The sequence below is a fragment of the Dermacentor albipictus genome, chromosome 3 (genome assembly GCF_038994185.2).
Source record: "Dermacentor albipictus isolate Rhodes 1998 colony chromosome 3, USDA_Dalb.pri_finalv2, whole genome shotgun sequence".
NCBI lineage: Eukaryota > Metazoa > Arthropoda > Arachnida > Ixodida > Ixodidae > Dermacentor > Dermacentor albipictus.
The window spans coordinates 42771012-42912521 of NC_091823.1; the positions used below are offsets into that span (position 1 = coordinate 42771012).

At 45.6% G+C, this 141510-nt stretch overlaps 9 protein-coding genes and 1 long non-coding RNA gene across 12 annotated transcripts in view; 4 read left to right on the forward strand and 6 right to left on the reverse strand.

Annotated features, from left to right (window-relative positions):
• The first annotated feature begins 7633 nt into the window (after nucleotides 1-7633).
• Nucleotides 7634-12565, forward strand: Uqcc1 (Ubiquinol-cytochrome c reductase complex assembly factor 1). The gene is made up of 8 exons (XM_065432675.2): nucleotides 7634-7894; nucleotides 7962-8051; nucleotides 8187-8259; nucleotides 8333-8390; nucleotides 8486-8600; nucleotides 8694-8774; nucleotides 9984-10097; nucleotides 10858-12565. Exons 1-8 carry the CDS (start codon nucleotides 7781-7783, stop codon nucleotides 10954-10956), a joined length of 744 nt encoding a protein of 247 aa, XP_065288747.1. The 5' UTR covers nucleotides 7634-7780; the 3' UTR covers nucleotides 10957-12565.
• Nucleotides 12566-19418: 6853 nt separating this feature from the next.
• Nucleotides 19419-28742, reverse strand: Polr3A (RNA polymerase III subunit A). The gene is made up of 5 exons (XM_065432673.2): nucleotides 27222-28742; nucleotides 26594-26893; nucleotides 24770-25052; nucleotides 22182-23686; nucleotides 19419-20599 (listed from the first exon to the last, which is right to left on the reverse strand). Exons 1-5 carry the CDS (start codon nucleotides 28356-28358, stop codon nucleotides 19658-19660), a joined length of 4167 nt encoding a protein of 1388 aa, XP_065288745.1. The 5' UTR covers nucleotides 28359-28742; the 3' UTR covers nucleotides 19419-19657.
• A 270-nt stretch (nucleotides 28743-29012) lies between these two features.
• LOC135902542 (uncharacterized) lies at nucleotides 29013-45886 on the forward strand. Its single transcript, XM_065432674.2, has 6 exons — nucleotides 29013-29230; nucleotides 29513-29607; nucleotides 41534-41641; nucleotides 41759-41903; nucleotides 44740-44777; nucleotides 45738-45886. Exons 3-5 carry the CDS (start codon nucleotides 41536-41538, stop codon nucleotides 44774-44776), a joined length of 288 nt encoding a protein of 95 aa, XP_065288746.1. The 5' UTR covers nucleotides 29013-29230; nucleotides 29513-29607; nucleotides 41534-41535; the 3' UTR covers nucleotide 44777; nucleotides 45738-45886.
• A 7396-nt stretch (nucleotides 45887-53282) lies between these two features.
• LOC135902539 (COX assembly mitochondrial protein homolog) lies at nucleotides 53283-58675 on the reverse strand. The gene is made up of 4 exons (XM_065432672.2): nucleotides 58216-58675; nucleotides 58044-58148; nucleotides 57308-57398; nucleotides 53283-53573 (listed from the first exon to the last, which is right to left on the reverse strand). Exons 1-4 carry the CDS (start codon nucleotides 58289-58291, stop codon nucleotides 53432-53434), a joined length of 414 nt encoding a protein of 137 aa, XP_065288744.1. The 5' UTR covers nucleotides 58292-58675; the 3' UTR covers nucleotides 53283-53431.
• Nucleotides 58676-58845: 170 nt separating this feature from the next.
• Nucleotides 58846-75517, forward strand: Rpn11 (regulatory particle non-ATPase 11). Of its 3 annotated transcripts, none has more exons than XM_065432669.1 (11): nucleotides 58846-58932; nucleotides 59140-59201; nucleotides 59327-59401; nucleotides 59660-59779; nucleotides 60769-60839; nucleotides 61460-61610; nucleotides 64007-64114; nucleotides 70761-70835; nucleotides 72882-73007; nucleotides 74755-74817; nucleotides 75241-75517. In XM_065432669.1, the coding sequence occupies exons 2-11, from the start codon at nucleotides 59154-59156 to the stop codon at nucleotides 75337-75339; spliced, it is 936 nt and encodes a 311-aa protein (XP_065288741.1). In that variant the 5' UTR covers nucleotides 58846-58932; nucleotides 59140-59153; the 3' UTR covers nucleotides 75340-75517. The 3 variants fall into 3 exon arrangements, with proteins under 3 accessions (XP_065288741.1, XP_065288742.1, XP_065288743.1); XM_065432670.2 differs by having other exon boundaries at nucleotides 58869-58961; XM_065432671.1 differs by lacking the exon at nucleotides 58846-58932 and having other exon boundaries at nucleotides 58968-59201.
• Nucleotides 75518-79390: 3873 nt separating this feature from the next.
• Nucleotides 79391-87300, reverse strand: MED18 (mediator complex subunit 18). Its single transcript, XM_065432668.2, has 7 exons — nucleotides 86973-87300; nucleotides 86460-86526; nucleotides 86099-86221; nucleotides 84804-84882; nucleotides 83166-83252; nucleotides 81940-81986; nucleotides 79391-79525 (listed from the first exon to the last, which is right to left on the reverse strand). Exons 1-7 carry the CDS (start codon nucleotides 87148-87150, stop codon nucleotides 79477-79479), a joined length of 630 nt encoding a protein of 209 aa, XP_065288740.1. The 5' UTR covers nucleotides 87151-87300; the 3' UTR covers nucleotides 79391-79476.
• A 1109-nt stretch (nucleotides 87301-88409) lies between these two features.
• On the reverse strand, nucleotides 88410-94535 carry LOC135902536 (uncharacterized). The gene is made up of 2 exons (XR_010564535.1): nucleotides 92824-94535; nucleotides 88410-91347 (listed from the first exon to the last, which is right to left on the reverse strand). It is a non-coding gene; the product is annotated as an uncharacterized lncRNA (long non-coding RNA).
• Nucleotides 94536-105581: 11046 nt separating this feature from the next.
• LOC135902605 (uncharacterized) lies at nucleotides 105582-109453 on the forward strand. Its single transcript, XM_065432799.2, has 4 exons — nucleotides 105582-105790; nucleotides 105919-106125; nucleotides 106723-106936; nucleotides 109089-109453. The coding sequence occupies exons 2-4, from the start codon at nucleotides 106044-106046 to the stop codon at nucleotides 109243-109245; spliced, it is 453 nt and encodes a 150-aa protein (XP_065288871.1). The 5' UTR covers nucleotides 105582-105790; nucleotides 105919-106043; the 3' UTR covers nucleotides 109246-109453.
• A 1277-nt stretch (nucleotides 109454-110730) lies between these two features.
• Nucleotides 110731-115172, reverse strand: LOC135902604 (uncharacterized). The gene is made up of 3 exons (XM_065432798.1): nucleotides 114704-115172; nucleotides 113600-113829; nucleotides 110731-111198 (listed from the first exon to the last, which is right to left on the reverse strand). The coding sequence occupies exons 1-3, from the start codon at nucleotides 114756-114758 to the stop codon at nucleotides 111094-111096; spliced, it is 390 nt and encodes a 129-aa protein (XP_065288870.1). The 5' UTR covers nucleotides 114759-115172; the 3' UTR covers nucleotides 110731-111093.
• Nucleotides 115173-132273: 17101 nt separating this feature from the next.
• LOC135902533 (clotting factor G beta subunit-like) overlaps nucleotides 132274-141510 on the reverse strand; it is a 15441-nt gene continuing 6204 nt past the window's right edge. Inside the window, exons 3-7 of the mRNA XM_065432666.2 lie at nucleotides 140511-140569; nucleotides 139054-139154; nucleotides 137559-137815; nucleotides 135365-135531; nucleotides 132274-132491 (exon numbers count right to left, since the gene is read on the reverse strand). Of these exons, the coding sequence (XP_065288738.1) occupies nucleotides 132336-132491; nucleotides 135365-135531; nucleotides 137559-137815; nucleotides 139054-139154; nucleotides 140511-140513 (684 nt within the window). The 5' untranslated portion in view covers nucleotides 140514-140569 and the 3' untranslated portion in view covers nucleotides 132274-132335. The remainder of the gene's footprint in view (nucleotides 132492-135364; nucleotides 135532-137558; nucleotides 137816-139053; nucleotides 139155-140510; nucleotides 140570-141510) is intronic.

A 141510-nucleotide genomic window follows, 5' to 3' on the forward strand; every position in this document is an offset into this window, starting at 1 on the left:
CCGCGGCTGTGTTTGAACCCTCCACCTGGAGCTGAGCAGCGGCACCCTACAGCCACTCGACTTGCGCCACTTGAGCTTCTTCCGGATATTGGTGCCCCAAAACGCTAGCATCCTGTCTTTGTTGGTTTGTTGGCAACGTAATAGAGAGGCGGAGAACGAAGAGCTCAGTTAATAGAAAGCCGCTCTTCCTCTACTCTGAATGACTCAGCGAAAAGACGTCGCGAAAGATTTGGGACGAGAGAATCACACGCATGAAGATTTCGTAACCGCAAGAAATATCATGACAAAATTATTCTACAAAGCGCCTAATGACAAATAACACTTTTAAATATATTTCGATACCTTGTTGAAAACTTCATTTACCAAAGATTAGTGCATCTGATCCTACCACCTGCTTCCTTCGCGTTCGTTGGTATGGTCGATGGTATGTAGAGTTAATTTTATTTACTTCCAATTTTTTTTTTCATAGCTTTATTTAAATATTGTTTTGTTTTTGCTTTGCGCGACGACCTCTCAACAGTGGCCTCATTGTGCTATGACCTTCTCGTGCTAAGCAGGAGTTGTCATCGGTTCGATGTCTGTGGCCAAGGAAGGCAGCTGCTTAGCATGGGTGCCAGTTTAGCGCAGGGTAAAACAACCTTTCATTTTGGGTTCAGAATTGTACGCAAATAATGTAGGTAATGAACTATAGCTGCGTGTCTAATCAACGAAACGTTTATAGCCAAGACAATTTCAGTGAATACTGCACGATTCACCGCAAAAATAATAATAATAATAATAATAATTGTCAACACGGGTATGTTTTTTGTTCTTCTTCATAGAGCTCCGAAATACCATGAGACACTTTACATACCAACAAAATAATTATAGGTATGTTCAATTAGCATGAATATGGCAGAATTGCCAAGAAAGAAATGCTCAATCGTTTTTTAATTTTATTTCTTTTTTTATACAACACTGAGACGCCATGAAACATGTTTACAAGGGCATCCACATCTCAGAGGTGCGCGAGGACCGTTAGTTTGAATTCTCGCTTTCCCAAGAAAACACGCCGTGGGAACCGCGCAATATCTGCTTAATCGCGTGTCGCCTCGGATAAGTGTAGCGATAATCTGGACCGCAGACGAAAGGATGTGGAAGAGATCGTCTGCTCCGTATATAGCGTCTTCTTCAGCGGTTCATGTTCAGAAGACCAACGCCATAGTCTCCCGTGTGCTTTTTGCAGGCGGGACAACCAGCTGTTTACCGAAGCTAAGCTCCTGGGAGCCTAGCCTCAACGTTCTTAAACCCAGCAAGGCACACAAGCGCTTCTTCAATATCTGAAGGCAAAGTACTTAGGTGATTTACAGCAGACATACTGTGCCTCTGGCGCAAGCGATGTGTTTGAGATCCCATCCTCTCCCCCCCGCCTCTCGCTTTCTCACTCCAATACAACCGCCTCCCCCGACATCCCCTCTCATGTTTAGGGTAGCTAACTACACAAATGACTGTTAAACAAGCCTTTACTATCTTGCACTCCTCTCTCTCAATGCACAGCTCGAGTGAATGTGGAACTTATTCTCTCCATTCTGCAGCGATCTTGTCCGAGTATATTTGCAACTGCAACCAGGACTTGGCATGCTTTCCGGATTAACGTTAGTTACTGGTAATGATAATTATATTGGTTAGACTAATTTCTGGCTCTTTAAAAAATGTATTTGGCACATCGGTATGGCTTGAGTACTACGAAGCACCGAATTTACTATATGCGAGAACAAAAAATTAGTCATAGAAAGAAAGAAAAAAGCAGAGGGGGTGTGGAGGGAACGATCAGGGCTCTGTTGTAGTTCCCACGTCTTCCGAGTGGCGCCTACTTCTTTTCTTTTTTTTTTCACCTTCCTTTGCTGTACCTTTATCACGAATATCGGAGGTATGTATATGTCGATACCGCGTACGAAGAAAATGTTTCAAATCTGCTTGTTACGACTTCAGTTACTACTCTCTTCTTTGGTGTGAGATTGAGCTGCTACGGGAATTTTCGCGGGCTCGCGGTAAAGCCTCCAGGGAGATAAAGTTCCTCGCCACACCCTGCTACTTTGTCTCTTTCCCAAGCTGCTTGCTTAGACTGGCTGTACAACGAGCATTCTTTTGGGCAAGGGTCGCGCATGATAAGCGCAGCGTCATTAATTAAAGCAGGGGCATCGCCTTGCGATTAACGATTAACGAATCCCAGAGTATGTTGTCTTTACCTTTACGCTCTTAAGATGCGTGATGTAGACTGCATGCAGGCAAGAGAACATCGTGAAGAGAGAGAGAGAGAAAAAGGGAATTCCAGGCATACACGCTATAGAAAACGCGGCGGTAGGCTCTGGTGTATATACACATATTGGTGCCGGCTGAAGCCTTGTGCTGTGTCTAGTGCCATTTAATGCGAGTAGACCAAAATACAAACTGCCCTAGCGAAGTGGGGCGGATACCGGGAGGATATGGCGATGATAAGTTTCTCGCACAAGCGCCACGACTTGAACACACCGGCGCGACGACTTCGTCGAGTGGAGAAAGCTCTTTGCCACCCTTCTTTCATTTGGTTTTTTGCCCGCGGGGGCTCTATCTGGGCTGTCAAGCTGCTCTATAATGATTAGCCTGGCTTGACCCCACCTCGAATGTATAGTGCGTGTAACATACCGATGATCTTATATAAGGCAAGAGCAAGAGTGTATTAAATGCGGGAGCCCGAAGAAGGCACCTTGGGTCAGTCGCCGCCTCTACCTCCCCTATACGCAAATGGGGAGGTGACAAATAAAGTGAAACCCAAGCATGCAGCAGCCTCCGTATAGGGATGATGCTACGCGCGTATTACGGAGCGGTCATCTGCGTGAGGATTGTACCCGCTTGTTCACCTCTCTTCTCAACTAATTTGCTTCGCAGCACGCGATGAAGGTGGACGTGCACCTACTGCTTGTTTGTTTTTTGCAAGAGTGCAGCAAGGCGACATGGTGCATCGTTTCTCAACAGGACCAATCAGAGAGCCGCCGCCGTAGCAGGAGCAACGTTGAGCGTGCGTGTGTGCGCGTTCAATGCATTAGTCTCGCGCGACTACAGACGCCCATAAGAGATACAACGCGGGAACGTCACGCTCGCTTACTTTCTGAAAGGCAGTGCATCAAATTTGTTTCTGTTGCTCAGACGGTCTCTTCTATCACTTTTTTTTTCGGTTCTTTTCTTTCCGATGTCGGTCTTTGTGTTTTCCTTTTCAGGTGACGTTGCGGATCGAAATGCGCGAAGCCCTTAGCCTACAATTAGCCACCATCGTCGTATCAGCGACTGGCTCGGTCCTTCCTCCACCTCGAACTCTTATTTTCTTTTTCAGCTCCTTAAACTCATTTGTGATTCAGCACCCAAAGCGCAAATGCTTCGCTGTTTCTGCTACCTCTCCATAGCCTTCAGTCAATGGCTCCTTAGTCGATATTAACTTAATGCGATGCCCTCTTGCTTCACATTGCAAAACACATGCGGTATAGATGGATGGTTATGTCAGTCTAAATAAAAGCCTGTGATTTCGATCAATTAGCCGATAACGCTATAATTCCAGAGTGATTTGTTTTGTAGTGGCCCACTGAGTGGTGATGACCCCTGCACGGCAGCTACGAGACCTAGTGGCCGCGGGTCGACTGATGTGTTTAATTTCTAGTCACACGCCTGAGGATTGTTGTCCAGCCGAATAGTCCCAGCATGGTACGTACGCAGGGACAAATTTGGGCAGAACTCATCTATGATGAATATCCAAGTATGATAATAGCCGAAACGCGTCATCTACAAGGCGTGAGCTGCAGCCGGGCTCCTTTTACGCACTTCCATCTGGACACGCTGCGCCACCAAGCGACGCTGCCACGAAGTCCGCGATAAGTTCTTTGCGTGGCCTCTGAGTTAGCGTGGCCTCCCAGATTGCGCAAGTGGCACGCAGGTACGTATGAGCCGTGTATATTAAAGGGCCCCTGAAACGGTTCGAACAAATTTTGTAGGCGCGTAGGGTACAGCTTAAGTAGAACATTCGCAACACAATTTAAGTGAAGCGTTACGTATTAATGGAGCAGCAAGCGATTAGAAGTTACCCTCCTCCATATAGCTATGCTTTTCCTCCTCAACTCGCTCGCCGAGCGAGCGGCGCTAAGCTCCGCCTTCACTGGTTCAGTGTCACGATGCGACGTCACATCGCTCACTTCCGGTTGTTTAGGAGCACGCCCCCTCCCGCGCGAGACCTCCCCGCTAGCCGCTTGGCCGTCGACCGAGAGCTATCGAAGCAGCGTGCGTTGCGAGCATTCTGTCGTAGCGCCGAACGTGTCCGGTACTCCGCTAAAAACAGGCAAGCTGGTCATTTCGGCAAATGACTGGAGGCATAAACTCAAGCTGATGAAGGAACTTTAGCGTAGACGTACGTGAGCAGCCTGATCGGTCTGCACGGTCCAGACACTTGCTGGCGTAGCGCTTAACCAGTTAAACAAAGCGCTAATATTGCTCTAACCAAGTGTAAAGCATTTTAAACATTTATAAATCAACGTGTTGATGATTACACTCCTGCGAAAAATACACACCAGCAGAAAAGAATACACTTCGTTGCTGCTACTGTGTATGGCATGAGCTCTGTGCCACCAGGTGGCTGCACCGTGCAGACCGTTCACATTTGCCCTTCTGCTCATCTCGTGGCTCATCAGTTCTCTAGAGGGTGTTGGCTCATCCCGGCACAGTCAAGCGGCCAGACCCTGTCCCCTTGCGCTTGCGTTTGCCCTAATACTGGACTCGCGGTTTGCAGGTCGCTAGGTTTGCAGTCCACAAGGCAACAAAGTCGAATCATAGTGCTCGCGAAAAGACTGAGACCGACTCTGACCGCGGAGCTCTCGTCAAAATGGAGTACGTTGTAACACAAGCAGACGACACTTGCTGTGTGCCGGAAGTGCTGAAGTGTACTAAAAAACTATTCTTGTGTATTCTCTTTAAGTTATTTTCTTTTTTACAAAAACAAAGTAACTAACATTCCAACTATTACGAGCATCATTTGTTCACCATAAAGTTGGAAAAATTATCGACCACGCGCCCTGGTCAGCCAATCAGATAGCTCGCCCATGTGACGTAATATGGGTTATTTGCATCATATGGGTAGGGGCGGCTTAAAATTCCGCCGAGCAGTGCGCTGCGATCGGCAGCGATGGGTATTTTTAAAACCTTATAATAAATTACACGCTTTACGCAGAGCACTTAGATGCATCAATTAATGATCAGAAGAACCTACTCTAACGACTCAGTACGTTTGTAGAAAATCGCCAAAATGAAATGAATGAAAACTTTATTGTTCCACCGAGCTGGGGTGCCCGCCTCTTAACCTACACGTAGGTAGGGGAGGAGGACGAAGCAGTCCCCGCGCTTTGAGGACGGTGAGTCTTCACGGCCTCAACGGCCAGGCGGATTGCTCGACGCTGGTCGTCTTCAGCCTCGCTCTGGAGCAAGGCCTCCCAGGCTTCTCTACTGACAATGTTTTCCTTGGCCCCTGGGGAGCCAGCACACTCCCATATTATATGGTCTAGCGTACCTTTTTGCTTACAAATTTTGCAGAGGGCGTCGTTATAGTCCCTCGTCTGTGTTAAGTAGATCCAATGTGGTGATGTGTAATTGTATATGCACACTTTGCGTCATCTAGCACTGCGCCCGCGAATTCCGACGGTGTCTCGGAGATGCCTGGTGCTCCAGTACGTGTGAAAAAGGGTGAACTAATCCCTCCTTACCCACAGGCATTTGACATTACCCAGGACTGGTACGCCATTTTGGTGAGGCGTTTATCCTTGCCAGCCTTCTAGTGAAATGTATCCCTTTGAAGGACTCCCCGCGAATGTAAACAGCCTGTTTTGTGGTGATTAGCTCATATAAGTGGCACTGGCTTCATTGTGCCATCGCGTCTCTAAGTATGCGTATCAATAGTTTGTTTAACGGGTGATGCTTCTTTGTGACACCCATGAAAGAAATACCATGAATGAAAAAAAGGGCATTCGTAGTGTATTCTATAAGCTTCACACTAACGCCTTGCCAATGAAAACATGGCTTCATGAGAAAGGAGTGTATGTATCCTGGAATGCAAATTGTGGACTTTGCAACCATGCCCGAGACAATAAAACACTGTGTTATTCTTTGCAGTAACGCATCTTATTTTTGAGACACTTCAAAAGGAACTGTCAAAAAAGAACTTCCTTTCACAGCTTACACTATCCGGTTCCTTCTTTTCAAAAAATACAATCAGTAACACACCATGTGATTTGTTTATGTTATTAGGACTCTGTTCATTATGGAGAAACCGCGTAATTGACAGGCATGCCGATTCATCTCACTTCACAATGTCTGTCTTCCGCGAAGAGGTTGCTCAAGTGCGTAGTGTAGTTCGAACAGTTGATCCCCTTCCCGAGTGAATTTCGCATCTGCGGATGCCTGTCTTTCTTTTTTTTATTGAAATTAATATTGGGAGAGGTTGGCGCCTTTATGGTGGCACCGGCAACTGCTTGTCACTTGGCAAAGGAAACAAATTTGCGTAAAAAAGGGAGAATAGCGACACAAAAATATGGCACTCAGTAGAGCACGACAGCACGACACGACAGCACTTCGCAGGCTTCTCTTCTTGTGCGGGCATTTGATACGATTATCTCTAACGTAGCCGACGGCATAGCGCCTGTACAAACGACGGCTCGGTTCTTTAGGCGAGATTCTGAAGATGGAGCTTGATATAACAATGCTGCTGCAGCAGTGAAGATCGCTGTGACGTGCCGCTATCATGGAGGTTTAAAAGAAATATATTTTAGAGTAGAAATGATGTTCAGTAAGTGAAGCCAGACCGCCGCCATTTTAGCAGGGGCAAGATAAAACATCAGCTTACCTGACACTCCCCACGAGTTTAAGATGGCTCATTTTGCCGTAGAGATACTGGCCTACGTGTATACTTTAGTTACTGGTATGTTTTATGATCAAACTTGAACGTCCTGGCAAATTTTATTGGAGAACACGTCATCAGTACTCAGCCAAAAAATAATTACTTTCGTCGGGAACAACCAGAGGGAAGCGAAGCCCCGCTGTCGCCTGCATGTAAACGCAGCTTATGGTTACGGCATCAAAACATTTTTCTGCGTCAATCCGCGAACCACGGAGCACAAACCGACAGGATATGACAATCAGAAGCTGAGCAGACGACGCGGAGCGGATGAGCACATCTCCTGGGACATTCGGTCTCTCTATCGGCTAAGAATTCGTGTAGCTTCCCCAGTGCTGCAGGGAACTACTGAGATAGAGTATAATTACCTACCCCCCCCCCCCCCCCCACCTGGCGAAGTAATGTTGTTTCTGTCTCCAGTCCACCCGGTTCCTTTTTCTCTTTTGAGGACGAGGCTGCACGAGCGTTAACGACCAAGATGACGCGTCGAAAAAATCACTTGCCCAAAGCCTCCAAAGAAATTTTAAGAAAGGAAGTGCTCCGGCAATTCTGCGTTGACTAGTACGCTCTGGTGTCGACGAAGAAATCACCCCATAGAATAAAGAACATCACCCGTTCAAAGAAAGTCCTTGCTCCATTTTTTCATGCTATGCCAATCGCCATACGCATTGTCTATCATCATCATCACTAGCTTAGAGTTTGTTGCGTGGTTTGTTAATTCGTCGTTTCGTCTGCATGTCCGCACACGTGAGAGTAGTGGAGAAGGGGTGATCGAAAATAGCTTGGCGTTCTATTATACCCGAAATTATCTGCGTGTCAATAGGGCATCCCCGTACTATGTCGTTACGTGTTTTCCCTTCGTTATTCAATCGTGCTGCACGCTACACAGGGTGTCGTCCTGCGTTGCTTGTGTGTGCGCGCAAAAGTATGCATGTCCACGCAGCTTCTGAGGTATGGTTTCGTGTCCTCTCCATACTGGTCCTTAGCTCTAAATTTGCATGGATTTCGCTATTTTCAGAGTCCAATACGACCAGCGGCTTCTGTAGCAGTGGGTTCAAGGTGGGAAAGGATAAAGGCAAGCGTGAAATGGCAATTTGTAACTCAAGATGTGAGTATACACGGACATCATAATAATGTTGCGGCTAGTGTGTTATTTTGACCGCAAATGCCCGACGGAAGTATATCTAGTTATCCGCACTCGCAGTTGCGTGCTTTCAATCTTTACTTTGCTTATTCCTGACAGGAAACCAGAGCAGGGTCTGTTTTCATTTACGAAAGCTGTGTGGACAGGGTGGACTACAGAACATTCTTCTCTTGTAAGTGTCCTGTGTTCGACGAGTTACCGAGTGTATCGGGTTTACGGTGTCGTTTTTTGTCCTCTTCCGGCAGACTTCAAGCTTCAGGACACCTTCTTATCGTGGTTTCTTGTCGCGGAGCTTCACGTGTGGCAAGTGTTGGCTCCCTCCGTTCACGTTATCGTATTGTTATTCAACAGTGACTTACACCTTGTGAAGTGACTCACAAACCACTTATGTTTTCTAGGATGTGCATGACGCGCGCTATGGCAGAACTTGACGATCGCAGAGCACTTTGCTTGCAGCGCGAGCTTCCTCGTAACCTCTGGAATGATACGGAGAAACGTATCGGAAAAATTGGGGTAACGTCCTTCCTTTTACTTCATTGCATTCTGCGTGCGCTGGAAAAATAGTACCTTCTACAATTCTCTGCTGTGTTGTTTCCTTGTTTTCAGTATATACCAACAAAACTAAAGAGAGAATCCTTAGCGTACCTCAGCGACCACTTCAATGCCATGCTGTTACTGTATGACGAGGTAAGTACCCTTATATTAAGCTTGTGTAGAGTATCTTATAGCGCGTAACTGTCATTTAATGTTTTGATCAAGCGGCCCTCGATCACCAGGAATACATGCTGTTCTTTCAAGCGAGCTTTGTAAAATTATCAGGAACAGGCTTGTAATGATGGCAGCTGACATTCTCTTACGTCTGTTGGTCACATGGATGCAGTTTGTTCCATTGCATTTGATATTTGTTGAACTTTCCCCATGCAGTCTCTTCTGCTACCCACACATGCTACCTGAAGGCATCAATGTTGCCGGATTCGAGACCCTCGTTATGTAATAAACGAGAAGAAAGAGAGTTAACCAGCAACATTGATGCCTTCAGGCAGCACGTGCGGGTTTATGGACTGGTTGCCTACACCCAAAAAGATCACGTTCTAGTGACGCCTGCGGCAAAAAGGACGTTCCACGTCCGCCGCCAAGGTCTGTGAGTGGTGGCGCTGGCTAACACTCCCAGGGTTCTACTAGGAAACATAAATACCCAAGAAAGTGGATGGGGAAACGGCGTCGTAGTAGCTCAATTGGTAGAGCATCACACGCGAAATGCGAAGGTTGTTTGTTCGGTTCGGTTCCTACCGGCGCAAAGTTGTTTTTTCATCCACTTTCATTTCCATTAATTTATTGTTTTTTTTATTTTATTTATTAAGCACAAGTAATTTACCCCTATGTTGTCCTCGTTGTCAATGTTTGTTGGCTTCTTATAATATTTGATATATCCAATAATTTGTTAATATCTGTGATTTTTATTTTGAGGTACAGCTGCATTCAATGAGGCTGTCCTCAAGTAAATTTTACCAGAACTAAGATGGTTTTGCCTTCAGATAACGTCACGCTCAAATGAACAGAAGGATCAGCTAAGTTGGTATTGCATTAGGTGAAGTGTAGCGGGACGGGCTACAAAAGATGACAAATTGCTTCGTCTTCATTTTTTCTGTTGTCTTTCGTGCCCAATTTGCATTACACATCACTTAATACCATCTTATTGGGCAAAAATAATAGTGTTAAGAATACCGTAGGCACAATGTTTCATTGTTTTAACTGTTTTCGTGCTAACATATCTCCAGAACAATAAAAGCCCATTTAATCTTCACACATAAAAGCTGCTCAACAGGAAATCAAAGCGTTTCCTGCACGTGCTGAGCAGTACAGTTGAAACATGTGTCATGTGGGTGCTACCTGCAGGGTCTCCAGGGAGATGACAAGGCACTTGCAAGCGCCCTTTGGCGTGTTTTTCTCATGTGTGAAGGTAGAGAACCTGTGGCACTGGAAACACTCGTGCACTACGTCCGAAAACAGGTTTGTATCGTTCATAATCAAAGTCATTCCTAACCTACTTCCTTAATCCAGTGTAGTTACAGTTTGTGTCAGCTATGTTTTATTCATTTCTCAGACAATTATTGCTTTAGGAATGCAAACAAGCATCCACTAGGTAATTCATTGTCTTGTTTTTGATGATAGCCAATGAGAAGTTTCCAGGCAAAGGAAGCGGAATGTTGAATACATATTACTTTTTGTAAATCCTCTTAAGCACTGTAAATTTTGTGTTATTTGGCAGTCTTACCATTACGACAGTCTTTCTAGCATAAATGGCAAATGTTTAGAGTAAAGCATTTGCGTTTTGTGCTGTAGCAGCGTCTTATTTCTTTTTTCTTTATTTTTCTTTGTACGGCACTTTTATCATGTCTATGTGACAAAAGCAACATGCAAGCAAGACAAGCGTATAAGTACAGCTCAGCATTTTCAGTTCTTATATTCCGAAAATTAATCATACTCTCGTTTCCTCTACACATTTCTTTTTTCTCCACTGAATGTATATGTATTTTACTAGTTGACCTTCGCCAACATTTCTTTAGTGGAAGATGTCTCACATCAAAGTCATTGCTTTGCTTGCACTTGTGGCCAGGTTGCCTAGGCTCCTTTTGAAAGTGCTAAAAACACTGCAGTCATGTTTCATGCGTAGAGTGCAACTCGTTAGTTCTCTGAAGTAGCCCTGCGAATTGATGGCGTCATTCCCACATGTTACCACCAATGCAAGAGTGTATTTTCTTTTTTCCAGATTCATATGCTCGACAAGATGACATTGGATCAATTCATAGCAGAACACAGCATAAGCTGGACTCCTCTGTTGGACTGTGAGAGCAAGAAACAGTACTAGTACCCGAAGATCCACAATGCGTTAGGAGTGTGCATGCCAGAATGTGTGCGCATGTATATAATAATATAGGTAATGTGTGCCCAAATTCTTGCAATTTCTGCTGGGTTCAGCACATCCTAGCGTCATCTGTTGTTTTATTCTGGCATTAGATAAGAAACATTTCAAGGCACTTGGTGCTGCTATATTGTGTGTAGCATCACAAGTACTTTTTTTTTGGGGGGGGGGGGGGGGAGGGGGGTAGTGATCGGGTTGAATTTACACAAGCATAATAAAGAAAACGGAAATGTGTAGCTCTGCATTGTGCAGTAACTGCGACATTGTCTCCAAGAACTTATCTGTCAACCAGTGGCTGTAGTTCACGAGTATATAGGCTTTAGTGCGACCTTTCATAATATCTTGAGACTGATGGCACGTGTCCCATTGCAGAGCCAAAGCAGGTGTTGTGTCAAGCATATCTGCGATACACTATGTGCTTTGTAAACAATGTTACATATATATGTGAACTACCAAAGAGCCACAACATAAAAATATGTAAGTTGCATTGCATTGTTCTGTGCTTGTTGTAAGTAACGCCATTACTTCAGGTTGTAATCTGGAATATAAGCCTTTCACATGCATAATGTTCAGAAATTCACACTTAGGCTGATTGGGCTTACTTGATCAGCGATAACAATTGAGAATGGCTCATAGGAAGCCTTACAGAAACATCACCTGCAACATGATGACACTCCAGCTACCGCTATTGGCCACTTTACACCAAATACAGTTTATTACTGGATTTATGCATTTGCAAGGCTCAGGCTACTTACTGTGTCATAACTGAGCCTCAAGTATACAGATGTTGAAAGTTAGTTGTTGATGTGGCTGGCCTCAACACATGTTTCATACCGACGAGGAGGATTGGAAACACTGGAGGTAATGAAAACTACTCGCAACAAATAACAAAATGGGAAAAAGAATCAAAAAGGAGACATTGTGCAACTTAAGCTTAACAAAATTTTGATAAAACTTCCTTCACAAGAGAGAAAGTACACCACTGTTGCAACCTAGAAACCTTCAAATTTGTGCGGAGCAGCTATAATAGACTTATGGCTAGCACCTGACGTGCCAAAAGACAATAGATAGGTTTGTTGTTGATAGAGTTATACTGAGCCTATATTATTGATCAGAAGTACGAGAAATATTCTACAGAGAAGCCAGGACAGGAATGAAAGTAATGCTCGATTCTTCCCAAAAGTAATGGGAGCATTTTCCGCCAACGACTTCCTCTTCTTTTTCGAAGTAATGGACAGTGTTATGTAACACATGCCAGCAGCCATGAGCATATCAAAAAACACTCCTTTTGGCCAATTTATGGATAACGAATTTGCGAACACAGAACATATATGACGGCAGCGCTTTGTAAAAGTATTAGGTGATTGTGATGAATGAAATGCGGTTCTAAAAATACAAAAATACGGCACTACACTTTTCTTCTCACGCTTTCGCCACATCCTCCGCTTTCCACCTCATGTTCCCCTGCACCCTCCTCCTCTGCTTTCCTCCTCACACCCTTTTCACTATCGCCACCTTTCATACGGTGCTGCGCTCCATGTTCGTTCTTTCGTCCTTCATTGTGCTCATTCACTCAGTTTTGCTGATGCCGCAGGAACAGCCGCCTAAGAACTGCATTCTAAAATTGTTTATTCACTTTCAGCCTGTCTTGATGCTGAGAGCATCTCGAGCACAGAAGGCTTACAAGTTTTTAACAGGCCCACCAACTTATATTACCCAAATGCCTATGCAGTGTGGAAATTTTCATGCAACCTTGCGTCTCTGCAAATGCTAGAATTCTGAAGAAAGGTCTTCAGTTAATTATGTTATCTTCTTGCTTCGCTAAGGTTGTCTTCCTGCCAAAGGCTTTAAAATGCTATTGTAGAAGGCATAGAAGCAAGATTTACCAGGAATCATACATATAGCTAGAAAATGTATGCACTGTAGTGAAGAATATTATTGATACTTGGAGAAACAGAGTGCGCCGCTCATGCAAGAAGACGGTTGAGAAGCTTGAGGCTTTTGCACTGTTCCCTGCCTTTGTCAGTTTGCTGACTACGTCAGTGCCTGTTTCATAAAAGGAGTATATTCCAAATACCCTCATTTTATCTGGTGGAGTTTGCTGGTTCCCTATAACCCTGGATCTCCGCAGCCATACCTTGCCTCCTGTTTCTGTGATGGCCACGGACAAAGAGCAGCCAGTTGCCTCCCAGCCTGTGACTGTGGTCTGTTCTGGCACAGTTTGGCAGCGCAACCCTGCTTTCTTCAGTGGAGTTGATGATCAGGACGTGGAGGATTGGCTTGAATCATACGACCGGGTAGGCAAGCACAACAAATAGGACGACACGCATAAGCTCAACAGTGTCATCACCAATCACTGATTCTGCAACCACAAGAATGACCTTATCACCTGGTTGACCTTCTGAATGGAACTCGTGGAGCTATTCGGTCGTCCAGCCATTCACAAATTGCGTGCCGAACAGCGCTCACGTGGCCAAGCTCAACAACGTGGTGAGACCTACACAAGCCATATCGAAGATGTGGTCGGCCTTTGCAAGCATGTCAACACATCAATGACAGAGGCCAACAAGGTCAAACACATATTGAAACGTGTCAATGACAATGCATTTCAAATGCTTGTTGCCAAAAACCCGCAAATGATAGCTGACATCGTACAACTGTGTCAGAGCTATGACGAGCTCCGGAAGCAACGCAACTCCACTCGCAGTTCTTGCTCACCCGAAGAAACCATTTCGGCTTTAACACCTGCTGGCCTTGCGGGAGACCGTTATGTGTTGCTTAACAAAATTGAGCAGTTCGTGCGTGAGGAGGTTGCATGCCAGCTGTCCCTTGTGCCTTGTACCCTTAGTACTACCCCATCTACGCTGCCGCCCTCAATATAGTGCATCGTTCACAAGCAAGTTTCTAAGGTGCTACCTGCGACCCTGTGCTACCGGTGACTGCTCCGTTCAAGTACGCGGGATCTGTCGTCACGCCTCTGCCTTTGCGCACCTTCACTGAAGCCGTAGTCGCACCTAGACCTTTACCAGCTGCCAACTCCTACATGCCAACATGCACCTTTCTTGCGTTGCCTCAACCTGCACACCAGGCTGTCCGTCCTAGCTCACCACCAGCGCCTCGTTTTCAGAACCCTTGGGGCACCCTTGACAACCACCCCATATGCTACTCATGTGGCATCCCAGGCCACATAGTGCAGTTTTGCCACCGGCATGGATTTTTCTCTCGTGAATACTTACAGCCAAATAACTATGGTTTTGCATCGACACCTCAGAATCCTCGACATGGTCCTCCTGCTGACTCCTTTGACTCGCCGAACCTTCAATGCACGCCAGTCACCTTCACCACATCACCGTTCCCTTTCACGAGTGCTGCAACACCTTCAGCCTGTCACTAAGGAAAACTAGAAGCCGCAGTTCAAGGGCAAGAAATACGCAGCTTTTGAACTCTTCAGGACCTCGTTTGTGCCCTTCAAATGTTGTTGCCGTCTGCGTCAAAGGTGTGCCTATTCTAGGCCTTTTTGACACTGGAGCCGCAGTGTCTGTAATGGCTGAAAAACTTTGTCATGAACTCCGAAAAATAACGACGACGCTTTCTGACTTTACATTGAGCACTGCGAGCTCGTAACGAATCCGCCCTCTCGTGGCGTGCACAGCACACATCATGATTGAAGACGTTTTGTGCACCGCTGAGTTTTTTGTGCATTCACAATGCTCCCACGATGTAATACCGGGCTGGGACTTCCTTTCCGCTCACCATGCCATCGTCGACTGTGCTTGCACCGAAGTCGAGTTTTCGCCGTTGTGTGACCTCTTCCTTTCATTGACTCGCCGCCTCTGCCTGCAAAAGTGTTTGTTGCTGCCGACAGTACGGTACCCCCTTTCTCATCCACTCTAGTATCTCTTCCTTGTGACGTGCCTACTTGCTCAACCATACTTTTTACTCCTGAAACCGCTGTCCATTGCAAGTGCTTTCTGATTCCCTTTGCCGTACTGACAGTTGACAATACTTCCGCTGCCATCTATGTTTCCAATCCATTTCCCTGCACCTCCACTTTACTGCAGTGTGAGGGGCTTGGCAGTGTTGAAGAACTCAATCCTTATTCTCCATGTGTCATTCCTGACCCACCATCTTCTATTCAGACTGGCACCATTGATGCTTCTGTTTTACCCTTTACTGACGCCCTTTCTCGATGCGTCAATGCCCATTTTACATAGTAGCAACGTGCACAGCTCGTCTCTTTACTTGAATGCTTTCACGCCAGCTTCATTTACTTACAACCTTCTTTGGGCCGTATTACAATCGTAGCTCACCACATCGACATTGATCTCCAAGCTCCTTTACGTCAGCACCCATATCGTGTGTCAGCCTCTGAGTGCCGCATCATTGCAGGACAAGTTGACAAGCTTCAACGTGGCGTCATACAGCCCTCAAATAGCTCATGGGCCTTACCGGTTGTTCTCGTAAAGAAAAATGACTGTTCAATAAGGTTCTGTGTTGGCTACCGCCGGCTGAACATCACCCACAAGGACGTCTATCCACTGCCTTGCATATATGATGCCGTGGACTGCTTACAAGGAGCCGAATTCTTTTCTTCGTTAGACCTGTGCTCCGGCTACTGGCAAGTCATGATGGCTGAGGCTGACCGCCCTAAAGCAGCCATTGTTACTCCCGATGGCTTCTATGAATTCATTGCGATGCCATTAAGGCTCTGCAACGTGCCTGCCACTTTTGAACGTGTGATCCATAAAATCCTCCACGGCCTCAAGTGGCAGACATGCCTATGTTACCTGGACGATATTGTGATCTTTTCACATGCTTTCAAGACGCACTTTGATTGCCTACAAGCTGTCCTCACTTGCCTCAGTTCCGGTGGCCTACAACTCAATTTAAAGAAGTGTTGCCTTGATGCTCGGAAGCTGCTTATTCTTGGCCATGTCGCCTCCCGACATGGCGTCCTTCCGGATTCAACAAAACTGCATGCCATTTCCGAGTTCCCTAAACTGGCCACAGTGAAAGAACTTCACAGCGTCCTTGCCCTTTGTTCATATTTTTGTCGTTTCATTCGTAACCTTGCCTCCATCATAGCACCTTTAACTGAGCTTCTCCGCAGCAGCCGCGACATATTGGAATAGTCACAAGCATGCGACAATACATTCACCATACTGCGCCACGTACTTACGTCACTGCCAATCCTGTCACATTTTTTACCCATTCGCCCCGACCGAATTCCACACAGATGCTAGCGGGGCTGCCCTCGGCGCTGTGCTTGCCCAGTGTAAACCTGGATTTGACAAGTACGTCATTGCTTACGCCAGTCATGCGCTCACTAAAGCCGAAGCCAACTATTTGGTTATGGAAAAAAAGAGTGCCTAGCCATCATATGCGCCATAGGAAAGTTTCACCCTTACCTTTACAGCCGCCCATTCGACGTGGTTACAGATCATGGATTATGTTGGCTTTCCTCCTTGAAAGATCCATCTGGTCGACTCGCCCGTTGGGCATTACGGCTCCAGGAGTACGACATTCACGTCATTTACCAATAGGGACACAAACATTCTGATGTGGATTCTCTGTCCCACTCACCTCTCCCAACTGGTGTGTGACCCCGTCTGTGTCTCCCGACAATGTGTCCTCCTTAGCCATCACCGACATGCTTCAGGAGCAAAGGAAGGACCCCTGGCTTGCTTCCCTTATCAACTTGTTTGTTCAACCCACGCTGCGTCCTGTCTGGTGGGAAATACGCCGTCAAGTGCCCCGCTTAATTCTTTACGACGGTTTGCTATACCATCAGAACTATCTTTCCAAAGGACACAAGTGACCCTTGGTAATTCCCAGTCATCTGCGCTCTTACATATGCGCTGCCTTCCACGCTGACCCACAGTGCGCACATGCCAGAGTATTGAAAACTTACACCCACCTTTGCCTCCGCTACTACTGGCATGGAACGTACTGCTTCGTTCGCCACTACATCCATTGTTATCATGCCTGCCAGCGCCGTAAGAAGCCCCCCTGCTGTTCAACCGCTCCTCTACAACCGTTACCTTGTCCTGCGCGCCCTTTTGACTGCGTTGGCATCGACTAGTACGGACCTCTTCCCATCACTCCTGCTGGCGACCGCTGAATAATCGTTACCATCGACCATCTCATGCGATACGCAGAGACTTCGCCGTTGCCACCTGTATCGGCAAGTGACGTTGCCTCCATCATTTTAGAACACATCATTCTACGGCATGGTGCGCCATGTGAGCTGCTTAGCGACTGAGGACGTCTTTCTGTTGGACATTGTCGAAGCAGTTCTGAAGCAGTGCCACCTTCACTGAACTACCACTGCCTACCATGCTCAAACGAACGGTTTGACAGAAAGATTTAATCACACATTGGGCAATATGCTGGCAATCTATGTCACTTCTGACCACTCAAATTGGGACCGTGTTTTTCCCTTTGTGACGTACACCGATAATACCACTACACAGACCACTACTGGATTCTCTCCATACTTCTTACCTTGTGCACACGAGCCCTCGTGCTTGATAGACACCATCCTTCCGTACCACCCTGACGTGAGTGAGTTGACGACAGTCTCTCAAGCCGCTAAATACGCTAAAGAGTGTCGCAAGATTGCTCGCTTGCTCACCACTGCTGATCAGCAATGCCAGAAATACCATTGCGCTGTCTCAGAGGCTCCAATGTCTTATACCCCCGACTCACTTGTATGGCTCTGGATCCCGTCAACCAGCCCCGGCTAGTCCAGGAAACTTGTTTCGGAGTATCACGGCATTACCGTGTTGTCAAGCAAACTTCACCGGTGAATTACATCATCGAGCCGCTTGAGCCACCTTCAGATCAACGACGCTGAGGGCACGAGATCGTGCATATAGACGAGCTAAAGCCATACTATGACCCTGCTGTTGTGTCCTGTCCCTAAGTAGCCAGGATGGCTCTTTTCCAAAAGGGAAGTGAATGTAGTGAAGAATATTATCGATACTTGAAGAAGCAGAGGAGTGTGCCGCTCATGCAAGAAGATGACAGTTGAGAACCTCGAGGCCTTTGCGCTGTTCCTTGCCTTTGTCAGTATGCTGACTACAACAGTGTCCGTTTTATAAAAGGAGTAGATTCCAAACATCCTCACCATAGCACAAACACATCTGCTGAACAATAATTTAGTTCTAATGTTAAACACATTATCATTGTGTTAAATGGAAAGACTATGGTCAGAGTCCTTCTTCTCTGCTACGGCCTAGCTCAGAGATCTATGTGCCTCTGCCCTGCTGAACCCATCTATGGCTGACGAACATTCTATTTTTATCTCATTTGCTTTCACACACAAGTGTACTTCCCTTCCTTAAACACCCGTTATACTAGGCTCTAATAGACACTCTAAGTCCACGCAACTTTGTTAACTTTGCTTCTTCTTAGGACTTTCATCTAAGGTGCCCAACCCAACTTTGCATCTTATCAACAGTACTACAGAGCAACATTGCATTACCCAAAATGCCACTTTTCTCTTCATATTATACCCATGGTTCTCTGCTCAGTGTTCAATCTTAAGCTTGCTTTGTTATCCTACAAGTTGTATACAGCAGTTGTATACTTTTCGAGGTTACCCATTTGACTTGGGAATGCCTGACAAATATGCTACAGCCCATTTTTATCCTTTTTCTAACTCAAGATTTGAGTCCCCTGCAATTACTAAGCCTTAATAAACATGCCACCTTTGTTGAACAACCACAAGTCCCGTCTTTTGTGAGGGGGTACATGCTTGCAGGCATTCAAACCATCTTTAATCTAGAAGGCAACTTCGTGCACACTACCAAACTTCTCAATGAATTTCACATGGCAACATTTGCATATGGGCTTTAGTGAAACAATCGTCTAGATCCATAACTATGGTCAAAGGCCAAAGAGCAACTCAAATGCCACTGCTACCATTTCTCAGTGCGACATGGCATTGTTACCAACAATCATGATTCGTTTTTCAACGTTCTTCTTTAATGTTTGAAGAAAATTCAATCATTCCAAATGTGCACAAAAATGGTCATCATACAGAATGTGAAAATACCACAACAAATATGATTATACAATCCACTTTCTTTGATTCCTTGAATAAAATATTTCAGTTGGGTGCTATTAATGTACAAGCTACGCTGCTGCTTTAGCTTGTTTCAGGAGAACTATCTGTTGATCCAAGTTTACCTAGTAATTCAGCTACTGACACGATGCATGACCTTTTCCAACTGTAATATTGTATGGAGGCTATGGCTCTGCGACATCGATACCATGTGAACACGAACTCAATTGAAGCGCTGTGAAAACATTGGCTGCCTCTGTATATAGCATTATGAAAGTATATATTAAGATCGGCTTGCATTAGGGATAGTGTGTAACAGGCACAAACAACTCAAGAAGGCTCTGTCAGTACTCTACATTTATTGTAAACGACCACAGTAAGGCCAAGAGCTTGCACTTTACCCTTCACTTTCCCAATCATAGTCGCATGCATAACTAGAGCAGCCCCCAACTGAACCAATCTTCAACACATATCTGATTCGACTTCTTATTTTTGAATCAACATAATCACTATTGCTGATAAAAAGATTCCTACAACAAAACAATAAGTTATAACCACTTTACGTCAGGTAAAAATTTATCACTCTTCACCGAGTTTAATGTGAAATTCACTGCGATCAAAGACAAGCTTGCGTGGTGCGGCCAAAGGCTGCCAGTCCACTTTGTGCACCAAGTCGAAGAAGCCTGTGCCAATGGCCATAGGGACACCTAGGATGATGCTCTCACTGACTCCTGAGATCTCGTCTGTCTGCCCATAGTAGGCAGCATCAAATAAATGGTCCGCTGTCTTCTCAAATGAGGCCAACATGAGCGCACTTTCTTTCATCCGCGCCAAGCCATGCCGTGTAATGCCGAGCACCTCTCCTCTGAAAGTCATCAGATCTGCAAGAAGCATAAGATGCCTGCGATCCACGCTGATTCCATGGCTTGCCATTGTGACGCCAATCTCCCGGATAATTGTGGCTCGAGCAGCTTCAATGCCGAGCGTCTTCTCTACCTCTGAGGTGTTGTTGGAGGATGTCTGCGTGCCCTTGACACCAAAGGTGGCAATCACCTCCCGCAGGCCATCCCCTTCCACGAGAAGCCGGTACCTGGTGCCCCCAAGCGAGTCGTCGGCATGAATGACTGCCCGCGAGCTGCTCGGGATGCCCTTGATGACGACCTTTGGCAGCTGTTCCATTAAATTCTGCAATGCGTAGTACAAGGATGCCTTGGAACTGGCAGTAGGTCGAACAGTCAGCAAGGAGGCACCAAGGGCCTTAATGTTTTGGCTCTTGATGCGAAGCTTGGATGTTGATATTGAGTAACTGATTGTGTCTGCAGTAACCTCCAGCTGCAGTAGCCGAATTCGGTCTATGTCAAGCTTTACAAGCACGAAGCAGTCATCAGGCAGAAAGACTTCCTCCAGGTACTCCGACACCTCGCCCAGCAAGGTTTTCTCAATGCGACCCTTGACACACCGGGCAAACTCGGCATCTTTGTCGTTCATCAGGGCAGCCGTGATGATTGGCGTGCTGATTGACTGCATAAAACGTACACACAATTTCTGTTATAACTCACACAAATGACTTGATATTAAGCAGCTAATCTCTTCATTTAAACTGGTTTTCTACAACATATAGCCAAGCAAGAAAGCTTGTCATGCCATACAAGCATTGCGTCTGGTTGGTGCAGCATACGGGTGTTGAAGTTATTTTTTCGGCTTCGCATAAGCTGTTTGAATTGACAAAGGGCAGCTGTCCTGTTGGAACAGGAAAGCTCGATGCAAAGTTAAGCATCATATGCAGTATTTTAACTGTGAGCACAAAGCTGTTCACAGAATACTCTTTTTGCTGCAGTGTCTTCTACGTAGGACTGAGCAGGTGTTTGAAAGGCCGACTGCAAAGCACCATATCAATGTGCAAAATGGGAAGGAGGGCTTCTTAGCAGTTCATTGCCAGGATTGTGGATGTAGTCCAGTGCTTGAGAATACTTCTGCAGCCAGCAGGCAAAAAGATTCCGGCTACCCGTAAGCCAGGAAAATAAGTGTGCACACACCCACCAATATTTTCACAGACTATGTACTAGCACACGTGTAAGCACACTCATCTGTACTCACTCACGTTTTTACTTGTGCCCGATCATACTCACCAACACTCATTAGCATTCATAGTCACTTCTATACTCACTCACTGGCACCCAATTGTGTGTATACTCATGTCTGCTCAAAATCACTGTTATCAATTAACCAATGCTCACTCCTCTTCCTACTTACGTCCACTCGCACTGTTCCTCACTATCTCACGCCGGTAAAATGAGTCTGGAGCGATTATGAGGTGCCATTTGTGTGAGTGAGTATGCCGACCTATGCTGCCACCGCATCATTGAAGCTGCATTCATAGCACAGGAGGAGGATTGTGGATTTTTGGAATGTGCAAGCAAGCATGCACAGTCATAGATTATTTTTTCATTGTCCAGCTTTCTTGTTTTCTTTGTTATGTTTTCGTGTTCATAACATTTTTCTGTTCTTTTTTTTCTGGGTTGTCTACTTATGTCACTTCAAAATAAACCCAACCAGTTGGAAGATTGTGCTTGTCCTCATGTCTTCCCATTCCTGTGTCTCCGTTAAATGTTCACCCTTCACACAAAACCGATGTAACATGAACTAGCCCAATCAGTTACGCTACCAAATGGTGAGAATTTAAGAGCAATTTCTGCCTGTCCATACCCATCTTCAGCTTGTGTTAGATGCCCCTTTGTCTGTTCAAGAGCCCATACATAAATACATAAAGCCCATATGCTAAATTTGTCATAAACATATTAACCTGCACAACAGCAGCAATATGCTTTTGTCAGTTACTTTCAACATGCATAACTAGCTGGCTGTATCGTAGCGTACATTTACAAAGGACATCAGTATTTAGATGATAGCCCCAAGTAGTACGTGTGCATATTTGCTTCAGTCTCTGTGTATAAAACTTCTATGCAAAACAACCTATATTTCTTCTGTGAAGAGGATATTACACCTTCACAAACATTTTCCTTCACCGTACCTAAGGTGAACCTGTTTATCTCGGTTCATTTTGTTCATGCCATCTACATGCAACAAAAAAAACAAAGCCTACCTTGCTGGCATTGATGATTTCCTTTATCCGAGGCACGCCCTGAGTAATGTTCATGGAAGCAACTCCAGCAAAGTGGAATGTCTTCAGCGTCATTTGCGTGGCCGGCTCTCCAATGCTCTGTGCACACACAGCTCCGACAGCAGTGGCAGGTTCCATGACAGAACGCAGATATTTTTCTCGACAGGTATCAAAGAAGCTGCGCAGCTGCGATGATGTCAACCGGTTCAGCTGCTTCAGCACTGGAATGTTCTTTTCCTTGACTTTGTACAGTGCGTGTGTCTTTGCAACACCTTTAGCGTAAGTGTTCAGAAAATCTTCGAGATCGTTTCGAAAGCTCTCTCCACATGCACTCATATCCTGGCTGCCCAGAATCTCCTCAGAAAGCTGCAAAATCCCATCCATGTCAAGCGGTGGCTCCTCCCTGTGAGGGTTCCGAGCTCGTGTCACTTCCATGACTCTCCCAAAGTCAACAGGATTGTCCTCCTTGCCTTCCATAGATGCAGGGTCCAACCCATCAGCTCCATAGCAAAACTGGACGATTTCACCGCATGAGTTGCGCACCGATCTGTCATAATGGCAGCAGAGGTCCTCCAGGGATTTGACCAAGCGGCGTTGCATGTAGCCTGTCTCGGCAGTCTTCACAGCTGTGTCGACCAACCCCTCTCGACCTCCCATTGTGTGGAAGAAGAATTCAGTTGGAGTGAGACCCGAGTAAAAGCTGTCCTCCACAAAGCCTCGTGCCTGAGGGGAGCGGTCGTGCTTCTCGAAGTGAGGCAGTGACCTGTCCTCAAAGCCGTTGGGCACACGATGACCACTGATGGCTTGCTGCCCGACACAAGCAATCATCTGGCTGATGTTGATGAAGGACCCTTTGGATCCGCACACCGCCATAATGAGCGGGCTGTTGGTTTTGTGCAACTCACGCAGGCAGGCCTTGCCTGCGTGGTCTCTCACAACAGAGAGCTCCTTGAGACACACTGCCTCCAGAGTCTCCTCCTCATTGCAACCAGGCTGAGCTTGAAGCTTGCCACACTTCAACTGCTGGATGTATTCTTCGCAGCGGGCATAGCCGGCACTCACCAGGTCCTGCTTTGCTTTTATAAGACCAGCACCCGGAGTCACGTCACCTATGCCAATGGAGAATCCTCGATTTTGAATATAGTAGGAAGTGAGGCGCACCAGCCTCCACATCGCATCTGCAGCGTACTGGTCGCCATAGTCCCGAAGAAGAATGTAGAAAATGTTGTTCTTTGACCCAGACCCCATGGTGCCCTTGTCCATTGTTCCACTGAGCAGTTCACTGTTGCGGATTAGGACGTATGCATCGTTGATGCACATCTCTTCTCCCGATGTATATGACTTGCCCTTGGCTCGTAGGCAGGCCATCACTGGAGATGAGCGACTGGGACGCATGATCAAGCTGAAGATTTGCTTGCCTGTCCATAAGCACACTGGCTTTAGAATAGCTGGTGGCGGGAGCTCGACACTCATGTTGGTGTCCTTGCCTGCAAACCACAAAGCCGTGTCCAACATTGAGACACACCACTGCAAGCCCAATGATGAAATAAGGCAGCTTTCACTCACTGCATATGCTTAATGCCAGTGAATATACAATGAACAGAGGAAATTGTCATTGCCCATTCTAATGCTCATGTACTCAAAGTAATATATGCTGAAATGGCACTGTATGGCTGCAAAAATACTGCACTGACATTAGCCATCAGCCACTAACATAGATTCCAAATAGATAGCATGGTTAACTGGGTAATTCCATGCCAAAGGTCCAGAGGTTTATCCGAGATCACTGTGTTGTATCACTGTGTAATTACTATTCATGTCTGTTAAAATACATTTCACTATAGGCACAGGAAGAATTTTTCCTGTAATTTTATTGGTTTAAAGTCTGATTTTACAACAGCAAATAACATTCTGTTTGCCAGGCACATGTGACAGCTCATATAATGGACTTATTTGTGATTTTTATTATCTTCTGCAGTTAAGATTAGACTGAGAGAGTTATCTGCATTTATAAGCTGGCATTTACCAAGTGAAAACTTTGCTTTTTGTTGTTCATGTCCTTTATTACTATTTATTTGTACATACATTCCAGTGCATGAGCACAACAGATTTATTTTGAGTACCAGAGCACAGGTGAGATCTGGTGCCTGACTTGTGCTATTTTTTGTCCTTATTCACGTTGTGCTGCCATTTCCAAATGAAGAGAGCAAGTCCTGTCGCTCCTGTATGGTTCTCTTTATCTCACCTATGTAATTTTTCATTACCTGCTTTGCAATCCTTCCTGCTGTCGCAAACAAATGCATGAAAAAGAAGAGGTGCTGTCTGATCCATCAGTCAATGAACGAAAGCACACGCAACTGTAATTGACAGTCAGTCAGCTAAGGACTACCACTACAGGCAGTCTTTCCAGTATTGTTAATAGTCAAACTTCCGGCGAGGCAGTGACATAGTCAGTGGTTCCCTTCCCCTCCCTGTGCCCCTCCCCCCAACCTCCAACAAACATTTCTGGCTATGCCACTGGGTGCAGGTGAAATCTATCTGTTCACATAACAAAAAGAAATGGATCATACCAGCAAGCATACAGGAGGCCAGCTGACAAGCTTTGGCTCTATCCAGGAAGACGTCCTTCTGAGTGATAAGGTAGCCACCAGTGATGAAGTCCTGAATGGCAGCTATGAGAGGCTCGCCGTTTCGTGGTGTCACTAGGTTCGCACGTGTTCCCATTAGCACCAGGGCTTCGGCACGTGCCTCCTCTGTCTGGGGTAGGTGGAGGTTCATCTCATCCCCGTCAAAATCAGCATTGTATGGCGTGCAGACGCACTCATTGAACCGGAAGGTTCGATGAGGCAACACCTAGAAGAAGAAGAAATTTAAAAAAGACATCTGTGACCCACAGCTGTTTAAATGTGTGGACAGGAGAGGCAGTACAAATTGCCACTTTGGATGTTGTGCCACGCAAAAGTGAAAGCATGAGAGTGATTGCCCCATGACACACCACCAGGGCTTGTTAAAAGCTGACCTTTATTTGTCTAGTGTTCCAAAATATTAAAGCACTTGCACTTACTAATTGCAAAAAAATAAAATAAAAGGATACTTTGAAGAGGCCCATCGGAAAAAGCAGCTGTATTGTTCAGCACAGATAAGGGGTTAACAATGATTGTTTTGCACAAATAATGTCATAAGGCATGGTGTAATAACTTCGAGATTATTATACCCCCAGTAATTAAAGTGAAGATGAAAATGTCATATCCACACCTACAATTAAATAAGCAATAGAGCTTCATAACAACCATCACTGGGTTATCTATAAACCTTTGCAAATCAAGTTCACTGGCAGTCCCTGGACTGCTGTAAGCTCGAGTGAGCGTGTGCTCAAATGCACTAGGGACAGCAGCAACATGTGCACTTTGTACATGCATGCACCAATCCAGAGAATAAGCTGTGGCAACCCAATGAAGATGTAAACGTCTATTAATTGTTTCATTCTGAAAGATAGCTACAGTGACAGAAGATTACTGTGGCCGAGGCTGTGCTTTTTTTTTTCACTTTTTCATTGTACTTTGATTCTACTTTCTCCCTCTATCTTTTTTCTTTCATCATAATATCCGTGCTGAAAATTATAGGAATAATGGTGCCTGAAATGTCAGCTTTTTCTGCTCAATTCTTTTTTTCTACAGTGCTTGGGTTCTGGGATATTGACGATCGACTCTGACACATGGTACACTAATTTCACATTCACAGGCGGCAGTCCTGACATAAAAAGAAGCCTCCTATGTGATGTAACTCATTCCATGTAGCAAGCCAGTCTAGGAGCTGGGTGGAGCTGATAACAGCTGTGCCCCTGCTCTCGGTTGGCAAAAACAAGACTTCATGTCAAGATTTCCACCTCTGAATGCTAAATTAGCGTACTGAGCATTAAATTTGATGATAAATGTCTTAGAGCACAATTGCTTTAGCAGTTATCAAATAAAATGAAGTTCGCTTCGAATATGATTGTCAAGTTTCTAATACAAACATATGTTGTAATCACAAAATTTTTAAGTTATTTAACACATGTCTGTTAATTATTTCCTCACTCTTCTATTTTGTGGAACTTGTGTCCATGTAAGCACATAAGTCGCCTATGCAAGCAATGTTTGCATAGCCAGCATAGTGATATTATTTAAATTATTAATACTTTAACTTTGAAAGCAGTGTAAATTGAATGTAGTTCGCAATTTTTTTCTTTTGTGTACGTACATGTGTATCATGCTGCTAATATCTTGCTCAATATTGCAGTACTCATAAATAAATATAAATAAATAATGTAATGCAGGTGCTACTCGAGCTGACTTTTTGTTTCTCTGCAGAACAGTTGATTCAGCTATCACAAGAGCAATGGGCAATCAATGAACCTTTGCAACATGAGCCATGATGCTGAGCTTGTGCAGTGAAGGCTGCCGGTTGAACAGCACAACATCACCATCCCTGAGGTGCCGTTCAACAGTGTCGCCTGGCCGAAGTTGCTGGGCCAGCTGTTCTCGGTTGCCATAGCGCAGGAAACGCTTGAAGCCAGAACCTCGGCATTCCAGAAAATTTGCACCAGGATGAACATCACAGCCATTGCGGATGAGCTGCCTCATCAGCTCAAGGTTGTACTGGGTGACTCTTTCCGGGTAGGTGAGGATCTTGGCCACGTGGACTGGTACACCAACCTAAAATTTGAAATTCAAGGATCATTAATCTCTTCACACACATTCACATTTTAAAAATATGTTCTTGCTTTCTCAACAATATTTTAACATTTATACCCAGCTGCTGAATGAGGCAGAATTCTACATGAAAGAAAAAATAACGCTAAGTGTGAGATTTAATGACCAAGCAGTGATACGATAGTAGGCTCTAAGGTGTCTGACGAACGTGTGCATTCATGTTTTAATCTGTACTGAACGAAGAAAAGCAAGCATATTGATACTGTGGTTGTGGGCCATATGGCACTAGCCAAACAGGCAGGCTGCTTACGGACACCGAACGTCTGCCTACCTCGTCAATGCGCAGATTTGGATCGGGCGAGATGACCGTGCGGCCCGAGAAGTCCACCCTCTTGCCCGAGAGGTTTCCCCTGAAGCGACCATGCTTTCCTTTCAGCCTCTGAACAAAGCCGCGGGTGGGTTTCTTGGGTTGCATGTTGAGCGGGATGCCGCTCGTCTCGCTGTTCACGTAGAGCGCGCACTGGAGCTGGAGGAAGTCCCAGTCCTCCATGATCATCTGCATCCGGGCGCCGGTGGTGCGATGCTTCTGGATCACGTCGTTCAGGAATATGATCTCGGTCAGCTTCACAGTCACGTCGTCCTCATTCGTGCCCGCCTTCAGCGCAGACACGACCGACGGCCGAATACAGAGCGGCGGCACTGGAATGTGCGTGAGCACTAGGTCTTCAGGACGTCCACAGCGCGCGTCCATCAGCAGCAGCGGTACGTCCTCATCCGGTATCCTGCGGAGCAGGTCGCGAACGACGAGCGGGTTGAGAATATCGCTGGTCACTTTGTTGATCACCGTGTCGATCTCGGGATTGTAGCCGCGGGCTTCCTGGTAATCATCCTGGAGGTCTTTGATGACGTTTTCGTTTTTCTTGTGAGCCTTTAGGCGCTCGTGCACGAACTTGAGCAGGCTGCACTTCTTCACTTGGCCGTTGACGACGCCGCAGTACGGGCAGCTCGCCTGCTTGCGGCACATCTCGACGATCCTCTTGTGCAACGACTTCTTCGTCAGGAAGGAGGTTGACGGGCGCTGCACCATGTCGAGGAAACGGGCCCGGTCAGCTGGAGGCAACATGACACGCGCGCACGTCTTGCACACGGTGTGTAGGATGCTGTAGACCGCTTTGAAATAGCCGACGTGAAACACGGGCATCTCCAGGCTCACCTGGCCAAAGTGGCCGACGCAGTCGGTGAGGCCCTTGCCGCATGTCTCGCAATTCTTGTCCTTTTGGCTCGTACCGAGCTTGTTGTCCAAAACGCCATATGGCACAGACTTGTGCAGAGATTCTCGCTGATAGAGATTCTTGCTGACACAGTGCACATGGCTGAGCTGCTGGATGTCGTTCGCGTTGAGAACGCCGAAACTGATGTTGGCTATTTTCATGGAGGTGTCCGCCTCGCGGAACTGCTCTTTGACCATCTTGACAGTCTTTGCCCGCAGTAGCAGAATGGTTAGTTTAATTATATTAAAACATCGCAGTACCTGTCGTCGAGAATTTTGAGCAGTTCTTCAAATGTGATCACTGCGTTATCTTGCCTGTGCTCGGAACCACTTGGAACAGTACATGCTTTACAGCCGCGCCGAGACAAGACTTCTAGCGACTTCAACTTCTTAACAGTCACAAGGCTGCCATCAGTAGCTCACTGCACGACTGTACAGACTCTACCATAGAATAAAGAACCAGCTATGACTGCACTACAGTGAACTAGAAAGCCCTTCTAGTTCACTAATATAACTGTGCCATCAGTGCGTGCGGTTCTGCTCATGTAGGCTGCCATGAGCTTTCATAGTTTCCAACATGCCTTGGAAGTTGGGTTAGTTTTAGAGCGTACCGGGAAATTTTGTAGAAAAACAATTCGCGCGACGTTCCACAAATTTTACGTGTGAAAGCTCTTACACGCTAAATCTAAATAGCGACATACTTTTTGTTTTCTCCAGCACATTCGGTTGCCAAGGTAATTATCGTCCTCATTATCGTGAACCTTGTATACCCCGCCTATCGCACCTCCTAGCCTGGATACGCTTATCACTTCTCACAAGTCCTGCGACTCGTTAGGCTGCTTTGCGAACTGACGAACCTGTTCTCTAGTCCCCAGTCTATTTAAGCTAGTCATTTTTATTCAGCAGTTCTCCACGGCAGCGTCAACCATAACGCACAAGGAGTACGAGTCTCTAGCGGCGAAGCGGTGCACCATTCCGTCGTCAAAGCGAAACAGCGCGGCGGGGCCGTCTGCTTCAGCGCGCCGCGTCCGCATCGGAGCCAAGTTGTACTCCACAGTGCCTGCTAAAAGGTGAACTGTACGCGTATTGTTGTCGCCTTCATTACGTGAACAAGTTAAACTTGCTTTTATCTTGATACGCAATGCATCACGAATCACCCAGACGCGCTTTACCAGCATATTCACCGTCTTGTGCGTTCAAGCATTGGGTTCCTAATCATGGCTTTCCGTTAGCGTCTACTTCACGTGCAAAAGAATGGCCCAGTAATCTACCCCACACGATAGCTAACATACCGAAGTCACATTTCATAGGCTGCAAGTGACCTTTCTTCTCTTTATTTGTATTTTTCCTAGAACGAAACTGAGGGCTCACGGCTGCAACGTCGCTCGCTTGAGCTTCGTCTCATCACGCGACAGTTTGCTGCGTGACAGCAGACAATCGTGCAACGGTGAGTTAAGACAATCTCAATGTTCCTAGTGTCCGCGACTTCCATGCCAAGCCTGAACGAGAGAGCCTGGATGTATATATAGCTTTTTACGCGTCATTCACGTCCGCCCTGAAACGAAATGTGTAAAAGCCCGAGGCACGTCGGCCCGCATTGCATTCGAAAGCGCAGTCTTCCACGCTTCCGAGCTCTGAACGTTATCTCTTGGTTTACTTCTAGGCTTTATTGCGAGGCTGCGGTCTCTTTCGCGCTCCGGCACAATCTCTGAGCGCTGGTGCTGTTCACAGGGGGCCGTTCTGTCGCTCTATCACCGGCTGGTCACTAAAGCGTGGCTTCCGTTGAAGATACGCACACGTGCGGCACTCACTTTGCAGCCGCGAGCGGGTTGCAGCAGTCGCGTGATTGGGAGTGCTTTGCTAATCTTCCCTCCTTAATTGTTGCTTCGACTGCATACTTTTATTTTATTTATCAGCGCTTCCTATCTCTCTCTCTTCGCACTGTGAAGAGCCCGGTAGAACTACGGGGTATTGTCCAAAGACACGCAGTGCTTATCGCAGGTACTGAACGACATATCACGGCGCCTGCAAAGGCATAATGATGCTCCTTGATATAGCCGAGGAGAATATCTCTTGAGGCGGCTTATTTAACAATATCAATTCTTATAAGCACTTTGCAAGACGTGTCCTTCTGTTAAATGCATTTCCGCCTATGAACGTGCTCCTGTCTACTCTAACTACACACGATCCATGAAATAGAGTGTGAGAAAAGAAAGACTAATGCAGACTTCACAGGCTGTCGGATTGGCGTGTACCCATTTGTGAAAGATGTTCTCAGTCGATACTGTGTCTAACCGTTGTATTGAGCCCTGGTTGCTGATTAGCAGATATCAAACTTTTCAGCAGTAATAATGGGCTTTGTCTTGAAACAATCTTTCGCTCTTGTCCTGCCTTCAGCAAGAAATAAACATGCTTGCATGTTACATCTAGCCTTTGATTCGGAAATGTTGAATTGCGTTGTATTATTATTATTATTATTATTATTATTATTATTATTATTATTATTATTATTATTATTATTATTATTAAACAGAGAGGGAGAGAGCTTGGAGGAGGGAGCAGTGAAATAATTTTATTTCCTTTTTTTTTTCAAGCTAATATTTTGGTGGAGATGTGTTTTCTTTTCAAACACTGTTTCGGCTAGCTTTCTTTTCGGTTTTGCTATTAGCCCCGAGAACGAACACGGGCGGCGCTGCGAGCGCCGCTCGCGTGACGTCAGGGCACGGACTCGCGCCTGTCGTCTGCTACAGTTCGGGCGTTATCCGGGCACTTTCTGCGGTGTTTTCGTTTGTTCGCCCTCGTTCTCTCTGCTTGTATACTTATGGTGGTCGTCTCAAATATATTTTTACGACGTCTTCCTTTGCGAACATTTATCAAAGAGGTAATTTCTTAGACAACAATGCAGCTCTCGAAGGCAACGCTACAGTGCCAGCCGAAGCGACGGAGACCAGCCCATTGCGGGTTTTTCATACGCGGATCGACAATAGCAAAAGCATAACCTATAGGAATCCAGTTATGATACCATACCTGCCGCGGTGCAACAAGTATGTCACAAAGCTGGCTATATATGACTTCTACAGCAGTTACGTTGATTTTATTCCGCTAAAACGGGTTTGCTCACGACGAGTAGTCCATGGTATAATATCGAATTTTTGCATTTCCTCACAGAAACGCTCGGCAGTAGCACGGTGACTTAACTAATACTGGAGCTTAGATTCTACACGCCTCACTTGCTTCTTTAACTGCTTGTCAACATTAGGCGGTTCTTGACGTGTTTATTTTTTTTAAGCGGCGGAAATTTGAAGTAAAGTGAATGAAGGCTTACAGGTATTTACAGAGTACAAATAGGAATGTACCAATATATATTCCCTTTTCCGTGCTACACGTTCAACTCACCTCTTTAGAGCGCGTTTGTTAATGATTAATAATGCATGTTATGTTCCTCTTTTTTTGTCTATGTTACCAAGTGTATATCATTTATTTATTTCAATGCCGCAGTGTGTTTTGCATTGTTATCGTGGAAATATTTCACTGTGCTTTCATATATTGTATAACTGCAATGTTTTATGGCCACTATATAAATGTAATTTATATGGCGCTTGATGTGTTACCCCATGCAGCCATATTGTACCTAAGAGGGTGAGATTACCTCAAGCCGCGTCTGTGCGGCTTTTTCCCCTCATCCACCTCCATTTACAACTCCTCTGTACATGTGTGTGTGTAAATGAAAATTAATAAATCAAATCAAACTCACTTGAGAAATTTACTGGTGCTTGTTGCTTGAGGAATATACATGACGAATCTGTTTGGCAAACTGACACAGGCTGCTCGGTCCAATTTTTTTAGTGAAGTATGCCTGCTGGACCGCATAGCTGCAGCCAGAAAGCAGTCGAAGCGTCAATAACTAGTAGTATGGGACATATTGAAGATATAGAAATTCGCCCTGTGGAGGGTCAGAAATCAAGTGAAAGTATATGCAAGGCTTGTGGTGCTTTCTTTATGAATGTTTGCGATTGGATTGGAGCAAACTTAAATTAGCCTGCAAGGTTCTCTTTTATGTACCGACGAAGCGAATAGTTATCCGTTTGTATAATTAAATAACGCTGGATCGAGACATGGTGAGACAAAAGGTGCTTGAATTTTCTTTTGTAGGCAATCTAAGCTGCGTAGTAGTAGCTCGAGAATACTTTAGCCATTCCAGTTGGCGCTGTAAAAAAATGCTTTATGGTTTTAATTCGAAGTTGAAGTGAACTGATGGGTTTCGCGAACATAGCGTGCCTCGCCATACGGACAGTCGATTGCTACCGTTACGTGATCAGGGGTGTGCCATATTGTCGATAAAGGCTACTGAGGGCCACTATGATACATTTCATCACTTTCAATTGAGTGGCTCTCGATCTAAACAACGAAACTTTTCTCTCAGGTGATTGCTACTATGATGTTTGTGAATTAACTATGTAAATACTCTACATGACGCGCCGTCATGTTATCAGCCATGAGCAATTCGTTTTTTGGAGGCCTGTTTCAGAGGGGGATGAAAGTAGCAGCAAACATTTTCATAAGAAATGCGCGCCTAACTATTTTTTTACGCATTCATGAATGGCCATATTTGAATAGAACAACACACCAGAGTAATAGGAATCATGATGACAGCTTCGCTGGGCAGTGTCTTTCTAACATCGGATAACATGTTGACGCCAATTACCAAATTTTTCTTCCACGTAAAATGCAATACCTCTCATAGCTAAATACTAAAGGAATGTTAAGTATTTAGCGAAGCATCATACACAACTTCGCGCGTTGAATTTGCAGATATTCTTTTTTTAGTCAAAATTTACCGATAGACACTGCGCATATATGCATTGCAAAAACTAGTAGACCCCTTTAACGCTACTTAGCTTGCGATATCCCAGCCGCAAAGTTTCTCGACTCACACGCTTTTGAAGAAGAAACTGTGGTTAAGGTATGGCAGCTGAAAGAAGCCGACTTATTCTTCAATACGTACGGCTCGAGCCGCCTACACCCCAAGCGTACACGAAGGGAACGAGCGTGCGCGGCAGCCGAGCGAGCCGGAGCGAGCGGCGTCCTGGCCGTGACGTCACTCGCGAGAGGGCGCCATTCCTCTTTCTCGGGGCTAATTCCTCTCTGCCGCCCGTGAAAAGGCAGGGTCAGTAGCAGCGTAATTAAGTAGATACAGGTTCATCGGTATTGCAGGACATTAAGCAATATAGTAAGCATAAATTTAAAAAAAGAAGTTGCAATGCCGCTATGGGACCATGGTGCCCGATTTAGAGATTAAATGAGGGAGGGGGACAGATCGAATCCAGATGATGACAGGATACAGCAAACCAAATGGTATTGTACGTACTCGTGCGACGTGCGATATACACGCAAGTCTAGCCCACTCTATTATTTCACCGCACACAGGCGCCTGGCAAGCGATGCTTTGAGGGGGGGGGGGGGGGGGTAATGCTTATCTTAATTGTCCTCAATCAATAATCGTCCTCTATCTTGCGTGCAAAAAGCGCCCGGTACTTCCCAGGTCACGAACGGCACGCGCGTTATCAGCGCGACATATAGCATTCTCGAGTGCGAGCGCAGAGCTTTCAAGAAAGGAAACGCAAGCGGGATAGATGACGATTATTGTCTCGAGACAAGGTGTATACCCCACAGGGTGCAAACTTTTTACACTCTAAAAAAAGTTGGGGTGTATATCTGCCACACAACGATAATCGCCATCTGCCTTGCTTGCGTTTCCTTTCTTGAATACGCCGCGCTCGCCACTTTCCTGTCGGCAATGCTATGTCATGCTGATAACGCGCATGCCGTTCGTTACTGGAAGTACCGGGCTTGCAGCGTTAAAGGAAATGCGGACAAGACAGGTGACGATTATCGTTGTGTGGCAAGATACGACTCAAAGGGTGTGAACTTTTCTTAGAGTGTACAGTGTACGGATTAATTTTCACTTCACATGGGGGTTCTAAGCCGTTCTTTACCGTGTACCCAAAGCACGGTACGCGAGCATTCTTGCATTGCTTCCTCATGGAGATGCGGGCACCGCGGCCGGTTATCGAACCCACGACCTCGTGCTTCAGCAGCGCAACGCCATACACTCTTTAAAATGCTTGCACCCTTTGGGGCTTATCTCGTCCCACAATGATTATCGTCATCTGCCTTGCCCGCTTTTTCTTTCTTTAGCGCTGCGAGCCCGGTACTTCCAAGTCACAAAAGGCTTGCGCGTTATAAGCGTGACATAGCATTCTTGACTGCGAGCGCAGATATTTCAAGAAAGGAAACGCACGCGAAGCAGATAACGATTATCGTTGTGGGACAAATATACACCCCATAGAATGCAACTGTTTTAAGAGCGTACTTTCGGTGTACACCCTTTGGGGAATACACTTCAAATTTTAGGTTTACATCCTTTAATTGGGGTGCATTCTTGTCCCGAAACAATCATCGTCATTTATCTCGCTCGTCACATAACGGTGACGCGAGATAAACGACGATAGTTATTGTGGGACAAAAATACGCCCTAAACGGTATGAAGCTTTTTTTTTTTTTAGAGTGCACAATATATGAGTTCGTTACGCGCTAGCTGGCGTTGCTGCGAGGAAAGTACAGGATTTGCGCAGCGTTAAAAAGAAAGGGGGGGGGGCTCATAATCGATGACAATTATTGTTGCGTGACAAAATTACGCCAGTGGGGGCGGGAAATTTTGAAGTTTGTATTTCGTCGGAACGGGGTGCATACATGGTCTGCTCGTATATGTATGTATGTATGTATGTATGTATGTATGTATGTATGTATGTATGTATGTATGTATGTATGTATGTATGTATGTATGTATGTATGTATGTATGTATGTATGTATGTGTGTGTGTGTATGTATGTATGTGTGTGTGTATGTATGTATGTATGTATGTATGTATGTATGTATGTATGTATGTATGTATGTATGTATGATCGCCAGGCGAGGTGGGGGCGCCCCCCGCCCTTCCTCCGCCCCCTCCCTGACTTTGCGCAGCTGGTGACAATTACGTGGAAGCTCCGCCCACAAAACCGCACTACACCGGCCTTCTGTGCCTCCGTGCTCCAAAACATAATTCCGAGAGAAGCCAGTATTGAAAGAAGTTTGCCCAGACGTGACTTCATGGAAATGAGCGAACGCTGTGACATTTGTAGACATTCTCTTCGAGTGCGACAGCGGCGTATTTGCCACTGCCTTTCTTAGGTTATTACCAACCGTAATGTTCCTGCAAAATCCGTTGCCTGCAACTTACCTTGCTGGCGTTTGACTCTATGTAGCATCGACTAGGCGTTGATAAAGACGGTATTGGGAGCGTAATACAAGTCGGTGCAGTAATTTCTTCTCATAGCTGCTGTTGGGAACTGCTCTGGCAGGACCGCGTACGTGTCTGCAGTTAGATGCTACTGTCTCGCGGCCTCACGATTTCGCTTGCGTTCCTCCAATTTCGCTTGCGTTCCTCCGTGTGTTTCGCTCACATAGCTGCCACCGTCTGTGCTATAAGTACTGACATAATCAAAGGTAAAGCCGGTTTTATTTATTTTTTATTTTTCGGCGCCAGTGGTCAATGCCTATTCGGCATTCATGCATACAGTGCGTTTCACAACTACTTCCCGCTAATGTAGCTTCCTTACCGAAGTTATTAAAACTTAGTTCTTTAAAAAAAATATTGACGATAATCGACCAACTTTCAAGCTACCAGTTTTGGCAAGCAAGAATTACCATCCTGTCTTGCAATTCCCTAATTCTGATAATGGTAAAGATTTGCCGCTGGAACTCTCGATGCACTGATGATGCGTTTATAGGTGTAGTGGTGCGGATTTCCTGCCCTGTAGGGACGAGGTCACGTGGCTAGGCCTGTCTCGCGAGGGTGTAATCCTGTTGATTCGTGTTTTGTTCCTCAACAACCGTCAAGTAGGCATTGTGTTCTGTGCGCCCTTCGAGTACACACGACTTCTGTAAAGAGGCGACAAAAGAGCTTGATAAGAACCTGGAAGTGCCTGTCCACGTCTGTGCCGTTTGCCCGATATGGGGATGGCGAATACAGCACTACACTACGTGCTGCGGCAGCTGTAGTTCCGAGACAACGTTTACTGCGTCTATAGGGCAACTTCTGTCCCGAGACGCGTACATGCATTGTACGTAGTACATATCGTGGGAGTGGTCGAGCACATCCATGACTGCTGGAACGAGACATTCATTTGGGTTGGAAGTCCAACTTCAATGACTTTCTTTTATCTCAAACACTTTAATTACACGGCGATGGCGCGATCGCAATACATGCCACAAAAGCACGGTCGTTTCTGTCGAGTACATTATATGTGCGCGTGTGTTACCAGCTAGGGCTTCAGCAAGTGTCAGAGAGTTAGCGAACATGTTATGGTGTCAGAGCTTACCCCCTGCAATGTCAGCGACTTCAGATTTGGTGTACCTTAATGACACCCTGCCACAACGTCGTCCGTGCGCATGTGCCTGCCGGTTCACACCCTCAAGGCAAACCACTGCAATTGCTATCAGTGGCGTAGTTAGGGAGTGACCAGGCGCGTAGTGAGGATTCTTAGGCGCGTAGACAGTTCCCCTTGATTGGTGCGTAATGATATAACTGTTACTTTGTACAGGCCCTTGGTCTGCGTGAAGGCGTACACCATCCTCTATATCTGTGTGGGGCGGGCGTTCGAAGGATATGCGCCTTTGTTCATAGGCGACGTGTCAGGCATAAAAGGGAGCAGGGCACCGACGGGAAAAATTTCGGGGGTGGGGCTGAAGCCCGGTCAGCCTGCTCCCCCTTCTGGCTGTGCCACTGAGCGTGGTATACTGGCCACGTGGCCCCTTCCGCCGAAACGTCTGTGTTTATATAGGCAGCACTCGTATACCCCTTCCTGGTCAAGTGGATGGCCCCTCATCCATTCCCCCCCCAAAAATTTCTGGCTACGCCACTGACTAAGATCCATTCCATGGTGCTCATACCTGAGCTCGATTTCGAAACAATGCAATCGCACATTTAATGTAAAGCTGCACAAATGCGACGATTATATTCCGGTTCGCGTTTCGATCATCAACATGTGCCCTACGGCGCCTTATTGCCAGGAGCGACCAGTTGGCGCCAACGATTCTTGCACTGGAGGTTATATAACGGTTCGGAAAACTAACCGTTCGCTAGGCCTACCGTGTTTCGTTCGTCAGAATGGGGCTTTTGATGGCAAAATCGCGATTCTGACCAATGCACGCGAGGGCAGCGAACGGTTCGTTTTTTGAAATATTCTGAGATCGAATCCCAGGTAGGATATAGCCACACTACCAGACGACCCAGGCAGTGCATAAAATGCACCCGAATGCCGTTTGGGACACTGTCAAAGTCGCCGTTTTGGCAACTGTGGTTGGCTGAAAGCGTGAACATATCGCGAGGGTTTCGTGCCCATGGAAGTAAATAACTATATGAAGGAGCATTGCGCAACACGACTGAAGCCTAACCGGCCTAACACCTGATCGTCACGTCACAGCACGCGGTAGGTTTTAGTGCTCCGTGTCCGTCCATCTGCGTCCCGGAATGAGGCCAGACTGTGCAGTTTGCGAGCGCGATTGTATGGTGCACAGAGACCTTTTGTCGAAGAAAGAAATCTTTAATTATTCCATTATGCTCGATTCTATTACTTTTCTAATCATTCACCGTTCGGTCAAGTGGGGCGCCGTTCGTACCACTGGCGACGGGCGAAAATTAGTAAAGTTCGAAGATCGCTGACCTATCAGTGATATTGGGGGCGAGCTCCACCACTGGAAAAGCTGGCGCTGCTGTCGGCGTGACGTGGCATGAGGGATCATGTAGACACAGCGGTCGCGTCGGCTGCTTCGGAAGCGCCAAAGCAAGCTGAAAACGAAAGTTTTAACGTCCCACCAGCGCTGCAGTTCTGTGTAAGAGGGGAAGTTTTCCCGCTTCGGGTGCATTTGACAACACTAGCACGCACTATAATATGTAGTGGCTGCCTTTGAAGGCGTTCAACATGGTGGGCTACTACTCGGTGCGGCAAGCCGGACGTATACGCAACGGGGCCCGGTGCCGCCTTCACACGTATCCGCGGGACAAGTTGCTTGAAGCTTGGATCGCGAAACTTAGAACCAGCAAGCAGCCATCAGCTACAATTTGGGTGTGCGGCAAGCACTTCCGAGAGGAAGATTTCTGCTACGGCGTTGCAGTTGCGATGTTCATTGAGTGGCAGAAAGCGCGGTTTGAGAAGCTCGCCCGCGCGCGGTGCCCGGTTAATGTCATGAAGTTTTGATCTATGAACTTGTTGATGCTGGATACTGGCAAGTTCAATAGAACTGAAAGGGAACGGCAAGAAGCACAAAAGGAGGCATGTGCTCGTGTTTGTGTTAGCAGAAATACACGAGCACATGGATTGGATTATAGAAAAATAAGTATGAGGTAATTGCTCGCTGAGAAGGCCTGTAAACATACGGTACGGTGCAACGTACTTCACAAATAGTGATATTGAAACGTCCAAGAATTTAAAAAAAAGGAAAAAAAAGATTGAATCATCGCGACGGCGCATCACGTCGCCGTAGGCGTCGAAGCCCATAGTTATAACGACATTATTTTTAGCAGCTCTGATAAGCGTCTACGCAACAATGGTTGCTTGTGTACAGTCAAACGTTCATATGTTGAAAAGCTCACGGCTAGATGCGAAAACGCGCTCGCAGCGAAAGCGAAACATTGCGAGGACATGCATGCAGACGCGAAATCGGTCGCTGCGAACTCGTACGATCTCTGCATTGAGGCGTCATTCTGTTACGTTCCATTTGGTTATACAGCCATATTTTGCTCTCAGCGATTGCCGACGTTTCACGCAAGAAACTTTCTGGGGGCTCCATCGCGGCGACCGCGGGCAGTGGGGGTTCATTGTACTGTACGTATTCGGTAAAGAGATAGCTTCTGTAAACCATTCTGTGCTTTCTGTTTGCAGAAGAATATTATTTTTACAGTAAATAACTTCTCTTGTTTAGAGAGTGCTTACAGAAATGTCCAGGAGGGCTCCCGCGTGGTGTTCTTATTGAGCGTCACCAGCCATAGCTATGAGGAGCGCGTCGCGTTATCCCTCATACTATACACAAGCGAGGCGCTTCCGATTGATGGCGACTCTGTAAGTCGATCCTCGCCGCCAATATATCGCGCTAAAACATCTACACGACGTTTTTCAGTATACAATACGGTGTATATTCCCGACACATGTATCGCATATTTCGTCGCGATAATATTTGCAGAAATCGAGTCGTGCGAGTATAGATTTCCTTTGAAATCTCATATCCAAGCCTGAAAGGAGAGCACCTGAGATTGTAATAGAGCAGGCGGTGCAGAATCTCTCCGGGGCAATGACGGTGCGCACAATAATGACGCGGCTTTTTTGGCGTGCAATGGTTCTGACGTACGACACCCAGGACTTCCTTCTTATCGGGCTCACAAAGGGCCATGCGCGAACACGGACTGACAATGAAAAAGCCGTTTACGACAGCATGGTGATCATGATCAGCGCACGTGTGTGACGGATGCCTACGCGCGGGCGCGCAGTCGCGCAGATAAGACAAACTGGGACGTTCCCAGGTCGTCCTTGGTCCTTTTGTCCGTAGTATGAAAGCGCGTGCATGCGCGTGGCTACTGCACGTCGAGGTCGCGGCGCAGTCGTCAAAACAGGCACACGCGCGACACGACGCGGTCTGTCTGGGGCGTCACGTCCAAAGCAGACTCCGTTCGCCCATAAAAATGGCATAGCCAGGTCCGGCAACGTTCTGACTGGCGTTGCGAAAGTCGCGGGGCGCAGTAGCGCTGAACTTAGCGTCACAAGTTGACGGCTGGATGCGATCATATTTATTTAATAGGCTTTCCTTTTTTCTCTTTTTTACTAGTTGTAACAACGTGTCATTATTTCGTATTATTGAACACCAAAGCTGGAACACAGACTGGTCCGTGGGTTCTCACCGAGGTCCCAATACACAGACTGCCCTGCTTCCGGCTTTGACCATTTTGATCTCCCCGCTGCCTTTTGATCACCCCGAAGAGATTCTGCTCAGCCTGCTCCATTAAAATCTCAAATACTCTCCTGACGCTTCCACTTGCCACAGTTACATGTGCACACCTGAGCAGTAGTTGTAAAAAAATCCAATCTATCCTCACAACAAAAAATGGCTGTGGCTTAGGTAAGGTTAAGCCCAGGATGCGAAGCATACTAGCCTTTATTTTAGTTGTTGAACCACTGTTTAGCCTGGTGAACTGCTGTTGCTTGGCTATATTTGGTTCGGCTAGACGAAGAAACAACTCATGCATTACTTCTTCGCCTTCAAGAGTGGAACGCGACAGCGTTCCCGTCGACCCGCCAAGGGGTGTAAGACAATGGGCTACAGGGCAGCGACTACGCGCCCCGCATTGGACGCGGTGAGCGTCGAGCAAAGCAGCGTTCGGCGCGGCAACGAAATGTGCGCCTGAGCAAGAGACGCACGCCTTAGAAACAGCGCGTTTCTAAGGCAACACCGCATTCACTAGAGGCGCTTTTGTACCGCTTTGAAGCGTTGTACTCGTGGCTCAGTGGTAGCGTCTCCGTCCCACACTCCGGAGACCCTGGTTCGATTCCCACCCAGCCCGTCTTGCAAGAGTTGAGCCAAAGCCACTTCTCCTCTGTCGTGACGTCACGGTGTCACGTGATTTCATGGTCACCGCCGCGCCTGAGGAGCTGGGTTGAGCCCTCGTAATATGCTTCGCATAAAAAAATGCCCCACATCATCTGCAACATGAGTCAGAACCTTGCCGTTAACTTTCTCTTCTTTTCTGTCTCATCAAAAAGCTTTCCCGGAGAATGCCTAGGTCTTTACTATCGCGACAGTACAGCACCATCTTGAATGTACACGCGGAACTGCTTGTAGAGCCACTGTACCTCTTTATGGCACATCCGCCAACAGCTGCTGGTGTCCTACAGGTGACACAGAGAGGGTAAAAAAAAATATGTTTCTGTGTGGGTGAGTGAGAGAGACCAAGCAGCCATCACTTCCTGACAGTGGCTGGCTAATGAAAACAGCCAGCAATTAGGCGGCAGCGGTGTTCAACAAATGGTATTACATGATTTTGAGGAATTTTGCCTTCAATGGGGCACCTGTGTCATCAATTAATTTGTAGCGACACTGCAAACATAGGGAAGATCGAACATGTTTCGAACTATATGTGCTCAATGTTCTACAATATAAAATGTTTAGGGAAAGTTGCATAAGTAGTCATGCCATTTCAAGGTAGCCAGAGATATTCAGCGGTTGTCTGTTGAGACTCCGAAAAATAAAAGCCAGTGATTATACATTTATTTTTTTTCAGCCATGGCTTCCATACCCTATGCAATGCACTCTGCTGTGAATTTACACAAGAAGCTCGCAGAAGAGCAAACAAAGAATCTTGGCGTCATCTTTGAACCACCGACCAGCAGTAAGTTCCAGAACTGAATCCACAAGTCCTAGCAGACTGTAGCGCACAGTGCTTACGATAGTGCAAAAAGACATTTCTATTTCACGGTCACATACTTCTCACTTTTGTATTGTGCAGCAATTGAGACAACACTGCCAAAGTACAACCCGAAGCTGATGAACAGCATCTGGGGTCTCTACAACCGCTATGCTCCGCACTCTTTCCAAAAGAACTGCGAAATCCCCAGCTGCTCCGTGCCCGGGATTGTTGGCGCCCAGGACAAGTATGAAGCACTTGATCATTACTTTATATGTAAAGATATTTCTCATTAATGTGCACAGTCCTCATGCTCACTTCTTAAAGGGACACTAAAGAGAAAAACAAGTTTAGCTATATTAGTAAATTACTCTAAAATAACAGAAATGCCACTAATTATTGTGTGAGGAGGCTTGAAGGCTTGAAAAAGAAATACTGGTGGCGACACTGCCTTGAAGTTTCCACACTAGCCCACCATGATGTCGGGCATGTTGACAACTGTGCTGGTCAAATTAATTTAGTTTTTTTTTTACTGGAAATATGGACTACATTTTGTTCTAAAAGAACCAATCACTGAAGTTTTAAGAAGCTTTATTGAGCCACTGAACAGTTCAAATACGAAAAGGTACTTTTAAGTCTATGATGTCAAAATTATGCACTAGTGCTGGAATTTCAGTGCAAAAAAAAAAAGAAATTTCATACTCTCTTCTAATAATCAACACATTACTGTGAAATAAAAAAAGAACAGTGTAAAATGGAAGAATACTTCATCCACCTAAACTGATCGTGTTTCTCTTTAGAGACCCATCAAGAGGCTTAGCAACACACCTATCTGCTCTTTTTCTATGTATTAGTGTCTGTGTGTAGCATTATCGTGTCTAGTGTCCGTGTTAGCATCAGTTGACAATTGTTTTACCAGTGCATTTCTGCCCATATACAACAAGCTCATCAAATTACCAATCTGACGCCGAACCTGCATTCTGTGAAAGGTGTAGACATATCTGTGAGCGCTTGCAATACATTTTGTGTTGCTACTCTACAGCCCTTTGGAAAGATTGGCTGTGAAAGCACGCTTCATGTTGTAGCTCCATTAGTGGTGTGAATAGTGTTTGCCTGGAGACTTTTCATGTTGATGAGAGTGCATGAAGAATTTGTGGTTTGGGTTATACAGAGTGCAGTTTGGCAGAAAATATTATATGTAGCAACATTACACTGGGTGCACACCGAAAATGAATTGTTACATTCCTTACACAACCAGACTGGTGTCAACAAAGTCAACCAAGTCCATGAACAATACTCAGTAGTGACACTTTCATGTGGGACAAAAGTGCATGGAAGGTCGGTAGAGAGATGCATGTTGGAACAGTGGTCAATTTACAGTTATTCACAGTAACTTATCTTCACTGTCGCAAGCAAATATGATGGTAAAGGTGAAGACCACTAACACCACTAACAGTGGCAGTCTTCCTAGAATAGGAGAGTATGGCACATGAATGAAATTGAAGGTGAAAAGGGGAGCATGGTTGTGCATGACTAACTGTACATTGCAAGCATTGCACAAGGCCTTATCCTGTCCATTGCACATATCTAACAACAAGAGAGCTAGGAAAGCTGCGGAGGCAAAAAAATGGCTGCTTCAACAAAAGGTTGTTGCAGGGCATCTTGAAGAAAATACCCTCAATGAAGAGCAACCACAAGTGTGCTTAGTCTGTGAAAGTTTGCCACAGGAGCAATGGTGAAACAGCTGCCTACCCTAGGGACATTTGCTTAGATCTAGGGATCCTAGGCCTCGCCTAGGAATATTTTTACAAATCTGGGAAAAATTTGTGCGATGACATGGAGGAAAAAAAAGCTCGGAGACTTGAGAAACCGCTGTTGTGACGCCTCAAGGACTTATATGTGGGACTACTGACGTGACAGCGCATTTTGATTCCAGTCAGCCCAAATTACTTTCGCATTGGCATGCAAAGCAAGACTTGTGGCCGTACTGCAGTGCAGTGAAGGCCTCTCTTCAAGTAAACGACAAGGTGTGAATGTTCCCCTTTAAATAAAATATTTATCTGTAACTGGCAAAACAAATGTATGCTGCTCTGCCAAACAAAGCAGCACTTATTGGCACGACTAGGAACATATACCAAGAACTGAGCAATACCAGGCAGTCGGGGTGCTGTGTAGCCAACTATGCACTCAAATTTACCGTCGGTAGGCAGAGCAACAGACTCGCATTGTAGAATCCCAATGGTCATGTGTGTGGGTTCGTTTTGACATAGAGGAAAGAAAAAAGTGTACATTCTTTGCTGCAAATGACTTGTAAGCATGCAAATGTGGTGCTGCTATGTTAGTACATCACAAAAGCATGTAAACAAAATTTATTTCACATACTTTATATTGGTGTCATGAAGGGACACACTGACACATTCTGTAATCCGGTGTAATCCGGTGCCAGCTTCCCTACATTTCAAATAAGGCTCTGTGTCAGTCTGGGCATTTTTGCTGTTGTTTAAATTTGTCTTGCATGTGGAATGAGTATAAATGTGCTGACGTCTTGTTTTGTGAACGTAGTTTCAAGCAGGAGGCTGCATTGTTAGCACAAAGAACTCTGGTTAGCGCTGCTTGCACTGCAACATTACTTCAGCTTGAGTGCAGCAACTTCATTATCTAAATTTATAGAACGAGCTTGGAAATAAATTGAAACTATAAATTTTCAGTCTATTTGCATAACAAAAAGCTATATCTTTACGAAAAACCATATTGAGAAATTGAACATATGCATCTTTGAAAAAATCTAGAGAAATTTAGGGAATTTCTTTAGCCAATTTATAGGAAAACTGGCTTTGGAGGTTGGCAGCACTAATTGGCAGTTATGGCCAGCCGTTTTTTAAGACAATAATATTTTCACTTGCAAACACAAAAGAAGAAAGTTGCACTCTTTCTGCCTGATTGAACGGAGTGGTGTCCAAGATAAGTGTCCAACAAATCACAATAGGATCGAGTTTGTTTTGCTAAATGTACATCAATTCCAGACAGTTATAACAATGAACAAGCCACTGCACTCACTAATATTTTACTCCCACATATTGCAGGCCATTCGGATTGTCCCTGTGGAACCGCCTGCACTGAGGTAATTCAAGACAAGTTAAACTATACCATGAAACACAATGCTTCAGACAAGTCGGACTTGTCCAGAAGCATTCTTACAAAAGCAGGTGCTGATATGTCTGGCTCATATGCACATTGCTTTGTTTTTAATAAGTCCAAGTAATTTTCCTGGCTTCTGTTGCATAATAATATTTCATGCAGTTCCTTTTTTCAACCAGCAAGCAATACAAGTATCCCGAAAAACCTCTCATATACACAAGCCCTTTTGTAGCATTTGTCTGGTGGCACAGTCCATGAATGCTTTGGTCATCTCAAAAGTTCCAATCATGTTATAGCAAAGCCTAATGCTCGACGATGCAGATGACTTAAAATGGAAGTTTCTAATGAATTTTCATAATTTACTGCCAACTGCTCACTTGAGATATGCAATTGATAATGCCTGTGTAACAAGCTAATATGAATGAAATGTTTCATTCAGACATGGACTAATAACATCTATGTGTGTTTTTGTTTCACCGTCATTTAAAGGGCAAATTTTTTACTTAATTCACCACTCTGTGCATATAACCTCGTCACACGGCAAATCTAATGTAATTTCCAACAAATGACATTTGTTGAGGTTAATGTGATTATCACTCCGCACTGTCACATGGTGAAACTAAAGTCATTTTAAAGCAATGAAAATGACGATAGTAAACAACAAAAGCCAAAAATAGCATGAAGCCCACTTTTGTCTAATAATTATTTTCCAATATGCTAAATGCCATTGGAATGAGTTTGGCAAACTCATTCACTGGGAAATTCTTTTCAACGAATGCCACTACATTTTACCATATGACAGCAAACAAATGGCATTATGAGCAAATATCATATGTTGTAAATGACATTAGATTTGCCCTTTCATTTTAACTAAAGCACTACAAAAGAAAGAAAAAAAGTGCCTGTTATCGTCCTCACATATTTTTATTCATTTTTTTTTCAGCAAATGGCTCTGAATACCCCGGTAGCATGAAGGAGCATCAAAGCACTCACAGATTTAGAGCGCAACTGTGGTTTTTTATAAGGTTGTGTAGTAAAAATTAGCTGATGTAGAAATAAAGTGTGTGTAAATTACACCTTTTTCACAAGGCACCTCAGGGTCTTATAGCCAACAGCAAGCCCCTAACTCGAAAACAATCAGAGGTATGTTTTCGATTTTATTTCTTTACAGTGATAGCAGTGCAAGGGATGTGTTGTATGGTTCACAATGATGTAATGCTGGCTGGGCGTAATGTAGATTCTTAATTGATACACTAACAAAAACGTGAAAACAAACTGTCATGGCAACTATGAGATTTGGACTCAAGTAGTGCGGATCAGAATATAGCAATGTTTTAACTACTTCACAGAGATGATTCACATTACAAGTGCGAGGTCTTCGCACATTGTACAATGAATCTCGCTGCAGTGTCGTGTCAAATATTTCAGTTGTTGCAAACAAGCGCTTATGGCAAAAAAAAGTTATGTCCATTTACATCCAGCCATGCAGAAAGATTATTTATAAACAATGAAGGATAAAGAGAAGGCTACAGAAGTGGGAAACCTAAAGAGAAAATGAAAAAAAAAAAATTCTTTAGCCACACCACTCTGCGAAGGTGGATGGCCAGCGAAGCTGTTTAGCGTGAAGGTGCGTTGCTACTCATGAGTCCGGACTATATGCGGCCTCCCCATTACAATGACAGAAGAGAAGTGAAATCCAAAGTGGAGAACGGGAACTTGTCTTTCTGGCTTTTATATACATTTGCGTGGACGATGGGACTGCCACACCGAGGAGCCGGAAGAAACTAGACATGCGTGATGTGTCGACGGCACTGCCACCATGGGACAGCGGAAGGAAAGAAAACTAGATCTATGGTGGTGCAGCCAGTTTAGGACTTCGAGCAATTTTGGGAGCAGGAAAAATTTCATTCTGGAGCAGTTTAAGAGCAGAAAAATTTGTCTTCTTGGAACACTTGGTGTAGTACAGCAGTGGTTTGTAGCCATTTGGCGAAGCTTGTTATTACTGTGCAATCAGTAAGTCCTGCTCAACAGTGAAGTGAGACACAAAGCCAACAGCAACCAATTAAGCTTGCCTTCCCACGGATGGTATACCATGCACGGTATATGTTGCAAGCATTTTTATTTGGGTAGGCAAGGAACTTAATTGTGTAAAAAATAAAATAAAATTTTGTAGGCTAATGAGAACAAAGATATGTGTCTAGGTGCAAGAGAGGCATAAAATTACAACTGAGCTAGAACAATTTGCACTGTCATGCACAAGACAAAAAGTGATGGCAAATGTCATATGCATTCAAAATGACAGATGTGCTTTTATATGCTTTACTGCACCAGAGAAATGTGTACTATGCCCAAAAACAATGCTAGAAGCTCGACAAGAGACTAAGTGTCTATACACGGCACCAAGATTAGATGCCTCTGCACGGTGTGTCGCAGAGATGGTGATGGCAGTGGAGAACGTTTGTACCATCTCGTACACTCACACTCACTTTGTCGGCTTCTCCTGTGTCATGTGGCCTCTGCAAATAGATATGAGTCGATTCGGTGCAAAACTGTGGCTTCTGTCGCTGATACCTGACTGACCTTTCGGAGCACTACCTTTTATACTCCCAAGGGCTCAAATCGCCACAGGCACATTCGAAATAGCTCTGAAGGCCTGCCAATACAATTATTAGGCAAATTGGTGCTCGTAATGTGACAGGAGACGGCTGGTACACGCGTGTATAATTAAGGAATACATACTGTGCACCGCGACAATGGCCTCTTTCCACTCTTCGTATGCTTCACCGCGTACCACTGCTGTATCGAGGCGAAGCTGACTTCAGTAAACCTGCATTATGCAACACGTCGTGCTTTCACAGCTTTGAAGGCATTGGCGAGGAATACAAAGGCAGAGTAGGCGCCATTGCTAACAGCGGCGAATTATATAAAGAAAAGCACCAAACCGCACGGAGCTTGGTAGCGAACGTCGAGGTAGCTAGGCTTAGCGTTGCCGCGGTGGTGGCTACGGCTTCCAGCGAATCTGCGTGTGAAAGCGCCTGTTCGAGGCGACGAGATAATCAAAACGGCGGCGGCGGTGGCTTCGATTAATGCTGCGTCGGACCAGCAGCGCAAGGGCAGTGAAAGTAAACAGCAAAAGATATGTTGTCTCATAATGTGCATCTACCTGTGCATTTACTAGCGACAAAGCATAGACTGCTCTGACCGTGGGACCTACCATGTTGAGCATGGTGGAGACAAGTATCTCATGAGAATATGACCAACTCACTAAAGAATCAACGAAAAAATAATGCAATGAAAAAACAAATCGCAAGTAAACTTATTGTACATTTTGTGAACAAGAGATGTGTGCCAGAACACTAGCTTATGCAGAGGCCATTCTCCACAAAAGCCAGCCATTTGATCTAAATACACGGTCAGAGGATATTGGTTACAGCAATTTTGTTTTGGAGTGAAACACCCTTTCATTACTTTTTCATGTAGTGGGTCATGCTCAACGAGTTGAGCTGCTACTACTACTACACTAATGTGTAGCAGCAGTTCAACTAATGTGTAGTCAGCCAAAAATCTTGAAGGGTCCCTCACTAGGTATGGCCATCTTAAATAGAAAAGCTCATTACAGACTTCACACACTGACGATCGTGTCTTGCTAAATATTACAGCACTGTGTGCCACAGGAACAGCTAAAATTTCAAACCTAACGTCATGCATTCTCCCTTTAAAGCAAGTGTTACTTTCAGCCATGGAGCCGAGGTGACCTGCACAAACACGTGACATAAACGCAGTCCTCGCAACATCACTCACCATGACACATTACTTCAGTAAATCGTCCAATGCATAACATGCAATGCCGGTACTGAAAATGTGGTGTGCAGCAAAAAAGAAAGAAAGAAAAAAGGTGGGGCTGGTCATGAAACTTGGTGAGGTCCCTCAGTTTCGGTATGGGAGAAGGAGGGGAAGGAATATCGCTTGCGGACGCTGCTCGAGGCTGAAGGAGAGAGGGTCTCTGTTGGCAGTTGTGCTCACCTCTTGGCAGTGGGCTAAAAGGTTATTAAATTTTTTCTATCTCCTCCAACATTAAACAGATTTCAAAAATCATTTCAGTAAAACTATTCTTAGACAGCATTTTAAGGCTTTCAGTGTACAGCCAAAATTTGTAATGAGGCCTGGTGAGGGCCCTTTAAGTGTAGTATCTCAACAAAATGTTCAGAGGGTTGGCTCTCTATACTCCGTTTCATAGATAGCATACAACACCGCGGATACTAGCAAGACTTTTTTGCAGTGACTGCATTTGCACTAAAAAATAGTTTAGCGTTTTTCTGCCAGAAATTATGTGAAACTGTTCGTTATACAGGCTCAGCATTAAATAAAAAAAACTATTTCGCCCTTAAAAGTGATGAAACTGTACTAATACAATAGACTTCTGTTAATTCGACTGCAGTTATTCAGATTTTTCAGCTAATTCAATCTCTACTGAAGGTCTCGGCCAGTGCCCATATGTTTCTACGGGCCCAAACTTTCATTATTTCGACCTTGAAATTACCTTTCGTCAGACAATTCAAACTTTGCTGGTCATCACGCACGCGACCAACTCCAGTGGTGATTGCAGTGTTGACTACAAAAGTGGCAGTGTGTCTTGGTGGAGCTTAGGGCATAGTGAGTGCGGCGAACACGTCACCTTCTGTTGAAAATGCCTATTTTTGGCCTGCCCCAGCAATATCTTATACCGAAAATGGCAGCTCACAATGAATTACTAAAGTATTTACCCGATTCTATTGCATGCCTTTTTTTCCCAAGAAAATTTGCCTGAAAATTGCTTGGGCAGTGCAATACGATACGAAACGAAAACTGCGCCAGCAACTACCATCAGAGCCAGCCAGGTTAGTGTCATTACCATTGCCTTGATAAGACGACCACCATAGATGGTGGTCGTCTTCAAATTCTCGCATAGCATGACATTCCACTTTCAGTCTATGAAAGCACACTCAAACGAAAGTTATTTTACACGTTAAAGGGGCCCTGAACACTTTTTGAACATATCAAGAAAAACTTGCCAATCTGTCGTAGAGGCTGCTGTGACCATGCGAGCCAAATGTTACTGCATTGCATGTAACAGGGAATTTACAACAGTCAAACACAGCGAAAAATTGCTTGCTCTCCCTTCTGCAATATTGTCATGCAGTGTGTCATTGAATGCAGCTGACCAACCAACGCTCTTGGCTGATCTTGTGGTTGCGAGATAGCATTCTCAGTAATACAAGTTTGCTAATCTTGAGTCAAATAAATGAAAATACAGTTAAACCTCGATATAACAAAATTCAATAAAACAAAATTCCCGATGTAATGAAGTATTTACCTTTTCATGACCTCTTGTCCATAGAACATGTAATTAAAACCTCAGTATAACAAAGTGTGTTTGCATGCAATTTCAATATAACGAAATTTCGCTTCCACAGCAAAAGAATGCCGAGACATTAAATGGAAACGTCCACCAACGCAGATGGCCAAATAATTTAATTATAAGCGGCTGCTTGCAAACGCACCTCAAGGCATGCATGCCAGCACGACAAGAGTGACCGTCCAAGTGAACCCGCATTATGTTCTGTATGAAGTCCAAGTGAAATAAGATCCTATCGTATGAAGTCTAAGTGCAATAAGATCCTATCGCGCCCCGTGCACTTTGTGCTTTAGGTACGAGTGAAAGCATGCATGGGTGAGAAAGAAAGGTGGTGGCTTCACACACGAGTGCCGCTTCTCGGCACAGGCAGAGAGAGGGAAAGAGGAGGAGGGGAGCGCGCTCACGGTAACGCGACCACACGAGGGGCAGGTGGGGGGGGGGGGGGGGGGTTCAAGTTGATGCGCATGGCGATTTCTGGCTGCGCATGGCTGTAGGCGCGGCTGAGCTCATGCAAAGCTGCGTATCCTGCATTAGAAGTAATCTGCTGGATGAGCAAAGAGTGGGCGTGCCGAGATGGCGTCGCATCATGTAAGCTGTCTTCTGGCGCGTTTAGTATTGGAGGTTGCGTAATCTAGAGCTTTGGTGGTCCACTGGAGCGAGAGACAGACGAAGCATTCGCTCCCAGCTGCGGGTGCTTTTCACGATACCATAATGATATCATTGTCCCAGTGGGGGCGACGCCATCAGCCATGAAGGCGGAGTGCACGCGAAAGTGTAGCTGGCTTTGCTTAACTCGTAACACCTATGCGAGGATATCGTCGACGTGGCATGAAACTATCATTTGTCGGCGACTCTCAAATTCATCAAAATGAATTGCTTTCTCATTCAAATTTGCTTTTCCGATTGCCCAATAATTCGAAAAATTCTGTGGCCCTTTACCGTGTAAAAGAAATCGACCGGCGACTGTACTTATTTACATGAAAGGTCGAATTTCAATGCAACGAAAAATTTCTATATATCGAAGCAAACTGCCGATTTACCGACTTCGTTATATAGAGGTGTTACTGTATAAGTCTGCGATCTCAAAAAGACAGGAAAATAATTTCATCTTTGCGCTCTGTGTAGTTGCGTTTGCTGCGTGTGGCATCAGAGATGGCAGCAGCATGCTGTATAGTTTAGTTTATCTGCAGCTGCCATGGGGTGCTGCGATGAGACTTTAGCTGCTGCGACAGTCAACTTTTGGCCGGGGCTTTGCCCTTTTGGCTACTTCGCTATGTAGCTTCCAGCGCGCTACTGGAGACAAAACAAGAGAAAGTCGGGTATCGGTGCGATAGCTCCACTCGTAGTTGAAGGATCAAAAAAAATTTTGTAGCATGAGATTTGTGAGACGACGTCCTCTAATAGTGACGCTATGATTCTGTGATTAATTGGAAAAGTTTTCAGGACCCCTTTTGTCTAGCGGCAACCAGTTGCATCATGGCTTTTTCGTGTTCTATAGAATTGCATGTGTCACAGGAGAAACTAGTGAGGTGGTTAGGCTAGATGTGGAGCATCATCCTATTTGCAGTTGTTGCAGGGTCATTTGACAAATACAGAATATCAAATGCACTATGGACCATACAGTGGAAACAGTGTGGTTTTTTATAGACAGTGATAAAGTGCTAAGTTATGATGATCAACATTAGTAAACAAATTTCCTTTCTGTGAAGGTACATTACACTGGTTTGGCCTTTCTGTAATGTAAGAATAGAGGGCATGCTACATTTTTCTTGCTAAAAAAATCGGGGGTTCATTCAATTTCATTTCAGCTTTCTGCTTTTGAGCCCATAAAAAGTGTATGCACATTCGATTCGGGGACATGTTTGAGACAGGGCAATACTGCCAAATGAATCAGCGGTAGGTTTTGGGGTTCTTTTTGCCTCTTGTTTAATGCAAGCAGCAAGATAATTCGACAAGTTTCGCCAGTCCTATCCGGGTTGATTTAATGGAAGTATACTGTAGGTTGTTTCAGACCATTTTGCTTTTCGTTGTTCTCCTTTTCCTTTTTTTTTTCCACCCTGCTGTGGCAGTCACATGCTGCTGGCTCGCAGTGAAGCACAGACTGGCAATAGCTGCATCTCCTTTGCGGAGTTGCGTGTAACTTCACAAACATGCTATGATGCTCAAAAGACACCAATAAAGCTTCGCGCGAGGAAAATTATTAAGTGTCCTCCCTCAATAAAAATGAAGAAAAGATTGTCCAGGCAAGGTGCTGAGCCCACAGCCTTTTGATTCAGAGCTGGATGTCTAGATTACTTGACCACGAAATGCTTTCTTTTTTTATTACATAGTACTGATTGTACCAAGTAACATTGTAACACATTGGTAAGGCATTTTATGTCAGAACTGCACAAGCACTATCCAACACATCGCACATCGATAGTCTAAAGGGGACTATGAGTACCCACGTAAAGCACTATGTGTGCCTCCTGTGACAAAGCACATTACAAACATTTTGGTGCCTAAAGGAGTGGCAACAACAGCCAATTAATCAAGACGTGGTGCCAGTCCGGTTGAAACTCTGTTCAATGATACATGTCTTTCAAGTGAACAACCATTTTACTAAAGTGGAATTTTAACAGAAACAATGGGCTCAGAACTGCGGTCTAACATGTGCTCTTCCATAAACAGTGTAGTCCAATTAGGAAAAATATATCCAATGCCACATCATCTTCATGAGGTGCAAGCAAATATCAATCAGTATGCAGTTTCAAAAGACTGTCTTCAAAGTACTCTGTAGCATGTCCCAAAACAATATTGAATCTTTAGAACTCATAAAGGATCGCTTTGAAGTTTTAGGCACATCACAAGGACAATTCACAGAATGACTTGACCACAGCCTTGACCATGAAATGCACAGAGTGATACATCTTGATGACTGGACTTTTTGTGTAGCTTCCACAGCATTGCAGGCTAAGTACAAAACAAACTACAGTGTGGACATGTTCCAGATTTCTTAAAGCTACTCTAAAGGAAGGCCATATTGCCACTTGAAATATAGCATAACGTGAACAATTAAATCTTGTACCGAAAACGTATGAAGAACCATGAACGACAGAGTCATAAAAAGCTTTATTTACCAGTGGTTAAACACTTTCCCTGTAGGAACAACATGCATTTACTCCTGGGCTGCACCTAAAAAACGTACCTTCTCTTTTAGGCTACAGGAGGAACGAAAATACACTACTTGTACTCAATCTCACTCATGCATCACTGGATTCTTCAGCCTTACTCCTGATTTCAGCGCGCTTGTCCTTCTTTCGCCACACACCAGTCTCCCGAAAGTTGCTCCTTTCACTCAGGTACTCTTCTCTGCAGATGTGTTGGAAATCGGGATCCTCATACCTGGACAAATTATGAGCACAAGCCATATATAAACAGGGTACTCACATCCAAAGCTCTGGATATGAGGCACAAAACCATTGCAGAAAACTAAGCACCTACAGAAACCATATTATAACGTGCAGGAGTGCACATATTGCAGGAGTTAACTTCGGAAAAATGCAACTAATCAACAAAATCGATTTGGTACACCTTGAAGTAAATGGGGTCTTGCACCGTTGCTACAAAATTAGCAGCTACATGCAACTTGTTTCTGGGATGATTGTCTCTGATCATTAAATTGGCTATGACATTGTTGTTATGGCCACTCGGTGAAAATGGCGAAAACTATGGCGCCACGGTTTTTGCAATGTCAGGTTCCACACCCGAAAACTTCATGCAGGGATTTTGCTTCTCACCTACCCGGACTATCAGGGCTGATGGCATCACCGAGTTCTCTTCTATGGCTCTTTGCACGTTTTCTACCAATTGCTTATTGCTAGAAAAGACCGTGACGCCATTTGTCATGCATGGCAGAGAGATTTGCTAGATATCCTTCGCAGCTGGATCGATGTTAGTTTTTAGGAGGCACACCACGTCCTTCGCTGGCGTGTCCATATTAGTTAGTAGTACCCGGAATACTATTAAACTGAGTATTCTCAGTTGTAACAGAGAGCGGAGGGGCCAATAATGTTAGACACACACACACACACACACACACACAAACACACACACACACACACACACACACACACACACACACACACACACACACACACACACACACACACACACACACACACACACACACACACACACACACACACACACACACACACACACACAAAAAAGAATCTGGACTCTCAATGCAAACTTCAACCTATAATTTCAATTTGAAATTGCTGCCTCTAAGCTCCTCCCACAAAGAGCAACTGCCGTTTTTGCATGCATTTTGTGACATCAACAAGTGCAATGCCACCGCTGTACTGTCTACAAAATATTTCCAAACCATGTGTGCACCTGTGCCGAGAAGGTGCATGCCTACCGACGTGCGAGTGCGTCTAAGGCTGACTGCTGAGACACGCATGTGATAACAAAACCATGCACATATTACTCAGGGTGCATTTCATTTCATCACCCATAAGTGCTGCCAGACTGCTGTGCGGTTCAACTGTGACATTAAAAAATTCCACATACAAGTTTTCTACCATACCGAACGCGCTGAAATTCTGCCAGATTGTTGTGGGACGCAGAGTTTAACATGCAATGCATAATGCAAACTCGAAAATTTGGCATCAAGGCCCCTTTAAGAATATGGAACTGAACAAGTTTCACAGCTGCAGCAAACATCGAAATCTGCATGACGACATATTTTGCCACTGCGTAAACATTCTAACTGGAAGAGCAATGCATTTCATAGTATTGAGTTTGCATTTCTCGGAACTGGTGCTAGGCACAAAGTTTCTGGCAAATGATGCTTATGCCTTGAGGCTGACTTTAATTCTGCTATCTCAGCAGGCCGTCTAAAACCATAATTTAAAAAGTTATCTAGTGTGCTTTGTTATGTAACAATTGCATTGGTAACCACAGCACAAGTTTTGTGTCCGCTGCCACTATGAAGCTGTCAGAAAAAAAAATTAATTTATTTCAAATCCCCTATTTTTAATTACGAGAGGCAGTCATTCCTGAAACATGTGGTTATTATGTGCCAAAGTTAAAGGCAATCATTAGCCAAAGCAAACACATGCTGTAACATGACTTTATTTTTCAAATTTTGAATTTCAATAAGTAGCCAACATTTTAGTAAAATATTGACTAGCTACAAATGTTTGCCTTAAATATGAAGATTAGATTGCATAGAGACAATAATTTGTCAGCAAAATTGCTGCATATAGACTTCATAAAGCTTGTTGAAATCAATAGGCATAAACTAAACAAAGGTGAGACAAATCTCATATGTGAATTCTAGGTTGGAGACTACCCTTATATAAAGTAAAACCAAACGCATTTGTTTTTCCCATGACCTTCTTCTGAAAAAAGAAAACGAAAGAAAAGAAAAAGGAAAGGATCATTAAAAAGATTGAACAGTTGTTACATAACAAGTGAGCAAAGTTTAGGATTGTGATTTTTTCATCAAAAATGGTGGTCAGAAGCCGTGCACTATTTGTATTTATTTATGTTTATGAATATTTTTTGTGCTGTGAGCTAAGTTTCACTTTCAGAAATCTCTGCTTATATTACTGTTTATAAGTTTAGAAATTTGCACAATATACTTTGTCATCAAAAATAAACATGGGAGCCAGCTATACTCTGGCAGCCACAAGTGAAAGGGTTCTCCAATTTACTTTCTTTTCATTACAGTCTGCACAGTTTCTTCCATAATTCCTCAGCAGACGTCCCCAGCAATGCTTACTCAAATGTTGCTCATTACAGATAGTTCCTACACAAGAATCTTTCTTTTTACAGCAGAGCTGTAACGGGGAGTTTTGCAAATCGTTTTCGTGCTGTGGTGAAGGCTGGCTTGAGGCAGTGTGGTCAATATCAAATGCAAATGCAAGGCAAAGGCACCATGTGTCAGAAACCCAACTTTGCTTAGAATCATAAACATCAATGATAGTAAAACAAAAGTTACCCTGCATATATCTTATTCGAATAGTCAACTTATATGTGTGCTGCTTTTTAAACCAGTAATCCGTAATTTATTTTTCTGAAGTTGCGTTATACCGTCCCCATGTTTGAGGTCAACTAGGTGTTTCTACAGCTCTGGTGATGAAAGGCGATGCTCTGGCGCTGTGATGCAGACTGCGTGGGAGTGGTCACTAATAATAGCCTGCCACGAGCATGCTCAAATGCAGCAGCAACTGCTAGTGTGTTTGAGCGAGGTCTTGAGCCAGCAAACCGACTCCTAGTACTTTTAAAGAGTGAGATCACTTTCTTATACAGCTTCGCTGTCTTAAATGTATCAATTGTAAGATTGCCATACATCTATGAAGGACTTCTTTTTTCTTTTGACAGCCTGAGCAAGAACTGGATTAGAGCAGTTTAAAACAAAAAGCCTTGCTCCATACTCCCAAAACAAACTGACAAATAAAAGCTTTCTTATATGCACCTTCTCAGATTGACTGTTGCATGATGACATTGCGGAAGCAAGAGCAAGTGATTTTTCACTGCTCTTGACACGAGATTGTAAATTGTAAAGCTGAACACAGTGCAATAATATTTGGCTCATGTGTTCACAGGAGCCTCTTTAACAGATCAGCAACATTTTTTTTTTACTACTTTAGAAAAGGTGTTTTGTGGCCCCTTTAAGCTAATTCCTATTGAATGATTTTACATTCATTGCATTATGCAGTGTGCAAACATGTACTGCTTACATGAAAAAGTGACCAATAGACCATTTTCAACTTGCCCCCTTCACCATTTGTACACACAATTTTTAGTAATATACTAACAAGTAAATACAGAAATTGGGCTAACGTTTTAACAGAAAGGGTCAATCAACCCTAATGCAGAATGTGAAGCCTATCACATGAATAGTTCATAATCGCTTCCAGACTAGCAAAAAGTTGACAGTGCTATAATGTCTGTGTAGTGATAAACTCTAGCTAAATTCGCCCAAGAAACCAAAAACAAAGTTCTGAAAAGACTGTCTATCATGCTCACATGATGGGGAGGAAGCAGTTGTTGCTAGCTAATTAGAGACACTACTAGTAAAGGACATGACTGACATTTCTTGACAGTGAAATTAGAAAACTCACCACTTCTTCAAGCATGCCTTGAGAGCATCGTTTTCCTTCCGGCACATGAACGGTAACATCAAACCTTCTCTTTTGCTGCACTCGCCAAACTCTAAAAGAACAAAAACCAAGATGACCAACGGTGGTTGGACAAGAAATGTCGGCAACATTTGGTCAATACCAAGGTGACATAACGCGACAATAAGTGCTAGCACCAGCACCAGCGCCTGGATTTAAAATTTTCACAGCAGTGGAGGTACACGCCACATACCGTACTCTAATTAAAAGTACAGAGTGAAAGGCTTGCCTTATATGACAGTGCTTTTACGCCAATTGCAATGATATAAATATAATAAGCCTCTACTATCAAGCGTCGTAGAAAAGGATTCACTTTCTAATCTGACGGAATAATGCATAACTGCCGTAAGGTACAACTTATCGTACTAAACAAACGTGTCAGTCAGTCTCTTAAAGTCGGAAGCCGACACCATGAGGAAAGCACGTGTAAAAGCTGCGGATACTTTTCTGCATCTTTCATCAGCTAGTAAAGGGCGAGAGCATTGCATATGCCGAGTTCGGAAGAGCACTTTGCGACACGCGGCTAGCAACTAAGCACGTATTAAGTTTTGTACATGAACATCAATCCCCAGTATTTTTAACATGTGTGCATGCACTGCAAGTCTGTACAGTACTGGGCTGCAGAACTGACAATGAGTTTTCTTTCGAGACGCACTCCCCGATTCCGCATCGCACGTACTTTGAACGAGGTCCGCGCACTTTTCATCGCGTGCCTTGTTCCTCATCTTCTGAGGGATGAGGACTTCAACCTCAACTTTCCTCAGCCGTCTGTCACTTGGGTCACCTGGAACATATGCAAGAACGGTGTGTCAGGTACGCGATCAACACGGCACCTGACAAGCAATACACACCCAAACCATGAGGTCCTCCGGAAAAATTATTCGGCAGTACCGAAGATTCAGCATGTTCCGCGACCTCCGGTGACATTTGAAATTTGTGTACTTGGTGAAGCACTGAACAGCCAGCAACCAGTTGCTCCCAGCGAGCGACTGCACGCAGTACTTTCTTCTCCAGTTAAAGATCACACCAGCACGAGAACTTCGGAAACGAAACTCCGCCAACTTCGCAATCAACACTGAATCAACACCAGCGAAACGCATAGATTAGCATGGACGAATGACACACCCCCGCAGACGGCTTTTATATGGTTGTCACATAAGGCACTTTTGATCGTGATAGAACCCGATCGGGATAATGTTTCTCCATCGCGACTGATTCTTCTGCACAGGCAGAGAAACAGACCGAATCAATCGAGAAATTCATCCAGATCGTGCTCGATCGCAATCGAAGGGGCCCTGTGTGACATCAGTATTAGAAATGTTAAGCAGCGCCAAGAAATGTACAACAAAAAGTTTAATTGTTTATTTATAGAATCCAAGCAATTACTACTTTCTTATTAATTACTTACAACATAGTGTGCTGAAATTATGTCGCGATAACTACGTCTTAGAGGCTATAAATTTTATAAATGATATTGAGTAGCTGAAGAGCTATAAGTGGTGGCGCCACCTGAAATTCAGAGGGCCACCGCGGAGTGCCGAGTCATTTCGCAGCGCCCGGACGATTTTGTACGTATTTCTCGAACAGTTTTCGCATGGTACGTGATACTGAACATTAGCAACATTAGTTTAGAGTCTGGGAAATGGGAAGAGTCGGTGATTTTATTCAGTGATCTTCAGCAGTAGCAAGTGATGCGATCCTCGTGTTGGTTGCGCTTCTGACGGCCGTCAAACCAACGCTGCGCGCTGGCTGCAACCTCTCGTTTCTCCTTGCAGATTTTTTTATAAACATGGACCGTTTGTTGAGATTAGGAGGGAACTTGTCCGGTCTCGGGCAGGTAAGTAGCCCAGTTCGGGCTCCAACTCTTCTGAAGTGCTTTCCGTTGAAATGCCGCTACTGGCCCGTGCTAGCCGTAGTCGGTTCATTATGAATGGTTTTGTATATTGTTATGCTTCATCGCAGGCTCCTCCAGCCAGTGATGGACCAGTGGTCGACACGGCCGAGCAAGTTTACATCTCGTCTCTAGCATTGCTCAAGGTATGTTTTCAGGTCTGAATGATAAACATCGCGAACTAGCGCGCCGATGACTTCGCGCGAGTTCCATGTTTCGTGCTGCGTCATTTCTTCCCTTAGAAACTCGGCCTTTTCATCCATGGTGGATATTGTCGTGGGCGTGAAGCGCGTTCAGGGCTTGATTACTTTCGGGAAGTTTAATGACTTAGATTTCAAAATGTCTGATTGGAACACCGTTTCGGAGTGCTCATATTGCCTCGTTATTTCCTTTTTTCTTACTAGATGTTGAAACACGGCCGAGCTGGTGTTCCGATGGAGGTGATGGGTCTCATGCTGGGAGAATTCGTGGATGACTATACCGTCAGGGTGATAGACGTCTTTGCCATGCCTCAGTCTGGAACGGTAAGACTTTTTCTGCATCGTTCCTTGCGTTCAAACATTGAGTTATTTGTTGTAAAAGTATTGTTTGTTTGCGATGTGGGCCTGGCTCGACCTCGTATTTTGGACACAAGCTGTTGTAGAAGCACCAACGTCTTCACAAACGCTCATTTGATATCATGGAAGCTTATTTCATGTAAAGTGTTGGTAGGTGAATTGCTTCTCATGTCACATGCTGCACAGTCTAATGTTTCAGACGACGGTCGGAATTGTAAATATGATTCCCTGGGGGCCAAAATTATTCTGGAGCACGTGGGGGACTCCGGAATCGCGCTTTTGGCACATAAAATCTAAGGATTCATTCAGAATGATAAATATTGATATATTCTGACAAGTTCGTTTTTCATGATTGTTCTTGTTAGCCTGCAAGGTTGTTGGAAGCACTTTGAGAAGCAGGGAAATGCTCTACTGTGACATCACATCTCACTAATGCAGTGCTGATTGTTTCATTATTGGTGTGTGCCATTTTTGCTTTTGTGTCCGCCCATCCTGTTTCCGCAGTAGTTCTGTGCAGCAGTAGAATGCAACGTGTCTATGGACCCAGACTGGTGTCACAAATCTGTAATCTGCAGTCTAACCCCCGTATTCAGGAATGCATCTTAATTTGAAGCCCATGCTTGACTTGATTTAAACGACGCCTGTCGCCAATGCACCAAAAGAAACGCAATGAGCGTCTTTGGCTCGTTTGCACCAGGCGTCATTTATATCAAGTCAAGCATGAGCTTCAAGTTAAGTTGCATTTCTGAATACGGAGGTAAGATTCATGGATGTGCAGAAACTAGTACGTTGCGTATATTTTTTTCCAGCATGTACCTTTCCATCATGCTTGAGTGTGTACTAATGTGAAGATGCAAATTTAGTGGGCACACATAATTAAAGAACGAGTGTGTGCTCAGTTTACCAGAACAATTCCTTTTCTTCGCGAAAGCTCTTACTTTCGATGCTTCCTGCAGGGTGTTAGTGTGGAAGCAGTAGACCCTGTGTTCCAAGCCAAAATGTTGGACATGCTGAAGCAAACAGGAAGGTATGTCGCACTACTATATTTTGAGTAGCCTTGTGTGTGTGGCAATCAGTGCCTGAAACTCCTGTTGTTTATTGTAGGCAACTTTCCATTGTAGTTTCTTTGCTGGGCAGCATGTTTGTGATGGAGTCCATTCATTAAAATTAGTTCGATAACTAGTGTTTTTCAAACTGTCTCCTGCCGACTGCAATGATCTCTTGAGGGAGTGACATCACCCTTCATATTGATAGGAGATTACAAAGGTGCCCAAGGGCACGATCGGAGATTGTTGTTTGAAACATGCTTTCATTCTGCCTTCAGTTTCGCCTCATGCGACTGACCTAGGCTGCGCTGAAGTCGTCAGCCGTGCCTGTCGGTGCAGCCTAGACCAATTGCATGAAGCAAAACTGAATGCAACTTTAACGCGCATTTCAAACAATGATCTCCGATTGTACCCTAGAGCTCTGTTACCTTAGCAGCTATAAATCAAGCATAATCTAATTACCATTGCCCGAGCTCAGTGTTTGTCTTTGTGCCTCTTGAGGCAACCAAGGTGGCTTATGAATGGCCCATGAGCAAGTTGAGGTTTTGGCAATAGCCTAAAATTCGAGCATTGCTTCATTAGCCGAACTTGTTTCCTTCAGGCCTGAAATGGTGGTGGGCTGGTACCACTCACACCCTGGCTTTGGCTGCTGGCTTTCCGGCGTTGACATCAACACGCAACAGAGCTTTGAAGCCCTTTCGGAGCGCGCTGTGGCGGTGGTCGTTGACCCCATCCAAAGTGTCAAGGGAAAGGTGTGTTTGTTTAGTTTTTGTTTTGTTAACCAACATTCAGTAACTATATATTTGGATTTGTGACCAGTCACGTTGCCTTTGTATGTGGAGTACTTCTACAGAAACAGCACTGTAGAATACTGCAGTAAATACTAAATCCACCAGATATTTCCAAGGGATCTTGTGTTCGGAAAAATTGGTTAGAATTGTTAGCATGTGGGTGAATGATAATAATGTCAAGGCGTATCATCATCCGTTAACATGCGTTTAACATGTATCATCATGCGTTAACATCCAAAATGAAATTATAAGTGCATGCCACGGTGACAACTGGAAAGTGGAGCGTTGTGGGTACGCCCCACTGCGCTGTAGCCTTCGCAGTGCAAGGCATTGAAGAAAGAATGGGAGTGCAGCAGAGGCCTTGTTTGATTGCCAATAACTGCACTTCTGCTGAATGCATTGAAGTATTTTTACCTCAAATGCCTTTCTCCACTTCAATAAGAAGTGGTTCAATGCCCTTTTAATAAACAGCATGAATAGCAAAAATAGTGCTTGCTAACTTGAAGGTAAGTTAAATCAAGACATGGTGAGCCAAGTCATATGATTCGTTAGGTGCTATTAAAAAGAAAAATATGCCAAGGATAGGCATTTACAATGTTCCACAAGTTCTTCTTAAGTTCGGAACCCCTCACCAGGCCCCATAGCAAATTTTTATTATACACTGGAAGTTGTTACGTGTCTGCTAGGGAGCGTTCTGCCGCAAAATTTTTTTCAGATCGGCTCATTAATAGCCGAGATAGAAATATTTCAGTGCCGCGAACCCATGGTTTCAGAAGGCGAGCTCCACTGTTAAGCGAGACACTCTCTCCACTTGCCCCGCTGAGCCTCCGGAAGCGAAATTAATTTCCTTCCCTGTGTTCTCCCGTACCCGAACCCCGAGGATCATGTGGCGCATACGTCAGGGGCCCTGCCTTCATTGTTCTTTTTTTTTTTTTCTCCTCACATTTTTGTGGCGCGGCACACTTGCGCTGATGTCTCTCATACGAGCTATCGCGTTTGTCTTGTTTCGCACAGCACATAATTTTGTGCGCTGTGCATAAGGATGCCCGACTAGCAGTATAAGTCAGTGCTACACGAATACACGATCATAGAGCATGATCCTGTGCTGGAATAAGGTAAAAATACTGTAGTTTCGGTCTCTGTGCGCGTGACTGCACGACGTTGGAATAAGCAGACATAACGGAAATGCATCTCTCTTGTTGTGGTGCGAAGTAAAACAAAAACATGCAGACGTTCGGTTCGTGTGTTTTATTATTTCTCTAAGCTTTAATTCTTCTATTCAAGCAACATATTACACAAATAACAGATGTTGCCTAGAATAATTCTTGAAGTCACGTGTCACCATGAGCGACGTTACAGCAAACGTGTACGTAGGTGCACTAGCACGTGTACATCATCCTCTGGCTTGGAGTGCGGTGACTGTGAGGAGAAGGGAAAACAGTGTTCGGCTTGAAATTTCCGATCTTACCGCAGTGCGTAGTGATGTAATACTTTGCAGGCATGACCATTATCGCGCATTGTGCTCTGTGCTTGTCAGCTCAAAATGGCTAGACCTGGTGAGGGGCCCTTTAAAGAGAGGAATTTTCTGTTCTTGTTATAGGTCTTAGTTATACCTGTGGCTGAAGGTGCATTCACAGTTGCCTGTGTTTGTTGCCTGCATACGACTTCACATTTACTGGGAGAGTCATGGTTTTACCGCTATTGAAAGATGTGAGGTCTTAGTTCTCACATTTTTTTCTTGATAATGAACTGGGGTGTCTAGCTGGTGTACTTGGAACAACATTACATGAGAAGCCATATTTATTCCTATTCTACTCAGTTGAACTCAGCTAGGGTTTGGACTTTTTTTTATCTGGTCAGTTCGAAGCCAGCCAGAGCAATCGCAAAACCGCACATAGCAGCAACAGCTCAGTGCTTCTCTAGCAACTTGTTTCAATTTGCTGACCTTCCTTGCTCTTTTTCTGCTTCAAATGAATTTCAAGCTTTACATTGTCTTTTTTTATTCCTTCATGACGGTGACTTAATTGACAAGCTCTAACCTATTTACACCAATACTATTACCATTATCTCACGTGTACCTACCGTGAGTATAAATTTGCTTTCCTTTCTTTCCCTTTTTCTGCCTCCTGTCCCTGGCCTTCTTGTCCCTGATCTTCTCTTCCCTACGCAGAGTAGCACGTAGGCACTTACATATGCGCCGGTAGAATTCTCTCTATTGAAAAGAGCTGTAGTGTATGCTGTCACGCCTGCCATGGAAAATCTGGATCTCTGCAGACTTGCTGTGTAAATGTATTTTAGTACAGTGAGTCGTGCAAAGCAGAATATGGAAGCAAGTACATATGTTCTCTTATTTGCAGGTGGTGATAGATGCTTTCCGCCTTATCAACCCCAACATGATGGTGCTAGGGCAAGAGCCTCGGCAAACTACGTCAAATCTTGGACACCTGACAAAACCTTCTATTCAGGTATGGCCTGTGCAGAGAGAGTTGTATTTGACAACTGCAATGCTAGGTGGAATGGCACTTTAAATAGCACAGTGGTGCTAGAAAGCAGTGATATACAGTTTCCAGAGATCTAAGCAGTGTTATTGCCCTAAGTGTTGTGAGAAGTTTTGGGTGGGATAATTGTGAACTGATTCATTTTCGAAACAGGAATGAGGATGTAGAAGCACTGCAGGTGAAGAATGAGGTGGGCCAAGGGCCAGCTGTAAGTAGCACGGGGAGTTGTATTGGCAAGTATTGCTTCTTGTTTAGGTTTAGGATAGAGAAAAGAAATGAAATGTGGCAGCATACCGCAGGTGAGACACGAACTGGTGATTTCCACAGGTCGATTCTGTCATGCGTTCAGCACCAATTAGTGATGTATATTTTTGTTTTTTAAAGCAAAGCTTTCTTCGCCTCTTCCCTTACTTTGTGGGTGCTGGCTATTGCTGTCTTGCTGATTATAAACTTGGGCTACTGGGTGTGTGCCATTGGATATGTGCTCGGATATAGAACTTTAGTACATTGGACATGCACTGGGTACGTGAACATTCTTGGCCATTCATTCAGAATAGGTACGTGTCACTGGGTAGGTACCCAAATAGACAATCAGAACAAGAGGCAAGATGTTAAGAAGTTGGCTGCAAAGAAGTGAAGTTTGCATCAAAAGCAGCCAAGTGGGGAGAAAGTAGTAAAGAGAACAAAATGGGACCAGAGCTGCATTGAACTAAAGCACCTCCGCCCATGTGCCAGCAATGCTTTTGCTAAGTATCACCAACCTTTGGTGTGCATCACTTGTTGCTCACACCAATTCAGCTTTTGCAATTTGTGGTTCTGAGGTTTCCGTTTTCGGTTGTTCCGCTTTCCGTATTTCAGGTTCCTGAATTTTCATGTGTCACACGCTTGCACCTCTATGCGGTAGTGACGTCGCTTCTGCCTAAAACTAAAAGCTGCAGCTACACAAGTTCCGCTTGATGTAGAAAGCTGCAGGGGTGAGCGAGGGAGTAGCGTGGTGAAGGAGGAGGGGCAGTACTTAACCTGGTAGGCAAAAACGTGTATGGAGGGGCTTTACATTGAGCAAGGAGTATTGATCTACAGAGTAGCGAAGTAGGCAACCAGAGCTTGTATTTGGCAAGCAGTGTTGAGTTACGTAGAAGTGAAGACATTTCAATGAACATTAAAGAAAGTTTCACTTACATATGCGTAGGATCTGCCAATCTTTTTGTTTAGTGTAAACAGAAAGCACAAACTCTTTTCGTTCAATTTGATTTTGAATGAGGTTTCATTATTAATGGACAAGATACAGTACAAGGGAATACAGTCGCCGACCGTTTATTCGGACCTCACGGGGACTGCGAAAATGTTTGAATAAACAGGTGTCCGAAAAAACAGATTAAGAAAAAAAAATTAAATCCTTTATTTCCACGCACTTATTCGGGCTCGGCAGTAGGCTTGGAAGAAATCGTGAATGCGCCGTTGCACGCTGTTCCGTTTACGCGCAATTAGATAAGCCTGAATCTCGGAGAGGGTCGATCGAGCATCTTCTTTGTCAGTGCTCTCGTTTTAACCCACAAAGAACTGTCCTCTCAACCACCTTAGACAAACTGGACAAGTGTCCAATGACAGAAGACAAGATCCTTGGAACCTGGCCTACGCGAACATCAGCGCGATCCGCTATGAAGGCGCTGCTGCGATACTTGAAAGACACGGGACTTTCTGACAAATTGTGACTGTACACTGTGTGGCGCAGGACTGTAAGGTGACACTGCGTAAGACTAGGGATGCCTTTGCGGGTTGCGTGACAGTGCCCACAGAAATAGTTCGTGTGTACGTGCGTGTGTGTGCTTAGGTTTTTTTTTCTTTTTTTTTATCCTTCTTTCTTTCTCACCTATTGCATCCCCTTTCCCTTCCCCCAGTACAGGGTAGCCAACCGGAGATAATCTTTGGTCAACCTCCCTGTATTTCCTTTGCCTTTCTCTCTCTCTCTCTCGGAGAGGGTCGTGCGGTCACTATTAGTGGCTGAAAGCACAGTCACTGCTTGTACACGCTCCGCATGCGACGGCAGCGTAGCACATGGTGCGTCATCTTCCGACTCAGTCATCGTCCGGCGGTGCAGCAGAAACCTGACGAATGATCTTGCCGTCGTCAAGTTCTGCGCATGTCAATACAGCAGTGTCAGCACTTATGAAACTGTCAAATGAGACGGTGTCCAGAATCGCAATGCAACCACTGCGCAGGTCTCGGCAGAACGTTTTCCGCGTCAGTAGGGAGCACATCGGAAGGTGACAAGTCTTACGCCTCCCGGCACCCGCTTGCCGGCATTCCCCAGCGCAGTCTGCGCGGGCACTGTCGGCGCCATTAGAACCTTGAGGCGATGTTTACGTATGCCGCGTTGGCTAACCGAAACCTCGACACAGCACACAAAGCAAACGCCACCGTGCCAACACCAGTCGCACGAACGAAAAACGCGGCCTGCTCGCAGCGTCTTGCGCGAAGAAACAAATCAGCTGCTGGATTGTCTTGACATGGCTTACTAAGCTGAAACCGGAACTGCTGCAGAGCCACTCTATCTAACCAGCCAGAAACAATGATGACGAGCGGGGATTTCCAGTAGCGCCACTTCGTGGGGCAGCAAGGAAGCTCCGTTCAAAACAAAAATGGCGTTCAGCGAGTCGAACCATGCACCGGTCAGAGTCGGTGCATGGCGCTCTCGACCGAGTTGGCTCAAGGAGTGTCCGAAAAATCAGACGAGAGGTTGCAAGGTGTCCGAACTTTCGGCAGTTGTTATACATTATATTCTATGGGGAGAATGGCGGTGCCGCGAGGCTGACCGAATAATCGGGCATGTCCGAATTTTCGGAGTCCGGAAAATCGGTCGGCGACTGTATTATACAGGAGGAGGTCCCAAGGTCAAAGACCGTCAAAGAATTGAAAGCATACTTCCCATATGCTTTCATTGGTTTCTTTGATTGTCAACCACATTGCATTATAGTTGCCTGGAAGCATTATGATAATCAGAACCAATTCTCATATCAATTCTCACATGAGTGTCCTTGTCACCCATATCAGCCTGTCCCAGCTGATTAAAAGAATGTTTCCTGTTAATTTCTGTAATTTCATTGTGTCAGCCACATTGAACTTTAGTACTCTGGAAGCATTGTGATAATTGCTAGCCATGTTCACAAAAATTCTAGCATAACAGTGTTCCTTATTGGCCATTACAGTAGACGCTCGTTAATTCAAACCCGAATGGGAAGGGACCTCGGGATTTTGTTTGAATTATCAAGAAGTTTGAATTATCAGAAGTTGTCATATATATGATTCTGGGCAAGATGACAGCACACATTGTACTTACGCATTCATTTTAATCACATTTTAAGAATTTCTATGTTTTAACCACACAAAATAGACGGAGAGTAGAGGTGAAAGGTCCACAACTAGTTTATTGGCCATCTACTGGTAACCAGACCTGTGAAAAACAAAGCTGGGCCCACATTACGAGTTTGGTCGTTGTCATCCAGTAAGGTCATGCCAAAAATGACTGGTTCAAATATTACCAAACTCTGAATACAGTACCAGAGGGGAAAAGTCTACAACAATTGCCATCTGTTGCTGACCAGACCTTTTAGAGAAATCGTGAATGGTCGATTGCTTCCTAGCTACATGTGCCTTCAACACAAAGCTCTCTATGCCAGTAAGAGCAGCTAAGAGTTTTCTCTTGCTGTCAGAAACTTGTGGACCTGACCAATGTAGTGGAAGGCCCGTGCAGGTGTCGCATTGGGTTGCTCTTTCAACTCCTCCTCTTCATTTTCGCTGCTGCATTATGGTGGCAGCAGTTTGGCTACCAAGTCGTCAAGTGTGTCCTCCCTGCACACACACAGGCTGTCATCAGCAGCTGCATAGTCGCTGAGGTCGGCAGCTATGTTGTGCGCTTTCAGAGCAGAAAGCACCACGCTTGCGTCATCATGTTCGCAGCAGTCTTCAGCTTCACTTTGCTGGCAGGCGGGCAAAGTGCCACTGCTGCAGATAGGGATGCGGAAGGCATGCTGGAAACAACTCGGTATTGTTGTTGACGTTACAGCGTACCATGTGTCAGTGAGCATCCCCAACGATGACAGCAGTGTTACATTGTATGGCATGGAATTGTCCATATGTAGCAACACTCTCCTGAGCAGCAGCTTCCTGTAATTCATCTTCAGGCATATTGATATGCCTTGATCCAGGGGCTGGAGGACAGCTGTTGTGTTGGGTGGCAAGAATTCGAGGCAAATTGCTTCCAGCTCCTCCACGTCGCCATGTGCAGGACAGTTGTCAGTGATGACCAATATTTTCCTTTTCGCCCTCTTCGTCTGCCCATCCAGTTTGCGGAGCCACTCCTGTTAGTAGAAACCATGACGGTTAGCCTTTCTTTACTTAGCTTTCCGCCAGTACATAGCTCACCCTTGCGACACAAGGTTTGATCTGGCAGGCACTTAAAAACTAGCCCCATTTCGTCGGCATTATATATATATCAGTCGGGGAGTATTCATGTAGTAGGCTCTCAAATTGTGTCTGCTAATTCTGAATTCGACATCAGAATGTCGACTAATTCTGAAGGGACCTCGGGATTTTGTTTGAGTTATCAAGAACTTTGAGTTATCAGAAGTTGTCATATATATTATCCTGGGCAAGATGACAGCACACATTATACTTACGCATCCATTTTAATCACATTTTAAGTATTTCTACACTTTGACTACAAGAAATAGACAGAGAGCAGAGGTGAAAGGTCCACAACTAGTTTATTGGTCATATACTGGTAACCAGACCTTTGAAAAACAAATCTGGGCCCACATCACGAGTTTGGTCATTGTCATCCAATAGGGTGATGCCAAAAATGACTGGTTCAAAAATTACCAAGCTCTGAATACAGACCCAGAGGTGAAAAGTCCGCAACAATTGCCATCTGTTGCTGAATTCGCGGATATCTTCCGCTATGTACACGCAGAAAGTATGAATGAACCGAATGATGGAGTTTGAATTAAGCTGCTTTTAAATGCATTGAAAACAGTAGGCCAACCAAAAATTTGAATTTTGTTTGAGTTAACTGAAATTACGAATCATCAAAGTTTGAAATATCGCGAGTCTACTGTATTTGGCCAGCCATTTATCGTGACAGCAATTGGGATACTAATTGCGACCGTACTGGCCAGTTGCGGCCATCATTTAAAATGTTTCTTGAATGCTGTCCCATGTATGCAAACAGTACTGCAGAAATTCAGAAGGTTTGTGCTGAAAGTGTAGAATACATGCCCTGCCTTTTACAAGACTATTGAAAAGCTTCATCCTTGGACTTGACTCCTTGGACGGGACTTGGACGTCCGTCCAAGTCCCGTCCTTCACTTAATATGGTCTGTGTAAAACTAAGCGCAATATAACTATGAGCTTCATATACAGTAAAGCCTCGTTAAACCGTAACCGCTTAAACAGTAGTTTCATTTTAAAAGTAGTAAAGTCAAATCCTCCACTCAGCAGCCATTGAACATAGTGCGTTTTATATTCGCATAAACCGTTCCAGCTTATTGAGTATGCATCAGTTAACAAGTAGTGTTTGGACTTTTCGTAGCGCATTCACAGTGGTAGAGTGGCCAAGCAGAAGACTGAACCTCAGAGATTGGAACAGCCTCCAAGTGCAAATGTAGAGGGTGCTTGGAAGGGTGAGGCCACATTAACATCAACATCATTTCGGCGCCAAGCCAGAGAGCGTTATGGCCACCTAGTGGTGACCTGTGTATTGGCATCGTGCAAGGTAGGACAAAAAACCGGATGCTCATCATAAAAGAAAAATTGGACATGTTCATACTATCGAACGTGGCACGAAGTCGGCACTGGCATGCGAGAGGCATCCACCGTTGACTAAGGTGTGTGGCATTTGGAATGCAAAGGAGAAGATGCTCGGCAGTGCTTTTGGGATTGCAAAAAGATGTCAACTACGAGGTTCAACTTTTCAAGGTTCGACTTTTCGCCATTGTTGCCTCTGTTATTGCCGAAGTGTTGCCTAACGACAGTGATGAGGATGACACGGAAAGCGACAGCACGGGCAATTCAGGCCAGACAGTGGCAGAAGCTGCACATTATGTCAACCTCATGAGGGTGTTTGCTCTGAAGATGGGAGGGGGCTGGCGGAAAAGCTGTCTCGCAGTTTGAGGCCACTGTCGTTGCTGCTAGGCCACCGCAGCATCAAATGAAAATAATACTTTTGTTATGCGAAATGAATAAATACTGCATGTTTTTAGCCCTTTCATCGTACTCTCCGAGTTCTGTTTTTGACAGGTAAATGGGCGATCTCGTGCTATTTCGGTTAAGCAGTGCTGCCGTTTATTACATACTTTTTCCGAGCTCCAGCCAACTACGGTTTATCAAAGTTTCACTGTACATATATATATCTGAAGAGACAGTAGGACGTAAATGTTTCATACTGTGAGCCCAATTGGTCTAAAGAGAAGGCACTCCAAATCAGATGCGAGTTAACATTGAGCAACAGCAGCTTATATGAATGGCACTTCCTCATTTCTGTGTGCTGTGTGCTACTATCTTTGCACCTTATGTAATTCTAACTTTTGTTGTGCACCATGTTTTTCCTTCTCTGCAGGCTCTAATCCATGGTCTCAACCGTCATTACTACTCCATCTCTATTAACTACCGCAAGAACGAGCTCGAACAGAAGGTGAGAAAAAAAAATGGCTGTGGCTTAGCTAAGGTTAAGCCCAGGATGCGAAGCATACTAGCCTTTATTTTAGTTGTTGAACCACTGTTTAGCCTGGTGAACTGCTGTTGCTTGGCTATATTTGGTTCGGCTAGACGAAGAAACAACTCGTGCAGGCGAGCGCACGAGCTGAGACCCGGCTATGTAGCTACGCGGCCGCGCGCGGCGCAGCAAGGAAGAGCGTGGTTGTGCGGCTAGTATACTTCGCATAAAAATTTTGCAGTGAAGTTTTATTCGTTAACGCGGGTGACGCGCAAGTGTATAGATGCTATAGTGCACATAATGCTATTGGCCCTCGATGTGCTTAAACAACTACACTGTCCGCACCGTAGATCGCGTTCAAGACGGGGCTTGTGTGACTGTGCCATACGCAGCAGCCACCACAGTAGAGCACCCCCTTCTAAACATTCACTTACTAACTAAATTATCTAGCTTGGTGTCAGCGCGTGTGCAGGGAAACATGAAAACTTAACTCGATGACCGGAGACACTAGTTGTCAAATCGCTGGCATGAGGAATCATGGCAGCAGCAGCGAGCGAAGTGATGCTTCAATGCAAACTGAGAGATGAGAGCACTGCGCATGCGAAGCTACGAGCCGTCGGGCCACCTAAACTGTGCCCCCAAAGCAGATTGCTTTCAAAATAAAGCCCTTGCGACCGCGTGTGGCCAAAGTACAACACTCCTCCCCTCTCCCAGTGTCACGTGCATGACTGGATATGGTGCGCTTCCTCCTTGCGCACATGAGGTTGAGCTGCCACCATCGGCTCACCATCGCATGCTTTCGCTCACACACGCAGCATACGGCACGCGAGGATAACATTATCCCAGTACGTCTGTATGGCAAACAATACGTGTAGCAACTGCCTGAGGAAGTCAACCCAATGCGCTTCTGCCTACCTTCGTCCTCCACGACGCTTTGCCTAGTTTGACCTTCCAACCTTCACTCAACATTGCCTACACTTTCTTCTTGGTGGTGTTAGTTTGCCGCACACTTGTGCTCCTTCGTACTTTCCCTGGTGCTTGATTTTCTTTACCGCCAGGAGTCTTACTCGTTCGCTTGCTTCGCGGCTTCAGACCGACCCCGCCGATTTGAAGAGCTGCACAGTTACGCTTGCCCGTAAAAAATAAAAAACTGCAAAATGTCTCCCAATGTCTGCCCCATTTGCAGGAACTTGCTGTTGCTATGTTATAGATTTGTGCTGCATTAGAGTGCCCCTGAAATAGTTTGGACAAATTTTGTAGATGCTTAGGGTACAGCTACATCAAAACATCAGTTCCACAATTTGCCATGTTTACTTATTCTAACGTGCACCCTGACTGTAACGTGCACCCATTTTCCATGATGAAAAACAGAGAAGAAAGGAAAACTGCCTTCGATTTTCACGTGCATCCATTTGCTGTGAACTAAAGAAAAGACCTTTACAGTACTGTGGACCTCATTCTTTCATACAGAAAGACAACTTCTTTCATTTGGAATAACAAAGATTTACTCCCAATACGCTAAAGTTGCGATAGTATGAGTAATCGAGCATGTCCAATTTATCGGTGTTCGAATTATTGGTCAGCGAATTTATTGTTGTTTTTACCACAATATAGCTATAGCTGTACCATGCACAGCTCAATGGTGTTTTTTAGTTGGCGGCATGGTATTTGCTCTGGCAACGTCTACATGTTGACAATCAGATTCATACACTTTTGAAAGCTCAGTGGAGGGCTCTGCGCTTTTGTCAGAAGGGCTATCCTAGCACTTGTGATGTTCTGGGGCTAAAACACTGCTCTTAAAGGATACGATCTCTATATGCTAGGGTTGTTACTCGCAATGGCAGTTTGCTTGCCCGGGGAACATTCAAGCCATGGTCACACGGACATTTTTGATTGATTGAGGATGGGGCAGACGCTAGCTGTCATCTGTAAGACGTACTGCCTGGTAGCCTGTTGTCAGTTGTAGCACTTGACAATACTGTTCCACTTGGAGCGCAGCACGTGAATCACTTTGTGTTGCCGTAGATGCTGCTGAACTTGCACAAGAAGAGCTGGACAGATGGGCTGACACTGCAGGACTACGACCAGCACTGCCAGGTCAACGAGAGCACAGTGACAGAGATGCTGGAGTTGGCGAAGGCCTACAACAAGGTCAGATGGCTGCATGCATGCTTGTGTTTCATATCAAGCGATTCTTTATTTACAAACCTGGTGCGTAGCAAACATCCTGTTTGAACCTGCTGTTATCCATTTTGTCTTGCAGGCTAGCGGTGTCAGAAAGTTGATGGATGCTTTTCATTATTTAAAAATAAAGGTGTGCATTTCAGACAAAGCCGCGTTCATTCACTGGCTGCGGAAATGCCTTAGTCACTTTTGGTAGTGTCTCTAGTGGATCACATTGTGCCCTCTTGCGTGAGGGTCTGTGGGCTTTTGACTTTCACCCACTGCAGTAGCCCAGTGGCGACAGCATTGCAATGCTGAGCTTGAGGTTGCAGGTTCGATCTCGGCTGCTGCAGCTGCATTGTTCCCGTGTCATGCAGCGACGCGCGTAGGAAAAAAAAAAACTGTCTGCAATTTTGTATCGGTTTCTAATGTGCGATTGTGCTCTTTGATCTGCTTGCATCTGCCTCAGTGCTTGTGACTGTGGCAGCTACTTATGCAGTAAAACCTCGTTGAACTGTACCCGCTTACACAGTAGTTTCGTTTTAAAAGTAGTAGAGTGAAATCCCTGAGTGGAGAGAGTCTAAGTGGCGGTGACACTTGCCTCCCTGAAATCATGGGCTTGTGGCATTTCAAACATTTCTATCTCTGCTATTAATTAACTAATTTGAAAAATTCTTGTGGTAGAACCCTCCTTAGGGGGCACGTAACCACTTCCGACATATAACCAAAATTTGCTTTGTAGCCTGGCAAGGGGCCCTTAAATAAAGCAAAGTGGTCAAAATTAATCTGAAGTCATCCTCTACGGTGTGCTGCACAACCATATTATGGTTTTGGCATGTAAAACCCTAGAATCTAATCTAAAAGAATTTCAATTTCAACTTTCATATGAAGTTTCATTTTTGTTTTTAGTGTCGATGTGTTTCAGTACATCAAACACAGAGGACTGCTACGTGTTCTTAAGCTTAAGCTATTAGCTCAAAGCAGGGGTGAACATATCAGCCTGCTGCAGCGGCTGGAATAATGAGTACTAACTCTAGAGGGTTTCATGCATGTTTTTTACTGCAGACTGATAATCTTAATGTCAGCTAATCGGGGACCTAATTTTCTGCTTTGTGAAGACACATTTGGTTGTGTTTATGATTTTGAGTACACTACCTGTGCTGTGAAAATTGTAAACAGACCTGTTTTAAGAACTGCAGGCTGCAGATAGTGCAGTTCTGCTCCCTTTGCAGATTACCTAAATATGTAAGCATTACTTGCATGATGCATCAGAAAGTCCTGTATGGCAATGAAGTTCTACTGATTCCATCTTTAAATATTCAGTTAGGGTGATGTTGCAACTGTAAAATTGATGCCAGGCAGTAATGGACTGATGTTCATTTGGCAGAAGTTGTGACTAGCACTAGTGTAAAGATATGCATTCTCCAAATGTACTGTGAAACACATTGGCATTTCACTCTATTTAGTAAAGTAAACACAGCTGTCTGTTGTATACATAAGCTGTGCTTTTTCAAGTAGTTTACCTGAAGGTGGAATTGCACTGTCTTGCATGGGAAATATTTTATGTGCTGCCCCCTCGCCCCTAAAAGAAGGTGGTATATGTATAAAATTAACTTTTCGAAGCCCTGTTTGAATAGTAAAAGTGCTATGGTGGCCAGTGATTCAGCACTAGTGATTTCTGAATGGTTATGCATGCTAAGCATAATTAGAATGTTATGTTGTCTGTCTGTTGCAGTCCCTGGAAGATGAGGAGAAAATGACCCCAGAGCAGCTGGCCATCAAAAATGTTGGAAAGCAGGTAAAAATTTGGATACAGTGCTCAAGAGAACTCTCTTGCTGTCCCTAGTGTTGGTGCAGCTTGTAACAGTGAAAACAGCTTCAGTCCACCCCAGACTTTTCATTCAGGCAACCCGGTGAGAGTGTTGGCGGTATGTGTGTTTATTGAGCGAAGCAATTGTGCATAAGAGAGGTGTTTCTTGCCATGTGCCTTACATGCAAGTTTTTTTATATGCAGGTGTTTGAGGGACTGAAAGCTGAGATTTCTGAAGGACATCAACTTCCATGCCACTATTTCTGGAATGCTTTATATTGTGAAGTGTGGTGGCAATGTCGTGTAGCTCTCATTTTTCAGCTTCATTCTTTCAAGAAATGGTGTAATACCGTGTGTTAATTGCATCACGAAGTGGGCTTACAGCAGAGTACCTTTTGTTTCGTTCCTCAGGACCCCAAGCGACATCTGGAGGAGCGGGTGGACGTCCTCATGACATCAAACATTGTTCAGTGCCTCGGAGCAATGTTGGACACTGTTGTGTTCAAGTGATGGTGTGCTCTTAATTTAAGACTAAAGTGGTTGCAACCGCAGCAGCAGAGTGGACAAGTGCTTCTGGTGCTTGCTAACAGGGAACAACAAAGGAAGAGGAATGCTTACTGCATAAAGTGCTCCAATGTGTGTATGTGCCAGAGGAGGCTGTTGATTAAAGTGTTTTGCAACCAGCGGAGCACTTGTTGGTTGTTGTGCATGCCACTTTCTTGTGTGTGTGCGTGCTGCATTTCGCAATTTTGCTTTCAGAACATATGGGGGGGGGGGGGGGTACTCCGGCAGAGGAATAACCCACTGCTACTGGGTGAAACGTCACACGATGAGAATGTCTTGCCTTTCTGATTGAAGAAAGCTCAAGAGTTGAAGACAGTGTCTCTGTTGCAGTGAAAAATACTACGCAGGTAAAGTGCACTGTCTGAGCTGCCTTGGCACTGTGTCGTGTCAAGAGTAGGTGCTATTAAGTCTTTCAGGGTCAATGACGTAAATATACGGCGCCGCATACAAGTCCAAAAATGGTCGACGCCGTTTACGGCGCCGTCTGTACGTTTAAAAAGCTAGCCAATCTCCTAACTTTTTCATTTCTGTCATGTGCTGCTACTATGTAGGAATACAGGGAATTTTTTTCGCGTGCCTCCCTCTCTTGGTTTTCGTTGCATGGTTTGTTTTAGAGCTAGTTTACTCCCGCGCGTACCGCTCACGCATTGGCATGCGCGCAGGCGGGCATCGGTTTCGGTTTTGTTCCGCGGATAGTTTCAGCTTCTTGTGCCTGCAAAACTGATGGCTATCTCGTTAATAAATGCTCAAAGGGCGACTGCTTGTTTTTCGCTCGTTTAGTTCTCGCAAGGGTGCGCATAGGAAGGATGCTGCCGTGCATGCGTTTCCATTGCTTTTTTTTTGACACTTGCGAGAACTAATTGCCTCTGGTTGGTGACAAGATGAAGATTAGCGGAAGTTTTTCAGACGTTTTGCTTTTTTGATGGGCACAAAACCACACAGTCTTTTTGAGTGCACGCACCTTTGCAGTTCGATTACGCTATGGATGTACATAGTGTAGGAGCAGGAACATTTGAGTCTTGCAAAATATTCTCGTGTGCCATTTTCTAAGCCTTGAACTATGTCTATAACAGTGCATCAAATTTTAAATTCTTATAAGTTTGTTTCCTTTCTTTATTGTTATTCATGAACAGTACATATACATCAACGCACAATATTTTTTTCTCACTTTACGGTCACCCTAGAAAAATTACGGTACATTTTTTTTCGAAATAAGTCCCTAACAATAATTGGAATCTGCAATAAAAAAAATCGATCCTGGGCGGTCGCATATGGCAAAAAAAAAAAAAAATCAACCCTGAAAGGATTGAATTGGTCAGGTCACATTTGCATTGCACCCAACTCTAGGTTGCCTATATGAATGAAGGAGCTAATTAAAGAGTCTCATGGCGTTTTTCACTGGTTGATCTGGAGCGGCCACCGAAATTCTCAAGTGAGCGCTCGGGTTTCGCAAATCCGAATCGGCCAGCGGAGCGCAATAACACTCCGTGGAAGATCACACAGGCAGTCTGCGTACACATCACAAGCCAGTTCCGGAAACCATGCCAGACTTCCGCTCTGTAAGTTCCACGGCAACCTAAGTTGCCATCCCCTGTGCCTAATTTGACCACGGCAGTCGCAGGGTCCATCATTTCCATGTCGTGCCTGCAAGGATTGTGCATGGACAATGTACATAGAAGGCTTCGTACAGCACCTGCGTCACCTCGTAATCGCTGTCGTTTTAGCTCTCATTGCTAAACGCGAGCTCTACAGCAGCACAGAAAGCAACCATATTGTGAAGCAACACAATGTTGTGCGTACCCATGGAGAAGTAGTGTGTACCGACTGGGTGCCGATTTCGCTTGAACACGGAAGTGACGCGAGCTATTTCTGCCCGAATCTGCGCCTCGGTAACAGAGCAAGTGAGAGCGATGCGGCGCGGAGCGAGTTGATCCGAAATGACCAGCGGAAAGCGTGAACCTGCTCCAGATCGACCAGTGAAATTGGGATTCGTTACCACGGAGCAAGAAATCCTGCTTCAAATCAACCAGCGAAAAACGCCATCAGTCACTTACCACCCCAGAATTGCACACCATACTGCATGCCTTGTATGGCTTTCAAGCAGAGTAACTTTTTCAACTGCAGATACTTCCCTCATGAATAATGCTTTTTTAGAATGTTTATTTTTCTGCATGTGTATGAACAATATCACTGCCTTCAGGATTGGCTTAGGACACTGTCTGCAGCAGTGATAGGAAGACATAGGTGCATGCTGCCAGTGAAATTTTTTGGCAAACTTCTTGCATTCCAAGTTGCTTGGATAAAGTGCTGCAATGTTTCGACAAAGGCAGACAGAAAGACTAGCAACAAGTTTTATTGACCTGTTTCGCAGAGCACTTCGCTCTAGAGAAAAGAGATGGTGGTTTCGGCACCGCGCCGCACGTTGCCTCGGCGAAAGTGCACGAATGTGAAGCCATTACAGTGTCTGCCATGCTACTGTGCGATCAACCGTCGGAAATGCAGCCGAGTGCTCGCTAATGCACTGTGCTCCATTCATGCTGCAAAATGGGGAGCGGTAGAGGGAAGGCGTGGGCAGTTGTCATCTGTAAAAATAGTGACTGTCATATTAGAAAATGAAAAGAATACGTGACTTAAGTCCACGGACCGTTGCTACATAAGGAATGCCTGTGTTGCCAGCCACCATTTGCAATGCACAGCTTTCCTGGAGGATAAAGAAATTCATTCTTCCACCAGCGTTGTATCGCTAACCTCCAAAATAGGGACTTCAACCACAAAAGATTGGCAAGAATGAGTGTCGCTCGTTACTCAGTGACAAAGGGAGTAGCACTGCTTTCTGGCATAGTAAGTTTCTCGCACTCAACCTACGTGCATTCACCCCAACACATACACAAACTTATGCCCACCATATCAAGAATAAATGAATGGGCTCGCTCTTAAATCCACACCGAAGCATGGGTGCAAGCACCACTTTGAGGTTTTTCTCACTTTCGCAACCTTGCTGGTTTTTAGGTCCAATCTTGCTGCATGTCCAGGTCTTTTATGCCCTTGCCTATGAAGTGAATATATTGTACAATTATCCATTACATATGCAGTATGCCTCCCGTATCACAAGGGAAATGCATGCCTCGCACATGTTTGTGAAAGACGAACTAACCCTTGCATTTGAAATGCAGGCATTCAGTGTCATCCTTTCAGAAAACTACAAAGTTAGCCAGTTTTGAACTGTAGGTACAGTACCTCAGGAACAAAATAAATTGTTTCACATTGCTTTCTTTAAAATGTCGGTTTATTTTTTATTTGTAAAGCCTAAGTAAAATGAAGTTTGCATTTATTTGACACAAAATTTACATTTCAGAATTTGTGATGGCACTAGGCTGAGGATGCCATCGATGTCTTGGTGTTGGGGCAATTTTGACGCTAGCTTTCTCACATATCTCGGTTGCGTAGTGGCTGAGCACATGACACCTTTTCAAGGGAAACTGAAAAAAGAAAGTTTAGTCTTGTATTGCTAGCATCTTTCTATGAAGTATAATGCAAGCTGACTGTCAGGATCGAACAGTTAATATATATATAGTATATTCCTGAAAATGTATCCGTGCAAATGTATCCCGACTGCAAGTCGCACAATAAAGGTGTATTGCTTCAGGGCTTAAACATGCAGACATTTGATAACTGGACCCAGAGCTTGGCTTGTGAGCAAGCTGCAATGTAGTCAGTTTCAGATTGTACACTTAGACTGATGAGATTGTGATTTTTTCTTTTTTACAGCTATAGGCCATGTACGTATTCTCACTGCTGCACAGAGAGGTCATTAGCCCAATGTACATTGGATTCCTATTAAGCGTTCTTTTCTCGCACTCCTTCCTTTAGGCTCCATGGTACTTAGGCAATCGATGATTGGCCCAGATTACACCTTGGCTAACCAAGCAAGGCATGGAAGATTGTGCTTGATGTCACTAGAATGATAAACTTGGAAAATGTTATGCAACAGGCCAAGTACAGCAAACAATGTAAAAGTTTATTATGCACATGAAAGTCTATGTACAGGGTAGTGAGAATAGCTGTAGGCTTCAATCACCGGTGTTAAATATGTTGAAGTCTTGTGTGATCAATCTTCTCCAACTCCACAAGGCTGAACAAAGAGTCAGGAAAGCCACTATAGAAAGCACTAATCTTTTTCTTCCCCACTGAGCACTAAGTGGTCCTAGAGTTATAAACCTCAAATTATGGCAATTAAATGTTTTCTTTGAAGTTGCAGCACAACATCTATGCTGCGGGACAATCATTTCTGATCGACCGTAGTCGTTGAGCAAGCAGAAGGCATGGAGATGCATAGATTAGAAAGGTTGGTGATAATGGGAGATGATGTTAACTGAAGGGGAATGGAAGTGCTTTAGATTAAATCTTGCCCTTTGCATGTTTGTGTTTTTGCATCCACTGTGGCTAAGTGTCAAAGCTGCAACTTCATCAGCAGCCTAACACCGCAGATTCTGAGCAACCACTGTAGGTAATAGTTACATTTACTAAACATATGTTGCAGCTCTGAATTAAATGCCAACTACTTATGTAAACAAGTACATGCACTATTTTGCTCTTCAGTATTCACCCACACAAGCTGCAACAAAATGTGCTTGCGATGTGAAAAATGACAAAATGGTTACAGATCAACATGGTGTCGGAGACCGCAGTCGGTTGACCGATTCCGGGGAACACATCGTGCCTTGCCACACTGCTACCATTAACAGCAGCTGCTTCGATGCCTCCCAACAAAATTTAACCAATTCGTATACTTCTGCTATCACAAGCAGTTGGAGCTTCACAGCAGTGGCAGATCTCCCTAACATTTCTGTGCTTTAGCCATCATCATCATCATCAGCCTTTTTTATGCCCACTGCAAGACGAAGGCCTCTCCATGTGATCTCCAATTACACCTGTCCTGTGCCAACTGATTCCAACTAGCGCCTGTGAATTTCTTAATTTCATCATCCCACGTAGTCTTCTGCCATCCTCGACTGCACTTCCCTTCTCTTGGCACCCATTCTGTAACCCTAATCATCCACCGGTTATCTAACCTACGCATTACATGACCTGCCCAGCTACATTTCTTTCTCTTTATGTCAATTAGAATATCGGCTATCCCTGTTTGCTCTCTGATCCACACCGCTCTCTTCCTGTCTCTCAACATGCCTAACATTCTTCGTTTCATCGCTCTTTGCGCGGTCCTTAACTTGTTTTTGAGCTTCTTTGTCAGTCTCCAAGTTTCTGCCCCATTTGTCAGCACTGGTAGAGTGCATTGATTGTACACCTTTCTTTTTATGATAATGGTAAGCTTCCAGTCAGAATCGGACAATGTCTGCCGAATGCGCTCCAACCCATTTTTATCCTTCTGTAAATTTCCTTCTCATGATCAGGGTCCCCTGTGAGTAATTGACCCAGGTAAATGTACTCCTTCAGACTCTAGAGGCTGACTGACGACCCTGAACTCTTGTTCCCTTGCCTGGCTCTTGAACACTATCTTTGTCTTCTGTATATTAATCTTCAACCCCACTCTTATACTCTCTCTGTTTAGGTCCTCTATCATTTGTTGTAACTCGTCCCCAGTGTTGCTGAACAGGACAATGTCATCTGCAAATCTAAGGTTGCTGAGATATTTGCCGTTGATCCTTACTCCTAAGCCTTCCCAGTTTAATAGCTTGAATACTTCTTCCAAGTACGCAGTGAATAGCACTGGAGATATTGTGTCTTCTTGTCTGACCATTTTATAGGTATCTTCCTACTTTTGTTGTGAAGAATTAAGGTAGCTGTGGAATCTCTGTAGATACTTTCCAAGATATTTACGTAAGCATCCTGTACTCCTTGCTTATGTAATGCCTCTATGACTGCTGGTATCTCGACTGAATCAAATGCCTTTAAGAAATCTATGAAAGCCATATAGAAAGGGTGAGTGTACTCCGCGGATTTCTACATTACCAGACTGATGACATGGATGTGATCCATTGTAGAGTATCCCTTCCTGATACCTGCCTGTTCCCTTGGTTGGCTAAAATCCAGTGTTACTCTTATTCTATCGGAGATTATCTTGGTGAATATTTCATATAATATTGGAAGTAAGCTAATAGGCCTATAATTTTTCAAATCTTTAACATCTCCCTTTTTGTGGATTAGTATAACGTTGGCATTCTTCTGGTTTTCTAGGATGCTTGAAGTTGATAGGCAGTGTGGCTAAAGGGCCACTAGTTTTTCAAGCATTATGTCTCCACCATCTTTGATTAAATCGACTGGTAGTCCATCTTCTCCTGCTACTTTTCCCCATTTCATGTGTTGCAATGCCCTTCTAACTTCATCGCTAGTTATAGAAGGAGCCTCTTTAACCTGTTCATTACTACTTTGAATGGAGGTATCGTTTCTGGTTTGGGTACTGTACAGGTTCTTTAGATCATGCTTAAATTTTGCTCGACTTAATTTTTTTGCTCTGGTGTTCCTTCAGAGGTGATTGGACAAAGAGCAAGTCCAAGACGATCATAGATTCAAACCAAAAAAGGATACGGTTTCAGCTGGTCTGCAAATGCCTTCATCTCATCGCCCAATGATTCCTGCAAGAAGTAAGAATGTGTAAGGTCCCTGCAAGATGGCACGTGCAATGCATGAAATAACTTTCTAATATGGAAATGACAAAGAAGTGCTTTCCCAGCCCCACTATTTCAGACATATATGTGGCACTCTCTGATATGCAGGAATTTGGTGAGAGGAACTGAAATGTAGTAAAACAAATACACTTTGGTGGCAGGTAGATAAAAAAATATAGAGGTCATAGCATGGTTACTGCAGGTGCTTAGACATGCAATCGGCACATGATGAAAGAGTACAGCACACACATGCGATGTGCAGCCTCAACCTTTTTTCTGTTCTCATGTTGTGTGAAGTGTTTACTATAAATAGGTGGCAGTGACACAACTAAATTGAGCGTCACACACCACTTGCACAGCGCAGGCAGAAATAAGCCATATACTACTACAAGTCAATCGAATTAGCATGCAGCCTTTTATTGGGCTAGCAGTAATCTAGTATTATGGATGCAGTGATGTCGCACCAGTGATGTCGCACCATATATCTATAGAAAGAGTGACAAATATTATGCAACCTTTTGTTCTCAACTACACATGCATTTCCTTTTAGCTAATACAAAGCTATCCAAAGGAGATTGTTTCATGACAGTGCACTGACATTACAATGAAGGAGCTGTTGTAATGTGCTCTATAATATATGACAGGTGCCAATTGATGGCATAACAAATGTGAGTATAGTATAGACAATAAATGCTTCAGTGCTAATGTTCCAGTCATGTAACCAATTGCTAAGTGGAGGCAACAAATCTAAAGCATTTTTATGTTTAGAACTGAAAGCCAAACGAGTTTGTACGAATTCATTATTAACTACAACACTGTGTGTTGACTTCATTCTTGTCCTTTCTTTCTTTTTTGTCATGCTGTAGGTCATGATTTATGCTTCAGGCCTACTTTCAAGCTTTCAGTTGATGAAAAGGACAAATAAAAGAGCAGCTAGCACAATTAAGCACCTACCTTGTAATGGTAAAGCTTACAAAACGGAATAAGCAATGGGGCAAAAGACAAAAGTGTTTTGTACAATGCTTTCCCACCGTTTCTATAAATTATATTCACATTAGGAGCATGCAGGATATCAATACAACTACTGCATGCAAAACATGCACACTATGAGATGAAACATGCCAAGAAGAAAGGGTACTCTCTCACCTGCCCTGTTGGGGCTAGAACACTCAGCTCGATGATGTGGGAGTTTGAGACTGGTTCTATGCTCTCAGGGTTCCCTTGCTGAATCAGCTGTAGGCAAGACAATAAGGACGGCTGCATAAAGCTTGCAGCACACAGAAACTGCATCCCTAGCTGAGTGGTTGCATAATTTTCATGTTTGTACCAAATTGATATTCAATCAACAATAGCTATAGAAGTAAGCGTTGGTATATGACTTGCTGGTGCATGCTAAGTAGTAATGTTCCTCAAAGAGCTTTGCAATACTTTTCGATTGCCATTGTGGTGGCTTGGTGGCTATGACATCCTGCTGCCGGGCATGAGGGCATAGTTGTCAATGTTGGCCACGGCAGCCACATTTTAATGCGGAAAAAACACAGAAATGCTTGTATACCTGATGTGGGTGCACGTTATTAACCCCAGGCAGCCAAAACTCATCTGCTGCCTTCTACCGTGGCATCTCTCATAGCCCATCATATGTCGCATTACGATTTAAAAATCTACAAATCAATCAGTTTTAATGTAAAGCTTCTTTTTTTTTTTTGCAAACCCTCAGAACTTTTCTGACTATGGCTGCTGGGTACTGCTACTGTCTTGCCAAACAGCTCACATTTAAAAAGAAAAAACGTTCACTGACAATTACGATACTCCCTAAGGGAAAATTTGAGTGCAGCTGTGTACATGCATTGATTTCGCGATATACTGGCTGGCATAGACAATCCATCTCGTGCGGCACATTGGCCTCGCTTATCAGGAGATCGCGACAGGCGATCTGATAAGCGATGGGTGACGTGCGATGGGTGATAGGCGATGGGTGACGTATGGCCGTGATTCGCAGCAGCCGCCGCAGACACACCTCCACTCATGCAACACTATGTTTCCATACAGACGCCGCAAAGCCTGCCTTGTGCAGCACTATGCTTTTCTTATCACGCTTTCGCCATACCCTCTTCCTCCGCCTTCCTCTTCATGCTCTCCTAACTCTCACAGTCTTTCACCTTCCGCTGCGCTCCGCGTTGGCTTTCATTCTTTGCTGTGTTCATTCGCTCAGTTATGAGGGACAATACCTGCGCTCACTGCAGGAATGAGCACCTAAGAGCTGTGCTCTAAAATTGAATTAGCTGCCCGATGATAGCACCGAACCTCAGTCCCCCAGCACAGCATTCCAAAACTCTATCCATTAGGCCACAATTACATGTGTAGTACTTATACTGTGTCAACGCCAACTAGCTCTTTGAGATAATCGCAGTATGTGTCACAATGTATAGCACGGGTGGTTGAGAACATATGCGCATGCACCAGTTTCCGTTACGCCAAAGAAGCAGGAATAAAATGGGCAAATTTGTAGCATTTGATGGACCTCTTCACACGGATTCTAAGATATGCATTGGATCTGCATAATTTTTTTTCATTCCACCAGTAGAGGCAAGACTATTTAATCGTCTGGAATACCAATTAGGTGTTCCTTTCTATACTAGTTTAATGTGTATCCTGAATATTGCTACTTTCTATCTACTGCATTCCCAATTAAATAAAATTTACAGGTGAAGAGAAACAATAGCAGCAAGCTGAAAACAGGAAGGAGCTGTTTGCTATTATAGACATTCTACTGGCATATCTTACTCGGAACACCTTGGCAACGATGACTTTCATGCGTCCCTTTTGGAACATATGTCCTTTCAGCACAAATTCAAAATCTAACCTGAAAAAAAAAAAAAAAAAGCAGACAGTAAGTTAGGTTAGCACAAATGTCTAGTGTCAAAATACAGTAAGCCCTTGTGAGCTGCATTTGTGTATCATTACCATTTTCTGTATTCTAAAGCGCATTTTGAGCTCAAAGAAATCATGATTCATAGGGTTGTGAGCAGGTCACATATCCATGGAATAAACTTATATCAGGGCTGACCATCATCAGCTTTCATTAAACTCTTTTGCTCTCTCTCTCTCTCTATGGAATAAACACAAGTTGAATGGCATCTACCACCCACCTGACTAAAGTAACCACTATTACCATTCACTGAATGTTGGATCAAGCTTAGCACAAGTTTTATGGCATGCAGTTAATGTAGGCATTCTGCTGGTTCATAAACAGAACAGGACAAGATGAACAGATATCCAAAATGGATCTCTTGTTTTACTAACACTTGCATCATTATTATTTGTACATATTTTTTTTACCGGGATCATGGTTTTGGAGAATCACTTGCATGAGCAATTAATTTCAGAAAATAATATGTTACCTTAATTTAACAAACAATTACAGAAAAGGCATCTGGAATTTCACTCACATTTATAAATTTAAAAAATACTTTTGTTATACTTCATATCTTATAAGCACAAGTTCTGACACTGATGGATAGTGGCAGGGTGCATGCAGCTCTTTACCAATTTCTTGATTATAGCAGGAGGGGGAGAAAGTTTCATATGGGATAAAAACATGTTTTCTGGTATGATTGATTGACTGTGAAGATAAGAAGACTGGAAGAAGAACCATTCCTTGTCCTCATGCACTTCTTCTTTCCCCCCTCATACTTTCTGTCAGTCAAGCAAATCACACCTTCTGGTTAAAGAAACTATTAACATCTTTATTAATCAGCTTAGACAATGAGGTAATTCTGTCATCTTGCTTAGCTTGAATTATTCCGCTAGTATTCTGGCTGCAACACAGAGTCAGTTCTTAATGACATTGTGGGCTTTGAGAACATGAGGCTATTTAAGGCGTGCAATTTTTTCTGGTCAGTACAAATTAATTATTGATTTGCTTTAGTGGAAGGACAAACATGTAAACATAGTGTTGTGGAAGCAGGTGAGTGTGGTGTTCCTCTCAAGAGACAGTTGATGGTCTGCTGCTCTTTCTCTTTGTGTATGTGTGATGTTTACACATATTTACGTGATTAAAAATGAAAATGATGGCTAACCGAAAACCCATCTCATTGAGAAAGTTCACAACATTGTTGGATGTGCTGACATCTATACAGCTTCTCACAACAGTGTGTCTGCTTTTGTCACCAACTTCTGGTTGCCCCAAGTAGCGTAGATGCCTGGAAAAGAAAATGCACATTTTTACATTCTCTTCAAAACATTACCTTTCTCACGTTTAGCGTCTAGTAACTTAAGCGTTCAAGGGATGTCACAATGAATGCCAGTTAACCTCACTGCCTCAGGCGAGATTAAAAGCTTTAAGTTTACTCCTTTTGCACATTCGGTTTGTTTATTTTGTCAGCTACATAGAAACGACTAGTTCGCTAAAGAAGCTGCAATCAAGGTCGCCGTACTTACCATGGCATTTGTGGGCTATCAAGTGATTGTCTTGCTCTCACAGAGAGCGGTGTTCCTGTGGGACCTCCTGCGAAGATTATGAAGTTGATGATAGAAAATGCACTGATAATGGGACATCTACGCATTATATTTCAGGTATATCATTTTATTAATCGTGGAAAGAAGAAAACGAGAGGAAAGGCTCACAATAAAGCCGCTGTGTGGGGTTCTTTTGTAGTCGCCATATAATTTAGTCCAACCGTTTGTTTGATCAGAATGCGTAAAGGTAAACTGCTGCTCGAGACGACACACACACGCACACAAACTAAAAAACCACAAAACAAAAAGCATCAAGCAGGTACGATCCCTTTCACAAGAGATCGATCTGACCAGAATGCGTGCCTATCTTTTATGAACGATCTGCGTTGTACATCTAAACTTTTCGGAGTTTCGGCATGTAGCAGTTCTCGCTAAGGCAAGTTGACTCATTACATGCAGCTAATATCACAGCAGCAAGTCCAAGAATGTACCCACTAATCTGAAAAACCATTTCGTAGTCCTGAAACGTTTCGATCGGCGAGTCCGAGTTGTCGCAGAGTCCTCGAAGCCTGTGGAGAAGCACTTCGCAGGCGCCGTCCATAATGCTACCCTGCAACAGGTACTCTTGCAGAGGCACGAGACCACGGCGAACAGCGGGTGGTGTGCCTTCCATATTCGGCAAATCAGGCGTTAATTTGGTCGAGTGAAAGAGCTGTCCGAATGCACTTTTTCGTTAATGGAGGCTTGCTGAGCACATCACTTTATTCAGACAACAAACTTTGCCGCCATCATGTCCGCCATGTTCGCCACTAACTTGGCTAGACCTGGCAGCTTTGCCCGGATTGAAGAGGTTTTGTTTACAGATTAGATTTAAATTGTGCGACCGCACACATTATTATAACGTTAGTATTTCAGTTCATTTATGTATTTTAATTGTAAACAAGCTGGTCACTTGTGTTGAAACAGACTTTCTTCCGCCCCATTTTTATGGCGCGAGCTTTTGAATTGTTTGAGACTCGCTGTGAGTTAATCGTTACTTTATAATAGCTATACAAAAATATCCTATGCTGTGACCAGCTGTTTCCTTGCAAACCACATTGCAATTAGATCGCCTGTGTTGCCTTCTTTCCACGTATCCATATTACTTCCCAATACTCGTTTGCATTGAAGCTGCTCGGAAATGTTCACATATTACAGGAACTTTAGAACCACATTGTAAACTAAACTGACAGCTTTAATCGTGGCAAGTAAAAGCTCATTCAAAGAGAGCTCGCATCTGGAGTGTAGTGCTCCATCAGTAAAACTTTTGGCAGGGAGTTTACCAAACAGACTCGCGCAACTGCTTTTCTGTCAGCCACATGCTTCAACATCCACATGGGATGTGCAAAAAGCTGTGTCTGCTTCCTAGGGTTAACCATCTATTCCTGCTGCAACAGTTGCGGTTCATCAGAAACAGGAAAACACACTTTAATGCTCCCCATAATGTGATGGATGATCTGGTATTGAGTGTCAAATGAAGACTTTTCACATTCCTCTGATGCTATGCAATGTCTTGAGTTCCATGCCTTACCCATAAAGGTGCAATAGGCTGAGTTCTTTCTCCTGCCATTTGATTTGACAGAAATACCAAATTTCTCTTTTTCCTATTTTCTTACCAGTAATCATCAGTTTCCCTCATGCAATTTCAATTTCTTTTAGAACATTTTCTCCTGCTTCCACCCTACCCAGAGTAGCATGTCAATCACACACACACACTCCAGCCAAAATTGATGCCTTTCAATAAAGAGCAACTTAGGCTGGATGTAAAGACACACAACATACTGGGCCTCAAGAAAGTCTTAATTTTTCTACTTCCATACACCTGCACAATGAAAAATATAAATATTGCAGATGTATTCACACTCCTTGGTGTGCTTAAAAACATAACGACGGTTGAAACAGAGTGCTTGCATTTATTTCTTCTTGCACACACAAAAAAAGTTTTGATGAACATAGACCAAGAAAGCTGAAACGACTAGTAGTTAACACCCAAAGCCTGACTGGCACAAGGGCTTCTCGTAAATTTTAACTAGGTTACAAGTAGTGCAACAACGGTGAACAGCTGCAAAGATTTTGAACACTCAAAAGCAACAAGAAAATCTGAACAATAATAAAAAAAAAAACCTGAACACAGCAATAGTGTGAAGATCAACATTGAAAATGGGAATAAATCCTAGACGAAAATTGCAAAATAAAAGAATGAAATAATACAAAAATTAGCACTATAGAACACTTTCATAGTCTAGTTAAATGAAACAATCAAGTCGAAAACAATAACTATACTCATGACCAGTACATGGTTGCACAGCTGCAGCCTTGAAAACTGCGCATAGCAACAGCCTTGCATTCTATCATGAACAGAAATAAACTTGGGTAGCAAGAAACATGAACAAATAACAAAATTCTAAACGAAACAATCTCTAAAGATAACTGTATGCACGACATATATGCATGAAAGACATTAGCAAAACATTAATATACTGCGTGCTTCTAAACATGCAAGCCAACAAAAAGAACCACCTCAACTAGGTGTAAAAAAAAAAAAAATGTGAGCAGGAAATGCCAGACATCTATGCCAATAAGTCAAAACAAAAGAACTGCACGCAAGTGAGAAGTAGAGTGATGGCACACTGACTTTTCTATGAAACGATAGCATGTGTTTAAGTGCACACTCCTAAATGTCCCAAGCTTATGTAACGATGAGTAAGCAGCTTATGAAAATAGTGATATAAATATACAGGATATCCTGGCACAATCTGGGAATTTTGACCTTTTTCCTTACACAACATACTGTCTAAACAAGTAGTTTTCTTGAACAAGCATTGCTCGGTATTCAGAAGCACCTCACGGCAATCACATTTCTATGTTTTAATAAGCGTGTAACATGTTAAAGCAAAAGATGCACTGTAACAAAGCAAAATAATTCATCAACCCTAAACAAATGCACAGCTGTGGCTGTAAACCTAACCGCACGTCTCTGTGGCATCCTAACAAGAAAAAGAAAAACCGCTTGGCCAGAGCTTGGTAAAAAGACAAGAAGCTACCACTCCATATAATGACCAGCTTGTATCACTTCGGCCCTGCCTCCACTTCAAAGAGAGCATGGCTTTGAAACTAAACAAAATAGAACACTGTACATAATTCTATGATATTGCACTGCAAAGAAAGGTATGAACATGAGAAAAACAATTTTAATAAAGATGTCAGAAAATTGCATGCGCTCCTCCTTGTGAAGTAGCTGTATATATAGAATGACAATTCCTGCCTATTTGCGAGAGGATTCAAGTGGACGAGATGCGTAGCAGTTATGATAATTTTCACTTCAGTGCTGCACATGTTATAATTCACATATGTAATCATAAAACAAGACTAAATTAAAAACTCAAAACAGCGCAAGCAAAGCATGAAGTGCCGCTTAAATTAGGTATGGTGTTAAGGTCATTATTCCACTTGAGTGAATAGCTGCTGTGTATAATATAAAATTTTGCAGCCTAGGAACCTCTCAGAAGTACCGTTTTTCTGAGCCGAGCAAATGAGCAGTGATACTGAATACGCAGTGCCAAAGTGCCGATTTATGGCCAGCATCCTCAGACCATGTGAAGAAAATTTCTTGAACAACATCACAGAAAATTAAATATCAACAGCTACGACTTCTCACAACCAATGCTGTTGTTCCTGATGCCTGTACTTGCTGGCTCCATCAACACAATCGCCCCTTAGCACTTTTGCATGTTGGCTCACAACCTTTCTTTGCCACAATCCTATCATGTAGATTTCACGTATCTCATCAAAGACTGCAATGAAGCAATCTTACTCCATATAATGCTAAATTAGAGAAGGTGACAATCGAGACTCCATTAGTGCCATTATCACCATTAGCACCTGCCGCATGAACTCGAACACACAACATCAAACACACGTACAGTCTTCTTAGTGCTACCAGGCCACAACTTGTGCCACTACATGCCTGACTGGAGCTGCTGCGAGTTACATGATGGGGCTTGCATGAGACAGATGGTGCACATCATTTTGTGGAGGAATGAGAACATGTTTTTACCCTCCAGAATGTTAGAGCACTGTGGATTTGACACAAACCTTGCTCATTCAAAAGTTAGCTGAGGTTATGCTTATCATGACTTGGGAACTTTTGAAGAGAAGCTTACAAAACTCGCAACTATTTATGACAGTGAGAAAGAGCACAGCACTTGCACAATACTCTGGCAGCAACTACTCATGTTATCAGCAGGGTTATGTACACATGCAGCGGGAGGTTTACCCGGCTGTGGTGAATGTGTGCAACAACGCCAATGATGCTGACAGTTACTGCCAGGTGGTGGTGCGAGAGTTGAAGGCCATGTGAATGTGTTATAAATGGCTGTGGCATCTGTACACGCTCATTAACATTAATAGTCAACACAACAGGTTAATGCAGCAACTCTTCCATTCCTTGTGGTTTCAAATGTTGAAGTTGGGGACAAGAGCCATTTCCGCCGTATTTCTGACTACGGTCATTTCGGGCACATGCACCAGATGGCACGCTTCATGACGACTCAGGTTGGACTTGGAGTTGAAGCTCTTGGGGCAGAAGGCGCAGTGGAAGGGTCGCTCGCCTGTGTGGCAGCGTATGTGTCGCTCAAGATTACACTTCTGGTTGAAGCGCTTGGGGCACAGATGGCACTGATGCGGCTTTTCGCCTGTGTGGCGTTGCATGTGCCTCGTGAGGTTCATCTTCTGGTTGAAGCCCCTGCCACACACGGTGCACCGAAACGAGCGCTCCGGGTTCCAGCGAACCATCACGCCTGACTGGCGCCAGGCAAGTTGTCTGTTCATGCTTCGAAAGAAAAAGAAAGAAAGAGAAAAGGCGTTGCTATTCGTTTGTACTCGTCAAGTCTGTCATTACAGGGGTGTAGGGGACAGGGCTGCAGGTGACAAAGCAATTACAACCACAAAGAACAAGGTAAAAATTTATACTGCAGTCAGGTATACATCAGTACAGTGCAACAGCAGAGGAGTGCGCAAGGACACACCTCTGATGTACGTAATTCAGCAACAGGGAAATTCTTAATGCAAGGTAAAGAAACAAACCCATGCTTTGCAAAACTGGCGTAATTATGAAGTAGTAGTTAATAGGAGTATCACATCACACAGCAGTTGCACAGGCATCATGACCTTCACAGGCTTCATGACCTGCACAGAAGTGCAAGATGTTTCACGCAGAGCAGGAAAATTGGACTGTGGAGAATGAGGAAATACAAATAAATGTTCCTGCATTGCAGACCCACTGAAATGTGGTCACCACAGCTGATAGCTGAAGCTGTGATAATATGGCACAAGGGCACTGAAAGCTGCTAAGCAACTACAGCTGGTAATTGTGAACATTTATGAATTCCAATATCTCAAAGCAGCACCTCGACAAAGAGAGTCACTGCAGCAGAGGGCTCGTGTACCTATATGGACCAACAGCCACTTCCAAATCACATTCACACTGCATTATTTCAACAATCCATTCTTTGCATGGAAGACTGTCTGCTGCAAAATCCAGCATTGCTGTCGAGGAAGCATTTACTCAGAAATTGCATGATCAAAAATTTTTTTTCGATAGCTTCTAGATGCTTGAAAGGTTGCTTGTCTTACTGATGCCTCCGAACCGAGTACATTTATCTGGTGCAAACCTTTGCTCTAAAGGTGATGCATTCATTGCAACTTTAACGTGACGTGAGGCATTCAACTGACACAATCTTTTTTTTTTTTACCAATGCGAAATACTTATAGCCTAACAATTTCAAGCACTTGGTCACAGTGTCTTATTTTTCTGCTACTAATCACGATCATATACAGGGGGTTCAGTTGAAGTGACTTGTATGTAGCATTAGATGTATTAAAGTGTAGAAGCCAAGTTGTCTTTTCTGTTACTCTCATCATTAACCTCTTACTTAAAAAAAGAAAGAACACACTAAAACAAATACAATAACAATATTTGATTCAATGCTCAAATCCGATATTTCCCATTTACCATAAAAATTGGCGGAAAATTTCACTGTAGAAGTACTCTTACAAGGTTCCTTAAATATTTAGTAAAAGCAACGTCATAGATTAGAGACTGACCAATTTCTGTTGCTTTGACAACACTACAACATGCACATGCATGCATACACACGCACACACAAAATCAACCTCATCACCAGGCACAATTGGACACTTGCAACATTACGAGTGTTTGTAAATCGTTAATTGGATCCACTTATGTTAGCGTGCAGTCTTGCTATCTTCTCTAACCAATTGAAGTGGCACAAAATTTTTCAGTTACCTCTCTGCGTGCTCATCCATATGGCGCGCTTCATGAAGGGCCAGGTAATGCTTAGAAGGGCACATGAAGTCACAATACCGACACGGCCAGGTAGTGACCTTTGTTTCTGCATCAAGGAAAAGATGAGTGTGTCTGGATGGCTGTAGTGATATATTCCCATAGCTTGCCATAATGCTTCCTTGAAGATTATCTATTAATATACTAAATAAAGCTTTCTTGCTTAGCCCAGCATTTCTTTTGTCATGTTTTAATTGCAAGAATTCGCTACTAAAATGAATGGCAACTGTACAAACTTGGGGTGATAATCAACTTTGTGAAAAGAAATGACCATATACAGGCCACACATTAGTGCTATCTGATGACTATAAAAGAACATTTGTATATTACTCATGGCTATTGTGTGCAGCAACCCCAATTTAATTAAGGCTGCTCAGAAGCACATTTTCCCTATGACTATTCTTATTAGCCCTTTTCAGATTACATGCGTTTAGGTTCATCAACATCCACTTTATAACACATAGCTGAGATCATTAGACACAACTTCTTACGAACAAAGGCAAACAATGAATGTACTAATCAGTAAACCTAAGCAGTCAAATGTTAACTGTAATGTAAGCGAGAAGTTCTAACTTCCAATGACTACTACGGACCAGTCACTAAGTGCTGCAAGTTAATCCTTGCTCGTACGTTTCTTGCGTGCATAGATGCACACCACACGCAACTGCTTCTTTTTTCTACTTAAATATTCACTTGCTCAAAACATTTGGATAACTGCACACACCAGCCACACAACATCAAATAAACAATACAACACAACGTTTTGTTTTGCTATCAAATTTAGTTCGCAACAACAAATAACCTTTCAAACGAATGAAAACTGAAATATTAAAGCTTCCACATAGCTGCCTGAATCACCAAAGCTCGAGCATTGATTTTTTTTTCTTTTTTTTCCTTCGCGCGTGTCTAGCTTTCATAGGATAACATGTTAAACCTGAGCTACATTAAGCGCGTTTAAACAAAAGTTTCTTCTCAAAGCTTTACCGAACTTGCAGTTGTAAGCACGTATGCTTTGGTGTACCAAATACTAAAGCAACACAGCGTGCAAAAGTATTCTTTCACGGGTGAAAACGTTCAACTGGAGTAACTGAATGATTGTTCAATTTGCTCATGCAACCAGCTAAAAACACAACACACAGCCGAAAAATCACTGTATAAGCTGGGAACTGGACAATAAGTCAGTTCAAATGGTCAGTTCCTTTCACTTCGTTTTCCGAAGTTCCGGCTTCAGGCAGCGCGAATAACACAAGGATGAAGTGTGCCATAGCACGAGCACACTCGAACAGAAAACATCCCAAATAATTTGGCTAGTCGCATTTCTGACACTACAAGAAGCAAAAATTCAATGCACAGCAGGTGTCAATCACTGTATATAGATATGCGTGCGGAAAGTGGTGGAGGAAAAAGGCGAAACTAGTGAGGATTAGCAAGCAACCATTCATGCAATTTGCGACTTGCAATCGCCAAAACAAAGGGTAATGCACTGAAAACAGCTCATTAGAGTCATTATGCAACCACAGTCACTGCACGGCACTAAGAAAAGGCCGTAGTGTCCCGCACAATCACGCCCACTGCGCTGGCGACCCGATAAGCACACCCCTCCGCAAGCTTCTTCCATGTCTAGCGCAGACCAACTACACGCACACACGCACGCACTCCATACACTTTCTCATTGTTTGCAACATAAAAAAACTATTCGGCTTCAAATCAAGTCATGTGCGAGAACTACTCGCAAAACCTTATCTTAACGGCAACAGCTTTAACCCTTTGCTTATTAAATAAATTAACGCTACAACTACATATAATGATGCATTTACTTAATTTGAAGAAGCACCAGAACTGCAGTAGTTTTTGTTTCGGTTTCGTTGTTGGGAAAGCAGCTGCATGCTTACCTGCCCACATTTCGAAGCGTATCGCGCGAAGCAAATGTATTCAAATTATAAGTTGAGGTTTTAGGTTTCAGAATTGAGCAACCAGAAAAACTACAGAAAAACTTGCTTTGGCTTAGCTAAGGTTAAGCCCAGGATGCGAAGCATACTAGCCTTTATTTTAACGCGACAGCGTTAAGGAGCTCGTGTCGCAGAAAAGCCGGTGTCGTCGGCGTTGGCTCAGGCGCACATTTCGTTGTCGCGCCGAACGCTGCGTTGCTCGACGCTCACCGCGTCCGATGCGGGGCACCTAGTCGCTGCGCCGTAGCAAAGCCGCCTAGAAATTGTCTCTGTAGCACGCCGCAACCTTCGCTTCTCATTCCAACGAGCAGCTCTGTCTCCAGGAGGCATCTCACCTCGTGAGTGTCTAGCAGAGGCAAGCGCAGCTGCTTATATACCGCCGCGACGCCGCGAGCGACGGCGCGAGTTGGAGCCCCGTTTCTCCTCTGTCGTGACGTCACGGTGTCACGTGGTCAGCCTTGAAGGCGACGCCGCGAGTGACGGCGCGAGTTGGAGCCCCGTTTCTCCTCTGTCGTGATGTCACGGTGTCACGTGGTATTGAAGGCGACACCGCCGCGCATGAGGAGCTGGGTTGAGCTCTAGTAATATGCTTCGCATAAAAGAAAATTGACAGCTAAGACGATTTCCCAATATTTGGAGGTCGTCTACATTACGCGATCTCCCCCTTAGACGCGCGCGCGCTCACACACACGCACGAGCACACACACACACACACACACACACACACACACACACACACACACACACACACACACACACACACACACACACACACACACACACACACACACACACACACACACACACACGCACGCACGCACACACACGCACACGCACACACACACGTACACACCTCTAAAGTGTCGTTACCAGAATTTTGTAACCCGCATCATTTAAGCATCATTTTACTGCATCATTGTTGGCGCGGACGTGCACGGATTTGAATTCATACTTCCGCTTTATTTCTGCAAATTTTGACAATAGGAGGACAATCACGTAAGAAGCACCATTTTCTCATTTCAACATTTTTTTAAAATTTTCACTGCAAACACCATGCACATATACAATATATTTAAATATATACACAGGATAAAGCTTATTATATCTTTGAAAGAGATGAAAGTAGACAATTAACAATTATTTCTAAAGGTGTAGGTAGCATATGCCTAGAGGATGAATATGATTCTATATGTTCATCCCGCTTCAAATTGCATCGCGTGTTTTTTTTTTTTGCTTTAAAAAAATCCTGTAGAATTCAGCGACCCCTTCGGCAAGGTCTTTACCAACGGCGTGTGAAATGCATGTGAATGATACGTGTCTCAGTATTGCTTCTCCTTCCAAAAAAGCAATGCTAATGACTAATGAAAAAAAAAACTTCTAATAATTTACAACATTTATTAGGGATGGAAACATCGTCACTTGAATGCAGAGGTCATAAACATATGCAGGACGTCCCAATTAACTATCATTCAGCAAGATTTAAAAAGAACGGCAATGCGTTACTCGAAGAAAACCTAGTGCATTTTGTTTCCAGCACAGTGGAGCAGCTGCCAGTAATATTTTGGTTACTGAGATTTCATTATGTAATTGTAATTTACTATCTAACACGAGATGTACTATCCTAATTATCAAGGTGTGAATGAGGCATTGCCTTATCTGCCGCGCCCAGGCCGAAGTAACACGTCGCGTTTGGTGTTAGAAATGAGCTATGATAGCTGTTGTCTTAGCGTAGATAAAGTGCACGGATGTTTTTTTTTGTTTTCTTTTCTGCCACAAGACCTATCACAACAAAAGCGAATTGACGTCACTGCAAATGTTTAAAGGTGCGTTTTATTTCGTCCCAGTGGCCATGTGTTTCTCTAATTAGCAGAAGGTTAACATGATCCTTGCCTTGGGAGCACCAAATGGCAACAAGAGGAAGGCCGCAAATATATATCAGTCATTAAAGTGTGGCGGTAGACCAAACGCATCGACTATCATTAGAAATTATGAAAACCGGCAGCTTCAAGAAGCAGCGGCCGAGGATTCCATCTTTGAGGCCTAGCCTACGCACGGATGTTCTAGCATTTATGGCCTCAAACCATCATGCTAGAGTGCGGAACGTGGCCGCCCAGGTACCGATTTCTAACTCATCAGTTTGGAGGATTCTAAATGACGGCCTCTCACCCGTACCACCTTAACCAGCTTGAAAGATAGGGATATGTAGAATCCTCTAGATTTCTCGAATTGGGTCCTCACAAAAGCCGATGAGTCACCGGACCTTTTGAGCAACATCATGCGCACAAATGAAGCCAATTTTCACAGAAACGCCCAAGTAAATTTGCGCAATGCGCACTATTGGAGTGACTCCAATCCACACTGGGTAAAGCGCAATCGGCACCAGTGCCATGCTGTGGTCGTTCAATTTGTGGTGCGGAATTTGCGCCGGTGCTATAATCGGTCCCATCTTCTTCGATCACACACTGACTAGACAGCGCTACGCGGACGAAATCCTTGAAGGAATAGTGGATGCGTTTCTAAACGAAGTCCCGCTGTCACGTCTTCCACTTCTGCGGTATCAGCAAGATGGGGCACCCGCACACAGTAGCAGCCGAGCTCGAAACTGGCTAGATGCGACTTTTCATGCCCAATAGATTGGAAGGCACGGGCCTGTAAATTGCTAAGTATGGACAGCTGGGCAATAGTCGGTCGCCATTAGCATTATGAAACATCGTTCCAGCGCACAATTGAACACGGACGAGAAGAGAAAGACAACACGAACGCCGGACTTCAACTGAATTTTATTCATGGAAAACAGGGCTTTATGTACACAGGGGGTGGGGTGCTGCTAGTGCGCAGGGCCACCCAAGGAAATATTTTTGGGTGGTCCTGCGCACTAGCAGCCCCCATCGTTTACAGACGCGATTTCTTGACCGAATACGTACAGTGAACGCCACTACGTGCGGTCGCCGCGATGGAGTCTCCTGAACCGGCTTCTCGCGTAAAAGGTAGGCAAATAGGTAGGCACTATAGACCGTTTCATCGGGCGAGGAGGATAGGGCGCGCGGAGAGCCTTTCCTCCTCTCTGGCTTGGGCGATCCGGCGCGGCGCTGCTTGAAAGTATTGCTGTCGCGTGCTGCGGAACGATTTCGAGATGTTTTAGATCTTACTTTGTGAAATTTACGCCATGTCCGTTCATATGAGCTCGTCAGGGGAGCTTTTCCGTGCATCGGTAACTACAGTAGGCGGAAATATCTTTTGGGGGGCGCAAAAATCTGACGCGTTTTATCAGCCGTGGCGTACGCACATTATCAGTCGCGGAGTGTGTATGTGTTGTGAACTATTTTGCTTATATCGGTTTAAATTCGACAAAGAGAACCGGTGTCTCTGTATTAGCAGCATGAAATCGTAAATCTGTTCAATATCTGATCGCTTGGTGTAGGGAGTAAAACATAAAGCTTATAAGAGCGCATGCTCGTGCACGGCCAACCTAAGGCAACCACGAAACATCTAAGCGGCAGGCGCAATCAAATATTTGTGATGCACCGGCATTGTTCTCGCGCATTTCAAGTCTAGTAGGCTTGAAATTACCATATGTCTACGCTAGCCTTCCTGCATGAGGCCGATGGCGCTGCTCAACACAGCGATCACTGCGGTTGGTGAACCAGCACGGTACATATGTAAGCTGTGCGCTTCGACATTGCCTTTATGGCCTGCATACAGCCATAATATATGAGGGATCGCATAAAAAGAATGCGATGCCTATTTTTGAGGAGAAAATTTCCGTAATGCGTGTGAGTGCGTCGTTGAGAACGGAATGAACACAACCGAAAAAGAAATTCGGTTATCATCCTCTTTCTCGAAAAAGCAAGAGAAAACGGGCTAACGCCGCAATATATAGGGCCTCGCATAGTCACGCCGCACAACGTGTATAAATATATAACCGCTGATGCGGTATGCTTGGACCATGCGGTATATAGAACAAAGATATATGTAATCCAGCACCTACCACTGCTTGAGACGCTCGCGCGGTTCGTAAACAGTCCCTTTGCTGGACAAGCGTAATTCGGACTGTAAGGTATGCTGCTATCACTTACCAAAACTATTTTATTCAGGGGCGGAAACCTCATTCATCGAACCAAGTAGCCACGCAATGTAACCTGCAGCGAACAGTTTGAACGCTTGTCAAAGTATAACATCACAGCTCCTATCGTAGCAGAACGGTACCCACGCTCACGCCGTTACGATCGTCGCGTATGTTTCATGGCTCCTAAAGCGCAGCTTAGTAATAGAGGATAATACTGCAATAAGGTCACATTAGTGACTGGAACATTCAGAAATACACAATTCATCTCAGAGGCTGATTGTAGGCTCAAATATGCGCGCACACATGGCGCTGCGTGTTCCGCCCACCTCAACGCCAGCAGAAACTCCGGCCATGACGCATTAAACCACATCAGCACGTCTCACAGAACCATTTACCACTTATAAAACGCACGTTATACTAAACAGACCGCACGACCGCGAAAACAAACGCCAGAACCTGCCACCGAGCGTATACCTGCCATGCAAAAGACCGCTTTCACCCAAGCCAGTATGGCGCTCCTCATAGGCGGCGCCACTGCGTTCCCAATATGGCGGCGCCTACGAAAAAACGGTCTATATATATATATATATATATACATATATATATATATATATATATATATATGTATATATATATATATATATATGGCGCCATTTTCCCTGACGATTGCCGGACCCCCTCCGCAAAGTAGGAAACAAAGCATCGTTTTTTTTTATTTTCGTAAGTGCGTACTCAACCTACAAGTGCCCGTATACATATTTATATGTGGGGTTCGAAAAGCTTGTCGGGCCCCATCCCCGTCCGGGAAAATGAAAACTTTGCGCCCATGACTCGCTTGAAGGGCAACTCCGGCGATTGTTTGATGTCCACTGATATTAAATAAATTTTGAATATATGTTCTATCTTGCACTTTCATTATCTGGGCCTAACTACATGGCTGAATGTCATTTAGTTTTCCCGAAAATGAATTTTAAAGATTAATTGCGTTCCCAACTCAAGACTTTCTACTGGCCACCCCGTGTTTGTGACATCAGAGACTACACCACCACTGCCGCTGAAATCCTAGCTTAAATCGCCGCTGTCTAGTTCGGGAGCTCTGTAAAAACTCGCTGTGTCGTCAGGAGACACCATCAGCTTCGCTTCTTCGGCGTTAACGCCAAGTGTACTGCGTGTTTACATTATGGTAATGTAGGATCTGACGTCATCGACTCATCGTGCCGTCACACGAATCAGCTACCCGTTTCGGTTTCAGTCGGTCGTTTATTGGTTATTTCAAATTATTGATGAATTTATAAACAAACTGAATCACCCTACCGGTGGCAGGACTGTCAATGCCATTTGAATATGACAATATCCTAATATGGTTTAAAAAAGACGCTGAGTTGACCTTTAACAGTCTCTAAATTATGGAGTTTTACGTGCCGAAACCACTTTCTGATTATGAGGCACGCCGTAGGGGGGGACTCAGGAAATTTGGACCACCTGGGGTTCGTTAACGTACACACAAATCTAAGTGCACGGGTGTTTTCGCATTTCGCCCCCATCGAAATGCGGCCGCCGTGGTCGGGATTCGATCCCGCGACCTCGTGCTCAGCAGCCTAACACCATAGCCACTGAGCAACCACGGCGGGTTCGTTCTTAGTAGCCCAACAAACATAGCCACCAAGCAAACACAGTGGGTGCTTAACAAGTATCGAATGACCCGACGTGAAGGGAAGTAGTGCTTCTTGGAGCGAGGGGCAGCAGATGTGGCTGTTGCTGACGAGGAGCTTCAGGTCCAGAAAGCGGGTCACTCCTTCTACAGGCAGTTCTTTAGTGAAGGCGAGGCCTTGGAAAATGGCCCGACTTGCTGATGTTCGTGTTGTCTTCTCGGCTCCATGTGCAGAAAAGTGAACGCCAGTCAACCCCACAATGGTGCCTGCAGTAAGGGTTACACCTCGCGTCCTGCGCAGTGTAGCAAGGAAGTCGCCTACGAAATTCCCACCACATGTGGCAAAACGTATATCGGGCACACGACCGGTTGCGAGAATGTGCGTGCTGCGTCAAAAACAAGAATGGGAGTAATCACGCCGTCCATTGTGCCATTTGCAAATGCAAGACACAGAGGTTCTGCGCCAATACCGAAACAATCGAGCACGTGAAATCTTTGAAACCTTCACGATGATGCGCAAAGGCCCGAATCGCTTAAGCTTTCCTTCAATCGTTCTCATCGACAAGGAATACAGACATCTATTGACTAGTCATTGACTAATCATTATGTTTTTGTTAGTTTTTACTGTCAGACCCATGCGCGACTGGAAATTTAAACCCTCCCCCACCCCTATGTTTCCTTCGCCCTTTCCTCCTTTTCAAGCTATCTATTTCTATGCGCACAATAAAGCAACCATTAGCAGTCAGCGGCCGTTCTGTGTTTCTGCCGCCTGTCCGTGTTTGAGCCCTGTTTTTCTAGCATAGATGCACACCAACAAGCTCGCCTTCAGACCCTCTCAAGTCACTCAGTCACCCCTTCAGCGAAGGCCCCCAATCAAGGCCCCTTTCAGCGAAGAGGCCCCCTTCAGAGGCTTCTTCGCGGTAGCTGCCGTGAAAGGGAGAGACGTATCTCCCATTGTACTCGGGAGGGTCAAGGAGCTGTACAATTCCTTGACACTCCCGGCCTCCGTCCGGGCAGAGGCCCCAGCTGCGGCTGAGGCCATAGCCGCGGCCCTAGTAAAATACCCAGATCTCACGCGCGGTGGGAATGGATGTAAGCGAAGCTTCATGCGCCGTTCACGTTGATCGACGAGAATTAGCGGTGATGTTGACGGCGCATGTTTATTTTCTTCAGCCTTTAGTCCAGCACTGGAGTAGTGAGTTGATGTTAAGCGTTACCTTGCGTGCACCACTGCTGTTTGTCTGCGTAGTACACAGAACACACAGGGGGAGGTGTTTGCTAGAAACGTTGTTGTGCACCATATTTCATAACATCTGAGCGGGTTATGCATTGTCAGAGCCTCACATGGCACATCGCATCGGGGCAGAAGTATTAAAGTTTAATTGAATTATGGGGTTGTACGTGCCAAAACCACAATCGGATTATGAGGCACGCCGTAGTGGCGGACACCAGATTAATTTTGACACCGTGATGTTCTTCAACGTTTCACAAAATCAAAATGCACGTGCGTTTTTTATTTCGCCCCCGTCGAAATGAGGCTGCCGCGATTGGGATCAAATCCACGACCTCTAGCAATGCCGTAGCCGCAAAGCCAGCGCGGCGGGCACAGATGTGTTGATTTGACAATCGACCGCTTCCGTAGTGTCTCCTGGACTCTGCGGTGCGCTTTAATTAATGCAGCTTTGCTTCTGCACGCCTTGCGTAAGTTACCCGCTTGACATATTTGCATAGCGTTTATTTTTTAGAAATAGCAGCAACGTACTTTACCGTACCTTGAACTTGGTTTCCCCGCATCTCCGGTCGTATAATAATGGGAGTTCGTTGCCTTATCACGTCAGCTCCCCCAGCTCACTTATCTGGGAACTGCCTCTTCTCCTCCTCTTCTTCTGTCTACAGTTCTATCTGTGTCCCCTCTGGTCTCACACGTTAGTAGGAAGGGAAGCGCCGCAGTTTCTGCAATGCTTCTGAGGGGAGTCACGGTTAATTACAGCTGTCAAGCGGCTATGTGGCGACGGCCAGGGCACTCCAGAAGGCATTGTGCACATTCGACGCGGTGGGGTGAAAACGAGTTTCTCCCATCGTCTTTCCTCTCTTACTCGCTCTGAACCACCCCCCGACGCGGTGTGCGCGACAGCAGCCCACAGCAGCAGCAGCAGTAGTGGGAAAGTCGAAAGAAGAGACAAAGAAAGCTTTAAAACACTTTTTTTCGGTTACCACGTAATTTTCTCGCAGCCGTCATGCAGCCATGGCGGTGCGCCATGCTAAGGGCTAGAATTACTGTATATGCTACCAAAGGCAGCAGAGTTGCGCGGAGGTCCGCCATCTTGCCTGTGAAGGAACCAAACGAAGGCGCACTCCGTTTTTGCAGACTTCATGCCTAGCGCATCGCCGATCGACCATGGACTCTTTTCCAACGCTTGTGAACCGCTTTTCCGCCTAATTGCATACAGAGTTCATCAAGACAGCTGACTAGATAACATAGTCACATAGAAAGCCGCTGATTTTGTTAGCGCGCGGCGTTAGATGCGACGCGAATATTTGTTTTTTTGGACTTGGACTTTGTGCATAACATGCGCTCGCAGGTGATTTACCTATGCGCCATCCCCACACTTTTGACCTGATAACTCAAGGGTAAACTGAGTATTTATAGATACGCCGTCCGAATGCAGCTTTCATTAATCTCGACAGTAACGTAAGATCGCACTCCGACTATTCTAAAGGAATGCGTTGATAATGCTATTTTATTGAGCCCACATATTCTACAAAAAGTGCAGAGTGAAAGCTACATAGAAAGGACACTGTAAGCTTCAACACAAAATATAGTTTATTCAAAACTAGCTAAACGTTGGCATTGGAGGTAAGCAGATACCCATCAACCTAACACATGTTTTCTTTGCTTAAAGACTGTTTGGCATCCCGATTTTGTATCAACAGCGATAAATACGCGACTCAGAGTGGTGCAGTGTTTTGGCCTGTGAACAAAAAAGCGCTGATATGCAAGTCAAACATCTTTTAGACAATAAAACCCCAATGCAATTTTTACGGAAACAAAGTGCGTACCTATATAAAATACGATCCTGGCATTTTGATCTATGGCGAGCTGTATCAAGTTCATGTTCTTTTCCACACACAAAAATGTGCTGAAAATGACGACGTACATAGCTAATCAGGTTCCAAAGCTCTCAATCTCCAGGTCTCCTAAGAACATGTTACTGCTGAATCAACGTCCCACTAATCGTATGTAAACTCTGGTAGGCTTTCACATTTGCTGTAAACATGCACCCAGCACGCACCTACCAGCAGGCATTGAATACTTGCAAGAAAGTCATTTTAGTTATGCCTTCTCACGCTCAGGTTTCCCAGAATAATATTTTCTGGGGGAGGGGGTAGCAAGTCGTACGTTTTTCTCTCAGAGGGAAGATGTAGCTGCACAGCATACTGAAGCAAAACTGGCAAAGCCCTTACCATATGTTACACGACGACACACGAGCCTTTTTTTACTTCCTGTCTCCCATAAGCAGTTGATATAATTACTTAGTAATAATGTGTATTGTGTCCACATGTAACTAATGAAGCGCTGCATGATCAACTTTACTAAGTGGGGCAGAAAACTGTTGCACCGGTGGCAATAAATGCATGCAACCGCGCGTACAATTAACGCCATCATATTAACGTTCCTGAAATTGGAAGTATACTTTGAATTTTTTTTTTGTATACGTGTAAGGCTTCAGTCAGACGTAGGCAGTCTTTCCCTTGGGGTAGCATTTCTAACATTTAATTTAGCGCCTTCAAAGTCGTTTTAAAAGTTTCCTACGGCGCCCCCGACCCATCTATGGCACACAATATTTTCGAGTATACATTTTACAACGTACGCTCTATACTACAAAATTTAAGCCAGATATGTTTGGTATTTCGCAAGCGGAAAACATTTTATTCTTGAGGCAAGCATTAAGGAAAAAAAAGACCTATTCACATAAATATGACAACGTTCGCATAAATGACAACCTATTAGTATAATATGACAATACGACGCCCAGAAGCACCTGAAACGTTTGGATTTCTCCAGCATATACTCCACTGAAGTGCACTTTCTTCTTGCGAAGTGTCATCCTAAGTCAGATGGTTCTGAAACAACGCACTGTTGAATACCCTATCAAGTTCCCTTGCAGAATTTAGCGAAGCACTTTAAACAATCCAAAGACCAGAACTGCCAAAATTCTGGCATTTTTTTCCCGAAAGGCGCCTTATTATCTGACATTCTTCCAGCTTTTTTCACACATCACCCATGAGATACCTAACGTCCACTTCGAATCAGCCATTCAAAAACCCTGCTGCGCATGCGCAATAAAGGTATTTTCTAACCAAAATTCTCTGGGACCACTGACTGGGAGAACGCAGTATTTAAGAACTTTGCGTTTAACATCGCGGTACCCTGAGCACATGTCTATTCTTCGGGGTTCCCACGGTATGCCGAATGAGAACGATGTGCATTCCTTTCCTGGTTAGCCAAGTGAGCCGAAGTAGGTGGGTGGGGTGAGATGAGGGGGGGGGGGGGGTTACATGAATTCTTCGGATAAATTCGCGGAATGGCTTCGTGCTCGCGCTTACCCTGAAAAAAAACAAGGTGGGGTCGCGAAAATAAATTTTGAGGGCGCTTTTCCAGGGGACGTTTTCTCTAGTCGGACAAAAGCTTCCAATACAAAGCAGCCACCATGAGCTCTCATCCTATTTCATAGAATGCGCCAGGGGTTAGACAGGGCGAGCTGGCTCGTCTGTGGGAACAATACCCTCCAATTTTTGTATGGTGATACGAGGCTCGTACCACCCTCGCCTCCAGGCATTTCACTGCAAGCGCAGGGTGCCTTCAATGACAGACAGATGGGCGAGGAGGCAGTGATAAGTGTTAGCACTGTAGGGTAAAGATGTCCATCATCCTCGCCTCGCAACCATAGAACCTCACTGCACTTGCACCCCCGCCCTTCCTCGAAAAAAAATGCACGTGGTCCAGAAGATGATGACGTCGACTAAATAAATAAAGAAAAAAGAGGTGGGACGGCAGCGTGAAAAATCATTGGCAGGAGGAAGTCGTGTCGCACTGCTGTTGGAACGAAGCTCCTGCCCTTTGACTGTCCCACACTGATTCTGCGTCGATGGTCTGGAGAGTTATCGTAGACAACGGCCCGGCATGGAATTCAGTCGCTTCAACGCCGCCTCGTGTTTGCAGTGGTTTGCTTGATCCGACAGGTAAGACAAATCTGATCTGATTTCTCGTTCTTTTTTTGTTTGTTGCTTTCTTTGTCCGGCAATGCTCGCCTTTCAGCCACGATATATCGACGATAGCGCGAGGGGCTACAATGCTTGGTTCGTTTCAGCGTGACTTCGTGGCCACGTGTTCCTCGTTCTGAAGACGATACGGGCAGCAACCTCTGAAGTGAAAGCCTGCATACGTCGCAGTATACGCCTGCAGGATCCTTGCAGAAGACGTTCGCCTTTCGACATGTTTGTAAGCTGCAAGCTGGTCGTACCGGCGGTAATGCTGTATTTGGCGACATTAATTTGCCATGCCTCCTGTGGATCACGTGAGTCCAGAATCTTGACACCTATATGGAGGATTTATTTTCTTCGATCTCTGTCATGCGCGGACCAGATATCTACGAATAGGCCTGAATGCGTTCTTTATGCAACGAGGTTATATCAGAAATTTATATGATCAGCTTAGTAGGTGGCGTTCACTTGTTCAGGCTACGGGTGCTCATTGTACAAAGCGTTCTGGCGCATCTGGGGCGAGTCTCTGAAGCAGCGAGAAACGTGGGATGCGGGCGCAAAATTTAGAAAATTTTGATTTTTTAAAAATATTGCTCGTGTTCGAAACATTTGTGTTATTCAGTGGATGTAACGCATGCGAAACGAATATATATATATATATACTAGAAGTTGATTCATTAATTAAGATGAATTATGCAATTAGGCGGAATGAAAAAAATAATCTGAGTATGTACAAGCGACGGCAAACAACGTTACCTTGTTTCTGTTCAGCTGCGTGGCATTTTCATATTTTTAAATCTTGGTGCATGATAGTTGCGACACTCTGTATATACATGCATATACTGCATATATTGCGATAAAGATACACATGAGGTAAGGCTTCCTTTTTTTTTTTACGTTTTCTCCTGCAGTTGGTCGTAGCGACCCCACTCTGCCGCACGTTCGGGTTCGGAGAACGCTGTACGGAACTCCGGAAGAGAAGTTTTTCCAGCTCATGGCCTACTACAGGCTCAAAGTAGCCGTGAAGATGCAAAAGACTGAGTGTTACAAGAGGTCCTTCTGTCAGGTGGCGCGTGCCTTGGGTACGGGCTCCTCCAAAACAACCTTCGTCGGCAGATTCATGAGGTGAATATGCGTTACGTTCGTCTCTCTGTACTTACCCCTTCGCAACCACCGCGTCTCAGTACTGCAGGAATGGCGCGACAAACAAGTGCGCGTTGCTGAACACAAGCAGCGGAAGCCCGCTTTTGCCAAAACGCGTCCGCAGTTGTTGGTGTGGAAACCTCTCTTCGCTGTATAAGAGGCGACATTGGTGGCAGGCAGAGGCCGCTTGCCCGTGTAGTCAATGTGCCACTTTTCGTAAGCGTGGACGCCAGGAAGGTGAATTAACACAACGGCCGGTCTGGAACACGCGCCCGAACGTGTAATCCAGTCCGGCCGTGAAATTATCTAGTACGTACACGCTTCTGCTGCGCCGACGTTGGGAGGCGCATTGTAACTTTACAGGAAAGACCAGTGAAAATGAGAAGGAATTCAGCAATGTTGTTGTTTTTGGCAGAGGCAGGGTCAAAGAAGAGCGCGATATTCTAGAAGCTTACTACATACTAGGTTTGCAAGGTGATGATTGCATTAGCACAACTTCAGTGCGCTTGCTCGAAAAGGAATTTTCCTTTTTTAGATCGGTCGCGATAGATTCTGTGCATCTCTCCCCCTTGCCATTGCATTTTATTTGTGGCTGGTTGCGCTGCGCACGCTCGGTTAGCCTTGCAGGGAATGTGCTGTTTTCAATAAAGCACAGTTAGTCCAGTCGTTGCGGTGTGAATTCCGTCCTCTTGCCCTTCGTCTCTTTGACTGGTCTTCCCTGTAAACGGTGCACCAACTGGCTCTGATTTCGAAGCTCCTACGTTATAGCTCATTACGTTATTTGTTTATGCGGCGGGGCTATGCTAAGGCTAGTGGTAAAAAGTAGTAAAAAAAAGGTGCGTAAGAACGAGAAGCGCAGATTTCCAATTTGATTGAGCGAACTTATCGCAGGCGCCACATAACATATAAATATATATATATATATATATAAAACACTGTTTTTTCTTGTTTTTTTTTCTGGTTGTGTTAAGATGTGCGCGGGATAAGTTCACTTGTTCGATGTGGGCAACATCAGCTGCATGAAAATTTACAGAATATATGCCCGTTGCAGATAACACAACTCCGCTTCTGCAGTTCGTTTATCGGAGATGCGTTTCCGTTTGCGTCGGAAACCACAATCCTTCAAATACGATAATTAATATGCGAATTTAATTTCAGTTACGAAAACGTGACAATTACTGGTGATATCGAAATATATATACCCTCCCCGGTGGCTCAGTTTATATGGTGTTCTGTGGCTGAGTGCGATGTCGCGTGTTCCATTCTCGGCAGCGTTATGATGGGTGCGGAATGCAAAAAAGCTCGTGTACCGTGCTTTGGCTGCACATTAATTGACCCCGTCAGGTACGTGGTCGACGTTAAATCGGACTCCTTCATCTGCATCGCCCCTAATTAATTTACCGCGTAGTTTCGGAGCGGTAAACCTCCTAATCTGATCTAGACTAACCAAACAACCGACTCTGCTCGCATTATCGAACACGACGGGCGAGATTCGATGGTTTTTTTACGAGTTGCTTTCTGCAAGCATCGATTTAGTGCGGTGGGCAGATTCACGCCTTGCGTATGTAGGAGTGGCATGGCGCCTGCAAGCTCCGATTGCTGTATGTAAATTCTCAACTCTCAGAGAGGTTGTGAAGTATGGCGGACAACAACGCCTCATTCGTTCGCTGTCAACATGAGTGCTAATTATTGTCAATCAAAGCAAACAGCACAGAAAGCGTTGCTTACATCGGTTCCTGCAGAGTGTGGGATTCAGATAATTTTTCTTCCATGTTTTTTTATTGTAGCTGACTAACATTGTTTCTTTCTATATTCGCGCCTTCTACAAAGTTCTTTGTTAAACGCCGTGGTGGCTCAGTGGCACTTGCATTTTGCTGCTGCACCACGAGGACGCGGGTTGGGCTCCCGACCACAGTGGCCGCATTCCGGTGTGGGTGGAACGCTTATCGGTATCTATAGGTTCATACGCTCACCTGAATTCGTTCGGAGCCTTCCATTACGGCGTATCTCTTCCCGTGTGTTGCTTTAGGACGTTAGTACACACAAATCAATAAATTAGTTGCTTCTTGCTCAGAGAGCAACTAAAAGCGCTGCATCATATATTCTTTTTTTTTTCACCTTTCCAACATCGCAGGGGCGTAGCGGAGTTGCCTGACTCCCTCTTAGGAGCACTTGGCAAAGGGTGGATTGGCCAAGACTGCGCTCAGGCGTACAGGTCGTGCGACCGAGCCAAGGACTACGTCCGGCGCATTGTGGAAGCCGTGATAAACACTAAACAGAGCACAGAGTGACACCCTGCAAGGAGCAGCTCGTTAGAGACCTTTTATTTACACAGTGGACGAGGTTTACACCTCAAGAAGGAGTATTCTTCGGCGCCATCATTGCGGGTTTCGGCAGAAGTTGCGGACCTTCGAACGGACACCGGTGTTGAGAGAGCGTGCTCACTGTTCTTATTAGGCAACGTCGAAGCATGTTAATAAATCACAATTGTGTATATCACCTCGCATTTTGTGTGTGGATACTTGGGGCGAATACGGTGAAGAAATGTGAGTGCGAAATTAAACAGAGCCGAGGAAATATTGTCGTGTCTGTTTCCTTTTTCTTGTCCTATTTTGCCCTCGCATATTTTTCGTTGACCCAACAACCCACCTTTCGAAGCTATCTACGGGTGTATGAACGTGGGCAGGTGGGTGTTATCGCCCAGCCCACACAGCGCGCTAGTTGGCTATTGCAATAGGCTGGTACTCTGGACTGCGGGCTTCGTAAGAACTTATTAGGCATCGTATTCCTTTACAATGGTCTCATCTTACGAATAGTTTCTCTACCCTGCTGCACTGAAGGCAACTGTGGTTCTAAGCGCTCGTTTCGCTTGCACTTCTTAAAGCATGACAAACCGGTTTAACCTTTGCGATGTAGCTGAGGATAAAAAAGCTTACGAGCAACAGCACGAGCGCCCTCTTCGCCATAATCGGCTACAAACGCTCACAATGCCGTTGTCATCTGCACACTTCTTGAGGTCTCTTTGAAGCCAAGAGCAGGAAAGCAGCGAAGACTACTGGGATCATGGCGCCGGCAGCGCGCTTGCGTATGTACTTCTCACGTGGTGATATATATCAAGGCCACTTGCTTTTCAGTGATTGGAGACTTTTTATCCAATGCTAACACGTGATAGCTGTGCAGGGAAAAGGGGTTATCGAGGAAATGTGAAGCTTTGGTTAAAAAAAAAATCAATAAACGGGTAGGCAGGTTTTTTGTACCGTGGCAGCATTCGTTCGATAAACTAAGCAGGCCACGTCAATATCCGAAGGTGTCTTTCTTCCCAGCTTCGTTCCTCACAACAAAAAGGAACAAACTGGTGTCCTCCTCGCCTTAGCAAGCGTGCCAAAATACCGTCAACAAAGTCACATCAGCCGGCGAAGACTGCAAAATGGCTGACCTTTGCACTCCACTCAATGTTGTGGCGAAACCTACAGACGTCATGCATGGTGGCAGAAGAGTTTGTGCACTATGAGCGCTTAGACAGCAGTGATCATGTTGTCACCGTGACAACATGATGCAAGTGCGCGGAACGCACGTGCTGTGAGGTGAAGTAACTTCCGACCCTGCCAAGTTTACGCATATCGTGCAGCGCTGTGACGTCAAAGTAATAAAGCGGACGGTGCAACTGGTGTTCCTTCCCGCGCATGTTCTGGTGTACGATGTTCGCAATGTTGCATGCAGTAAAACGCTGTGCCTTTATGAAAGTATTGATGAAGCAGGAAAATATGACCGTTATAACCGTGCCACTGTTGTACATATTCGGATTAACGCACCTATACCGTAAACGGCTTCTCATTCGTGAGCTTGGTTTTCTTGTTCAAACTACCGAACAATGGGCAGACAGCAAATTTCCATAGATGGAAGCGAGTTGCACAGTCACAACAATGAGGCTCTCTATTTCCATGTGTGTGTTTTATGCGCACGGTCGCGCTATATATGTGCAGATACCATGTGATCGTGTGTGCGACGACCTGCGCAGCGTCGTGGTTAACATTATATGACGAGGTATAAGATGTATGAAATGAGTATGAGTTAGATGTGCAGCTGGTTTTGTGCAAAAGGCGATTAGGCCTTAGCCGCCCAGCAACGTCGCGGCGGTGTCATGGAGCAGGGACCACGTAGAGATGTTCCTCGGGTGGCAAAGGGCTGTTCTCCTTGTAGTCGTCCTCCGGGTACCTGTTGGGCCGGATACCGTTCCTGACAGCCTGCGTATAATTTGCAGGCATACCCAGTCATCAGGAAATTGCAGCGAACAAGGCTGAATAGTTCAGGATAATGTCCTTAATGTTTTCAGGATATGTGTAATTTCTCTTAAAAAGCGGGCGGCCTAGACACCAGAGTGAAAAGGAAAGAAGAAAACAAAAATGGTGAAGCGCGTGGAAGGGAGCACGTAGATCGCAAAGGAAAGCTGCTAGGTTTATAGGATAGAGATGTAAGAATGAACTTTGTCGGCTACCCTACATTCTCGAAAGAAAAACAAATATGAAAAAAAAACATGGAGCGCATCGAGAGTTCGATGTGTGAACAAACGTTAAAGTGTAAGTGTTTGTCACCTAGTCCCAAATTCGGTTGCACATGCTAGCAGATTTCAATATAAATTAGCTTCGCCCGTAACTGGGAGCAGTAACACGATAGTTGGTGAAATATAATGCGCAGTGACCTCTACACTGTTTCGCGCTGCGTTTGTTGGAGTGAACATCCGCAAGGGGGTGCGAGTGAGCAATCCCCTTTCGGGAAGTGAATTAAAGAAGTGAGTCGTATTTGTTCGTGGAAGTTGCGCCTCTTGGTAGCGAAGATCGGCTTTTCTCGCTCCTCTTACGTAAATGGCAGCTGCGTTGGCGCAATCGCGCGCTCCAAGGTTAATATTCTGTAGCATCAAAGTAGTGGGTGAACTGCCAATCCTGAAATGCCACTCTGTTGGTCGTAAGCGTGAATACTCACGGCACAATGGAAATTTTCCTGTCTCGGTAATCTTCTCGCAAAATATTTTGGGAGTCCAGCGACGGACGGTGATGGACACCGGCTGACATCAGAACGACCATGCGAGTGAGCCCGTCACAACTATCGATGTAAAAATTACGCAGATCCAACACGCGTTTTGTAAGCTATGCGAAGAGAAGCTTTCGTGAAGCGGTTAATTATATGATATGGTAATGTTCATCTTCTGCAGCGCATTTCGCAGCATAGCTATCATGCCTTCCCCAGCAATACGTAGAGACCCCTCCACCGCTCACACAAACATACACGCACGACCCACTCAGACCACACGACCCACTCCTAATTTAGCGGGACAGTCCCGACTTATGAGTAAATGTCCCGGGCCCTAAATTGAACCAGTAGGGATGGCCACATATCTTGACTTAATTATTGTTTTTTTCTGCAGAATAACGATCAATTAACCAATTTTTTTTTTTATAACGCCTGCATGCTCGGTTGCACTTTTTTTTCTTTTGTCGTCTGTTGCATACTTATATACATAAAATCGTTTTACAGAGGAGCTGTATATAGCTAGGGTACCATAGAATTTTCGTGTCAGCAACAGTAAAATTAGCATCACAAATGGCTCATACCGCCGTAAGCAAGCAAAAAATGGAATGGCTCATAGCTCCGTAAGGCAGAGGCTACAAGCACTCGGTAAAGTGAACCGAACAGTGCTTACATTCTTTCTAATCACGCATACAACATACAGAACAGCATGTCGAAAACTGCCATCATCAATGGCTCATACCCCTGTGAGGTTCATGGCTACTCGAGTAACATTACGTGGGTTAGTTGCAATGACACTACCCATGTGGCCGTTTTCGGTGATTTCAATGTGGTTGTGCCGGGGCCGGAAAGGGAGAGGTTTACGCTTTTCGTCTTGCAGACATATCGCTTGCGATGCCACGCCGATCCGGCCCAACCGACCACCCAGCGGCGTATACGTGCATCGATTTGACATGATCAAAAAATGTGTTTGCAGTTGCGGGTATGCGGATCACTGTATATCATAGCGACCACAAAGCCGTTGTGACTGTCATTACTGACAATGAGTGATGCAATAAAGCCTTCAGCCCAATTTTTCTTACCATGGTTTTACAGTTTCCCTCGTCATCTATCTTCGCAGGGCAGAATGACCTTTTTTTTTCATCGTGTTTCTAGTTGTATTGTAGGCCCTAACCACTCGCAATATTTATATCTGCATGGGACGTTTTGTAAGCCAGGCTACTGCACCTTTATTGTAGATCGCGACATGGTAGGTTTAGAAAATTGTGCAACTTTGTACAGTCTGGCGGCTCGTTCCTGGCCCTGACAAGGTCAGTCGGCGAATTTTCTCCGTCGCCGTGGTGTTCTATATAGATGGTTCGGTATTCTATAGGCAGATGCTGTGTGGTTCAAACTATGTGCTTCAAACGATGCGCTATTCAAACGTCAAAATGACTCTGACCTGGTTTTATGGTCCTGACTAAATTATTCCCCAGAAATTTGAAACATATTTTCCACGTATAAAGGACATGCGTATTCACGACAACGAGAGAAACGCCAAAGCCATAGCACATATATCCACATGGAGAGTCTAGCATTTAGGCCACACGTATATGCGCACGCAAGAACGTATAGCTCCACCTGTATGTTCTTACGGACGTTCTCGACAACGGCGGCCGTTCCCTGGCGCACGCCCGTGGCGACGCCCTGGATGCCTCCGCGGATGCCGGTGCCCACAGTGGCAGTGGCGTTCTGCAGGTTCTCGCCGACGCCCACCACGACGCCCAGCAGGCTGGTGTTGCTCAACACTCGGTTGCACAGCCGCTGACAGCGCCTGAAGTTGGCCAGAATCTCGCTCTCGCTCGCAGCGCCTGCGATCAACGAGAGGGAGACATCGGGATTTTTTTCAATGCTGAAAAGAAACTTCGCCAGGTGAACCGACGACGAAATCAATTAGCTTTGAGCGGTGCGAATTATACGGGGGCTAGAAACCGAGGCTGTGTGCACACTGCGATCATTTGTGGCGACAATAAGCGCGTGATGGTGATATAACCTATTGCTATGCTGTATATAATCAAACAAAAACGCCAGGGAGTCCTTGGAAATATCCGTGACCGCCGATACCAGAAACGTGGCTTTGTAGACACCTAGAAACGACATTTAGTTCTCGGGGTCTCAGGAACTGCATCGCGGCTATATAAGCATAGTGAAAGCATAACATGAGATGGACACACCTGCTCTTTAGTCAACATATGTTGTAATCGAAACATGGGCGTTTGCGAGGGCTTCTAGCATTGTGGATCACAGTGTGTGAAGTCTGGCTCTGCCAGTTTGTGATGTACAGTAAACGATATAACATTTTCGAACTGTACGGATCACGAGCGCGATATCGATGCTGTGAACTCTACAGTGATAGCATACAAATTAAGCGCACATTTCTGACAATTGAACGAATGCACGCAAAGAAAAACGGCTGATTATTACATACGTACAGAACAGACGTACACATTTCTTAAGTTCCACTTTCTCCACATTCCTCATATTTCAGACAAGACGAAAAGAAAGAAAACGTGAACAAAACGAAGCCTGCTTCTGCTACCCTAAAAGCGATGAGAATGCTGGCAAGACAAGCTACTAGCCAACATCGTGAAGTTATCCGCGAATGCTCTCGCTCGCGTGAAGACAGGGTTAAGTGAGCCGAGAGCTAACCGAAACAAGGTGCCTATAGGGTGAGTTTGTACGAACGGCTGTGGTGAAGAAACACGAGAGAAACGACGAAGACGGTGCTCCAAGCCGCCATGACGACTCCTCTGCGAACCTGAGGACAGGCAAGCGGCGTCTGAGAGATCGGTGTATGGCGGCTGCCGGCTTTATGGCTTCTGGTGGTGACGACGACGCGCTGGACATGACGTGGGCAAAACTGTCGTCTGCTCCCGGAAGAGTCACTGCCGAAGTCACTGACCCCGTCCGAGATGCAGCTAGTATATTCCGCAAATGGAATATGCAGCACGCCTCGAAAATCGTCCGCGTCGTTGAGCACACAAGACGCGCGCGCAAACCCGCGCCGCAGCTGTTCCAACAAGGAACAGACACTCGGGCGAAAGCGTGTCGGGTGGGCGGGGGCAATAACTTTCTAATCCCTGCCGGCTTGTCTTTCAGCTGTGTCCCGGCTTTAGCGCGCCGTAGTGCTTCCGCCGGTAAATCCCAGGGCAAAACCAGAGCGTAAACGCACACGGGGAACCCATAATGAAAATGCACTGGCTGTCCTGTAGAGTGCACAGAGTGTTAAGTGTTAGGTATAGAATGTTATACCTAAAAACAACAAACAGGATGGCATGTCACAATTACCTAGCAAAATCACTATCAACAATGTGATTTCACTATCAACAATGCCTACTCTAATCTCCATTGCGTTGTATATATACATTATAACCCCATGAGGCAGGGAGTTTCTAATGACTGCTTTTCGCAGCGCTTAGGCAAAAGTATTCCCATGGTGACTGCAAGGAAATGAAGTGTCGCCGCATCCTCAGTCACGCAACAATGGTCCACGTTATTTAGGACGGTTCGTGGTTCGTCTAATTAGTGGCCTGAACATCAAGAGCGATGAAATATGTCAGGTGTTATTTTTATTTTTTACAGCTAAAAAAAATTAAGAAGCACCCCCCCCTCCCCCTCTCGTGGTATGTAGCACTGGAGCTGGATTACCAGAAGAGGTGGGCATTACTTGCACATAGAATAAAAATGCATAACTGGCAGTTAATAAAAAGATCACTAATAAATAGTTAGCTAATTACTTTATTTACACAATTTATTCAATTCATTAACAAATTGGAGCCAGTTAGTCCCCGCTATATCAACTCGGAATTAACTTTGAATTTAGCATCAGCTTTCAAATAACACCATCAATCTTGACGTATAAATTCACTGTTGTTCCACTTTTTAACAAAAATATTGATGCACTTAAGTGTAAGAATAATTGGAGCAATTATATCAACGTACATTTCGGGACACATATATCAGAATCTCAAAATTAGTGCCATCCGCAGAATTCGTTCCAAGTGCCTTGTAAACCCACAGGCTTCAATTCGTAAATTTCAATAGGTGCCGTAATGCAATTAATCTAAAATTTATAATTAGATAAAATTGACTAAGTAATCGATTGTGTATTTTGATTTCTCGTGTATAGAAAGTCCGCAAGAAAGTCTACAGTTGTGCTACCTATGCCGCAGGTGGCATTAAATATTTTAATTCTAGAAAAAGAAAAAAAGCACGCTGTATAGTAAGTCCGTGACAAGCGAGACTTTGGGGTGCGATCTTGTACGCGTTCCAAAATCGAACGGAGGTGGTCCGTTCTTTACGTCACGAAATAGGCGGTCCGTTCCGTTGCGTTCGTCCGATGACAGACGACACGGAATGATTGACAGCAGATATCACGTCACAACTGGCGTCATGGCGGTCGTCACAGTTCAAATTGACCAATCGTGTGCGTCTCGGTGGAACGGACCGCCTCCGTTCTATTTTGGAACGCGTACAAGATCGCACCTCAAACGTCCTACGACACAGAACGTCTAAACGTGCCTCTGAATGCTCAATGAACATTTGTATCCTTACTGGATGTTTGGTTTTGTTGAATATTGGAGCTCGCTGGGCATTCCGGAGCGGAATCTGGACATATTATGCAGGGGCATTATAACGTCGAGCTATCCTAACTTTTCTATTCCAATTCTGAAATCAGTTCTCCACGATTGGTCAAACATACTTCAAGCCGCCCTCCCTTCCACCGCGCTTGTCTGTCAGGCAATGTCACGAAAAGCGCGAGAACTCCTCATTTGGTACGATATGTGCGCACTGAATATGCATGATTAGACCGGATGAAAGCAAAAAAAAATTTCTGATTAGACTCCTTTCTTTGGCCATTAGGCGTCGTTTGGCCAATCGCGATCGGTCAAACGTTTTCGGGCTGCGTCCACTTCACCTGTCTGTCGCGCGACGTCACAAAACCGCGAAAACTCAACGCATCAGAGTGATATGTACGTGTTAAAGACGCATTAATATTCGAACAAGACTAATTTGTTCTGAACAGCCCGAGACTGCCCCGTTACTAAAAACAATAGAAGATGGCTGCCCACCGATCGCTGTGGTGCTGGCTACTCAAAGCTGTCGGGGAGCATGGACCTATTTGCGTATGAAAAAAAAAATAAATGTTGCGTGGGAGTATAACGTTATGGAGACCTTTCGGCACGTATGCGACATGGCTCTGCCACCTCTTCTTTGCTGAGGATCTGTTTTAACGGTGCTTTAACCTTTCGTCACACGCCACCGCGATTTTTGACCAGCCAACGCAAGCTAAGTAAGGGGAAGTGGACCAATCGGCGACGCCGGCACCACCCTCCTCATCCGGTTATCTAGTTTCACTGTGCTGGCTCGGTGCCAAGGACACTCTCTCCACTTGAGCGTGCTCCTCGCCTTTTATCAGCCTATTAGATAAGTAAACTGCTCAATTTAGGCAATGCTATTCGCTTTGAAAGCAGAAGGTAGCATCCTATAGATAAGAAGCGCGCTTGATTGGGCTTTGCAAGCAACGCTGCGCTTTACCGTCCATGGTTATACGTAAGCTTGACGTCTGGCGACTGGAGCAGTATTGTGTTATAGGATCCCTGCTCTGTATATGCATTATTTGCATGCATGTAAACCCAACACGCCCAAACATGCATGATTGCGAGGGATGTGCCCTGCAGCATTTCAAATCGAACGTCCGCCGGTCTACTTATTCCCTTCAGTCACGTATTGAAAGGGGCTGTAGACAAATGCACCAAAGTTACACATTATACAATGAAAAGAAATATAGGGGGATTTACGGTGCTAAAACCACGACGTGAATATGTGCGACGTCTTAGTGGAGGGCTCAGGATTTATTCTGATCCCCTGGGCTTACTTAACGTGCGCCTAAATCTAACTTCACGAGCGTTTTGGCTTTTTGCCTCCATAGAAATGCCACCACCGCGGCCGGGGAACTACGAATCCACTACCTCGAGCTCATCAGCGGAACGCAATATCGACAGGCATAACACCGCGGGTCACCACATTGAATGTGAGTCCAGCTGGGGGTGCGGTTGTTATTTTGAAATTTTCTAGCGAACCTTCATAACTAGATAGTGATTAAATATCCGCTTATTGTATATTGTCGGACACGTTGCGTTCTTTCCTCATGAAGGGACGCAACACCAGCTTGAAGCACATGTACAAATTACTGGCTGCAAGCATTACGAAAAAGGAAAAGATTGCAATATCACCCATAATGCGAAGCACGTAAACCCATGACCAAAAGTATAGGGACCAGGGATTGGGCGATAAAACTCATTTGCTCCTCTGTCTGTGAATGCAACTTGAAATAAAGTGTGCAGTACACACTTGGCATTACGAATTTTCTAGCGCAATGGTCAGTTTCCGTTTATGCGTGTTAATTATGAGGAAATTCCGTTTTTTTTTGCGACCCTGTGGTACGCATACTTTTGCTCACAGCTGTACGTGATAGCTGGCGCTCTATGCGCACTAGGTTTTGCACTCGTACTGGTAGTGCAAAACTGCTGTCAGTGCAACTGTTTCTGCCATTACTGACAGAAAATATTACTGAACGCGGCACGTATAACGCCCCGTAAACCATGGTATAGTTCCTTCAGTAAAGCGGCCGTGAGTCGCACTGGCGTAGCCAGATATTTTTTTCAAGGGAAGGTGGGGGTTAGGAGGAGGAAGGGGCTAGGGAGGCCGGATACTAGCGAAGAAATTTCGGGGAGAGGCCGGGTGCGGGCACGTGCCCGGTCTTTCTCCGCAGCCGGAACGAATCAATCGAGGGACCTTACCCCATCATGAGAATGGTGTTCTGCTAACGTTGAGCCCAATACCATCGCTAGTTCTCGTTTATTTCACAACAAGCCCGAGACCGATAATCAAGGCTTATAAAGAACGTTTGGATATCACATGTAATGGGTAAGTTAGTAAAGGCTCCTGCGACTGTTGTTTCTCGGGCATTTCGAGTTTGACATTCGTAATATTGTTGCGGGAAGAAAGCAGGCCCACGAGTGTAAAATAACTTATATTTACAAATGATGGATATGGCGTTCAGGCAACCGCCAGACTTCGTCTTTCTCTAGTCCAATTCAACGTCTTCCTTCACTTCACCGTAACATCACCCTCCCGGTGGGGGAGCTCCGTCCCGGTGCAAGTTAAACAGCCTCACTTATTGGGGGGACATAGGGCTTGAGCCTGGTGACGTGAACAACATCACTGGTTAAGTTGGGAGGCACGGAAGGCTGACCGAGTGGGGCGATCTCGTAGGTCACGTCGGACAGTTGGCGTAAGATCTGGTACGGACCAGAAAAACGGGACAGTAATTTTTCCGACAAGCCGACACGACGTGAAGGCGTCCAGAGAAGGACAAGGGAACCAGGTGAAAAATGGTGGTCTCGGTGCCGAAGGTCGTAGCGTCGCTTTTGAGAAGCTTGCGAGACTGTGAGGCGATGACGGGCGACATCTCGGGCCTGGGCGGCTAAGTCAATAGCATCGCGAGCGTAAGCAGTGCTGGGTGACTGTACTGCGGAAGGTAGCAACGTGTCAAAAGGCAAGGTGGGGTCGCGGCCGTACAAAAGGAAAAATGGTGAAAATCCGGCAGTGTCGTGACGGGACGAGTTGTATGCGAAAGTGACGTATGGTAAAGCGACGTCCCAGTCGCGGTGATCGTTGGAAACGTACATGGCGAGCATTTCAGTGAGTGTGCGGTTGAGTCGCTCGGTGAGGCCGTTCGTTTGAGGGTGGTACGCGGTAGCAATCCGATGTTCTGTAGAACAGGAGCGGAGCAGATCATCAACGACCTTCGATAGAAAGTAGCGGCCGCGATCCGTCAGCAACTGGCGAGGGGCGCCGTGGTGCAGGATGACGTCTTTTAGTAAGAAGTCGGCGACATCTGTAGCGCAGCTGGCTGGCAGGGCTCGTGCGATGGCATATCTAGTGGCATAATCGGTTGCTACAGCAATCCATTTGTTTCCTTTGATGGAAATTGGAAACGGACCAAGGAGGTCGAGGCCCACACGGAAGAAGGGCTCTGTAGGTATATCAATGGGTTGAAGCAAACCAGCGGGAGGCATAGCAGGCGTCTTCCGGCGCTGACACAGGTCGCAAGAAGCGACATAACGGCGCACAGAGCGATAAATGCCAGGCCAGAAGAAGCGGCGCCGCAGGTGGTCGAAAGTACGAGTGACGCCCAGATGTCCAGCAGTAGGAGCGTCATGAAGTTGCTGGAGCACGGTGAGTCGAAGGTGCTTGGGGACGACTAGGAGGAGCTCCGGGCCGTCAGGACGAACGCTACGACGGTATAAAGTTCCATCGCGCAAGGTGAACATCCGAAGGGACGGGTCATTGGGCGAGGAGCTTAGGCGTTCCATAAGTGTTCGAAGAACAGGATCCTTGCGCTGCTCGTCGCCAATGTGGAGGAAGCGGGAGAGGGACAGAATACTGATGTCCGAGTCTGCATCGGTATCGTCCGGTTGATCCACGGGATTGCGGGACAGGCAGTCAGCGTCTTTATGCAGGCGTCCTGACTTATATATAATAGAAAATGTATATTCTTGTAGGCGCAATGCCCAACGTGCAAGTCGTCCAGTTGGGTCCTTCAAAGAGGAGAGCCAGCAGAGGGCGTGATGGTCGGTGACAACGCAGAAGCTCCGACCGAAAAGGTACGGGCGAAATTTCGCGACCGCCCATACGAGCGCGAGACATTCTCTCTCAGTAATGGAGTAATTTCGCTCGGGCGTGGAAAGGCGGCGGCTAGCGTAAGCGATGACACGGTCTTGGCCCTGTTGACGCTGAGCGAGGACAGCGCCGATGCCATGACCACTCGCGTCAGTTCGTACTTCAGTGGGCGCAGAAGGGTCAAAGTGGGAGAGAATCGGGGAAGTGGTAAGCCGCTCAATCAGGGTAGAGAAGGCTTTCTCCTGTAGCGGTCCCCAAGAGAAAGAGGCGTCTTTCTTAAGAAGGTCAGTGAGAGGGTGAGCGATGTCCGCAAAATTTTTCACAAATCGCGGAAAATAAGAGCATAAGCCCAGAAAACTACGGACATCGTTCGTTGAACAAGGTACAGGAAAATTTCGCACGGCGTGAACTTTCTGTGGATCAGGTTGGATTCCGGCGGCGTTGACGAGATGACCAAGCATGTTAATTTCACGGCGACCGAAATGGCACTTGGAGGAGTTTAGCTGAAGGCCAGCCCTGCGAAACACGGAGAGTATGGTTGTGAGGCGCCGCAGGTGGCTCTCAAAGTTCGGCGAAAACACAATCACATCGTCGAGGTAACACAGGCATGTAGACCACTTCAAGCCGCGCAAGAGAGAGTCCATCATGCGCTCGAATGTAGCTGGCGCATTGCATAATCCAAAGGGCATGACTTTAAATTGGTACAGACCGTCCGGTGTGACAAAGGCGGTTTTCTCGCGGTCCATCTCATCGACGCTAATCTGCCAATAGCCGGAGCGGAGGTCAATTGATGAAAAGTATTGGGATCCGTGAAGGCAGTCAAGAGCGTCATCAATGCGAGGCAAGGGATAAACATCCTTCTTTGTTATCCGGTTGAGGTGACGGTAGTCAACGCAGAAGCGCCACGAGTTATCTTTTTTCTTTACTAAGACAACCGGTGATGCCCACGGGCTACTGGAGGGTTCAATGATGTCCTTGTCCATCATCCTGTCTACTTCTTTCTGTATGATGGCCCTTTCTGTTGCCGAGACACGATATGGCCGCCTATGAATGGGGCTGGCGTCACCGGTGTTGATGCGATGCGTGACAACAGATGTCTGGCCAAGTGGACGGTCGTCCAAATCAAAGATGTCCCGATAAGATGACAGGAGATGACGAATAGCTGTTGTTTGCTCGGAAGGAAGGTCGGGGGCGATCATCTTAGAAACATCGTCCGCAGGCGTCGAGTACGAAGGAGTGGATGACAAAGGTCCGTTCGTACTGAGGAAGGATTCAGAGGTCAAAAAAGAAATCTGAAATTCTTCCAAAGGAGTGATATGCGCTATGGCGATACCGTGTGGCAAAACATGTGACGAGAACCCAAAATTGAGGATGGGCACGCGAGCGCAGTTTTCGCGGATCCGAATTAAGGTGCTCGGTAGGGCAATATTACGCGACAAAACCACGTCAGTAAGCGGCGACAGGACGTACTCGCCATCAGGTACGGGAGGACAGGGCGTCAGCAGGACATTTGTAGCAGCCTGTGGAGGCAGCCTTGCAAATTCAGCAGCACATAAGCGGTGTGGAGCACAAGTGGTTGCGTCGGCAGGAAGCGGCAGGTCCAACTGTACAACACCTGCGGAGCAGTCAATTTGGGCAGAGTGTTTCGAAAGGAAGTCGAGGCCGAGAATTAGGTCGTGTGGGCAGTGTTCAAGGACGATAAATAGAACAACGGTATAATGGCCCCCAATGGTCACACGTGCTGTGCACATTCCAAGGACAGGTGACGTACTCCCATCGGCGACTCGCACGGTGCACGGTACGGCGGGGGTCAGAACCTTTTTGAGCCGGCGGCGGAGAGCAGCGCTCATAACTGAGAGCTGCGCTCCTGTATCAACGAGAGATCTAACAGGAACGCCATCGACTTCAATGTACAGCAGGTTTCCACATGTAGGCAGGGTATTTGTGGGCCGGGTCGGAGTTGCAGCTTCACCTCCGGGAGCTGCACCGCCTAGTTTCCCGAAGCGAAGCGACCGGTTGCAGAAGGGGACGAAGAGCGGTGAACGAGAGGCGAACGGGACCTACGACCTTGCGGAGACGGGGATCGGCTGGATCTTGGTGGAGCACTGTCGGCGTTGATGTTCCTAGTCGGCGTATAGGGCGAGAAAGTGCGATTGTCGGGTACTTCGCTGTAGTGACTCGGAGACGACCACCGAGGAGGCGACGACCAGTGGTTGCGGCAATGACGGGCGATGTGTCCAATACCGGAACAATTAAAACAGATGGGTTTATCATCCGCTGTGCGCCATTCAGCTGGGTTGCGACGGAGTGGTGGAAAGCTTTGCGTCCGGGAGCGAGCGGTCGGAGAAATTTGGTAGGTGTTGGTATGGCGGACTGAGCAGAGAGATGGAATGCCCAAACTTGCTATTTCTTCCCGAACGACCGCTTGTATAAGGGAGATAGCGGGTACGCTTTCCCGACAGTCTGAACGAACGGGAGCCGGGGCCATGGCCTCAAGCTCACGGCGAACGATGCGCGTTATTTCTTCCGGTCCTGCGGGCTGAACGAACCGCGGCGGGTCTTCGCAAGAAGATGTCGCGGCGGTATTGGGCAACCGGTCGAAAGTTTGAGTGACGCGGCGGCCCTTCGCTTGTTCGAAGCGCCGGCACTCCTTAATAATTGCATCCACAGTGGCACAATCCTTACACATCAAGAGATTGAAGGCATCGTCTGCAATACCTTTCAATATATGGCCAATCTTGTCTGCCTCGGTCATGTTGTCATCAGCCTTGCGACAGAGGGCCAGCACATCCTGTATGTACACGACATAGGATTCTGTGGACGTCTGAGCGCGGCACGCAAGTTCTTTTTTAGCTGCCAGCTGACGACCGACAGGTCTGCCGAACAGGTCTCGCATTTTTTCTTTGCAAACATCCCAGCTCGTTAGGTCAGCTTCATGTGTGTCATACCATTGCTTCGCAGTTCCCTTCAGATAAAATATTACGTTTGCAAGCATCATTGTAGGATCCCACCTGTTGTTGTCGCACACTCGCTCGTACATCGTAAGCCAGTCCTCGACGTCGACGTTGTCCGTGCCACAAAATGTTCCCGGGTCCCGTGGGTGAGTGAGGATGACCGTGGGCACGGGCTGCCGAGGCGTTGTCGCTTGTGTCGGTTGATTTGCCATTGTGGCAGCAGGTAGATGACGTCCGCTGCGAAGTTCCGTGGTGGTACCCCGCACCTTCCACCAAAATGTTGCGGGAAGAAAGCAGGCCCACGAGTGTAAAATAACTTATATTTACAAATGATGGATATGGCGTTCAGGCAACCGCCAGACTTCGTCTTTCTCTAGTCCAATTCAACGTCTTCCTTCACTTCACCGTAACAATATAAATGATCTTCCCCGACTGAAGGTATATTATTTATTACGGTGGCTTGAAGCATTCCAAAACAACACAGTGACGCTGTAATGGAGTGCTCTGGATCTACTGTGACCACCAGGGGTTTCTTAAGTGATCACAATTAACAGCGCTGCATCTATTCAGGCTGGTAAAGTCTTCTCTCAAACCCCTACTTTCATTCGTTTGGCGGGAGACGGTTAGTCATTACAGAAATAAAGACAGAATTTTCTTTCCTCTGAATTTCGCGCTGGAACGTCAGTGCCGTCAGTGTGACATCACGCATTTCAATGTATATTCCAGTACCTGGGATGTTTTGATGAAGGGGAAGGTTTAGAAACTTGCTATACGTTGAGTAGTTGGCTCCTTTGGAACGCGGGATTGTCCTTCTTTATTGACAAACGATGCACTGAAACGGAGCAGACTCTGTCAAAACTCGTGACGTCATGGCGAGCTGGTGCGGAAAACTCACGGTGACGTCGCCACCTCTTCTCCGTTTTCTTGCGTCCTTTCTGGCTTGCAGGTAGCGGCTTGCAGGTAGCGCCGCGGTCGTTGGAAATGGAAGTGTTCACGCGTACATTGATTTGAGTGGGCAAAAATCATATATCGTGGGTTTGGCAAGTGAAACTCCAGAATTTAATTCCATTACTTTAATTTCACTGAAGCCCTGCCTCAGAGTTACGCGCTTCTGCTTTTAGGCATGGACACATGTGTTGCGTCCAACTTATCAGATATAAAGAATTTTCACCGATATTTAACACATGGCTATGTGAGCAGCGCGCTAGGCTTTTTGCACCCGTGCAAAACTGGATGGGTGTCAATGGTTTGCTGAAGGAGCGTTTTTCTTTTTGTCTTCTACCACAATGACTAGGACGGGAACCCCGCTTGCTGAAACAAAGCGTGCGAAACAACGTTATGCGTTGAATAATACGAACCGAACAGCTGCTACTCCGCACTTCGAGGAGTGCGTGGCATGGATAGAAGAGAGAGAGGGGGAGAGAAAATCAAGGCAGGAATGTTAACCAGTCAAGAGTCCTGCTGGCTACCCTGCGCTGGGAGAAGGGAGAAGGGGAATAGGAAGAATGAAGGGACAGAGAGAGAGTGTGTGTGTGTTTGATAGACAGATATATATATATATATATATATATATATATATATATATATATATATATATATATATATATATATATATATATATATATATATATATATATATATATATTGTTGCGGGAAGAAAGCAGGCCCACGAGTGTAAAATAACTTATATTTACAAATGATGGATATGGCGTTCAGGCAACCGCCAGACTTCGTCTTTCTCTAGTCCAATTCAACGTCTTCCTTCACTTCACCGTAACATCACCCTCCCGGTGGGGGAGCTCCGTCCCGGTGCAAGTTAAACAGCCTCACTTATTGGGGGGACATAGGGCTTGAGCCTGGTGACGTGAACAACATCACTGGTTAAGTTGGGAGGCACGGAAGGCTGACCGAGTGGGGCGATCTCGTAGGTCACGTCGGACAGTTGGCGTAAGATCTGGTACGGACCAGAAAAACGGGACAGTAATTTTTCCGACAAGCCGACACGACGTGAAGGCGTCCAGAGAAGGACAAGGGAACCAGGTGAAAAATGGTGGTCTCGGTGCCGAAGGTCGTAGCGTCGCTTTTGAGAAGCTTGCGAGACTGTGAGGCGATGACGGGCGACATCTCGGGCCTGGGCGGCTAAGTCAATAGCATCGCGAGCGTAAGCAGTGCTGGGTGACTGTACTGCGGAAGGTAGCAACGTGTCAAAAGGCAAGGTAGGGTCGCGGCCGTACAAAAGGAAAAATGGTGAAAATCCGGCCGTGTCGTGACGGGACGAGTTGTATGCGAAAGTGACGTATGGTAAAGCGACGTCCCAGTCGCGGTGATCGTTGGAAACGTACATGGCGAGCATTTCAGTGAGTGTGCGGTTGAGTCGCTCGGTGAGGCCGTTCGTTTGAGGGTGGTACGCGGTAGCAATCCGATGTTCTGTAGAACAGGAGCGGAGCAGATCATCAACGACCTTCGATAGAAAGTAGCGGCCGCGATCCGTCAGCAACTGGCGAGGGGCGCCGTGGTGCAGGATGACGTCTTTTAGTAAGAAGTCGGCGACATCTGTAGCGCAGCTGGTTGGCAGGGCTCGTGCGATGGCATATCTAGTGGCATAATCGGTTGCTACAGCAATCCATTTGTTTCCTTTGATGGAAATTGGAAACGGACCAAGGAGGTCGAGGCCCACACGGAAGAAGGGCTCTGTAGGTATATCAATGGGTTGAAGCAAACCAGCGGGAGGCATAGCAGGCGTCTTCCGGCGCTGACACAGGTCGCAAGAAGCGACATAACGGCGCACAGAGCGATAAATGCCAGGCCAGAAGAAGCGGCGCCGCAGGTGGTCGTAAGTACGAGTGACGCCCAGATGTCCAGCAGTAGGAGCGTCATGAAGTTGCTGGAGCACGGTGAGTCGAAGGTGCTTGGGGACGACTAGGAGGAGCTCCGGGCCGTCAGGACGAACGCTACGACGGTATAAAGTTCCATCGCGCAAGGTGAACATCCGAAGGGACGGGTCATTGGGCGAGGAGCTTAGGCGTTCCATAAGTGTTCGAAGAACAGGATCCTTGCGCTGCTCGTCGCCAATGTGGAGGAAGCCGGAGAGGGACAGAATACTGATGTCCGAGTCTGCATCGGTATCGTCCGGTTGATCCACGGGATTGCGGGACAGGCAGTCAGCGTCTTTATGCAGGCGTCCTGACTTATATATAATAGAAAATGTATATTCTTGTAGGCGCAATGCCCAACGTGCAAGTCGTCCAGTTGGGTCCTTCAAAGAGGAGAGCCAGCAGAGGGCGTGATGGTCGGTGACAACGCAGAAGCTCCGACCGAAAAGGTACGGGCGAAATTTCGCGACCGCCCATACGAGCGCGAGACATTCTCTCTCAGTAATGGAGTAATTTCGCTCGGGCGTGGAAAGGCGGCGGCTAGCGTAAGCGATGACACGGTCTTGGCCCTGTTGACGCTGAGCGAGGACAGCGCCGATGCCATGACCACTCGCGTCAGTTCGTACTTCAGTGGGCGCAGAAGGATCAAAGTGGGAGAGAATCGGGGAAGTGGTAAGCCGCTCAATCAGGGTAGAGAAGGCTTTCTCCTGTAGCGGTCCCCAAGAGAAAGAGGCGTCTTTCTTAAGAAGGTCAGTGAGAGGGTGAGCGATGTCCGCAAAATTTTTCACAAATCGCCGAAAATAAGAGCATAAGCCCAGAAAACTACGGACATCGTTCGTTGAACAAGGTACAGGAAAATTTCGCACGGCGTGAACTTTCTGTGGATCAGGTTGGATTCCGGCGGCGTTGACGAGATGACCAAGCATGTTAATTTCACGGCGACCGAAATGGCACTTGGAGGAGTTTAGCTGAAGGCCAGCCCTGCGAAACACGGAGAGTATGGTTGTGAGGCGCCGCAGGTGGCTCTCAAAGTTCGGCGAAAACACAATCACATCGTCGAGGTAACACAGGCATGTAGACCACTTCAAGCCGCGCAAGAGAGAGTCCATCATGCGCTCGAATGTAGCTGGCGCATTGCATAATCCAAAGGGCATGACTTTAAATTGGTACAGACCGTCCGGTGTGACAAAGGCGGTTTTCTCGCGGTCCATCTCATCGACGCTAATCTGCCAATAGCCGGAGCGGAGGTCAATTGACGAAAAGTATTGGGATCCGTGAAGGCAGTCAAGAGCGTCATCAATGCGAGGCAAGGGATAAACATCCTTCTTTGTTATCCGGTTGAGGTGACGGTAGTCAACGCAGAAGCGCCACGAGTTATCTTTTTTCTTTACTAAGACAACCGGTGATGCCCACGGGCTACTGGAGGGTTCAATGATGTCCTTGTCCATCATCCTGTCTACTTCTTTCTGTATGATGGCCCTTTCTGTTGCCGAGACACGATATGGCCGCCTATGAATGGGGCTGGCGTCACCGGTGTTGATGCGATGCGTGACAACAGATGTCTGGCCAAGTGGACGGTCGTCCAAATCAAAGATGTCCCGATAAGATGACAGGAGATGACGAAGAGCTGTTGTTTGCTCGGAAGGAAGGTCGGGGGCGATCATCTTAGAAACATCGTCCGCAGGCGTCGAGTACGAAGGAGTGGATGACAAAGGTCCGTTCGTACTGAGGAAGGATTCAGAGGTCAAAAAAGAAATCTGAAATTCTTCCAAAGGAGTGATATGCGCTATGGCGATACCGTGTGGCAAAACATGTGACGAGAACCCAAAGTTGAGGATGGGCACGCGAGCGCAGTTTTCGCGGATCCGAATTAAGGTGCTCGGTAGGGCAATATTACGCGACAAAACCACGTCAGTAAGCGGCGACAGGACGTACTCGCCATCAGGTACGGGAGGACAGGGCGTCAGCAGGACATTTGTAGCAGCCTGTGGAGACAGCCTTGCAAATTCAGCAGCACATAAGCGGTGTGGAGCACAAGTGGTTGCGTCGGCAGGAAGCGGCAGGTCCAACTGTACAACACCTGCGGAGCAGTCAATTTGGGCAGAGTGTTTCGAAAGGAAGTCGAGGCCGAGAATTAGGTCGTGTGGGCAGTGTTCAAGGACGATAAATAGAACAACGGTATAATGGCCCCCAATGGTCACACGTGCTGTGCACATTCCAAGGACAGGTGACGTACTCCCATCGGCGACTCGCACGGTGCACGGTACGGCGGGGGTCAGAACCTTTTTGAGCCGGCGGCGGAGAGCAGCGCTCATCACTGAAAGCTGCGCTCCTGTATCAACGAGAGATCTAACAGGAACGCCATCGACTTCAATGTCCAGCAGGTTTCCACATGTAGGCAGGGTCAATAGAGGATTTGTGGGCCGGGTCGGAGTTGCAGCTTCACCTCCGGGAGCTGCACCGCCTAGTTTCCCGAAGCGAAGCGACCGGTTGCAGAAGGGGACGAAGAGCGGTGAACGAGAGGCGAACGGGACCTACGACCTTGCGGAGACGGGGATCGGCTGGATCTTGGTGGAGCACTGTCGGCGTTGATGTTCCTAGTCGGCGTATAGGGCGAGAAAGTGCGATTGTCGGGTACTTGGCTGTAGTGACTCGGAGACGACCACCGAGGAGGCGACGACCAGTGGTTGCGGCAATGACGGGCGATGTGTCCAATACCGGAACAATTAAAACAGATGGGTTTATCATCCGCTGTGCGCCATTCAGCTGGGTTGCGACGGAGTGGTGGAAAGCTTTGCGTCCGGGAGCGAGCGGTCGGAGAAATTTGGTAGGTGTTGGTATGGCGGACTGAGCAGAGAGATGGAATGCCCAAACTTGCTATTTCCTCCCGAACGACCGCTTGTATAAGGGAGATAGCGGGTACGCTTTCCCGACAGTCTGAACGAACCGGAGCCGGGGCCATGGCCTCAAGCTCACGGCGAACGATGCGCGTTATTTCTTCCGGTCCTGCGGGCTGAACGAACCGCGGCGGGTCTTCGCAAGAAGATGTCGCGGCGGTATTGGGCAACCGGTCGAAAGTTTGAGTGACGCGGCGGCCCTTCGCTTGTTCGAAGCGCCGGCACTCCTTAATAATTGCATCCACAGTGGTACAATCCTTACACATCAAGAGATTGAAGGCATCGTCTGCAATACCTTTCAATATATGGCCAATCTTGTCTGTCTCGGTCATGTTGTCATCAGCCTTGCGACAGAGGGCCAGCACATCCTGTATGTACACGACATAGGATTCTGTGGACGTCTGAGCGCGGCACGCAAGTTCTTTTTGAGCTGCCAGCTGACGACCGACAGGTCTGCCGAACAGGTCTCGCATTTTTTCTTTGCAAACATCCCAGCTCGTTAGGTCAGCTTCATGTGTGTCATACCATTGCTTCGCAGTTCCCTTCAGATAAAATATTACGTTTGCAAGCATCATTGTAGGATCCCACCTGTTGTTGTCGCACACTCGCTCGTACATCGTAAGCCAGTCCTCGACGTCGACGTTGTCCGTGCCACAAAATGTTCCCGGGTCCCGTGGGTGAGTGAGGATGACCGTGGGCACGGGCTGCCGAGGCGTTGTCGCTTGTGTCGGTTGATTTGCCATTGTGGCAGCAGGTAGATGACGTCCGCTGCGAAGTTCCGTGGTGGTACCCCGCACCTTCCACCAAAATGTTGCGGGAAGAAAGCAGGCCCACGAGTGTAAAATAACTTATATTTACAAATGATGGATATGGCGTTCAGGCAACCGCCAGACTTCGTCTTTCTCTAGTCCAATTCAACGTCTTCCTTCACTTCACCGTAACAATATATATATATATATCGAGAGAGAGAGAGAGAGAGAGAGAGAGAGAGAGAGAGAGAGAGAGAGAGAGAGAGAGAGAGAGAGAGAGAGAGAGAGAGAGAGGTGCTCTCACGAGCCAGACATGCCCAGAAAGCACAAAGGTGCAGCAAGCAGCCAGCGGAGTGCCATCGATGTTCGGGGAAGTTTCTCTTTCACTCGCAGACCAAACGGCAGATCTAGAGTACGTACCGTATTTTCGCGATTCTAAGCACCCCCCTCTACTTTCGCGAAAAAATTTGGAAAAAACGTTTGCATGCGAATCTAAGCACCCCCCCCCCCCCTATTTGTTAGGAAGAGCGCGTAGCCAAGACTGCCAAGCGCGCTTGCTCGCTCTGTCATCGAGCCGGAGCCGTCGGAGTCCCGAGGTGGAACGCCGTCCGCGGCGCGATCTTGCCGCACAGCCGGACTGCAGAGCCGCGCGGACTCGTGAGTGGCAGTGATAGTGACTAAGCATCCGACACAAGCGGTGGGCTCACTGTCTGCACCGATTTTTCTTTTGGATGTTTGAAAAATAAAATGTTATTTCTCGCACCCATCTCGTCGTGATGTCGCAGCGAAAAGGGAGAGGGGGGGGGGTCATTCCAGATTTTTCGAATCTAAGCACCCCCCCTCACTTTGGGCATCGCGATCATGAAAAAAAGGGCGTGCTTAGAATCGAGTAAATACGGTAAGATTGTTCTTGAAAGTTGCGATTGAAATTAAAATTTTACTTTTCATGGTGGTATAAAATAATGAACCGCCTGCGTAAGCACACGTGCTTGTGTGCGTAGCTGGGTAGCAAAAAGCGTCGTACAGGCGCAACACCAGAGCACAAAGACATCGTTATACTTAAGATGCGGCACTAAGAAAGAACGATAAAAAATCCCACAAATATAATAGGGCGAGAATATAGGTAAATAATAGGTAATATAGGTATAGGTATAGGTATATAATGGGACATAATGTATACTTAGTGCTGAAAGAAAGGTACAAACTTGCGCTATATGTCTCCTGTGACCCATTACTTTAAGTATTTATAAGTTAGTGTCAAGTACACAGTTAAGCTTATGAAGTTAAATGGTATATATTTAATAAAACAAGACCTTTTTTCCTCAATTAGTACATATTTAAAGAAAATTATGTTGACGCAAGATTCGTTGTTTTAACCCGCCCTGGTTGCTCAGTGGCTATGGTGTTGGGCTGCTGAGCACGAGGTCGCGGGATCGAATCCCGGCCACGGCGGCCGCATTTCGATGGGGGCGAAATGCGAAAGCACCCGTGTGCTTAGATTTAGGTGCACGTTAAAGAACCCCAGGTGGTCAAAATTTCCGGAGTCCTCCACTACGGCGTGCCTCATAATCAGAAAGTGGTTTTGGCACGTAAAACCCCAAATATTATTATTATTATTATTCGTTGTTTTACACTTGGTTATTTAAAATCATAAAATAAAACAAATTGTGGGATTTTACGTGCAAAAACCACGATATGATTATGAGGCGCGCCGTAGTGGGGGACTCCGGAAATTTGGACCACCTGGGGTTTTTTAACGTGCACTTAAATCTAAGCACACGCGTGTTTTCGCATTTCTCCCCCATCGAAATGCGGCTGCCGTGGCCGGCATTCGATCCCGCGACCTCGATTTAAAGACATCGGAAAACATTGTTTATGTAAGACATTCTAATGTGAACAGCGGGTTAGCTTGCAGGGAGTCGCGGCATGCATATATATAGTGTCAGCGCAACGAAGTATGCAACTAAGCACCAGTGAAGGCAACATATTGCGTTTGTCAGCGTAAGGCTTGCAGGCCCGGTAAGAAGACAACTGCGAAACAAGAAGAAGCTTTTAATGCAGCCCATCCGCCGCAAGGAGTTGGGGGGGGGGGGAGGAGGGGAGTGCAGTGCTTAGGTGGATCCAGCGACCATTCGGCCGGCGTCGACCCGTAGAATTCAGTCCCTGTTCCGGGCAATCCAATCGAGGAACGCTGTGACGCGGGTGTAGCCACCAGGAAAGCGGCCGCCGCAACGGATGCCGAACGACACAATTCCTACCACGTTCCACCGAGAGTCGAGGTCCTGAGCAAGCATGGGTCCTCCAGAGTCGCCCTGAAAGAAGACAGTAGGGCGTGTGGAATTACAGACTTACCTGGCAGCATGTCTGCCGTGCTATTCCAAAGATCGTAGCGCGAAAAGATACAGGCACATACGCAAACGCACGCACGCACTCACGCAACGTGGAGCTTTCGAACTGAAGACCCCCCACCATAAGAAACTTCCGCAATTTACAGTGGCTCTGAAGTTTCCGAAATAGGCGGTTTTCGAGTTTCATCTTCTTCCGTCACCGTAGCGGGACGCTATAATATTTTTCATTGCGCGTCAAAGCTAAACGATGCTTTAAAAAGAAGTTTTCACAGTAGATAAGAGTGTTATTGGCAGCCGCCACATGCATATCTTGTCAGAAATAAGCAAATTTGCTGCATTCGTACTCAGTCCCGGCAATACAATTGTATTGAGGAGTGCTTGTACAAGCATGACCAAATGAGCATATAAGCTTATTTATCTCAACCTCTTGTTCACTGATAAGCTTCAAGGTACTATTCAGTGCACTAATCGGGCCGATAAAAGACAGGCTGCTAGTCACATATACTATTAAGTCACTTTATATTACGTCCCTTTATCATGCGCATTTCAGTTCAGCAGTTAAGCAATTACTAGATTTGACACATCGAACCCACAGGTGTGCGAACAGAGCAAATCAAGAAAAAGAAGAAACAAGAACTATATATAAGCAGCTCCAACGCACATGTTGGAATATATATGAAGCGAAGCGTTAGTTAAATGGTTAAGTGAATGCTATAAAAACAAATGACATGCGTCAAATTTTCTGATTTTCATCCAATGCGTAATATCACATGGTTATCTTTATCTTTATGTTTATATAGGCACCACACGAGACACTAATTTGAACTCATGCAATGTGAATGCTTGGTCACTACACCATTCACAAGCTATGCCGAGGTACGAATGCCAAATCGCACTGATGTACGGTGTGAGAAGTCTACGCAGTAATGTCACGAAGACGAACGCGACGCACTATGTTTGTCGAGGAGAGAATTTTGGTGACAGGTGCATGCACAGAAAACTGCGACACACTGTGCCTCTTGTGGCACACTGGCACATATCGGCGCACTATACGAAGCGGCCAACAAATGTTATGGGAATGTGCAATTTTAGAACAACAATGACGGACAGCACTGGCGACAATACCGGCCTAGAATCACTGGAAAGAGCTGAATAAAGCGATAAAGTGATGCTAAAGGTCCGTCTACGCCGCGTGTTAAAAGCGCGTGCCCCGAGAACGCTTGTAAGGGATATGGCGACGAAAGGTCCCGTGACACAGTCAATTCTATCACCATGCTGGCGGAGCGCGGGAAACAAATGCGACACCCTGAAATCTCTTTCAAGTGGCTCTACCGGCGGAGAATCGACCATACGTAACCTTCCGGGACAGGGCAAAAATTCCCCCCTAAATCCACGGTGACATGGCCGCTTCTCATAGGTTGGATCCAGGATCCTGATTTCCATGTGGGCATGTGCGCCTGGCATTTCGCGTGGAGAAGACATCCAAATCACATTCAGAGCAACAGCAGAGAAGCCAGACTCCTGCGTCACCTTCTTACCACCCATATGTGCCCTACCATGACACCCCGCTTCCCATTCCCTTATGCAGCGGTGGCGTAGAGGTAGAACACCCGCCTCGCGTGCAAGAGGTCCGTGGTTCGAATCCCGGTGCCGGCAATTTTCCACCGGATAAAAAAAAATCCGCGTGTTGATGAAATTGCACAAACAGGCCTGGAGTATGGCCTGATCCCGGTGACCAGAACCGGTAACGCACTCCCTCACCAGAGCAGGATTGGCCACCCTGGTGCAGTACTTGGCCACAACCTCCTATATGAACACAACAATCATTCCCTTCCAGCCGAGGAATAATAATTCAGAGCGGGAGTATCCTTTAAAAAAAAAAGAAGTTTCCAAGCAAGCCTCTTTTGGACGACAGGCTAAGAATGGCAGCCTACCCAGCGGCGCGTAACCAAATGGCTTAAGTAGAGGGGAGCGCATATATTAGTAAATTATGAAAATGAAAGCTGTTGAATGTAATGCGCTTTTATGATTAGAGGTGTGTGTGTGTGTGTGTGTGCTTTAGAAATACCGTTGTTCCGAATTTATATGCGCATGCTGGTTTTACGTTGTGGTGTAATTTACCACGCAGCACAGAGGTGTGCTCACTGGTGCTACCTTGTTGGACACATTTCAGTTCTATAGGCCGGGGCATACGGTGGCACATACCAAGTTGCCTATCGGAATGGAGTAGCCTGCAAGAAACTTAAGAAAAGTGAAAGACGCCGCTGAATATCATGCGCTACTACATTAGCAAGTGTTTGTTCGCTTTATAGATCTACTGACGCCGGACTAACATTATACGCACAGGCTTTATTTCGTGACTTATTGCGTGACGCGGAACAGAGATTGTGTGGGTCCTGGAGCGTGGCTCGCTTTTCTGTTGCGCGAGAAAAGGACTACAGAAAACCGCCGACATGGCCCAAACTTTGTGGAGGTATAAGCAAGGAAGGCTCCACTTTAAACAGGCCGAAAAGGCGACGCGCGCGCGTCGGAATTTAAGGGGAAGCCGTAGTGCAAAATGCAATAGTGGATAACCAGTTACACACACACACACACACACACACACACACACACACACACACACACACACACACACACACACACACACACACACACACACACACACACACACACACACACACACACACACACACACACACGCACGCACGCACGCACACGCACGCGCACGCACGCGCACGCACGCACGCACGCACACACACACACACACACACACACACACACACACACACACACACACACACAAGGTCTGGCGGCACTCACGTAAGTGTGTCACCTACCTGGCAGGAGTCGACGCCCGTGTAGTTCGCGGCGCACACGATGCCCTCGGTGATGCCATCAGGTAATGTGGCCAGGAAGCTGGATGATTGGCGGTAGATCTCGTTGCACTCATCGTTGCTGATGGCCAACGCGCCACGGGTCTGTAGCTTGGGCGGCTGCCGGCCTCCTGCAGCGAATTCGCCAACTCAATTAGAAAAGCTGCATCAGCGGAGATCCCACGAAAACGAGGAGGAATTTAACGGGGAGCCGTAGTGCAAAATGCAATAGTGAATAACCATTTATAGAATAACAAGGAGAAAGAGGAAGAGAGAGAGAGGAAGAAAATATGAGAAGCGCAGATACAGCTCGGTTGCACTTAAAGGGCCCCCTCACCGGACGACATAGCAAATTTGGGTTATACGCTGGAAGTGGTTACGTTTTGTCTAGGGAGCGCTCTACAAAGAATTGGTCTAATTGGTTCCTTAGTAGCAGAGATAGAAATATTTGGAGTGTCGTGAACCCATGATTTCGGGAAACGAGCTTCGCTGCCAACATGGACACTTTTTCCCGCTCGCCCCATCTAGCCTCCAATATTCGAGCCAGAGGATCGCATCACGTACACGTCACAGGCCCCGCCTTCTTTCTTTTTTTTTTCCCTCGCGTTTCTGCTCCGAGGCGCACTTCCTGTGACGGCCTCGCATAGTATCGCGCGTGGGCCGCTTTCTGGCGGCTTCTGCACTACAGTGAGCTGGATCACTCAGTGCGCGCACGTTTGGAGACAGTTTTGTTCTTTGGATACTATAGAGCATCTACTGTGCTACTGCCCATCTTTTGAGAATGAAAGACATGACTTCTGCACCACTCTCAGTCAGTTAGATAGAAAACCGTTCACCTTGAACGAGATCTTGGGACCAGGTCCTCGCATATCGCAGCTACAAAAAGCCACAAAAGCGCTTCTGCGATATTTGAAAGCTACCGGATTGATTCACCGTCTGGAATCCGGACCGAGTGACCGAATGACATCCCCAGTTGACTTTCTCTTCTTTTAATCTATAGCCGTCCTCTTTTTCCTTTCCCAGTGTAGGGTAGCCAACCGGGCTCAGTCCTGGTTAGCCTCCCTGCCTTTCATTTATCATTTGCGCTCTCTCTCTCCCTTGGATGCACGATTTGCACGAGTGAGAATAAGCAGACGAAACGGAAGTGTCTCCCTCTTGCTATGGCACGGAGTAAAACGAAGCGTCGCAGATACACTCGGTTTGCAGGATTTATTATTTGTCTAAACTTTAAATTGTCTATCATAGTGAAGCAACAGATCAGACAAATAACTGCTGTAGCCTTGAATAATCCTCGTAGTCACGTGTCACGGTGATTGACGATTGATACGAATAACGCAGACACATTTGTGCGTCTGACCTCGACTCTCCAGCCCTTCCGGCTGGGAGCGTGGTGACCTGAAGAAGGGCGCGCGGCGTTTGATTTGAAATTTCAGCTATTTTCGGGCGGCGCGCGGCGGTGTAATGCTTTGCAGGCACGATCGTCAGCACGCATTGCATGTACTGCGCTTGACTGTTTAAGACGGCCAAACCTGGTTAAGGGCTCTCGTGGTCAAGGATGTTAGTCTACGGCGAGAGAACGTCCTGCTGGCTACAAATATGTTTAACAACAACGTGAAACCACAACAACCTTTCCACCCTTCTTTCCTAGCTCTTCAAATGCGTTGATATTGACTGAATAATTTACTTCAACGAAATGATATTGGCGAGTTACACCAACAAATTCTTCAATTCTCTCTCTCTCTCTCTCACACACACACACGCACGCACACATACGCAAGCACGCACAGAGAGAGGGAGAGAGATATGGTGGACACATGATCAATGTGTGCTCAATGTGTTTTCTTTAGTACTGGTGATAACGCGCTAAAACTAGCCAGGGCAAAATGAACGAACATTCCCATATTGCAACTCTGGTCAACTTGACAAGGGGTTTTTTTTCCTCTTCTTCCTCCTTTTATTCTCTTTACCCCTTTCCCCAGCACAGGGTAGCCAGCCGGTACTCACACTGGCCAACCTCCCTGTCTTTCCTCCCCTTTTCTCTCTCTCTCTCTCTTGACAAGGGTTCACTTGACATTCGGTGCCGCTTGCAGAGTATATGGCACATGCGTGCTGCAAAATGATCCCGTTACTGTGGCCTAGCAGAAGTGCTCGCGCTCACCGAAAGACGTGAGTCCCCAGCCGAGCACGACCACGTGTTTGCTGAGCTTCAAGTCCGGCTGCGGCAGGCACACCGGTCCGATGTGGCTACCGTAGGGTGCCTTTGTGGCGGTCTTCACGAGCGCGATGTCGTTGTAGATGCTGCGTTGACGGTAGCGCTCGTGCCTCCGTATCCAGAGGATGGGAAGTTCGGCGCCGTGCGAGCTTACCGTCTCGTTCAGTTCCACGATGCCGAGACGCACTTTGTACATCCCGATGCTGCAAAAATGACACGGACGACCGCGACCACTCTCACAGATTACGAGGCACACGGTGTGAACGGGCACATCCCAACGAAGCTCTAATCGTAAGGCACAGAGAAAGCTAGAGAGAAAGAGGCACTTTAACGAATCCTGGAGAGGTTTGCCTGGCTGCGCACCTTGCGTGCTACTTCAGATGCGGATGCACTGCGTGTCATTTCGTTTCGAGTGCCATTAGAGAGTAATAATAGCCACGTACAGGGACCAGGTAACGCTGCGCGCGAGGTGCCATAGGGTGTTTCAGCTAACGGTACCCGAATGCGAGAGGCGCAGTGGTGTTCAGTGTCCGCTTGCGCAACTTCGACTATACTGAAAATAATAATTAGCTGTAGCTCTGAACTAATTTATTTAAACAAGATGTTAAGTGCGAAGCTTGTATAGCGCATTGAAAGGCACCCGATTGTTTTCTTTGCACGAAGAATGTTATATGTGTCGTGTTTTTAATTATTCTGCGTTGAAAGAAAAGGGCACGAGATTTGAAAAAAATTATCACGTGGCTATAGGAGCTTCCACGCAGATGCGTTACTGCGTTCAATCCATGACGCACACGGCGTGGTATAAGAATAGGCCGCGAAAAGGGTAGATTGGAGAGAACCTTTCTGGGGACGTAATGTGGCCACGAAAGTTATCGATAAATTGTTTATGCCAATTCCAGAGGTCTGTCAGTGTTTTCAGCTTCTCGCCATTAACAACCCGCGGAGAAGGTAGGGAGATCGTGACAGTGAGTGGGCCGTCAACGATCCGCCATCACTTTCACATCGTGGCAGATGGAGGCAACAGAAATTACTGTTCCTGTAATCACAGCGATGCGTTCTCATAATCAAGGAATAAACAAACAAATAAACCGCATGTCTTAAGAAGTCTACAGCTCTAGATCATTATAACAATACCTATCTCCACACATATATATATAACTGGAATTATCCCAACTCGAAGAAACTGGAGTAGCTATTGCCTATGATTATCTTAAGGGAGCAATTTTACTGCAGAGAAGTCAAGCACAGTCAGAAATGCTGCGCAGGAAAGTGACGCCAGACGCCTTCTTCACATTGAGCAGCAACGCCTTTTCCCCAGCGTACAAGGAACAAAAAAAAAAGGCGCTCTGAAAGTCAATTCCACTCAACATTGGCAGCCATCTTCACGTTTTTGTCCCTGTAAAATGCAGCACCAAGTAAATCAATGGAAACGCATGCGTACTCGTTTCTGAAGTCGTAGAAGCATTGCGCCGCCGTCAGCACAGTGTCACGGTCCAAAAGAGAACCACCGCAGAGGAATTTGTCCCCTTTGAATATGGCCGCCTGCGTGATGGTGAAAATAGTCACACTATACATGCGCACGCACATAGATACAAGACTGCGATGACTTAGCACTCCAAACAGGCGCGCGGAAATTAGTGCGAGATTATATATAAATATATATATATATGAGAGGAAAGGGGGTTAACCAAAGGGCCCGATTTTTATTAATCATAACTTAAAAAGTCAACAAGCACCGACACCAAGGACAACATAGGGGGAATTACTTGCGCCTAATAAATAAAATAAAGAAACGATAAATTAATGGAAATGAAAGTGGATGAAAAAGCAACTTGCCGCAAGTGGGGACAGTAGGGTTCTGCAATGGGCCATTGCAAGGCATATTCACTTGTAATGAATTTCCAATGAGACCAGTTTGGAGATAGGAACCATCAAATTCGTCGTATAATGATGCAGTGTTGTCCCGCTTACTTCTAAGCAAAACGCTCTTTCATGAACTGAAGAAGAAAAGTAACTGGAAAGCCCATATCATAAGAAGCCAACGTATTTTGTGCCACACTTGGGGAAATAACATGCCGGAACTGGGGCTATGCTGGAAATTCATTTCAAGTGGACGCGTCTTGCACACTCACCGGCTTGAATCAGTAAATTGGAAATGGTACCGTAAAGTAATTAATTTCGGATTTAATTAGTCATTTTTTGTTAATAAGTCGAATATGTGTTTCGATTTCTTGTGCTATTAATATCCGCCTCTTCCAATAATCCAGCTCAAGGACACGCATTATGCTTTCTGCCAGAGGCGACATTAAAAATTCCTCAAATTTTAAAAATAATCGCCCCGTATGACGCAACTGATGGTGCATGGTCTGTTCCGGACCACCGTTATTTGCAATTCGCTGCTCGAAGAGGCAGGACGTGTGTCGAGCGAGCCCCTGAACAACACCTTGAAATATGGCGAACGCGGTTTAAATCGTGGATCCGGTACTCCAAATAGGTGCAATGTAGTGCTAACGCATTCCTCTCGCACTTGCCGCTAAATCGACAGTGGTTTTTTTTATTTTACCACAGGACAGTCACTTCTAGCTAGAAGAGCCGTGGACGGTAGTTACCTTTCCAATATCTGCACACCAAATCAATTAACCGTCTATCACCACGTTTACTAGTCATATTGGTCGGCCCACTTGAAGTTTCGTCAGTCAGGACGCTGTTCAGGCTTTGAATGTCGCTCAGCGCATGTATAAGATGCTCATTGTCGTATTGTGCAGAATGCAAAAACAGACTCGCACCTCTGTTGTTTGCCTTCCAATATATGCCGAGTAATAATTTATATTACCATAAAAACGCTTATAATGCAGCGATGAGAATTGCGAAGCGGCTACGACTATTCGAGATGCTCACCATCCAAGGCCATTTAGACCTGCCGATTCCTCTTGGATCGCCGTCGACCGAGCCGCAGCCTGAGTCGCAAAAAAAAAAATGGTATGAATAAGCACATGACTATTTGATTTCAGAAACAGAGATGGAGAATACAGAAGCAACGCACTCGATGAGCATGTTTCAGGGTACCTCGGTGTATACCGGATACACCAACTGCGATGCGAGGCATCTTGCAGCTTCGCCCAGAAAGCTTATTCGGGAACTTGGTGAAATATGCTTCTGCGTTAAAGTTATAAGCAGCGGAGGGATGCGGGGGGGAGTGATAGCTGCGATTAGGTCCCTTTACCTTGTTGACATTACTGCTCTCTTTTATCTGTCGTTGCTCATAATACCTGTCGGGTTAAGGACTGCAAAGATGAGGCGCCAAATTTGAAAGAATGTTCCAATTCAATGGAATTCTGGTGTTTTACGTGCCAAAACCACGATTTGAGTATGAGGCATGTCGTAGTGGGGACTCCGGAATAATTTTTGACCACCAGGGGATCTTCAACGTTCCCCCTATGCTCGGAGTGAGTGAGTTAGAACTTTATTTAGGTCCTGAGGGGAAATCAATCCGGCGGCTCCACCCAGGTCGGGGCCGGTAGACAGAGTCCTTCGGCGACGGCCCGGGCCCTCTGGACAGCCTTGAGCTGAGCGATGAGTTCTCTGCTTCTGAGCGCTGAGTCCCAGGAAGACTGGTCGGGGAAGTCCGTGCGCGCGTTGGCAGGGCACAGCCAGAGAATGTGTTCGAAGTTGTATTCGTGGCCGCGGTGTGGGCATTCAGTAGGAAGGTCAGGATTGATCCTGCTTAGTGTTGTTGGTGTGATGTATGTCCTAGTCTGCAACTGTCTGTAAGTGACGGCCTGTGATTTTTTGAGCTTTGGGCGAGAAGGAGGAAAAATTCTTCGTGATAACCTATGATTTGAAGTGATTTCGTGGTATGATACGAGCGGGTCTTTTTTGTTTAGGTCCCTCCAGGCTG

What these genes read in the sequence shown, in the direction of transcription:
- Polr3A (XM_065432673.2), bottom strand. Translation starts at nt 28,358, where the DNA reads ATGGTCAAAGAGCAGTTCCGCGAGGCGGACACCTCCATGAAAATAGCC. An exon ending in CAAATCTGCGCATTGACGAG is followed by an intron (nt 26,894 to 27,221) that starts GTAGGCAGACGT and finishes TTCAAATTTTAG; the next exon opens with GTTGGTGTACCAGTCCACGT. An exon ending in AAATCATCAATGCCAGCAAG is followed by an intron (nt 20,600 to 22,181) that starts GTAGGCTTTGTT and finishes CGTTTTATGCAG; the next exon opens with TCAATCAGCACGCCAATCAT.
- LOC135902605 (XM_065432799.2), top strand. Translation starts at nt 106,044, where the DNA reads ATGTTTGTAAGCTGCAAGCTGGTCGTACCGGCGGTAATGCTGTATTTG. An exon ending in CCATGCCTCCTGTGGATCAC is followed by an intron (nt 106,126 to 106,722) that starts GTGAGTCCAGAA and finishes TTTCTCCTGCAG; the next exon opens with TTGGTCGTAGCGACCCCACT. An exon ending in TTCGTCGGCAGATTCATGAG is followed by an intron (nt 106,937 to 109,088) that starts GTGAATATGCGT and finishes CCAACATCGCAG; the next exon opens with GGGCGTAGCGGAGTTGCCTG.
- LOC135902539 (XM_065432672.2), bottom strand. Translation starts at nt 58,291, where the DNA reads ATGTCACCGGAGGTCGCGGAACATGCTGAATCTTCGGTACTGCCGAAT. An exon ending in CGGAGGACCTCATGGTTTGG is followed by an intron (nt 58,149 to 58,215) that starts GTGTGTATTGCT and finishes CATATGTTCCAG; the next exon opens with GTGACCCAAGTGACAGACGG. An exon ending in AAGGCATGCTTGAAGAAGTG is followed by an intron (nt 53,574 to 57,307) that starts GTGAGTTTTCTA and finishes TAATTTGTCCAG; the next exon opens with GTATGAGGATCCCGATTTCC.
- Rpn11 (XM_065432669.1), top strand. Translation starts at nt 59,154, where the DNA reads ATGGACCGTTTGTTGAGATTAGGAGGGAACTTGTCCGGTCTCGGGCAG. An exon ending in AGAACGAGCTCGAACAGAAG is followed by an intron (nt 70,836 to 72,881) that starts GTGAGAAAAAAA and finishes GTGTTGCCGTAG; the next exon opens with ATGCTGCTGAACTTGCACAA. An exon ending in TCAAAAATGTTGGAAAGCAG is followed by an intron (nt 74,818 to 75,240) that starts GTAAAAATTTGG and finishes TTCGTTCCTCAG; the next exon opens with GACCCCAAGCGACATCTGGA.
- LOC135902542 (XM_065432674.2), top strand. Translation starts at nt 41,536, where the DNA reads ATGGCTTCCATACCCTATGCAATGCACTCTGCTGTGAATTTACACAAG. An exon ending in CTTTGAACCACCGACCAGCA is followed by an intron (nt 41,642 to 41,758) that starts GTAAGTTCCAGA and finishes TGTATTGTGCAG; the next exon opens with CAATTGAGACAACACTGCCA. An exon ending in ATTGTTGGCGCCCAGGACAA is followed by an intron (nt 41,904 to 44,739) that starts GTATGAAGCACT and finishes CACATATTGCAG; the next exon opens with GCCATTCGGATTGTCCCTGT.
- MED18 (XM_065432668.2), bottom strand. Translation starts at nt 87,150, where the DNA reads ATGGAAGGCACACCACCCGCTGTTCGCCGTGGTCTCGTGCCTCTGCAA. An exon ending in GATAGCCCACAAATGCCATG is followed by an intron (nt 86,222 to 86,459) that starts GTAAGTACGGCG and finishes TTTCTTTTCCAG; the next exon opens with GCATCTACGCTACTTGGGGC. An exon ending in TTTGCAGACCAGCTGAAACC is followed by an intron (nt 79,526 to 81,939) that starts GTATCCTTTTTT and finishes CTCTTTGTTCAG; the next exon opens with CCTTGTGGAGTTGGAGAAGA.
- Uqcc1 (XM_065432675.2), top strand. Translation starts at nt 7,781, where the DNA reads ATGTCGTTACGTGTTTTCCCTTCGTTATTCAATCGTGCTGCACGCTAC. An exon ending in AACGTATCGGAAAAATTGGG is followed by an intron (nt 8,601 to 8,693) that starts GTAACGTCCTTC and finishes CCTTGTTTTCAG; the next exon opens with TATATACCAACAAAACTAAA. An exon ending in TGCACTACGTCCGAAAACAG is followed by an intron (nt 10,098 to 10,857) that starts GTTTGTATCGTT and finishes TCTTTTTTCCAG; the next exon opens with ATTCATATGCTCGACAAGAT.
- LOC135902604 (XM_065432798.1), bottom strand. Translation starts at nt 114,758, where the DNA reads ATGGCGGCTTGGAGCACCGTCTTCGTCGTTTCTCTCGTGTTTCTTCAC. An exon ending in CGTGTTTCTTCACCACAGCC is followed by an intron (nt 113,830 to 114,703) that starts GTTCGTACAAAC and finishes CGTTGATCGCAG; the next exon opens with GCGCTGCGAGCGAGAGCGAG. An exon ending in ACGTCCGTAAGAACATACAG is followed by an intron (nt 111,199 to 113,599) that starts GTGGAGCTATAC and finishes AATTATACGCAG; the next exon opens with GCTGTCAGGAACGGTATCCG.